This window comes from Corythoichthys intestinalis, chromosome 8 (assembly GCF_030265065.1).
Source record: "Corythoichthys intestinalis isolate RoL2023-P3 chromosome 8, ASM3026506v1, whole genome shotgun sequence".
Lineage (NCBI taxonomy): Eukaryota > Metazoa > Chordata > Actinopteri > Syngnathiformes > Syngnathidae > Corythoichthys > Corythoichthys intestinalis.
Window position 1 is genome coordinate 18,766,064 of NC_080402.1, and position 122,787 is coordinate 18,888,850.

The window sequence follows — 122,787 nt, forward strand, 5'->3', positions numbered from 1 at the left end:
AACATTATGCTATGGGGCTGTTTTTCTGCAAAGGGACCAGAACGACTGATCTGTGCAAAGGAAAGAATGAATGGGGCCATGTATCGAGAGATTTTGAGTGAAAACCTCCTTCCATCAGCAAGGGCATTGAAGATGATACGTGGCTGGGTCTTTCAGCATGACAATGATCCCAAACACGCAGGGCAACAAAGGAGTGGCTTCGTAAGAAACATTTCAAGGTCCTGGAGTGGCCTAGGCAGTCTCCAGATCTCAACCCCATAGAAAATCTGTGGAGGGAGTTGAAAGTCCGTGTTGTCCAACGACAGCTCCAAAACATCACTGCTCTAGAGGAGATATGCATGGAGGAATGGGCCAAAATACCAGCAACAGTGTGTGAAAAGCTTGTGAAGAGTTACAGAAAACGTTTGGCCTCCATTATTGCCAACAAAGGGTACATAACAAAGTATTGAGATGAACTTTTGGTGTTGACCAAATACTTATTTTCCACCATGATTTGAAAATAAATTCTTTAAAAATCAAACAATGTGATTTTCTGGGGGGGGTTTCCACATTCTGTCTCTCATGGTTGAGGTTTACCCATGTTGACAATTACAGGCCTCTCTAATATTTTCAAGTGGGAAAACTTGCACAATTAGTGGTTGACTAAATACTTATTTGCCTCACTGCAGATATAGACGTAAAACAGTCTCAATTCTTGGTTAAAAGCCACAACAACAACAACAAAAAACGTGCAGTTAGCATTTTTTCTGCATTTTTTTCACGTAAATATGTCGAAGTACAGTGCTAGTCTGTCATTCAATGTGGCGGCCGCCATATGTAAACGGAGCTTTTCCGGTGAAAATTCATGTGAATAAATGCTTAAATCCCTGGATTCTTAATAGATCCGGACGTGAAACAGTCTCGATTCTTGTCTCGAAAACGTGAAGTTAGCATTTATTTTACGTAAATATGTCGAAGAGTCTGTTAGACAATATGGCAGCAGCCTTACAACAAAGAGCTTTTTACGTTGAAAATCTTCGTGAAAAAACGAAAAATATACCTTAAATCCTCAAACAAATCACTCCTGAGACAATCCTTCCTGTTTGTATGCGGTACAGCTTTCGCACTTTTTCAACATAAACCCGGCGTTGGATCGCTGCATGTGTTGCTGCGACCCACAGCGAGTAACTGAAGCGGATTGTGGGATGAACCCCTACTTGAATGCGTGGCACAGTGAAGGTCAATTATGACCCGTCAATATCATTATAAAGTCAATGACACTGTATATATGAGAAAATGTCCAGCGTAAGCAAAGAAGTTTAAAAAAAAAAAATCACAACGAGGACCCTTAAATTAATCAAATTGGATTAGTGATAATTTTTCAGGTGATTTGTTCCATAAAATGAATCGTGGCTCAATCGGTAATTGTTACAATTTGTATTGTTACAGCCCTAAGAAGACCGATCAGTTTTTCAAGAGTTTGTTATGTACTGTGTGTATGCATTTAAGATAGTATTGAGATTTGAGAGCAGCACACTTACCTTGCACAAACGAGGATGCTGACTGAGTTGAATAATTTCAAGAAGTACTTTATTCTATACGGTAGCCTGTTTGACTAGTTTGGGTCTTTGGAATGGCATCTATTTTGTTTGCCAAATACCACATGTATGATCTCATGTGTAAGGCAGTGTTCATCATGACAGACCTATTTTAACAAGTTTATTTAAATGATTGGTGGCAGGTTTCTGCTACCTAAATGACTAGTTGTAAAGAATACATACAGTGCTGGCCAAAAGTATTGGCATCCCTACAATTCTTTCAGATAATGCTCAGTTTCTCCCAGAAAATTATTGCAATTACAAATGCATTGGTGGTAATATCTTCATTTATTTTCCTAGCAATGAAAAAACACAAAAGAGAATGAAATTTTAAAAAAAATATCATTTTAGACAAAACCAAAAATGGGCCAGACAAAAGTATTGGTACCCTCAGCCGAATACTTGGTAGCACTACCTTCAGACAAAATAACTATGAACAACCACTTCCAGTATCCATCAATGAGATTCTTGCAATGCTCTGGTGGAATTTTAGACCATTCTTCATTGGCCAACTGCTCCAGGTCTCTGAGATTTGAAGGGTGCCTTTTCCAAACTGCCATTTTCAAATCTCTCCACAGGTGTTCTATGGGAATTAGGTCTGTACTCATTGCTGGCCAATTTAGAAGTCTCCAGTGCTTTTTCTCAAACCATTTTATAGTGTCTTTCGGGTCATTGTCCTGCTGGAAGACCCATGACCTCTGAGAGAGACCCAGCTTTCTCACACTGGGGCCTACACTATGCGGCAAAAATTTGTCGGTAGTCTTCAGATTTCATAATGCCATGCACACGGCCAAGCAGTCCAGTGCCAGAGGCAGCAAAGCAACCCCAAGGAAACTTCCGCCATGTTTAACTGTGGGGACCGTGTTCTTTTTCTTTGAAGGCAGACCCGTGCCACCCATAAGGCGAGCTAAGCAACCGCCTAGGGGCGCACCTGCAGCGTCCAGGGCCTCAAGAAAAATATTCAAATCATATTTGATAATAGCAGTATTTTAAAAATTATATAAAACAAAAGAACAACAAAACCGTTAATAATAAGTCTTTAAATAATAATGAAATCATTTTTCTTGTGTGCCTTCTGCCCGTTTTACTTTTGCCTGTGATGTGATAATTTGACTACAGTCCCTAGCCTCACTCACCACCCAGCAGACCAGACAGCTACCTGAAGGTGCTATTTTTAGCCTCCGCAATTGAGCGACGTTACGGTGACAAGTCAACTTCATGAAAAGAAGCCCTCCAAGTCAGAAGAAAAAGAAAGAAGAGCGCAAAGACGTGAAGAAAAACAGGTTTGTTGTGATGATTTTTTTTTTTCAACAGCATAAGCACGTAGACTTAGCGCAACTGCAAGCTAGCGGTTATTTACATAGAGTTTATATGACTTAGTGCTAAAGCTAAATTATACTGTATCATTAGCTAGGCTGTTGTTTTAGAAATATTTTCAGTATTCAGCCAGCTGTGGATTAGTTTCAGTTAAATTTACTCCTCCAATATTAGAGAAAGTGTATGGGAGACTAAGATTGTCTTGCTTATTTATATGTGATGTGAACCACTTTTACCTTGTGTTAAATTGTGCTTTTCAAATAAATTTGCCTCATATTGCAAGCTATATACAATGTTGTAAGATTAGTCACCAATTTGTAAGATTGCCAACGGCCTCAGGTTGACAGGTATGGTGATTGTTTCTTTCCCAAATATTTGTAAATTCGCACAGATTACATTTTGGACACATACACTATGTGACAAAAATGTATGTAATTTTAAAATCTGAAAAATACATACTAATTTCTTAATTTCTTGAAGTAATATCTGGGTCAGGCTAATTTGCCTTACACACACACACACACACTCCTACACACAAATATATATCCAAATATTTTACATAATTACATACATACTGTATACACATACAGTGTAAGGGTGTGTGTGGGCGTGTATGCTATCTATAATCATCTTCTTGGCTTTCTCCACTTTCGAATCTCCTCACCTTTACAATAGAGGTCTCTCCCCTCTCACCCTCTTTGCTCCTCTGCGCCGACTCCTACAGGTCAATAAAGGTGGTGGAGTGATTGTTGTATTATTAGTGTATTATTATGACCATCCACTGATGATAATCATTCAGTACAGGCCAAAAGTTTGGACAGACGTTCTCATTCATGCGTTTTCTTTATTTTCATTACTATTTACATTGTGAATTCTCACTGAAGGTAATAAAACTATGACTGAACATGTGTGGAATTATGTAGTTAGCAAAAAAAAAAAAAAAGGGGGGGGGGTGCTAAAAACATGTATCATATTCTAGTACAGTGTATCACAAAAGTGAGTACACGCCTCGCATTTCTGCAGATTTTTAAGTATATCTTTTCACGGGACAACACTGACAAAATGAAACCTTGACAGAAGAAAAGAAGATGAAGAAAGCCCGCTCCTCTCATCAGACCATAGGACATGGTTCCAGTTATCAATGTGTTTTGTTGACGTTTTCAGCAAACTGTTTGCGGGCTTTCTTGTGTACCATCTTCAGAGGAGGTGTTCTGCCAACCCATTGGAGGCAAATTAAGGTTAAGTGCCTTGCCCAATGGCACTTAAACAGTGAGCAGTCATAGCCAGGAATCAAACCACTGACCCTTCAGTTCAAGGACAACTCCAGCTACCAACTGAGCCACGGCCGCGAACCAAAACTGTAATACATTAAAGTACTATCTCTGTATACAGTACTCCTCGAAAAAAATTTGAACAAGTAGATGTTGTTTCATTTTGACAATTTAACAAAAAAGATTAATCCATCAACATTGTCCATGTCATTTTGCATGTGATGTATGGCTCATCTCAAGCAGTTCTTCGGAACTTTTCTGATTCCGAAGATTTTTCAACTTATTATAACTATAGGCGGAGTTTGACTTTTGGGGCAAGGGGGGCACAACATGTTGAGCTCGAAACGCAGTGTCAGCAATAAAATTAACTTACAAGAAAATTTATAATAAGTTGAAAATGAGCCTTTTTGTTTCCCATGATTCTTGAGGGGAATTCTAAATCAGGCGGCTTGAGACAGCTATATTTTTCGCCAAGATCGTCACCCATTGAATGTGGTACGCCCGCCAATGTCGTGCCAATGTAGTTACCCCCGTCAAAAATTGTATCCCCTGGGCGGAGCCAGTGCGCTGCACTGATTTGCTTGATTTCCATGTTTTGGTGATGTAGTTATCTACAAGGTTTTAAAACATGACCCATCCATCAAACAAAACAAAAAAAAAACCGAGATGCCAGGCGCTGGACGACCGAGTAGAACGACCGGAACCACCAGTGCAGCGGACAATGTCGTTGAGTCTGTGCTGCTCACCGAGCAGACCCCGCAGAGACTCAAAAAAATCTATCTTTATGAGACAGGCGGCGATGAGGGAAAAATTTACCCGGCTGTCGCAGGCCACAACAGCGTCATCTCAGTTAGTTATGTGTAAATAAATTGTTACTTTGCTATCAAAAGCTCTATTTGTCTTGTTTATGTTATTTTGAAAAGGAAAACATTATTTAGATGTTTGGGATGTAACTAAAGCAAAAAATAGCTGTGTTAAAGTCAAAGTTATGTTTGAAATGTATGCTTTCACAAAAAGGTCAATTTCTCTGTTTTTTCATCAGAAATTGGAAAATTGCTCAAACTAAGCTATTTTCTAATGCTGATTTCATAAGAATGGAAAAAGATATGAACTTACTTTTTTTCCTGCTGAAAGAGATTCTAATCTTTCTTTTGGTGGGTTCCATGTTCATATAGCAATAGAACAGAATTTTCTGTGGGCCTTGCAAAATCAGTCAAAATCCAGTAAAACGGCCAGGAGTGAAGGGCATTGCTCCAGTGAAAATGGCTGGGAATGAATGAGTTAGTTATGAGTTATGTCGACTTAAATAATTAATTGAAGCCAGAAAAGAATGACAGTTATATATTTTTGTTGGAAATCAACGTTTTTAAAACTGGAAAACCTCCATACAGGACTCGAATTACAGTAATAACACTTGTAGGTAAAACAGTAAAACATTGCCTTTTTTACGTTCAGTACGTACAGCGGGGCAAATAAGTATTTAGTCAACTACTAATTGTGCAAGTTCTCCCACTTGAAAAGATTAGAGAGGCCTGTAATTGTCAACATGGGTAAACCTCAACCATGAGAGACAATGTGGAAAAAAAACAGAAAATCACATTGTTTGATTTTTAAAGAATTTATTTGCAAATCCATCCATCATCTACCGCTTGCTCCGAGGTCAGGTCGCGGGGGCAGCAACTTTAGCAGGCAAGCCCAGACTTCCCTCTCCCCAGCCACTTCAACCAGCTACTCCGGTGGGATTCCAAGGCGTTCCCAGGCCAACCGAGAGACATAGTCTCTCCAGCATGTCCTGGGTCGTCCTCGGGGCCTCCCGCCGGTGGGACATGCCCGGAACACCTCTCCGGGGAGGCGTCCAGGAAGCATCCTGTTTTGCATCCGAAGCATCCTATTTGCAAATCATGGTGGAAAATAAGTATTTTGTCATACCAAAAGTTCATCTCAATACTTTGTTATGTACCCTTTGTTGGCAATAACGGAGGCCAAACGTTTTCTGTAACTCTTCACAGGCTTTTCACGCACTGTTGCTGGTATTTTGGCTCATTCCTCCATGCAGATCTCCTCTAGAGCAGTGATATTTTGGGGCTGTCGTTGGGCAACACGGACTTTCAATTCCCTCCACAGATTTTCTATGGGGTTGAGATCGGGAGACTGGCTAGGCCACTCCAGGACTTTGAAATGCTTCTTACGATGCCACTCCTTTGTTGCCCTGGCTGTGTGTTTGGGATCATTGTCATGCTGAAAGACCCAGCCACGTCTCATCTTCAATGCCCTTGCTGATGGAAGGAGATTTTCACTCAAAATCTCTCGATACATGGCCCCATTCATTCTTTTCTTTACACAGATCAGTCATCCTGGTCCCTTTGCAGAAAAACAGCCCCAAAGCATGATGCTTCCACCCCCATGCTTCACAGTTGGTATGGTGCAGTTGAGTATTCTTTCTCTTCAAAACACGAGAACCTGTGTTTCTACCAAAAAGTTCTATTTTGGTTTCATCTGACCATAACACATTCTCCCAGTCCTCTTCTGGATCATCCAAATGCTCTCTAGCGAACCGCAGATGGGCCTGGACGTGTCCTGGCTTCAGCAGGGGGACACGTCTGGCAGTGCAGGATTTGAGTCCCTGGCGAAGCATTGTGTTACTGATAGTAGCCTTTGTTACTGTGGTCCCAGCTCTCTGTAGGTCATTCACTAGGTCCCCCCGTGTGGTTCTGGGATTTTTGCTCACTGTTCTTGTTATCATTTTGACGCCACAGGGTGAGATCTTGCATGGAGCCCCAGATCGAGGGAGATTATCAGTGGTCTTGTATGTCTTCCATTTTCTAATAATTGCTACCGCAGTTGATTTCTTTACACCAAGCGTTTTTCCTATTGCAGATTCAGTCTTCCCAGCCTGGTGCAGGTCTACAATTTTGTCTCTGGTGTCCTTCAACAGCTCTTTGGTCTTGGCCATAGTGGAGTTTGGAGTGTGACTGACTGAGGTTGTCGACAGGTGTCTTTTATACCGATAATGAGCTAAAACAGGTGCCATTGATACAGGTCACAAGTGGAGCCTCGTTAGACCTCGTTAGAAGAAGTTAGACCTCTTTGACAGCCAGAAATCTTGCTTGTTTGTAGGTGACACAATACTTTTTTTCCACTCTAATTTGGAAATAAATTCTTTAAAAATCAAACAATGTGATTTTCTGTTTTTTTTTTTTCACCATTCTGTCTCTCATGGTTGAGGTTTACCCATGTTGACAATTACAGGCCTCTCTAATCTTTTCAAGTAGGAGAACTTGCACAATTGGTACTTTTACTAATTTGCCCCACTGTATGTAAACTATCCAGCATGTGTGTGTACAGCCATTGTGCATGTCTTATATGGAGAAAAGGTGCAAGCATGACAAATAGCACCCCCTGCTGTGAAGGACTTCCAGCACCCCTGCTGCCACCCCAGAAAAATGTAATGATAAATTTTAATGATAAAGAAATATTTTTAATCTTAGATTTTATACAGCTGTCCATAGTTGTTTTAATGAATTGTTGTAGATGAACAGAACGATCACGTAAATGCAGGTATGTATGTAATATGGTAAATGGTGTTATACTTATATAGCGCTTTTCCATGTGTCCCTCAAGGGACTTTTACTGAGATGCAAACATGAAAAACATTATCAAAGCTCATCTTTATGAGACGTCGTGTTGTCAGATTTCTCTGAGGAATCGCCCGCGTCCTGCAAATAGTCAGAAAAGTAAATTATTGTTATTATTAAGATGAAGGTAAATTTTGGGGCTAGTGTGCAAATACTAACAGCTTCATCATTATCATCTTCATCAACATCATCATTTTCCACAGGTAAAACTCCTCCACTGTCCAAAAACTTGGATAGCGTCTCCAAATCCCGGTTTCCAGTGTAATCTACCACCTGCAGAAAAATGAACAACATGTGTTTAGGAAGAAGTAAATGAATAATTAAATATTGCCTGCTTAGCTTGCAAAATAAATGTGTGAGTGTCCATTGTATGTCACTTGTATGCACAGTATGGTGAATTGAGTCAAATTTGCATGTTGGTACCTCCTTTCCACCAGCTGGGAAATATTTAAGCGTGGGGAATCCACTGATGCTAATGTTCTCCAGCTCGTTGGCGGTGGAATCCATCTTGGCGATGATGATGTCATCATGTTTGGCGTACTTCTCGCCCAGCTGGTCCCAGATAGGAGCCAGCTCTTTGCAATGGCCACACCACGGGGCATCTGCAAATGCAATGCACAAAAATAAATAACAATTGCAGCTAAAAATCTTTGAAATTGATGCTCATTTTGTGAACTACTGCAATTAAAGGGTATTATAATACTAAGGGGCTGTGGGATATCAATTGAACCGTTATGTGGCAAGATAACAAATATTAATAAAGTTTGAAAAATTAATCACATTCATGGGCAATAGATCGAAAATTACGAACATTTCCAAAAGTATTCCGGAAACAGCCGAATGGGGCGGAGACGTCACAACAAGGAAACAAAAGGTCGAGGCAGGTGCCATCGTTCTTTATCAACGAGAGAGTTGCGTTCGTGTTTTATCCAAAAATCGCTAAAATGGTTCAAACCTGTCATGCTATGTGGTGTACAAATAGACATTTGTCGCAATGTAGTACCCATGAGTTCCCGAACGTGATAAAAAGAGCTGGACTACGCAGACAATGACTAGAGTTCGTCCGTGCTAAGAGGGCTAATTTTGCAGACCCAGCCTCCGACACGGTTTTGTGTGGTGCGCATTTTACACCTGAAAGCTATTCAAACTATGGATAAATGAAATCAGGTTTTGCTAAGAAATTGCTGCTGAAAGCAGATGCGGTGCCCACCATACACGCGCAGCCACCTAAATGTCCCGAGATATCAAGAAAGAGGACGATGACTGGCTCTGATGAGACCACCCCACCACCCCAGGCAAAGCAAAGGAGGGAAATGGCCAGAGTGAGTACTCTTTTATAATAAAAAACATATCACGCATTGGATATAGGACTGGAGACATGTAAAAATTATCACTCGTAAAATATATAGAATAAATCCTCTAATCGCATTCATATTTGTGTCGGTTGGCAGAGCGAAAACCTATGATAGCACAATAAATGATAATTATGATACACAATATTTTGCGGTCACGGTGTATCAGCTTCACAAAAAGAAATGCAAAACAAACCATTCGGTGTTTCCCACACGATGTTGCCGGTGTTTCATCAGTGTGATTGCTCCCCTCAATGATCCTTTCATTAGGCTGCATTGGCTTTCGTTTGGGCTCAAATTGATAACCCAAAACACCAAAGAAAGGTTCATAACTCCTCCTCGTCACCATTAGAAGAACATTCGTAACGTCGGATTCGTCGCTGCAACTAGAAACAAAATTGTCCGCCATCATCGCCGCCATTCAGTACTAAGCACTGAGCCAGTTGTTTCCTTGTTGTGGCGTCATGCACACAATATGCTCGATTTCCGGGATCTCGGGTGCCGGTCGTTTTAGCTTGACAATCGATCCAAATTTCTATCATTTTCTTGGTGTTGCGATGTGTGTAATTACACGAAGTGGCATGATATGAATCCAAAAGGCATGCGTTTATGGATAAATGATGGAATATTAGAATTTCCCCAGGTGTTGTCATACCCTTTAAATAAGATGAATTATAAACTCTTTACCTATAACTACTGCATTACCAGAAAGAGTTACGAAGAAAAGTTGAAAAGTAATCAAATACAAAAATCAGTGCAAAAGTACAGCAAAATGCATCTTAGGAATTGTTGTTGTACAGTGATCCCTCATTTTTTACAGTTAATGGGGACCAGAACCCGCCACGATGAGTGGAAAACCGCGAAATAGCACTCCCCCACCAAAAAAAAAAAATGTGTGTTCAATGTATTTATTCAGATTTAGCATTGGAAAGAGGTACAGTTGTGGTCAAAAGTTTACATACACTTGTGAAGAACATAATGTCATGGCTCTCTTGAGTTTCCAGTTATTTCTACAACTCTGATTTTTCTCCGATAGAGTGATTGGAACAGATACTTCTTTGTCACAAAAAACATTCATGAAGTTTGGTTCTTTTATGACTGTATTATGGGTTAACAGAAAAAGTGATCAAATCTGCTGGGTCAAAAATATACATACATGGATCTGAAAAAGCAAATCATTGACTTGAACAAGTCAGGAAAGTCACTTGGAGCCATTTCAAAGCAGCCGCAGGTCCCAAGAGCAACAGTGCAAACAATTGTTTGTAAGTATAAAGTGCATGGCACTGTTTTGTCACTGCCACGATCAGGAAGAAAACGCAAGCTATCACCTGCTGCTGAGAGAAAATTGGTCAGGAGGGTGAAGATTCAACCGAGAATCACCAAAAAGCAGATCTGCCAAGAATTAGAAGCTGCTGGAACACAGGTGTCAGTGTCCACAGTCAAGCGTGTTTTGCATCTCCATGGACTGAGAGGATGCCGTGCAAGAAGGAAGCCCTTGCTCCAAAAGCGGCACCTTAAGGCTCGACTGAAGTTTGCTGCTGATCACATGGACAAAGATAAAACCTTCTGGAGGAAAGTTCTGTGGTCAGACGAAACAAAAATCGAGCTGTTCGGCCACAGTGCCCAGCAATATGTTTGGAGGAGAAAAGGTGAGGCCTTTAACCCCAAGTGCACCATGCCTACCGTCAAGCACGGTGGTGGTAGTATTATGCTGTGGGGCTGTTTTGCTGCCAATGAAACTGGTGCTTTACAGAGAGTAAATGGGATAATGAAGAAGGAGGATCATCTTCAAATTCTTCAAGATAACCTAACGTCATCAGCCCGAAGATTGGGTCTTGAGCGCAGTTGGGTGTTCCAACAGGACAATGACCCCAAACACACATCAAAAGTGGTAATGGAATGGCTGAATCAGGCTAGAATTAAGGTTTTCGAATGGCCTTCCCAAAGTCCTGACTTAAACCCCATTGAGAACTTGTGGACAATGCTGAAGAAACAAGTCCATGTCATAAAGCCATCAAATTTAACTGAACTGCACCAATTCTGTCAAGAGGAGTGGTTAAAGATTCAACCAGAAGCTTGTGGATGGCTACCAAAAGCGCCTAATTGAAGTGAAAATGGCCAAGGGACATGTTACCAAATATTAGCGCTGCTGTATGTATATTTTTGATCCAGCAGATTTGACCACTTTTTTCTGTTCACCCATAATAAAGTCATAAAAGAACCAAACTTCATGAATGTTTTTGTGAAAAATAAGTATCTGTTCCAATCACTCTATCAGAGAAAAATCAGAGTTGTAGAAATAACTGGAAACTCAAGAGAGCCATGACGTTATGTTCTTCACAAGTGTATGTAAACTTTTGACCACAACTGTACATGTAAGACATGTTTTTCATTTTTTTCCCAAAGCATACTAGAAAAAAAACGTACGTACGTACGTATGTTATATATGTTTTTTAAGCACTTCAAATGTAATAATTATTGTAAGTTTTAAACACTTTACTGTCCCACCGAATTATTTTTAAACAAGGATAAAGTGGAAAAATGCTTGTCTTTGTTAAATGCTTCATTGAGTGAGTCCACTCAAATCCACTCAAACTGCTCACTAATACACAATGAGTTGCCAGAGCAGCTGTTTACTAAGTTAAATGATGACTGATGCATGCGGCGCTTTGATGTTTCGGCTTACAAGCGTCTCCGGCAAGATCAAACCTTAACGTCTGTCAATCATTGTTAACTTTAATAAGCAACTCCAGCACACTGACTGACCAAGAAAAGCGGCATTGTATACCCATATAAGCCCAGCGTCAGTTAATGTAAACAGTAACGTGTGCTGCGGGCGGCGACGTCTTTCGACAGCTTTTTTTACGGTGAAAAGGCCACCAGCTGAGCCAGAAGAGGAGCCTACAACCAAGTCCATTCTGCATAATATGTGGCTAAAAGCTAGCAAACGAGGCAACAAAAGCAAATGCACATGCATGCATCAAAGCCAAGAAACCTTTCATGATTGGAGAAGAACTTATTATGCCTGGCGTAAAAAAAGTTGGGGACACCTGGAGTAGAGCACCTGAAGACCAAGGTCAGCATTGAGTATAAAGTATAACTAGTAGAAATTGTATCCCTTAAGAGTCTTATGATTTGGAAACCTATCCTATTTTTTAGCGATTTCAATTAATTTGAGGCTATTTCTTTTTTCGCCAATCACATACAAAATATACAATAATTCTTGGTTGGTTCCCATCGTGGTGGTGACGTGGTGGTGCAAAGAAAATTTGGTGTGTCATTTCTATCGGTTATATTTTTACCAATTTTGAAACCATTTCTTAACAAATCAAAAGATATAACCTCCTTCTTCCATTGCTCAAGGCGCACCCTCTTTGAAGACCGCGTGATTCATAGCCTCTGCAAGAAAATGCGTATTGTATAGTCTTATTTTGACATAATTATTAACTTACAAAATTCAACAAAAACATTCTTGGTTGGATCCAGAGCAACAGACTCAAAATTCTTCCCAACCAGGACCTTCACGGGTTCCTTATTCCAGTCCTCAGGCACGTCTTGACTGCGATAATAAGGCTGCATTACAAAACAAAAAGGTTAAAATTCTGTTTACAATATAATTACTCATTTAGAGTACCGTCTTAGAGTGCATTTGCGAGTTACCTTGGCAGTACCATCCAAAACTTCCTGACATAATGACGGTAGGCCGCTCAAGAGATCTGACGAGTCTACTTTGAATTTCTTCCCAGTACCCATGTTCATGATGCGAGCCGTGGGCGCTTCAGCTGCCGAGACGCCAAAAAAGTCAAGCACAAACGACAGTTCGGCAGAAACGTCGATTGTAATGAACAGCATCTGAAGGAAAATATAAAAGTTGGGCTTAGGTATGGTGTTATAAGTGACAATAAGTGTCATTGTTAGAGTTGTCTGATAATGACTTTTTAACCGATATCCCGATATTGTCCAAAAATCCGATACCAATATCAAACCAATATAGATATACGCAGACGTGCAATTAACATGTTTTTGCTAATTGTATTGTGTTTCCCCAGCGGATGCTTTAATCATGACAAATGTAACAACTTCAAGGTTTTACAAATAAAATAATCATTCTGTGAAAAATAAGAGAACAACTTCAGTTGAAGTTATCAAAAATGTCCCATATAAATAATATAAATTGAAATGAGCAAAAATATCCATAATTAAATAAAAGGAATCATTTACAATTTACGCTTACAATAGTTACCTCAAAGATAGATCACAGTTACCCCCCGCCCCCCTCGCCCCATACACAGGCATAAGCGTCTGCCCATTCCAGGCTCCTTTTGTGAAACATGAGTCTGGTGCAGTTTAGAGATGTCCCGATCCGATATTTGGATCGGATCGGACGCCGATATGGGCAAAAAAATGCGCATCGGTATCGGATCGGAACATGGGAAAAATTCCGATCCAGACGTCCGATCCAGTTGTTTTTTTTTTGAAGTCCGGTCCGGGTTTTCCAGCGCACCGATTTACATAATCCATTCCAGTCTTTGCTTCGGTTTCCCTAAAATCCAGTCCGCATTTTACGGCACACCTTCAACACACTACATTTACATTACCGTCTCCCAATTTACCGAGAGACTTTATCGGTAAAAATGTCAGCTGTGTGGGATCATTTCACCTTAAAGGACGACAAAGACGAAGAGGCAGAGAGCAACATATGCCACAATAAAGTCAAGCGTAGTGGTAAAGCTGTAAGAAGCTTTAATGCAACCAACCTAATCAAGCATTTAGCGAAATACCACCACAAACAATATGAGGAGTATGTTAAGAAAACCGAAGACAAAAAGAAAGGTCCTACGCAACTAACACTGGCAGAAACTTTTGCTATGCGTGACAAACTGGCACTCGACAGTCCCAAAGCCCAGGGAATAACAAGAGTCATTGCCGAATAATTCATTCTGGATGACGAGCCATTATCTCACGTGAGTAAAGACGCACCATCCAACACGCGATTCAGCCGCTGAAGATTCGAGAACGTTTCACAAACATCCAAATTCCGATTATTGAAATATGTCAAGTAAAGCGGAACTAATACACAGCGCGGTTTAGGGACGCAATGAGAAACTGACCGCATTGTGTCCCGAAAGTAAACATAACTTGTCTTAGACCCGGGTAATGCTAATGCTCAACTCACGGCTTTAGCTGAACTCATGCCGCTGGATAAAAAACACAAGAATACCTGACTTCTGCTGACTGCCACAACAAACTACGTCAACGTCGTTTTACTGGCGATAATAGATATCATATGTATATAGAACCAGATGCTACACGACAGACTCGAATGCGTTAGCAACATTGAAGTATTAAGTATTGAAAACCAGATGCGTTAGTAAACAGCCGCCATCTTAAAGCAGAAGACTTCCCTAGTAGGCTTTTGTGAACCTTCCAAGCGAACCTAATTAACTTTTTATCTAAAATACACCTAAATCGGCAAAATCTTGACTTGAATCTATCTTCAAATCAGTTTTAAAACTTTCACATGTTGAAAGTAGACAGAAGGGAAATTATGGCATAACGGGAGCAATTTTAACAACTTTAACAGTTGATTCGCAAAATTAAATGAATTGAATGTAGTTTAAAGCTGCTGATACAGAATGGGGACTTGAGTATTTTATTTACTGTTTTAAAATGTTAACTTGATACTGAAAGTTGTTTATTTAAACCTGAGAGGCTTTTTATACACATTTTGTAACTAATGCACGAAACATTAAAAGCATTTAATAGCTTGGGGGATTTGTGGGATTTTCCACTGAGGTTGTTGGTGTGTTTTGCATTTTTAAGAAAGTTTACAATATTATTTGCACATTTCATCGCATTTTACTGACTGACTATGCCATTTCTGTTTGTTATTTATAATGTTTTGCGTTTGTCACTGAATAAACAGGTCAGTTTTTTGTTACCGACGGTTGTGTGTTATTCAAACTCACCTAATTCAGCTGGCTAGTTGTTATCAAGGGTACTAAAACCTTTTTCAACATGAGTCTGACAACTAAGTAAGGAGGCTAAATAACTTTAAACTTTAACACATGCTCAGATAGGTCGGTATCGGTATCGGCCAGTATCGGTATCGGATCGGAAGTGCAAAAACCTGGATCGGGACATCCCTAGTGCAGTTTGGTAAGTTTTGTTTTCTTATCTTCGCCATGCCATGTTGCTCTAGCCTTTAGAGAGCTGTGCTAAGTGATCATTACATACTAAACTAACTTGTAGCGTTAGCATAGCGTTCCCGTCAGCATAGCGTTCGCGTTAGCATTAGCATTTAGCTCGGTGACTCAATGTCTCCTTAAACTCATGGAAAACATTTTACATACAGTTCGTACATACAGTTTGTGGCATCCAGGTGAGTTTAATTAATTGCTAATAATGTGCTGTTTTCCTGCTAAGAGTGTATTATCATCATGAAAATGGTTGTGTCCTTGTAGACTGAACAGTTATGCGCTCGTCTGTCATGTTCATTCGAAATTGTTGGAAACCTTTTATTTATTTATTTATTCATGGACTAAAACTTTTGAAGTTTATTCACAAAAACATTTTTAGGATTGTCGACTAAAACTAGACGAAATTTGTCTGAGTTTTCGTTGACTAAAACTAGACGAAGACGAATACATTTTGATATGACTAAAGTATGACTTGGACTAATAAGTCTAAAACGAAATTTAAAATGGCTGCCAAAAACAACACTGCTTCGAAGCCAAAATTTCAAAGAGCCGCATGTGTCAATCATCGTATAACTTGTTAAACAGTTGCTGCTCATTGTCTGTAAGTGAGCAGCTTGACCGGATTTGAGTGGACTCAACACATTTAATAAAGACAAGCATTTTTCTACTTTATTCTTGTTTAAAAATAATTTGGTGGGACAGTAAAATGCTTAAAACTTCATTATTACATTTGAAGTGCTTAAAAAACATTATTAAAATATTGATATATATACACAAGTTGTTTTTTTTTATTATACTTTGGGAAAAAAGTGGAAACGAAAACATGTCTTTTATGTATCTCTTTCCAATGCTAAATCTGAATAAAGACATCGAACACGATTTTTTTTTGGGGGGGGGGGGCTACTTCACGGTTTTCACACTCATCGTGGGGGTTTCTGGTCCCCATTAACCGCGAAAAACGAAGGATCACTGTACAATGACAATTCCTAAGTTGAATTAAGCTGGGCTTTTTTTTGGCACAGATTTTTGTATTTTATTACTTTTCTCGTTTTTCTTAGTGACTATTTCTTTCTGGTAATTCAGTAGTTCTATGTAAGGAGTTTATAATTCATCTTAAGAGGCATCTGACAGTGTAAGAGAATAACAGCTGTGCCAGGCTGTTTTCAGCTCATGTTCAAAGCGGAAATGGAATTTGCCTGTTTGAAAAAAAATCTGATAGGCACATACGGGCCAAAAAATCTGAATGGTAGCCTAACTTTTCATTGACCTTGTTGTACATGTATGTGTTTGTAAACGTTGTCAACTGAATGTTAAATTTGGATTCATCGTTGAACCTCACGTACAGGTTTTTGTAAAACGTCAGTAGCAATTAAGAATCTTTAAAGAACTCAACACTTTTTTTTAGCATCGTAAATATCAACTCTATACCTTCCCCTTGTAGCTCTTCGCGATAATCCTGACTTTGTCCACCAGTGCGTTGTGGCCCTCCACTGTAGAGTTGATGAAGAGCAGGCAGTGTAGTCGAATGCTGGAACTGAAGATCTTATCTCCTGTCTACACGCAGACCATAAGATCAAGACAATTTTCCCTGTTCATGTGCGGGTGTGTTTACCTCCTTAGTGAAGGGGATGATGAGCTCCAAGCTGTTTTCTTGAATGAAGTTGGTCAGATTGCTTTTGTCCAGTTTACCATCAGACAGGGCAAAGTCATCCCTGCCATTGTCGAACTACAAAAAGCAAAATCGTCATTGAAGACATGCCTATCAGATTTCATTTACCTAAATTATTTTTAGTGGCAAAAAAAAAAAATTTTTTTACATTGTAGCAGGTGCTTGAAATCCATACCTTTTTGAAGAGCACCACTGTGTCAGATTTTAATTCATACTTCTGGAAAACCTCTGGAGATGCTGTAATTCCGAACTCTGTATCGGTCATATCCATGACTAACTCAGAGAACTCCTTAGCCACGTCACTTTCCAGACTCTATGCGAATAGATAAAGTATGAAAATCGAGCTATGTGGTATGTTCCAATGGTCATGAGGACAAACCTTAAAAAATCCAACCACAGAAATGTTGTGGGCATCAACAAACTGGGCGGCAGAGTCAACGGTGTCTAGGACTTGCGCACCAGGACCAGTTCGACGTTTCAGCCACTGGATGATTCCTGCGACCGTCCTCTTGCCTGGAGAAAGTTGTCATCAGAGGCTGTCTGTCTCTCCCAGGGGATGTGAAAGATTACATTGAATGGAGAAAATTTTCAGCAGAGGCTGTCTGTCTCTCCCAAGGGAAGTGAGAGATTACATTGAGCAGTGATGGCCAAATGAAGCTTCTTCAAGCAATGAAGCTTTGCAACCAACTGATTCAAAGCTTCCTGGTGGTTCATTTGCTCTATTGCACTACCAAGTGGTTATGAAGAGGATAACAGTGTTGAGAATTCTATGGCTATTTGTTTAAGAAAATTATATGAACGTGCTTGTGTTACTGGATGAACAAAATGCAACAAGTGCAATAAGGATAATTTGCTATTCATTTATATTTAGAAACAATAGGTTGTACAGTGTTTTGGCCAAATATAAAATATGTTTTTTAATTATTTTAATTATTATTGTCTTCTTTGGGGGGGTGGGGGGGCTTTCAGCTACACGTCGCCTGGGGCACCTAGTAAGCCTGCCTGTTCATACCAAAATAACAGGCATTTTTTTGGGTCTTTGAGACTTCTTGCCCACCATCCACCACTATATTATCCTCACTAAAATATGAAAACCTATAATGTTTGGGTGGTTTTGGTTATGGCGGGCACAGTTTTTTCATCTGTGTGATTTTGACAAAGATCACATCACATTTGATGGTGATTTTATGCAGAAACGTGACAAATTACAAAAGGTTCAGATACTTTTTCATACCACTGTATCTCTGATAGTAACTTAAATTTTGGAGGCATGACTATAGGATCCAGCGGCTGAATTGGTGTGAGATCTCATGGGAAAAGTTCAAATTAATAAAGGAAACAAGTAACGAAGAAACTACATTCAGACAGATATTAAATTAGAGATGTGACCGCCTCCCAAAAATCGCCAGCTAATTTTAAAGTCAAATCACCAATGGAAAAACAAATAAAATATGTTTGTTATTTAACTCCCAAGACTTTGAGCCAAACATTATTCTGTTGATTCAAGATCTTAGCTTCAGGCTTCAACAGTTCTTTTAACTTTTTTTTTTTCCCAAATACCAGTGAAGTCGACAGGTTGCTTTCGGTCGCCGTGAACAAAAAGCTTGAGGACGGGGAAGCTGGAAATGCCAAACTCCTCGCCGAGCTCTTTCTCTTCGATAGCGTCTACTTTGGCCAAGCCAATGGAGGACACGTCCTCCTTCAGCTTTCCGGCAGCCTCAGCATAGATGGGCTCCAAACGCTGGCAGTGGCCACACCATGGGGCATCTAGTTATACAAAAACACAAAAGTTGCTGATAGGACCTCCAACTTCGCTCCCAGCAGACGTGGGAAAATGGAAGCTTAAAAACATGTGGACCATGGCCCACTCTATACCAGGTGAATTTTTACCTATACCTAACTTAACAATAGCTTATTGATTATTTAAAAATATTATCAATTACAAATAGAAGTAATACTAATACATTCAAGAGAAATTAGACTTTAGCCAAGTCATACAATACAGCATTTAAAGCAATAGTAATCCTTACAGTTCTGGTTAGATAAGCATGCATTAAAATACTGTAATACTCTGGAACCAAGAACTGTGATGCTATTTTACAATCTTGTGAAACGTATGGTAAATCATTTTGTTTTTGATGTTTAAAAACATTTTTTTGAAAATACTAATTATTGTAAAGTGTATTTTAAAATATTTTAAGATGCAAAGATGATGTAAACTTGTGAAATTCAAATAGTATTTAAACATATTTTTAACGGAGTACTTTGTGATTAAGAATACTTAAAATAATTTTAAAGCAAGTACTGTAAGTAATAAAATTTGAAAATATATATTTTTTTTAAATCTAAAATTGCAATTATTTTAAATATGTAAACTATTTTAAACTGAAAATTCATGAAATTTTTTAACATTTACAGGGCACTCATTTAACTCATTGGGAACGGCGACCCTCCCAGTCAAAATGGATTGGACGTCTAGTGCTGTCAATGGCACTGAAATATGAGCATTCAGTCCTCCAAATATAAAAGGAATTGGACGTCTATCGCCATCAATAGCATACAATGAGTGAAATACTTTTTTTTTTTTTTTAAATACAAATCAACTTTAGAGTGTTATTTGGGAACGTAACAAGTGTGTATTTCTATTTTTATTCATATAAATTTAATTTTGTTTGTATTAACGTTGTATTAATACATAAATGTATTTACAATTATATATTGTTCTATCAAGGGTTAAAGTTTTTAAGTCTAACTTTTGAATTGCTGTCCACAGCACTGTGCCTGAAAGGGTTAATGCAAACACAATGTGTATTGTAATATGTGAAAATACCGGTAAATAAATATAGTTACATTAAAATTCATGTACATATATTCTTTTTAAGTTGGCTACTCACAGAATTCCACCAATAAAAACTTGGTTTGGTTAAGCGCCCAGGCAAAGTTGTTGACGTGAAGCACCATCACATTGTTCTCTTCCTCGATCTCGTTGGTTTTCTCCTTCTTGGGCGGCTCTTCCACTTCCTCCTGGGCACCTTTGGGAGTTTCTTCCGTAGCGTTTTCCGTCTGAGCCTTGTCGTAGCAGCAGGAGGCCAGCAGCAGAAGGCCCGCTACAAGTAACGTCGGTGTCCTCATCTTGACCGGCCGTGTGAAAGACACGTGTCACCTTCAGACCCTTTTTGAAAAGATCAGAGAGTGTGTGTCAGAATTCTACTGGCCTCGCCGCTGAGCCAATCAGACGCAACATCTGCATGAGTCTTTTTTGTTCCCTCTGATGAAATTTGCCTCAGAGGAGCAAAACTGTCTGCTTCTCTGCTCAAGTCCCTATTTTTATTCAGTATTCCTGCTTTTATTTGGCTTCCGGCTGCTTATCAAGGTCCTCAAAAAGACCTTGATTGCCAAATATTTAAAAGTATCAAATGCGGACTGACGCCAACAAGCTCAATTCATTGAAAAAAAAAGATTCAGCATTACCTGAATCTTCCAAATCTTGGCAAATTTCAAGTGATGTTTGAAACTGGTGTGGCATTATTACTTATTCTTTAATAATTTTGGTGTCATGTTCGAGAAGCCTAAAATAAAAACATATACTAAGGCTGTAACAAAGAATCGATTAATAAATTGTTGCTCACTAATTTGACAATCTATTTTTGACAGCAGCAATGAACCGTCCCGTTTGGGTTCTTGTTTGTGTGTAATGGGAGGCTGCACGTGCCAGTGATTAGAGTAAGAGAGAGAGAGTTCACTGCTGCAACTGCTGCTGTTGGGTTGCTGAATCAATAATATTATGAGATGTCGATAGTCTTTTGTGTTGTTGGATCCATGGTGCCTTCATCACATGTAAGCAAATAAAGCCAATTGTATTGTTTTTATTCTTTGTTGATGAGACGTTACTGGTTAGCACAGCGCGCTGAGCTAGTTAACAATTATGCTAATTATTGCCAAAAGTGTCTGTTAGTATTGTGTTTTGGAGAAGCATATTAGCACTTGAGCTACTGTTAGATCGTAAAGTTTTCTAATTTCTTTTTATAAAGAAACCACACACGTAAACCCATTCATATAGCAGCTTAGGGTCTCCTTTCAACACAAACTCCCATTCGAACTGTAATTTCTCATAAAAGAGAGTGTGTTTTGAAATTGGATTTGAATTGTACATATGAACAACTTTTCACCACACAAGCGCTATGTACATATGCACACATGCACACATATGCTGATGTAATATTGTCCATCAGTTTAAGAGTTTAAAATTTAATTAGTCCTCCTTATTAAATTTTGTTTCGTTTGTTTAAAGAAAATAAATGAGTCGTTGACACAATTTATATCAGCATTTTGCCCACAAGAAAAAAAGTCAATCAGGAGCACTTTATTTATTTGAATGAACAGAACTTTTGTCTGATTTGTGTACTGAGAAATTGTTTTTAAGTTTTATATACTCAGAACCTTTATTAAAAACTTTAACACGTTGTCTTCATTGTTACTTACAAAATGCCGAAAACAACTTCAAGTTAAATTGTGAGGCTAATTGAAAAAAAGGGCATTCATCCAATAAATCGATTAATCGTTTGATTAATTGCCCGATTAATAGATGATAAAAATAATCCTTAGTTATAACCCCAACATAAACACATACAAAAAACTGGTGAGTTGCTGGCCATGCACAACACAATGTTTATCAATCAAATGTTGAGGCGCAGGTGACGAAGAAGAGGTGGTCTGTCCGACTGTTGATGCCGCACAGAGACTTCTAGCCTCGGGTGGAAGCCAGCAAGCTGTGGCGGCCAGCTCAAACTGGCGTCGAGCACTGTGTCCAGCATTTTGTCCGAGGTCTACAAAGCATTGTGAACAGCCCTCCAGCCCGATTTTTTTTTTTTTTTTTTTTTGCCGTGTCTTACAACCAGCCAGTGGGAAGCCATAGCAGATTTCTGGTGGCTATGGAACTTCCCAAACTCCGTTGGAAGCCTTGATGGTAAACACTAGAGGCTTGCGAAATTTCCGATTCTTAAGATTATTCGTGATTCGGCCTTGGAAGATTCAAGAACGATTCACAAACATCCAAATTCCGATTATTGAATTATACCAGGTAAAGCGAAAGTAAAACACAGTCAGCGCTGTCTTTGGGACGCAATGAGGAACGGACCGAGAGTAAATATGATGTTCAACTCATGCCGCTAGATGGAAAAAAAAAAAAGAACAAAAAAAAAAACAATCATACCTGACTCGGGGCGACAGCGGCTACAAACAACGCCCAGTTGCTAGTTGCTACAAACATACGGCGACAGTAGATATCATATATATGTAGAACTAGATGCAAAATGACAGACGACGGCGGTGTTAGAACATGTATTATTGAACAGAGATGCGAAATGACAGACTTGCCGGCGTTCGTAAATAGCCGCCATCCTAAAGCAGTAGACTTTTCGAGAAGGTGAGCCTAATTAACTTTTTAGCTAAAATACTCCTAAATCAGCAAAATCTTGTCTTGAATCTATCTTTAAATGATGAAACAGTTTTAAAACTGACATGTCAAAAGTAGACAGAAGGAAAATTATGGAATAACAGGAGCAATTTTAACAACTGTAACGGTTGATTCACAACATTAAATTAATTGAATGTAGTTTAAAGCTGCTAATACAGAATGGGGGCTGGAGTATTTTATTTACTGTTATTTTTGTATATTTGTTTACTGTTATTTGCTAACTTGATACTAAAATAGTAGTTTGGTTTAGCCTGAGAGGATTTTTGAACAATTTTGGAACTAATGTACAAAACATTAAAAAAAAAAAAAAAAAAGGGGGGGGGGGTGCATCAATAATAGTTTTATAATCGAATCGGAGCCTCTGAATCGTAGTCGTAATCGAATCGTTAGGTGCCCAAAGATTCCCAGCTCTAGTAAACACGTTATCATAAAAGCACCAAGGTACACTCAATCAGTGATGATGTATCACTATCAAGTGTGAACTGTTGTTGAAAATTAAAAATCAAAACAACTTTTGACACCAAACCTGTGCTTTATTCCACATATTCTTGAAGAGTGAAATGTAAATAAGTCACAGACTTAGAGCAAACATATGTACACAATAAATGAAGTGCACCAACCAAAAATCCGAAAAAACGGGCAGTTTTTGGCTGACTGTGTCACCGCTTCGGGTGGCCATTCGCTTCCAAACACACACGTACTTGTCTCGGTGGTTCTTCTAGTGTTTTTATGCAATCGCTGACCTTGCCATTTGGTAATCTATATAATGTCTTGACGAGACATTGTAGAAGCTGTCGTACTTGCTCTTCGATGATACTCCCGTCGGCTTCGTCCATTTTTGCGTGTAACAAAACAAGGTTTGAAAACGGCGATTTTGCGCTGAACCGGAAACAACAATCTGAGCAGACCAATCACAGTCCATGTGCACCACGTCATCACGCGTTGACGTCGCACATGTCAAGATTTTTTTGAGGTGCTACAGCGGAGGGTCGTAAATCGGGTCTGCCTTGACGGCACAGGTATGCCGCAGAAGCATACGGTAACTCTGCCTTAACCCTACTCCTAAATTCCTAAACTCTAATCCAGGGGTCTCCAAACCGGTCCTCAAGGGCCGCAGTGGGTCCTGGTTTTTGTTCCAACCAATCGAGTACCGACAGTTTAACCAATGAAGTTTCTGCTAAAACAAGCAGCACCTAACTGCAATCAACTGATTACACTTGTAAAACACCAGATTGGTGCTTAGGTTGTCTTGTTTTGTTGGAATGAAATCCTGCTCCCACTGCGGCCCTATGTGGAAGAGTTTGAAGACCACTGCTCTAATCCCAACCCAAAAGACATTTGAAAAAATTTCCATAATGCATCAAAAGTGACATTATACATACACATACATGACACTCAATGACATCTGTCATAAGCCCTCATTCATATTCATGCCATGTTTCATGTTGACATTATGACAGTCTTATAACACCAAATTTAAAAAATCTATAACCGTTTTTGTTTATTCCTTAAAAAGTTCTCTAACAATGGTCTGGAAGACTCCTAGCTAGGAATTTAGGAAGTTAGGCGCTGTCTTAAATGTTGTGAGATTTTCATTAATTTTAGCCAAATTATTCAGAAAGTATTGTAAACTCCTGTGACACTTTTCTTAAAGGAAACAACACCTTATTAAAGCAATGCCAATTAAAAAATAATGTCAGTGCAGCACATTGGTGTCGTCCATTGTGGGATCCCAGTTGGCCAGCAGGTCGCTAAAGTCAGGTTGGGAGTTTTCAAGCGTGTGCAGGCTATAGTTTGTGTGGCTGTCCCGTAGGCGGGCGTCCCCATCAGGGGGGTCCGGCTCAGTCCAGAAACTAAGCGGCAGGTGCCTGGCGTTCATAGGCCGGGCTTGGCTTTTCCCCCTGGATTCAAAAAGCTCTGCTAGTGGGCCCAGCTCTGAGGAGGGACGCCCCTCGGCTGCCGCCCCCGGGGTCACCTCAGCCAGCCTCAGGAAGTCGTCATAACGCAGACGCCCACTAGCGGAATCGACAGGTTCCTGGTCGTAAACATTCCGGACCTCCCTTCGACCAAAATATCGCCGGACATCACGACTGATGATGTCGGCAAACCTCAACAGACGCTCTGTCGCATCCTGAGGGTCTGACGTCCGGGGGTCCGAAGCTTCCTCCTCCTCTTCTTCATCTATGGAACCCTTCTCCTCCTCATCATCATCCTCCACTTCTTCCTCAGGGGGGAAATAGACTGGGGACGGCACCCGGAGCAGGAAATTTCGCAAGACACCCGTCGCCATCGTAGTGAGTGACGGGTGGGCCACCAAAATGGGGATGCTATATATACACCTCACTGTGTGTGTGCGTGTGCTACGCGTGTGTCTGTGCGTAAATATTTGTATTGGTCAAACAATCTTTTATTTACTTTAGCGCCAGGCAACCGAGGAGGGGTCCGCAACTTAATGGACCCTCGGCGAGAGGCAACATGAAAATTTGCCGCACGCACACATAGGTTTATGAGGGTAATTAAAGGGTAAAAAGAGCGTAAAATCCAATTTCACGCCGTTTTGACTTCTAAAGGGGGGCAGGCATTAGCCCACTGAAAGCTCATCAACATGCGTGGAATAATACAGTGAAAAATACGTGTTCATTGTCACATTTCAGGTGAACCAGAATGTGAAATCACCTCACTAAATACAGCGATTAATTTCAGTTAAGATGAAAAAAGGATGACACTAATGTATTAAGGCAGGGCTGTCCAAACTTTTTGCAAAGGGGGCCAGATTTGATTTGGTGTGGTAAAAATGTGGGGGCCGACCTTGGCTGACTTCCTTTACGTAGAACAATATATTTAAGCAAATTTTAGCAAGCCGTTCTGTGTGTCACATTTGCTTGAATATTTTTTTAAATTAATAATTTCAACAATCTCGGAATTAGCCTTTGTGGCGTTTTCTTTCGACTCTCGGGCTCTGCTGCTGCTGTAAAATTAAACTACCTTCAAGTTGTTTCAATTTCTCACTACGTATCTTCCCTGTAATCTTGTCGTACATGTCAGCGTGTCTTGTTTGGTTGTATTGCCTCACATTGAACTCTTTAAAAACAGCGACGGTCTCTTTGCAAATGAGGCAGACACAGCGGTTGCGTATTTTAGTGAAGAAATAGTCCAATTTCCACCTATCCTTGAAGCGTCGGCTGTCGCGGTCAACTTTAATTTTTTTGTTGATTGTCACCATTTTAGAAAATTGGGAGTAAAGGGTCACAAGAGGTAATGTTGCTTAGAGTGCTGCTGCTTTTAGTGGGTAAATGAGGAGCAACATTTAGTGTGTAAGCTACTTCATATCCTAGGAGCAGTACTGCCGACCAATTTATTAAGGCTGTGTGCGGGCCAGACGTTATTGATTTCATGACAGAGGCTGGGGGCCGGATGAAATTTGACCACGGGCCACATTTGGCCCCCGGGCCGGACTTTGGACATGTCTGTATTAAGGTATATATCTTATACATTGTAAAATTCAATTTTAACAATTTTAAAATGTATAATATTTATATATATTAGTGATAATTTTTCATGATGAAAACAGATTATTTTTTTATTTGATTTGAATACCTCAATTTCAAAGAACTATCTTATTCTGTAAGGAACTTCGATCGTGCAGAGCATCAGTGCGTAATCACGACATCACATGACATCATAACAACACTTTATTTTGGACATATGCAATAAAGGGAATAGTATCTATTCTTGTATTTACTGTTTGTATTACTCTTAACACACCCAATATAAACTAGCATTTATATCGTAGTTGAAGAAAAACAAGCAGATTATAATCGATATTATAAACAGCTGGACTTGAATTGATTAGAATTTGCAGCGCCAAGACAACGGGCAGATAAGGGCAGAACAGATACAGGATGCCTTCTGACCACGGAAGCCCAACGTGCGCGTCATGCAGCTGACTGAGCAAGATTGACTTTGACAAAGCAGGTGATAGGCAAGACATCTACAAGCCCACATCTGCACTACCAAATCCCCCCACCAGCTCTTCTGGAGGCCAACAATGGGCATTCCAGAACAATGACAGGACATCTTGTCTTTTCACAAGGAACATGTGATAAAGAGGAACCTGCGACTGAGAAGTTGACGCCCAGCACTCACATGGCGCTGAGGTAGCAAAATCCTCAACTCTCGTTGCCCTGACAACAGTAAAGCCCGAAACCCTCCTGCTCAATCCACAACAGAGAATAATCCTAAACAACACCCAAACACACCGTCTTTCCAGGCCACAGCCCACCTTACCAGAGCCTTAAGAAAACGGAATGTTTAACTAATCATTGTCTTTTTCTCAGGAATCTTTTGTTGACTTGTGATATGGTGACCCTGGATCCAGTTTGCCTCCTCACCTGGGTCTCTCTGTGCTGTATGATTGCTGCAGACTTGGAATAAATTGTCAATTTGTGTTTCGAAGCCTTTTGCAGCTTTTAAAATGGAGTCAGTACAAGGGGTTAAGACTAAGGTGAACGCGCGGAGTTTGGCCTTTTGGCCAGGTTGTGGGAATTGCGCTAGCACAGTTCTGGCGGTTCGGCTAGCGTGATTCCGGCATTCTGGCTAAAAGGTCAGATTCCTTCAGCCAGAAAAAAAATACAAATAAAAAACAAGCAAACAAAAAAGCTATTTAAAGATCGGATCGGGGACAACAACCCTAGTAAAAACAGTATTATTATTTATATTCTCTGACTGAATTTTTATTTCCAACAAAATAACCTTTCATACATATACAATAATTTTTTTGGAGGGTATACTTACTCAAGTTCAAATCTCTTCTTAAATATCATATTGTGTCAATATATCATACAAAATCACAATATTTGTTTTTGTGTGTATATATTTTTCAACAAAAAATAGGGTTTAATATGAATGTGGAAAATAAAAATAAAAACAGAAATGACAAAAACTAAAAAAAAAAACTTGTGTTTCTATTAATCCATGACTGATTGTGCTTAAGGCTGTTTTTTAGGTAAAAATATTGTTTCTGTATCACATTACCAGTATGTAGATATCTTTTTTTGTTCAAATGTATTTTTAAATTAATTTTATTCATAATACAGTGAGGAATTAAAGATTAATTGATCAGCACTGAATAAAGCAGTTAAAAAAATAATAACAATAGTACATCGCTGAACAACTATTGTTACATTTATATATTTAGTCCAAATTTCTTTTTAAAGTAAAATACTCTGATTGATTAAATGTTGAATCATTGCTACATCTTGCATTTAAATTAAGACATTAACAGGAAAATAAAAACAAACGCTTTACATCATTAGAGTGTAAATCCACAGAAGTCAATTATATTGTGTTTACGTGAGCACACGTTCTATTAATATGTTATCAGAACCCCCGCCTGGCCACCCATGGCCATCAGTATCCCGGCTTCCGTGTTGACTTTAGGCCTCAAGATCAATAGCGGCAATATGTTAGCACTCCACAGTCTGATGGCGAATTACACGCGCTTTTAGCCACACAAGCGCTATGTACATATGCACGCTCGCACACATATGCTGACGTAATATTTTCCATCAGTTTAAGAGCATGTTAAAATTTCAGTTTCATGAGCAAAAACCTTAAACAAATCCGTACCATTTTCCTGTAAAATGGTATAATATATGACAAGTCTATGCATTTATATCCTGTATTTGTCTTGTTTCATGCGGTTTGGCAATACTGTGAAACACAAAATGTGCACTTCGTGCAGGTCATACAATTAAGATCTGTTTTTTTTCAGACAGAAAGATAACAGGTATTAAGCTGTAACTAGAAACTGCAATTTCTTGCAAAGCCCCATCTAATAATTCCCTGTTTATGAGCTCAACAGTACCTTGGTGAGATAGCAGCTAGATGGCTACGTACAGTGCCTTGCAAAAGTATTCAGCCCCCTTGAACCTTGCAACCTTTCGCCACATTTCAGGCTTCAAACATAAAGATATACAATTTTAATTTTTTTGTCAAGAATCAACAACAAGTGGGACACAATCGTGAAGTGGAACAAAATTTATTGGATAATTTAAACTTTTTTAACAAATAAAAAACTGAAAAGTGGGGCGTGCAATATTATTCGGCCCCCTTGCGTTAATACTTTGTAGCGCCACCTTTTGCTCCAATTACAGCTGCAAGTCGCTTGGGGTATGTTTCTATCAGTTTTGCACATCGAGAGACTGACATTCTTGCCCATTCTTCCTTGCAAAACAGCTCGAGCTCAGTGAGGTTGGATGGAGAGTGTCTGTGAACAGCAGTCTTCAGCTCTTTCCACAGATTCTCGATTGGATTCAGGTCTGGAGTTTGACTTGGCCATTCTAACACCTGGATACGTTTATTTTTGAACCATTCCATTGTAGATTTGGCTTTATGTTTTGGATCATTGTCCTGTTGGAAGATAAATCTCCGTCCCAGTCTCAGGTCTTGTGCAGATACCAACAGGTTTTCTTCCAGAATGTTCCTGTATTTGGCTGCATCCATCTTCCCGTCAATTTTAACCATCTTCCCTGTCCCTGCTGAAGAAAAGCAGGCCCAAACCATGATGCTGCCACCACCATGTTTGACAGTGGGGAAGGTGTGTTCAGGGTGATGAGCTGTGTTGCTTTTACGCCAAACATATCGTTTTGCATTGTGGCCAAAAAGTTCAATTTTGGTTTCATCTGACCAGAGCACCTTCTTCCACATGTTTGGTGTGTCTCCCAGGTGGCTTGTGGCAAACTTTAAACGAGACTTTTTATGGATATCTTTGAGAAATGGCTTTCTTCTTGCCACTCTTCCATAAAGGCCAGATTTGTGCAGTGTACGACTGATTGTTGTCCTATGGACAGACTCGCCCACCTCAGCTGTAGATCTCTGCAGTTCATCCAGAGTCATCATGGGCCTCTTGGCTGCATCTCTGATCAGTTTTCTCCTTGTTTGAGAAGAAAGTTTGGAAGGACGGCCGGGTCTTGGTAGATTTGCAGTGGTCTGATGCTCCTTCCATTTCAATATGATGGCTTGCACAGTGCTCCTTGAGATGTTTAAAGCTTGGGAAATCTTTTTGTATCCAAATCCGGCTTTAAACTTCTCCACAACAGTATCTCGGACCTGCCTGGTGTGTTCCTTGGTTTTCATAATGCTCTCTGCACTTTAAACAGAACCCTGAGACTATCACAGAGCAGGTGCATTTATACGGAGACTTGATTACACACAGGTGGATTCTATTTATCATCATCGGTCATTTAGGACAACATTGGATCATTCAGAGATCCTCACTGAACTTCTGGAGTGAGTTTGCTGCACTGAAAGTAAAGGGGCCGAATAATATTGCACGCCCCACTTTTCAGTTTTTTATTTGTTAAAAACGTTTAAATTATCCAATAAATGTTGTTCCACTTCACGATTGTGTCCCACTTTTGTTGATTCTTGACAAAAAAATTAAATTTCATATCTTTATGTTTGAAGCCTGAAATGTGGCGAAAGGTTGCAAGATTCAAGGGGGCCGAAGACTTTTGCAAGGCACTGTAGAAGAGGAAGGGGACCAACGTCAATCTGTGTGCTCTTGTACGACCCCTTAAGTTAGTCTTTGCAGCCAGGACTAGGACTTCAGTACCACTTCTGTGTCACCAGAACACAAAAATCCCGGTTCAGATTTGAACAACAAATGCAAGTTAATTTTTGGCACTATATGTTGAGTTTATGGGACGTGTGTCCTCCGAATAGGGAAAATTGGGTGTCATTCCCACAGTACGAGAAAACCCAAAAACGTGCACACCAACAGTGGACGGCAGAAGGTGACTTGACGTCTATGAGGAAAAATAAGACTTCAGCAGAGAACCATATAAAACTGAAAAGTAGAAAATCTTAAATAGCATTATTATGTGAATTAAAATCCTATTTTGAAACAATTCGACTATATACAACAATTTGGCAAAGCGCAGATGACGAGAAATGAGTCTTTTAATCTGCCATTGAGCTCCTCCTGTTATTATAGCACTCTGGCGCCTCCATCTGAGTGATGACGTCAGCGGAGTAGAGATTTCAATGGATTTAGAATTCAACCCAACGGAGGAGGAAGATTCAGAACGAGGAAAATGCGACAGAGAGCAGCAAAATGTCATCATTGTTTTAATCTCTCTACTCCAATATTTTACAGGATATTATTTGTATCCAAGTATTTTTTTTCCCCAATTGCTAAATTAATTGTCACACACGGCGGCGGGGTTGACTGTCTACACCGATCGGCCAGCCCCTGTGTGGATGAGTTTCCTTACTGGACTAGTCTAGTTCTAGTCAAGATAAAATATTTCCTTGCTAAAGCAGATAATAAATATGGGAACAAAGACTATTTAAAATTAAATTAACCCTTTCACGTACAAATGGGACTTTTTTTCCCCTTGCATGACATTCATTTAACTTATTAGATGTCATTGACGGCGTGAGATGCCAAATCCATTTTGACTGGGAGGGGCAAATGATCGATTGTATTAATTCACAAATCTATTTATAATTGCATAATACAAAAATAATTAGGCGCATAATTTTAAAAAAGTCTTTTTTTTTTTTTTTTTACTAAAAAGTCGCTGCCTTTTGAAGCAGTTGGTCTGTGGTTGTTTTTATTGGTCTGCAGCAAATTTGTAAAACAAATAAGATTTCGTGGCAATTGTTAATATGGCTTTTTGATCCACCTTTGTAAGGCTCTATGCCTGTTCTGTATTTTCTACACATTGAACAAACTATTTCACAATAAAGTAGTGCTAAAACAAGAAGACTGAATATTTATTGTTAAATAAATCTTGAAAATAAACAAGAGTTTTTTTGCCCACTTTTGTGACTATCATAATATGATGAAATACCGAGTTCATACTTTAGGCATAAAATAAGTTTAAAATCCATTTGAACACCATACATACCTTTAATAAAAACTAACTACTGAATAGACAAGTTTCCAAAGCGAAACATGGGCGGCGCCATCTTTGACATTTTCTGCTTCCGACTTCCGGTTTAGACAGAACATAATGAAGTGGGGCTGAAGTAAGCAGTGTTTAGACAAAGTTAAAACTCCAAAATTGGATTGAGCACGACAAAGATGAAACTCCAGGACTTTCTGTGTTGTGCATTCTTTCTGATCACTTAGTTGATCTTTCGTGGACAAAATTCTAACAATCTTTGCAGCCCGTGTTAACATGAGGTGTAGATTGATACGCTGGTCACTTGAGTGAGTCAGAATTACAAATAATACAGTATTACAATTGCTGAATGCAGAAGGGCTGACATGGATTTTGTTGTTACAAGGAAATAATACAAGGTATTTTTCATCTGGTTAGATTATAGTTATGGTATTATGAGCTCATCACACATGAACATATAAACAAAAATAGCATGTCATTCATTTTCATTGCAGATATTGATTGCAATAAAACTTTTTGACATCATGATCCAATTTCTTGTTATATTTAAAACGATTGGTGCATGTGCAAAACAGATCATTAAATCACAATTTATAAAATTATTGGACAAATACTAACGAAGGTGGAGCATAACTCGAGCCATCCATCATCAAAGTAGAATGCACATATTGTACCAACTTTTCAGGATGCTGAATTGTCCCGACCAATTTTTAAGAAACCTTATTTGCATTATATAACGGCTTCAGTTATATAGGTCATTTAGATTGTCTTCCCATATGTTGTAAGAACTGACCATTATTAAGTGAACTACAGTACTTTCATTATGTTTAGACATAGATTGACCCCTTTTCACTTGCTGAATGTGCCAGTCCATTTTTCCACTCAAACATACGTTTGATTGGCTGATGACTTGACCCCTCCGAACACACACACACACACACACACACACAAGCATTCACAGCCCGATAGGTATACAACATGTCGCCTCCTCCGCAGACGAGGGGTATTAGAAGTTTTTTTCCTCCAGCAGCAGCCACTGTAAGTAATGTAAAAAGACATCAATGTTGTGGAGATGGGGAACACACCACTAATTTTGCTATTGAAAGTCCGAACTCCATCAGAATTTCTCGAACTCAAGTAAGCTGCGTTGAGAAATATCCTCTTGCATGTTTTCTACTGGTAACATTAATTAATCTGTAAGAAATGTAGTGAACTAAGGATTACCCCCTTATAGATAATTGATGATTATGTACTTCGTGTATGTTGATATAATGTGTATTCAAATATTGCAATTTAAATTTGCTAATAAAATCAATTTATTCTGGAAGTTTTTAAAATGTTTTAGTTTTTGAAAACCAAGGTTTGAATCGAACGGTGTATCACCTGAACCAATACACATGAAAGTTAGTACAAGTCAATAGATTTATTTTGCATTGATCATTTAGCCTATCAATTAATTAGGTCCATATTGGTGAGAAATGTAGCCCTGACCCCCGTTCACCCAGTCTGTTTTAATAAATGTCCTGTCTCCAGCAAAAAGTGTACATGCAGGTTATACTGTTATATCGTCACTACCAATGTTGAGACCAAACATACGCCCTTGCCATCAACGTACCGTAAGTATTGTGATGCACATCAAGTCGTCTTCCCTTGGCTAACAGCGTTCTCCACCTGTAAACAAACGAACAAAGGCTTGTAACACTTGCATTTAGAGTAAGAAGCCCATGTATGACTTGTAGTAGATGAGTGTTTTCCATTTCTTGATCGTTGTAAAGGTTTAGATTTAGCAAAGGTAATGTCTAAGCTTTGACGAAAACCACAGAATTGTATACAAATTGAACATAATTGTGCCATCCGACATGCACTCATAAGCAACAGGCTAGCAGTAGATAGCATGTGGTGCAGCCACAGCAGTACAGTAGTTGTAGTAAAAAAATATTATCATAATTACAATCATTGTAATAACAATATAAAAGACAAGTCGTTTCATGCGCAAGGTTTTAGCTTTAGTATTTTTGAACACCGGACACATGAAAATGCAGGGATAGGAAGAACATACCTTCCATAACACCAGCGGCAACAAAGTTACATAAACACCTGGTCTTTGTGGTGGCACGGGCTTGGTTCCACATCTGCCTTCATGAACATGTTGTCCTCCCCTGTTGTGATGATGGCAGATGGATGCGGCATTTCCAAATTGTCTTTTTTTTTTTTAGGGATTTTGATGAGTAATGCCACTCCAGTTCCACTGTTGTTTTGGTTATAGTATAAAATGGAGGTTTCGAGCAGAAATGCGAAAGTACCTCGGAAACGTGTGTACTGGGATAGATTGTCTTATTTTGGTCATCTGAACAGCAAAAGGGGCGCTAGAACCTATCCCAGCTAACAACTGGCAGAAGGCAGAGTACACGCTGAACTGGATGCCAACCAGTCGCAGGGTACTACAAGTTTTAAATGCAATAAAACTAGGACATTGTTCAAGTACAAAAGCTTGTTTTTAATTTTCTATGATCAAAACTGCAAAACATCTAGAAAAATATACAACAAATGTCCACAACGTTTGAAAATGGGAACATAAAAGAAAAAGGGATATTCACATTTTCCCCATTATTGATAAAAGAACATTGTTTTTTTCTTTAACTTGGTGGTATATATCCATGTTCTATATGTTTTTGCAATTATTGTGATGCTTTTTTCTTTTATACTTTCTTTTAATTCAAACGTCGCCACAGTAGCCAGAGTCGTTGGACAACTGCGAGTTGGAGCTGCGGTTGGAAGAGGAGTTCCAGATGTCCAGGTTCATGTGCGGGCCGAAGGGGTGGAAGCTGGAGAACGGGACGGCGCCCCCGACGCCCCCGCCAACAACGCCACACGCGGGCGCCTCTGCAGACTCTCGTGCAAAGGGAGAGTGTGGCGGCGTGATGGGGGAAGCCGGCGACATGGGCGCCGAGCGTTCGTGTTGCAGGTGGCTGTGGTGGTGATAGGGGGCGCTTTGTGGCGTCCAGATGGAGCCAAACAAGCTGGACACTGGAGACAAGCTGCGGGTGCCTGAGAAGAAAGGCTGGGGAACAACATAGTGTTACTTAAATGGACTCAGAACAGGAAAAAAATCATCTGTGTGTTAGCTAGGTCACTCATAGGTCAAGTATCACCACAAGCTTGTCACCTTGGTGCCTACGCAGGCGGCAGAATCCCAAGTGCAAGGGGACTCTTGGGTATGTTGCTCATTCCAGCTGGCCTGACTGCCAGCGGGGACGCCGTGGCCCTCCTGTCGGGGAAAACCGGCCGGGAACGCCACGTTTCCTGCCATATACGCGAGACAAATGAGGATGCCGCTAATTTACGGGTGCTCATGAGGTGGAATATGGAGGCTTGTACCTATGTAGTTGCCTTCCTCTGCGTAGGCGTAGGGATTACTGCAGTGGCTGTTGGCACTTCTCCATGAAAACCTACAGGAATTAACATTTTATTATAGATACACAAACACTAAATACACAAAGCTTCAAAACATTTTTTTGCTTCGAGGATTCGTTTAATGAGAATGGCATTGTAATGGTTTGTTTTGAATGTTTGCATTTAGCTTTATTAATTTGGGTGGATACACTGCCATCTAGTGGCAACATTAAATATGACATAACTTATTTAACATAGCAAGAGTTAATGTATTTTTTTTCTGCGTTTGGAATTTAGGTCACCGGTATATTTAGCAGCTTTTTGTGGGAATATGTGTTTCAACGATTTGTTGGGAGCATTGTTAAAAAATAAAAAAGTTAGCATTTTATAGCATTTAAGCTAACTGACTTTTGCTATGCAAGTTAGCCAATTAGTTTGTTGTACAGTACTTAGATCCTCATTTATTTATTTTTGTGCCGTTTGAGGCTAAGCGCAGGTAAATGATAGTATAATTCTGCAGTTTGACGAAACACTCTGGAATTGTATTTTGTATTGAAATTTAATGCCGTTTTGAAAGTGCAATCTTAGCATGAATGTGCAATCTTAGCAAGCCTTTGTTTTACAGCTCCTAAAATTTGTTCTGAAATGCATTAAATGTTCCAAATCAGAGTGTGAAATTATTTGAACTAAGTAGTTGATAGATTAATCGATTACTAAAATGATCGATAGCTGCAGCCCTATATACATACATGTGTGCATCTAATACATTATTTAATTTTCTAAGCATTACTATTCCCAAATTTCGGTGCGATTTTCATCAAATATTTTAATCATTTTTATGAGATTTTTTTGGTGATACATATCGTTACTGTTATTCGTGTCAAAACATTTCATATTTCTGGTAGAAACAAACATTTCCGCATTTTTTAATGTAATTTCCTTAAATACGTATTTCTTCGTTCAGGGGTGCCCAAGTCCGGTCCTCGAGAGCCCCTATCCAGCTTGTTTTCCATTTCTCCCTCCTTGAACACACCTGAACGATCAGCTCATCAGCAAGCTCTGCAGGAGCCTGATAATGATCCTGATTATTTGAGTCAGGTGTGTTGGAGGAGGGAGAAATGGAAAACAAGCTGGATAGGGGCTCTCGAGGACGGGACTTGAGCACCCGTCTTAGTTTTCTTATACAGGGGAATAGTATTTTCACGATTTAATTTAAGTGTGGAAGAATTTGTAATATTTTGGATGACTTTCTGATGTTTTTTTTTGTTTGTTTGTTTATTTATTTGTCATTTACATTTCATTGGTAATGTATGAAAAGAAGAAAAAAGTTCGACCCTAGCTGACAGTCTTCTTTTGGAGACCAATAAATTATCCCCAGAAACAAAACTACTCGCTGGGTTTTCCTGGAGTTGTTAAGATGATGACATCATACCCGTTATACGGCATTGGCGAGGCCTGCTGAGGAACGAAGGGTAGTGCTTCGGTGGCAGTGGTGTTGTACCGGAACTCATTAGTGAGCGGAACTGAAGGAGCTGACCATGTCTCCTTAGGTATGAAGTGACCCGTCAGATCTGCTTGCATACCCAAAAAATAAAAATTACCATAAGAAGAATTTTTTCATACAAGACTGTTCTGGATATCTTTTGTTCCCCTCAGTTTACCCGTGTTCCGCTCCACCCCCGCGGCGACAGCGGCAAAGCTCGGGGCGAAGCTGGACACCGCCGGATCGAAACTTTGGCACTGGTCTTTGCGGTATGCACTACTGGGTAGAACACATGACATGTAGTTAGACGTCAAAAGGGAAAACATGTCAGCAGGGATTTCTTGTGTGAAAGGGAGTGAGTCATCAAATTACCTAAGCGGTTTGCAGTTGGCATGAGCAGGCTGGTAAGAGTCCCGCTCTGCTGTGTAGATGCTATACTGCATGGGCTCCCCTAGAAACAAATCAAGACATAAATACCCTCATAAGTGAAGCTGAAAGTCAGTGTTTTTAAGTATAAAGAGGAATATTTAGAGTTTGCACTTTTTCTGGATGAGGTTGCGCAAACGTGTCTGGCTTCTTTGTCGCCCTCGATGCTACTAGCACTACTCCAGCTGCCCCAGCTCCCCCTGCTGGCCCTCACGCTACCCGATGAGCTGCCCGAGTCCGACCCGGACTCACACGCGCGCCGCTCGGTGGTGCACTTTCGACGAGTGCGAGTAGGACACATGCCTGCTAAAAAAAAAACAAGTAACACAAGACAGGAAAGGTTAGAAATGAAATGCCAATGAATAAAACCACGATGGTGGAAATCTCTGCACACCGTTCTGTCTGACAGAGTTGTCAGCACGATGTCCAGGTTTGGACAATTCTGCCGCAGGTGCGAGACAGCAGCGGTTCCTGTTGCGGGATGCCGCCAGGTTGCGGTCTGACGCACTCCAGTCAAGCTCTCGCTCACCCTCTGGAAGTAGCTGCACTTTCTGCTCAGTAGAGCTGGAAGTGGGTTCAGAGTTGGAATGAAGACAAGACAAGGAAAGGTGGGTGTGCCATCAGGAGGTCATGTCCTACCTTGAAACATTTTCCGTCTTTCTGCGACTCCTCTTTCCCTTATTACTATTGGTACTAATATTAATGCTACTACTACTATTTCCTGTGTCTGCAATTGAAGCCTTCTTGCTCGGTCCTTTGCAGTCTTCTCTTAACTGTAGAAAGAAAACATCAGTATTGTTGATATGATATTTAGAAACTGTAATTTATTTGTGCTATTTTTGCTCTTTTTTTCTGTGTGTTTTCATTTCTGTACTTTTTGTCTAATATTTTTACTGAGTTCTTGAATTTTCATCATTTTGGTATAGACTGGTGCATTGAAGTACAAGTCTAATTAGCTAATGACACAAAGACATAGTAGCAGTTTTTGTCACGCTGCATAAATTGTAAGGCCATTATGCTGTTGTCTGCCTCGGCCAGATGGCAGCAGTACTACAAAATGATTTTTTTATTTTTATGTACATTCCATCTCTCACAGTTGAAGTGAGCCCATGAAAAACTTACAGAAGTCTTCTTTTTTAAAGGCATCCGTTGTACAATTGGTGGCTGACAAGTAATTATTTGCCCAGCATATATATATTTTTTCCCCGCTTCTTGTGAAGTATATTGCTTTACTACTACTCCAATGTGAAACTCTTATTTTAATCATGAAATCTATTTACCGTAATTTTCGCACTATAAGGCGCACCTGACTAAGTTGCCACCCACCAAATTTGACAAGAAAACGGCATTTGTTCATCGAGAAGCTGCACTGGACTATAAGCAGCAGATGTCTTCACTGTATTATGGGATATTTACACCAAAGGATATTAACCGGTAACACTTTATTTGACAGCGGCATCATAAAACTGTCATAATACCAAATCAACCACCATGACAAAATGCCAAATGGTTCAATTTGCAGCAAATTAGTTCAAAGCTTAATTGCTTTAAGACGCTCATTTGGCCATCACTGCCTTCTTTGGGGAGACAATCAACCTCTCCCGCCACCTGCTGTCAACACTGTTGTCATCCAACATGCCTCCTAGCATGCATTGCAGCAGCACAGATGTAAATAATCAAAATTTATGTTCTGTGCTAATTATTTCTTCAGTTACTGTTCTAGTTGTTTCATTAATTGCTAGTTATGGAAATTTTAAGACTGTCAAAAGACCTTCATAAATATGACATGACTCTGCCATGAGCCTTAATGAATGCTTATGACAGACATTATTTTGTGTCATCCGGCAAATTATCTCACTTTTGAATGGATGTATAAGATCCGAGCTGGACATAAATGGAGTTGTTGACAAAATTTGCCGGATGACACTTAATGAAATCTGCATTCATTAATGCCCATGATAATGTCATGTCATAATTATGACGGTCTTATGGCAGTCTTATAACGCCACTGTCAAATAAAGTGTTACCCATTAACCAAAATAAATTAACTAATAATCTGCGCTGGACTATAAGCCGCAGGATTCAAAATGAGGAAAATGAAATAATTAGCGGCTTACAGTCCGAAAATTACGGTACATCTAAAGTACGAGCGCTTATAGGAATGTACCGACCTGTAGTTCGGCACTCGGCCGCTGCTCACAGTGCACCACTGCAGGTTCATAGCGTCCAGAGTGACCCATCTCCACGGGTTTGCACAGTAGCAGGCCCGGTCTTGGTCCAGGACCAAGCGTGACGTTTTGAGGGAAGCCAGCAGGAATTTCCACAGGAAACATAACCGCTGCTGGCACGCTATCTTCAGTATTAAAGTCCACCGTTGCCTTTTTAGCCATCTCGCTGATGAATGTTGGTTCATTATTGTTGCAAACGTCAGGGTCCGGCGTTAAGGGCAGGTCAGGAATCAGTTCCTCATGCTCCTCGTGCTCTTCGTCCATGGCCGCAGATGATACAGCAGCCACGCTGGGCTTGTACTTGCTGTAGTACAGGGACACCTTGTGTTTCTTCTGGGGCTGCGATGGGGCGCCTGAGGAGCTCTTCTTGGACGATTGAAGACGTTGAGCTGGGCTGTTTGACAGCGCCGGGGAGCCTCGACCCTTCCCTTTGTCTGAGGTGTGGCAGTTGTCCACATAGCTCTTACAGCTACCTTTTGGTTTACTGCAAAAAAAATGAAAGGCGTAAGGATTTCAGAAACATTTAGTTGAGAAAATGTTTTTAAAAAATAAATAAATGCCTACTTGACGCCATTGTGTGTTATGTTGTTGACGGGGCCGTTGTCCCGAGACAAGTTGGAGTTGTGGTTGCTTCGGATAGTGGGTGTGGAGAACTCGCTTAGGATATATTGTGCCTGATGAAAGGCCATCAAACAGACACTGAACAAGGAGAAGCTGCACAAAAATAGAAAAGCAAAAGAAAGAAGAAAAAAAGTTTGGTTCATTTTCCCATTATGTTAGTATAATTAATTTTTTTTTTTTTTTTTTTTGTCCAAATTGTGGGATAATATTTTTCAAACTTCCACTTTTAAAAGTATATTTTGGTAATGTTTTCTTAATGTGTTTTGTTTTATTGAAAATATTTATCAATATATTAAAAAACTTGCCAGCTATTTTCTGAATATGAGCACATTTTTACATCATATTAGATATTTTTTGCATGTTTTTGTTTTAGTTTCTCTTTTACTAAAATCTTTTGTTTTTTTTGTTTTTTTTTTTTGGTGTGTGATGTCACTACGGCAATTTTTTACATTTTTATACAAGATTTTTTAGATATACTTTCTGATCTTTGTCACTGTTTTAACTATTATGTTCTTATCAATTTGTATTGATCTGATATTCTTTCATATATTTGCATTTTTTGTCAAATATTTTGATACACTTGGTTCAATCATGTATTATTTCTTTGTACCTTTATATTCCAAAAGCTGCGTAATACTTATCCGTTATTTTTATCATGCCCCCCCCCAATGTTTTTTATTCTAAATTAAATTCGTCCAATACCTCATTTTGCAGTGACTAAGTTTGCCATTACATTTTTTTTGTCTGATTATTTGTATTATCTTTTATTTTTTTTGTCATTATAGGTACAATATTCAGGAGCCCTTTTAACCATACAGGTAGTCCCCGGTTCACGAACGCGTTCCGTTCCTACGCTGGCGACGTAACCCGAATTTCTATGTTAACCGGAATTACCTCTTAAAAATTTCAAAATAACTATCCAAAAGTATTGCATTTTGTTTAATGGTGGAGGATACACTGCCCTCTGGTCGCAGCGTTGGGTCTGGATGGACTGTCGTTCAATAATGCTTCCACACAGGAGCACATGGATAAAGCATAGCTGTGCTCTGGTTTGGCCCACATAAGGCTGTAAGAGATGCTTCAGCTAATATATGTTTGTGTATGCATTTGTTATTAAGTTAGGGCTACAGTTTGTGGAGTTATGTGTGAGCGATTTGATATGAGAATTGTAAATATGTCATATATATATATCATCATTCAAGCTAGCAGACTTTTCTGAGACAAATTAGGCTAATTTAATGTACTAAACTTACATGTTTATCAGACTAGATGGACGTTTGAACACCAGTTGTTTTGTGTCAGGTGTTTTATTGCTGTAATGTGTCGTCTTGAACAGTCATGTACGTGTGTGTTACAGCTTTACAAATTGTCAAAAGTGAAAGAAGTAAAAAGCTTCAAAAAGGACAAATGCTTTGTTTGCTGTCCATCAAGCTGAACAACTTCACGTTTTGTGAGGACAAAACTCGTCATGTTTATAAAGTAAAGTAAAAAATAACCTACTGTGAGGTACAATTAGGTACTGTTTGTGCGGGAAAAGAAAAAAAGACGAGACAAAACGGCGGACCAGACCCCGGCGTCGTAAAGTCAAAATCCCTTCAATTGAGTACGTCGTAACCCTGGGATTACCTGGACTTTCATTTGGTAGTAGTGAGTCCAGAGCTATGGGTACTGACCAGGTGAAGACGAGCGTGACCATCCAGAATGACTCCTCCCAGCTGGGGCCTGGCACGACTTGGGCACAAAGGGGCAACATGTGGTGGGGCAGCGTCACATTGAGGGTAAACGGGAAGGTGGAGCCACGTGACGTCACCAGTACCAGGTCGCGGATCACCCAGGACGAGGTAAAGTCGGGCGTGAACCTGGTGGGAATCAATAAAAAAAAGTTGTGAAGAATAGTTTAGTGTCTAGCCAACATGAAAAGTAGATGGTATTGATTGATTTAACTGTCTTACAGTATATCAGGGAAGGGATTAACCCCAAAGCAATCAACAAGTGGAAAAACATGTAACTACTGCATGACACCTCAGCCAGTGCAACTTACGCTACAGTAAGCTCCGATGAGGAATTGTGGTCCAAGCTGAAGGAGTGACAATGCAGCACCTCGAAGCCGAAGCCTTGACACTTATAACCATTGATGTTCATGGACGTGACTGTGAGTGGCAGCTCACCGGCGTTCTCCACCTTGAAGCTCTTGCGGATGGCAAAGAGTGGCTTGGTATTGCCGCGCATGCCTGGCAGAAATGTGGTTAAATGTTATTATCTATTTGCCGATAAAGACTCATGGCCACAATGTGTTTGAGCCTTCACCATCTCTGCATTCCATTAGCGTGGACTGAGGAACGTTGAAGCGCAGGGACGCGCCCGGACCGGGTAGCTTGCCACCAACCCTGAGCAGCTCTTTGGCCCCATGGCCCCTCACTGTCACCATGTCGAATACAGTCAGGTTGTTCCTGGAGGAGAAAAAAAAAACACAAAACTTAATTTAAGGCCCACAAAATTAAACTATTGAAAAAGGAAAAAATATGTCAGTTTTAAGCTGAAATGGATGCCTTCCTGATATTTCTCTCTCTCCAAACTAATACCAACAACTTCCTGATTCTCACGACTGATACCAATAACCTATTCAATCTTGCAGGATAGGTTTGTGACATGAAATGGAAGAGGTGCATTAATTTTAGGGTCAAAGGTCACAGGGCCAAATTGAATTTGGTTGGTTGAGTCCCCCCCCCCATTTTTGTGTTGTTTTAATTATAAACAAAAAACAACAATAAATACAAAAAGAGAATGTTAGCAATTTTTCTACTTTTTTACTTTTATTAAAAATGTAAATAAAACGAATCCATAAAACTTTAAAAGAAAAAGAAAAACATTTAGTGTTGTTCCTTTTTTAAGTAAAAAAATTAATTTTTTGCTATTTGCAGTGTTGTTTTTGGCAGCCCTTTTAATTTTCCTCTTAGTCTGAGTCTTTTGGACAAAAATAGTCATATTTTAGTCATTTTTAAATGTGTTCATCTTCATCTAGTTTTCATCAATGATTACTCAAAATGTTTTTGTCTGTGAAATTCCAAAGTTTTAGTCCAAAAACAAATAAAGATTTGCAACACTTTCGAACGAACATTGACAGATATGCACATATTCCAGCATCTACAAGGACAACGCCAACTTCGTGATGATAAAAATACACACTCAGCGGAAAACAAAACTATTTTCAATTAATTAAACCCATCAGGACGCCACAAACTGTATGCAAAAAAAATTTTTTTTTTAAGTCAGCGCACTTAAAACGATGACTGCCACGCTAAATGCTAAAGGTAACGCAAACACTAAGCTAACGCTATGAGTTACATTAAGAGTGTGATGATCACTCAGCACAGAACTTTAAAGGCTAAAGCAACATTGGATATTCTTTTGCCAAGATAACAAATATAACCATTTGTTTCAAAACAAGCAAAATGAAGCGCAGCCAAGCTTGAAGCACATCCTAACACCTAACATGCGCAATATGAAAACATCGCGCATTGTAAACATATGACAGAAAATAAAGTCGCATTTTCATCTTGTCAGACGAAAACTGGCATTCGTCTCGTTATGTTTTAGTCTCCCAAGCAGGGGTCGCGTTAACCGAATATTTTCCGTCGTTGACCGGTTTTTTAAAACGGTGACGGAAAAAACTGAAGTCCGTCCATCATTTTGACAGGTTGCAATTCACACCCCAGACCACAGGGTGGCGACTGAGCATATTAATTAGCTATTGTCTCTCTTAATGCATGACGTCGTTGGCTATCCTGTCAGAATATTGTAGCGTCACCGGGGTATGGCGGCGGCACCGTGATTGACACATCAACGCGAGGTTCTTATTGGTGCACCCGGTGTGCCAGCGCGTCATCCAATTGGTGGACTAGATTGCCGCCTGTGTATAGACCCCAATCACATGACATCACAACTCCGCCCCCCCTGACTGGAGCCGCCATATTGTGTGTCAACTCGTCGTGTTTACACATTACCGCTACGTACATGCCTCCTATTACGGCGTGTTTTTCTGCTCGTTAACATTAATAATCAAAATGGAGAAGGCGTGTGTGGCGGTTCGTTGCAGTAACAGAGAAGATAGACGGAGAGACTTGAAGTTCTACCGTATTCTGAGAGACCCGAAGAGGAGAGCGAGATGGACTGCTGTAATTCGACAAGAAATCTGGGCACCAAACGATCACCACAGACTATGTAGTAGTCATTTTATATCTGGTAAGATGCATTTAATGTATATTTAGAAGATTTTGGGCTGACAACCACAATTAAGATCATTGTGTGACGTTGGTGATTGGGGTCTATATAGTTGCCTCTTTCTCTTTGGGGGCGGAGTTGTTGTTTTGTTGGTGTTGTTGGCGGTAAGCAGAGTAAAAAGAGGGAGAAAAATACCACGACTTCCGTGTCTAATTTTTCGCCGCCAAGCAAGCGTTACAATATTAATTAAAATTGAATGAAAACTGAATACTATTGAATATGTCATCATTGTCATTTTAAAAATTTAAGTGACGGGTAAAAATAGATTATGACCGGATTTTTATGACCCTGTCAGTCAAAATGACAGACAACGAAAATGTCTAGCGCAACCTCTGCTCCCAAGACACATTTTTAGCTCATCATCGTCATTAAAAAAAAACTTTCGTTGACGAAATATTTTGGTTATTGTCATCGTTGACGAAAACAACAATTCTATTAAAAGCCTCAAAAGAGGATTTAGACAATTTTATGTCAACTTTGTCTATAAACGATGATCAAATAGTTCACTTCAAGTTGAGGGGCTGATTGTTGAAACTCCATCTTACCTGATGATGAGGATAGTGGCAGTGGGTTTGTGTTCAGATGGCGTAAAAACAACGGCAACTTCGCGGGACTCCCATGGCTGCAGCAGCAGGCGCAAGACTCCCTCACCCCTGAGGCCCATGCTGTCCTCGCTCGCCTAAAAAAAGAACACAGGAAATGGTCAAAGAATGTACAGAACGCAAAAAGCAATAAATATCATCTGTTTTAATCCTGTGACAGCAAAATTTTTTTAAAAAGTATGCTTTTGCTTTTAAGTAAATGCGAAATCAAGTTCAGAAAGATAATTAAAATACAAAATAGATATTTATACACTAATACAAAAGAGTAATAATGATACATATTATTTTATGCATGATGCGAATTAGCAACAACAGGCATTTATACTAGAAAAAAAAAAAAAAAAAACCTGAGGCTGCTTTGAGCTGGAAAGTGACTATTTCACTACAAAAGGCATCAAGGCGTTAAAACTCACTTTGGGGGGTGCCTTCAGAAGGGAGAACTCCGCAGTACTGATGTTGACCGCTAGAGGGCTTATGTTAAACCTAAAAAAGAATTTTTAAAAACAACCACCAAGACTGCATTTATATGAGGCGTGATGAACATGAAAACCAGAGAACCAAGCAAAATGATCTTCTATTATACCATTTGGTGAGAAGATCCAGAGCGCCAAGCGGGGAAGGATACAGGGAGAGAATCTGGATTTCCACAGAAACCACAGATGAGGAAGGGTTCTTCAGTAGCAAAGTTTTCACCTAAATCACACAGACATTTTTCAGTATTTATTTATTCATCAACTTATTCATTTTATTTTTGTGTTACTAGCAATCATTTACCTTGCTCTCGTTAATGGGCGTGGCACCAAAATCCAGCGGTGAGGCTGTCTCCACGGGGAGTCTGGGCCACCTGGGAAAGTATAATTGATGAAATTGACTAAATAAAAAGAATCCTGCTGAAGGTTTTCAAGGTATTACAATATCATGAGAGGATAAGCACTTGATAAACTTAAGAACGCTCACAGGAACACGCACAGAAGTCACAGATTTATCACAGCTTGTTTTATGATTTATGGTTCAGATCAGTGCTTGGTACAAAGGCAGTAAAGTTATTGCATTGTGACTTTTACCCTTTTCTGGCTTACCTGCAAGGAAGCTTGTCTTTATAGTTCTTCCAACGGGAGAAGAGTTCCGCAGCCAGTTTGCTGTCTACCGTCCAACATGAACGAGAGAAGTCCGGAAGTAGCGTGCGCTGCCACTCTGAGCGACCTGAAAGATGGAACATTTTTAGGAGGAAAAGCAGAACATATTTACTTACTTTACTGAAATGACACAAACATTTTCTTGGGGTTTGTTCTCCTTAACGCTACGTTAAAAAAAAAAAAAAAGTATGAAAAAGAGCATTAATTAAAAGAGTGATTTTGACATCTTACCTGCTTCGGACAACTTGAGCGGGCAGGGTTGTCCACACGCTTGCTCAGACTCAAACACCAAGTCCCCCTGCTGGGTTTGTATTCAGTTATTATCAGAGGTGGGTCGTAATGTGTTACATGTACTCGGTTACATTTACTTGAGTAACTTTTTGAGAAAAACGTACTATGAGTAGTTTTACTAAGCCATACTTTTTACTTGAGTAGATTTGTGAAGAAAAAACGCTACTCTTACGCCGCTACTTTGGGCTATACAAGAGTCGTTACATTTTCCCTCTTTTTTCCACATATTAGATTTTTTTTTTTGCCAAGAGTAGCGCTACTAATTTCACCAATGAGACGTCGCAACAATAACCACATGACTCCATTACACCAATCAGACGCAAGCTTGCCCTTCAATGATCACGCCAGCTTGTGCAATGACGTGGCGTCTTTAAAGCACCGTAAAAAATGAAGTATTTGATAGAGGTGTGCAAAATTTCCGATTCTTAGATTATTCGCGATTCGGCCGTGGAAGATTCGAGAACGATTCACAAACATCCAAGTTCCGATTATTGAAATATGCCAAGTAAAGCGGAAGTACAACACACTCAGCGCGCCGCGCGGTCTTCGGAATGAGGAACGGAGCGAGAGTAGCTAAACATCATGCTTCTCATTACCCGGCCCCTCGGGTAATGCCAATGCTCAACTCACGGCTCTAGCTCAACTCATGCCACGAGATAAAAAAAAAACACAACAACATACCTGACTGCTGCCGAAAAGCTGCTACAAAGTACATCCACATAATGTTACGGTAGATATCATTTATATAGGACTAGATGCATTAAGGATTCGGTAGCCTTAGCAGCACATCTACAAAAAGCTAGATGCGGGCGTTAGTAAACGGCCGCCATCTTAAAACAGTACACTTCCCTGCAAGGCTGTTGTAGCGAACCTTCCAAGCAAACCTAATTAACTTTTTATCTAAAATACTCCTAAATCGGTAAAAAATTGACTTGAATCCATCTTTAAAATAGTTTAAAAACGTTCACACGTCGAAAGTTGACAAAAGGGAAATTATGGAATAACGGGAGCAATTTTAACAACTTTAACGGTTGATTCACAACATTAAATTAATTGAATATAGTTTAAAGCTGCTGATACAGAATGGGGACTGGAGTTTTTTATTTACTGTTATTTTTGTATATTTGTTTACCGCTATATGTTAACTTGATACTGAAATAGTAGTTTGGTTTAGACAGAGTATTTTTGAACAATTTTGGAACTAATGTACAAAACATTAGGAAAAAAAAAATTTTTTTTTTTAAAGGGGGGGGGTGCATCAATAATCGTTTTATAATCGAATCGGAGCCTCTGAATCGTAATCGAATCGTTAGGTGCCCAAAGATTCCCAGCTCTAGTATTTGACACAGAGCGCTGCACTTAACTTGATTTAAACCTCTCTCCCAGTTTGTGTTATTTAGCACCGATTGACCAGGGAAAATCGGAGATATGATCATTTTAATTTCATATTAGGAACTATGAAGGACCTACTCACTGTTCAAAGTAGGAAGTGTTTTGTCCATTAGAGGGCACTCATGCTCTTTGGACGAATAATGCTTCATTTCTGTGTTTTTTTCCCTCTTGCCGGAATTCATGGATTTTTTTTTTCCTTTGGCTTAACGTGGTTATGTAATGTGTTATTGTACAGTATCATCATAACAACAGTTCATATAGATAAGTTTGTGCTGAGGAAAAATACCGTATAAAAAAAAAATCCAACAAAAATAAGCAGTTACTCACAATGTTACTCATTACTTGAGTAGGTTTTTTTTTCGCTTTTTTACTCAAATTATATATCGACATAAACCACCCCTTTTAATCAGGTATGAAAATTCCGAATGGTGTGTGTACGTGAAGCATTTTTATTCAGTTCAGGCTTTCAATTGGAATACTGTAAACGTAGCCAGTGTGAGTTACAGCCTTGTGCAGTTTGTGTGTCGTTTATCAAATAAAGCAACTGACACCACAGTTGTTTCCATCTTCAACAACTTGTGGTGTCACTAAAAGCGTTCTTACTTTTGAGGACTTTTTCCTTCTGGCTGGCTTGCATTACGACATTTCATTTAGCAGTAGTGAAATATATTTTGAGTGCTTTCCACATCACATCCGACCATGTTCCTACTGTAGACCAACTCCCAGTGGTATCATGCAGAGCTTAGGTATCAATAAAAAGTTCTACCAAATGCACTAGAAATTACTCTATTAAAATCACCCGATGATGACAGCTTTTACCAACCTTCGAAGGGTCCACATGAAAGTAGAGAGGGACACGCACAGCGGCACCTAGTGTGGTGTACAGGCCAAGTGTGAAGGAGTGACTGGCCTGCAGCGCCCTGTCGAAGAGCTGCAGGGACAATACAGGCCAACAGCCCTGTGGTACCGTCAGCGGCCTGTGGAAGTTCATCATCTAGACGGCAGAGGATGCCAGAAAAAGCAGTCAGCAAGCATGTAAAGTCAAAATACTGTTCTCTCTTGATAATATGGGTCAGGAACATATCCATCCAATAGTTTTTATAGGATTATTCTTGTAAAAAGTATACCTTCATCGCCCCCTGCAGTTTATGTGACAGGCTGGCACTTGTCACAGTGAGTGGCAGTGGGAATGGGTTGGTCATCCACAATTCCACCTGCTCTGTAGATTTTTGTTTCACTTGGAATAGGCTGGACAGGTCCTCTGTGCTCCACCTAGAGGCAGATAAAAAGAATAAATAATAATTGTAGTCCTGTTGATTTCCATTAGGCACCAAAGCAGATATCATATAGAGCAGGGGTCCCCAACCTATTCCACTAAGGCACACTGTGGGTGCAGGATTTCATTCTTACCAAACAAGATGACAACACTTTTTCCCCAATCTGGTGTTTTACAAGTGCAATCAGTTGATTGCAGTCAGGTGTGGCTTGTTTTAGCAGAAGCCTCATTGGTTCAACTGTCTCTGCTGGATCGGCTGGAACAAAAACCAGGACCCACAGTGTGCCTTGAGGACTGGGTTGAAAACCCCTGATATAGAGCCTACCCACCGACGTCATAAAACCACGTGCTCGCTGTATGGTTCCGCCCACTTGTCCGTCATTTTGTCTCTGTATTAGCATTGGTTTCAATTGATCGAGGAATTTAAAATGCATTTCATGGAAGACCCGGTGCTTTCTGATGCCGTAAACTCACTGGATGTGTTGCATAAAAGGCGTTATGTGGAAAAGCTTCGTTCTATACAGTCGCCAGATCCATATTTGATGCCTAAATCGATGATTTTTGACCGGCTGCCTTCGCCGTCTCTGCCTGACCCTGATATTTACAACTATCTTGTCCACACAAAATCAGCCTATTCTCACGAAAGTTTGAAAAACTTTAAGAGCTTGGAGGCTTATAAATGCTACGTTGCTGGTTGGGTGAAACAGGTCCTCGTCCACGAAAATTCGGCAGGAATCTTGTGCTCGGAAGGTGAGTTACGAAATTTTCAATTCAAAATCTTTTGTTCTTGCTAACATCCACTGTCAAGTCTAATGTATTTCATGTCATTTGTCAATGGAGCTAGGGCTTTTAATGTTTATATGGTTTAGCGATAGCACTCACTACATACATACGTGTATGTTGTCGGCGATTAGCCTAGCAATGATCTTAATTGTGGTTGTCAGCCCAAAATCCTCTAAATATATATTAAATGCCTCTTACCAGATATAAAATGACTACTACATAATCTGTGGTAATCGTTTGGAGCCCAGTTTTCTCGTCGAATTGCAGCAGCCCATCTCGCTCTCTCCTCTCCGTGTCTCTCGGAATCCGGTAGAACTTCAAGTCTCTCCGTCTATCTTCTCTGTTATTGCAACCGACCGCCACACACGCCTTCACCATTTTGATTATTAATGTTAACGAGTAGAAAAACACATCGTAAATAGGAGGAATGTACGTAGCCGTAACAGGTCAACACGATGTGTTGCCGGACAAGTGGGCGGCACCAGTCAGGAGAGCGGAGTTGTGACGTCACGTGGGTAGGGTCTATAGGGAGTGGGCATTTACAATAATTATTAGTTTATGAAAGTGAACTGGCTTTTTATGACAGAATTATTTGTTGTTTATGGTAGCAAATAACTACTACAAAATAGTACAACTGTTGTACTTTTAAGATCTTTGAACAGAAGATTTAAGATTTAATGGACATCCAAGAATAAATTAAGACTTAAAAAGACATTCATGATCTATGTACACCCTGGAATATACTGCTATAATTTTTCAAATGTGCCATTATTACCTGTGTGTGATATGTAATCCAGCCAGGTTGTGAGTCATCTGGTTGCCTCGAATCTTTAAACTGATATGACTAACGCATTTCCCACTGTGGCCTGGCATAGAACCTGGACTCACATAAAAAAAAAAAAAAGTAGGGTAAATAGTGAACAGCACACTGCAGTTGCTTTGAAAGGAGATTTTTACCTCTGCAAGTGAGGGAGGCCACTTCAGAAAAGTTTTTCGCTTCTGATGGCAGAAGAAGTCGATTGATTTCCAGATTGGCATCCACTTTGGACAGCAACTGTATGTCCTAGGTGGATTAAACACGCCATTATGCACACATTTCTATGTTTAATGATTGCAAAAAAACAAACAACTCACTTTTATATATAGCCTTTTGCTTCCAGAATTTTGCATATAAACGCCTATTTTTGGTTCCCCTGCAGGTGAAATGAAAAGAAAAATGACATGTTTAAGCAAATTCTGTCAAAATTAAACCAAATCTTTCAGTTCAGTGTTAACACGCATACAATTTGCTCTTAGTAAAGAAGTGAGAAAACAAACATTGGTGGAAGAAAAACATACACAAAAGGCAAAGCTAATGGAAAAATACAGCATACTGAATAATATAAACAGGGGTGCACATAAGTGGTCCGCATGCGTGCATGCGTACTGGACGTAGACAAACGCGCTGGCCCTCAACGGCTTCCATACACTTTTGCGTACTGATGGCTGACCACTGTATTTGCGGCGGACACAAAAAAAATAACTTCTCAAAATGTCGAAGAGGCAGGCCACACTGAGTAATTACTTCCGTGTTCCCCCACCCCCGTCAAAAGACAGACAGACGACAGAGACGTCACCGGAGCTACCGAAAAAAAGGACTTTTGCTGAAAAGTGGCAACAGGAGGTACCATGGCTAGAAGCAAATGATGCTCGCACGGAAATGCGTGAGAATCCCAATGTCGCCGATAAGAGCAGCGCATTTTATGTAGGGTCAAAGAATTTCAGCCATCCAAACTTTGAAAAGCACAAAAAAAACAGAGCATGTGGCAATTAAGCAAACTATCGATGTCAAACAGGACCCCTCTCGCCCTATGGACAAGTGGCGAAATAGGGCGGAATAAAGGTAATGAACAGCGACATGCACTGACAAACGTGTTTTTGCTCGCATTTTACAAAGCTAAACATGCACGTTCAATGAGGTCTTATGAGGAGGACATACCACTTTTAAAAAGGCTTGGAGTTAATGTGTGAGCCACATAATGCCCTTTATTTTGAATTGGTGCTTTTTATTTCTTTATATTTCACTTCAAAGTAATGGCAATTTTGTTGTGCCAGTTGATGTTAATCAAGCATTAATTGTCAATATAATTAATTAAAGTTAATTGGCTCTAAGTAAAGCTTGTCATAAATTTATCGCATCAGGCGGGTCGGCTCTCAAGCTCAATGAGGACCAAGTCACATCTCCAGGTCCTCGTCTGAGAACCTGGGCAAAAAAATTATGTGCACCCCGAATATAAACAATGTCTTGCAGAAACAAGTAGAAATGCCACTGAAAAGACTCTTCTTGGATTGGTGCCTTCACAAATACTGAGGCCAGTACTCCATCCTCCCAAAGTATCCACACATCAAATCAAAAAATTTGAAAAATCAATATTCAAATAAAACATGTATACAGTGCTACCTCGACATATGAAGTTAATTCGTTCCAGGACCTTATTTGTAAGTCGAAATGGTTCTACGTCCAGCAGGATTTTCCCATAAGAATACATTATAATTCCGATAATTTGTTCCACAGCCCTAAAACCTACACTAAATCATTAATAAATACTGCTGGTACTATTACAAATGGCAATTACACATAGAAAAACAAATGATCAATAAAAATCATAATAATAATATAAGTATTATAATTCCTGTAATAATGTAACAAATCAGGTTCTAATGTGGTAATGATGCGTTTTGCGTGCTGTACCTGAACGCACCGCGTGGCTGACGTGACAGAGTGAGAAATGTGCGGTAGAGATTTTAGTTTCTCTTTTAATGTTTTGTTTTTGGAGTCAACTGCGTCGGAGAGTAGGTATGTTGTGTTGCACATGTTCTGAAATAAATGATTAAAAATGTGATGAAGATGGTGATTTCACCAGAATAATAATTGTCACCTTAACTTATAAAGACGAACGGAGGTCAGTGGAGCACCGTCGAGATCGTAGACATTCTACGGCCATGTTGTCTAGCCAGCTCACGCATGCGCACACCACGCTCTTATTTCTATATCACTTCCATCTTCATTTCAATGGTAAGCGTCACCTTTTTCCTTTTTTCATCACCTGCACTAACCTTCTTGGAACCACTGTTGATTTCTCTCAAAAGAAAATCCGCCGTGCGTCCGTCTTGCAAAACAAAGAAACTGCGGCGCTGTCATAAATCATCGTATTTCGAGCATGTCGTCGGATGTAGAAACAAATGGCGAGTCAAATCTTACGTCGGATGACGAAAAAAATCGTGTTTAAGCGATTATATGTCAAGGTACCACTGTGTATATATATATATACTGGACTGTCTCAGAAAATTAGAATACACAATATTCTAATTTTTGAGACAGTCCTGTGTATATATACAGGACTGTCTCAGGAAATTAGAATACACAATATTCTAATTTCCTGACTGTCTCAGGAAATTAGAATATTGTGTATTCTAATTTCCTGAGACAGTCCTGTATATATACACAGGACTGTCTCAAAAAATTAGAATATTGTGTATTCTAATTTTCTGAGACAGTCCAGTATATATATATACATATATATATATATATATATATATATATATATATATATATATATATATATATATATATACATATATATATATATATATACATATATATATATATATATATATATACATATATATATATATATATACATATATATATATATATATACATATATATATATATACATATACATACATATACATATACATATATATATACATATATATATATATACATATACATACATATACATATACATATATATATACATATACATACATATACATATACATACATATACATATACATATATATATACATATACATACATATACATATACATACATATACATATACATATATATATACATATACATACATATACATATATATATATATATATATATATATATATATATATATATATATATATATATATATATAAGATCAATACATTTTATCAAAACCAAAGCATTTTAACAAGTAGAATGTAATTTTTACTCTTAGGCACACCAAGGCAACACCCACCTACTGCAGCCTGTCCAGCAGTGGGGACCATGAGCAGCAGTTGGATGTGCTCAATAACATAAGGCTTGAGCTTGTCCAGGTCAGCAGGCTGGTCACCACGTGCCGACAGGTCCATCTGCAGACTGAGATGTTCCTCGCTTTGGAGGCAGGAACTCTAACAATGAGGAAAAAACACACTTCAGGATAAAAAATTGTTACAAGCTTATAAAAAGATCCCCCAGCCCCCCTGAGTTACACCAGGCAGACTTATTGCGCCAATGTACTCTCGGGTTAAGAAGATAAGTTTTGTGAGGCATTGTAAAGCAATTTGGGCACCATGCGGTGAAGATAAAGTGCCATACAGGTGCCCTAAATTCCCGTATTGATCAAATTGGATTTTTCATTTGTCGGACTATTTTTTTCAGAACTGTATACAGAATAACCATTACATTCCACTCAAATGGCATTAGTTAGTCAACATGTACAGCAAAATTGGGATTTAGGGTATGAGTCTGACCTCTAATGGACATAGAACAGAAAATACCTGTGAACTGATGAGAAAACTCTTGGGTAGGCTGCACTCCAGCAAAAGACCTAGTATGGTGATGTTGGACACATCTTCCTGCATAAGCGACAAAAGGACACACGTTAATAGAGTGCAAATTGTGGACTGCCATTTCACTCAGCTGCACACAGAGGGAGACAACTATCAGGGTTGGAGGCTTCCAAAAATTAGAATGAAAAAAATAAGCTGTGGTTACTTTAGCTACTGTAGTCAACTTCTACGAAGAAAATTTTATGCAGGTGCACTGTAATTCAAAATGATTATAATAAATTCAAAACAAAAGTATAACCTCGGGCAGACTGAAGTTTCAGGTTAATGCAGTATAGAATTAGCAAACCTTAGAACAGTTTCTAACCTCGAACTGTCTTTGTCCTGAATGAACAACATAAAAACATTGCTGTGCTCTGTCCACCCAAAAAAACCTCACTGTTTCACTTACCAGTAATTATATTTTTGTTTGCTTGTTATATTCATTATTCATTTACCTTTATGGTTCCTGTGTTTGCACTGTATTTGAGACTTGCAGTTTCAATATTGTTGTGCTTCCTGCCTAATGACAATAAATGATTTCTGATTCAGAAACAAATAGGGGATTAAAAAAAAAAAAAAAGTTCGCACAAAACCTTCTGATGTGTTGTTAACTCAAAATTGCTCGTCCTACATGTAGATCTTCTCAATTGATGCATATCATTTATGAATACAAATATGATTGTGAAGTCTAATGGATTAAGACAAAAGTGTTTTTAAAATTTAAAAAAAAAAAAAAAAAAAAGGTTGTCGACTTTGGCAATCAGGTACAGTAAGGTTACGTAACATCTTTCTTTTAAAGAAGAAGAAATGCGAACTGACTGAGCATTAGGGGCAACTCTGCCAGCCCACTTCCTCTTGCATAGGCTACATCTTAACTTTCAAACTGCTTTGGCTACGTCCAGACCACAGCTCGAAGAGACCCAAGTCAGATCTTAGCTCGAATAAAGATTCCTAAACCCAGCATGTATAGTATATCTATAGTATTAGTCATCTGGGTGTACAGGTGAGTTTATCGCAGCATATGGTCTAGAATGCATGTATCGTATTTTTTGGAACATAAAACGCACCACGTTATGAAGCGCATCATCAATGAATGAGTTTATTTTCATCCATATGGCGCACTTGATAATACAGTGCATTAATGCATATATGTACCGTACAGGGGTCGCGTTAACCGAATATTTTCCGTCGTTCACCGGTTTTTTAAAACGGTGACGGGAAAAACTGAAGTCCATCCGTCATTTTGACAGGTTGCAATTCACACCCCAGACCACAGGGTGGCGAGTGAGCATATTAATTAGCTATTGTCTCTCTTGATGCATGACGTCGTTGCCCTTACTCGGAAAAATGTCAAGGCAACTGAGTGTTTGCCTGGCACGGCCAGACTGTTCTCCCTGTATTTTTCAAACACTGAGAGAAAAGTCCGGGACACAGCCTTTCCAGTAGGTACAAAATCAATCGACAAATCAGATTTGTTTATTTGCGTGACGTGTTCTTCACGAGCAACGTCACTCTTGCGCGCCGAAAGTCGTCTCTACAACAACACGGATGGCGAACGGGGGAGCCGAGAATATGTTCCAACCCACGGTAAATTCAGTTTTAAATGAGCTAAAACACATCGACACAAGTCATTGACAACAGTCTGTCTCGCGCTAGCCATGTTGAATAAACTCCGTTCTCCTCGTATGTTTACTTCCGCGTGCAAGTCCCTCGTCCTGCCCTCGTCGCTTTGCTAACGGCACGTCTGCCCGTCGCTGATTGGTGCACTCCGCTGTCTGTTTGCCTCTTCTTAAGCTTGTTCGGACAGAATATTAATTAAAAATGAATGAAAACTAAATACTATTGAATATGTCATTATTATCATTTTAAAAATGTGAAGGGTAAAAATAGATTATGACCGGGTTTTTATGACACTGTCAGCCAAAATGACAGACAACGAAAAAGTCTAGCGCAACCTCTGGTACCGTATGTCATTTGTTGTTTTTTTAACATTGTAATCGTTGCTTTATTTATTCATTTACAGAAATACTTAGTAGTTTTTCCATTTTTGGTCAATTTTAGCAACGCTGGTGAACAAAAGCTGTACTGATTTGCTTAAAGGAAGACTGCGTTTCCCATGACGATCAGCACACACCCGCAAAGTGTCATAAAATCATCGATCCATCAAAAATCAATCTCTCGGTCGCCTGCAGATGGATTAAACAACATTTCTTTTTCCAGCTGCTGTGTGAAGGATGAAAAGTAATAAGGTAGTGTTGTGGCTAAAGAATAGCATAAGACGGTTAGCAACCATGTGGCTAAAACAAGTTGTGGCTAAAGAATAGCATATGACGGTTAGCAACCATGTGGCTAAAACCCCCTCTCCACCTAAACTTGTCAGCGATAACGAGTTCGGTTAAGGGGGGTTTCACCTTAGAGAGTGAAAGCCGGCCCAGTGTTATTTTGTATATCCTGGTAGCCGTCCTTTTTTTTCCTCTTCACACAAAACTTTTGTCTCTTTTGTTGTTCTGCCATCTTTACAGAACTTGCGCGAAAGCGTTCGCATCGACTTCCGTCTTTATAATGAATGGGGAAAGGGACGTATGCTGTAAAGCAGTCAGCACATTTGTAGTTTTTTTTTGTTCCTGCCACCCTCCTCAAACTTAGTGTTGGTGAAAGCGATACAGATCCCCTCCAGATAGAAAAGTGGTGTCATCCAACTAATTGTTACTCAAAATGTATCACAAATGTTGTGAAAATATTTTATAAAGATTGAAGAGTTACCTATTGTTGCTTTAAGGGTTTCATCAATAGTTAATGTGTGTCTTTAACACTTTTAGTATAGCAGTAAAATACGGTTACGCTCCAACAAAATGGGTTCAAATTCATTAAACACAACTAGAACTCGTACATAAGGCTCACTGGATTAGAAGGCGCACTGCCAATTTATGGGAAAAAGGGTTTTAAGTGTGCCTTATAGCCTGAAAAATATGACTATTATGTACAGAAAATGAACAGTGTGGTCTGAATGGCCGGATAAAAAAATTGAATACGACCAAAATTAATTTGTGATTACAACTTGCGGTCTAAACATAACTTTTTACTCAAAGACGAGAACCCATTTTCACCACAATAAACAAAAAAACCACAACCATTCATGCATGCACAACTTTGGGTTTCATTTGTGTCGCTAATTATAGCTACACTGGAGTGTATGGTATCTGTTTAAACTAATGTACTCTGGAGTGGACTGTGTTGTGTCATTCAAGTGTCTGACTCAAAATTCTTTTACATCTTTGTGTCTCAATAGAAAACTTCATAATTCAGGTTTAGGAAACATGTTGCTTCCAACGCAGATTATTTCATACCTGAGTTTGGGTCAACTTGATGCTCTGGATGTGAGGGAACACCAGCAGACTGTCCCTTCGTTGAACAGACTTTAAGGAGCCCTTTTGTACACCCACACCAAAGACCTGGAAGAAAAGATTATACTCACTAAGCATCCACGGCAGGGGTCCTTAAACTTGGTGTACGGCAAAATCAACTGACCTGATATGAAAGCAGCCCGTGGGCCGACGTGTTTATAAATAATGTATTTTCTACATTGCCCTCCTCTGATGGAAGGAAAATTAGTTTAAAAGATGTTTTCCCTCTTGGTGGGATCACCTGGAACAAATAACAAAATATAACATTTAATTTCAAGAGGCCAAAGAATGGAGTGAACATGATATTCCATACCACACTCACGCACTCATGAACACACCCACCCACACACACACTTACTCTCCTGTGGAAGGAAGGTATGTGAAAGTGCCTGCTGGACGTAAACATAGACAGCAGCGTCACAGGAACCTCCGGGCTGGGGTTGTGTACATGTATGGTTTCGGCTCTTGGTAGCCCCAGCGGCCTGTGCGAAAGATGCCGAGTGACAGCTTACCACAGATGCACTCGTTCAGAGTCTGTGTGTCTGATTTAATAAGATTGTTCATATTGGCCATTAAATGGTATGTTCACTCAATCAGGGGAGGAGATCACTAAATTTGAAAAAGGCTATACGCTTTAAGATAGATCTGATTGTTTTCGCTCTGGAAAATTTGCAAGATAACCGCAAGTGCAAAACTGTTAAAAGTTCAGGCTTGTCCATTAGACACATCTTGGAAGTGGGTCAAAATAGATGCAAAATAAGTCATCGCATTATGTCTCAGGCTTCATTTTATACATAGTATTACACTAGGGGTGTGACAATATATCGAAAAGGTGATATATTGCGATGCTTTGTAGCCCAAAAAGTTATCGATATGCTCCCACCAAGAATCAACATATCGTTTTAAAAAGGTGTCATTGTTTATTAAAAAAAAAGAAAAAAAAGAACCAACAGGTTGCTACCAAATCCATTAGAAAAGTGTCTACGTTAGCTCACTGGCTCCCATTGACCGTCAATGGCACTGAAATAAGAGTTCCACGCCTTCAAGTAGGGGGCCGCCCCACAGTCCGCTTCAGTTATTCGCAGTCTGTCGCAGTTATTCAACACACGCACCGATCCAATGCCTGATTTAGGTTGAAAAAGTACGAAAGCTGTACCACATACAAACAGGAAGGATTGTCTCAATAGTGATTTGTCCGAGGATTCAAGGTAATTATTTTATTTTTTCGTACCATGCATGCATTTTGAAACGTGAAAAAAATCAATGAGAGTAATTAACCCCTACGGCATTGGCGTCATAATTCGCAATATTCATGTATAATAAATGCTAACTGCCCGGTTCATTGCTCTTTTAACAAAGAATCGAGACTGGTTTTATGTCCACATCTATAAAGAATTCGGGAATTTAAGCATTTATTCAAGACAATTTTCAAACTAAAAAGCTCTTTGTGGTGGTAAGACGGTCATATATTATGAAGTCTATGTTAGGGCATTTACAGGTTACTTTTCATTTGGGGACATTCTTCCTGTTCAGTAACCCAAAATCAACAGGAAGTGACCCACAAATGCCCCAAAAGGAAAAGGAAGTGACCAAAAATCAACAGGAAATGACTTGAAATGCCCCAATATTAACTTATCGCCGCCTGGCATTGGCTGCCACTGACGGCCATAGACGTCCAATCCGTTTGAAGTGGAAGGGCTGGCAGCGAATGAACTTATTCGCTGCCATCCCTCCCACTTCAAACGGATTGGACGTCTACTAGTGATAATAAACTCATTCCATATCATATCGTAGAATATCGTAGCATGATTTCCCGACCCATGGATCGATAATTTTTGTATCGACATATCGTGAGCTCATCGTGAGGTAACCAGAGGTTCCCACCCCTACGTTACACGTGTTAAAAATTAATATCCCTGCATAAAATGCTCCCACAACACACAAAAAATATGCTGCATTTTAGCAAAAGCAATCCTGGTTGCACCCGTTTTTAAAGTTCAAACCTGTAGTAAATAACCCCCCCCCCTTTTTTTTTTTTATATAAAAGCAATATAATCTGGTTTCTTTTTTTTTTTTTAAATGGCTAGAGTTGTTATTCAAGACTAATAATTAAAACACTCAAACTATTTTAAATCGTTAGAAATATGCAAAGTATGCCTCCTGCACATTTGTAATGTTTTGGGTATTAAAACATGTTCCGTAATATTTGACATTTCAGAAAGAAGTGTGTTACTTACTGATTTCCGAAAGTTAACACCGCTGGCTGGAAATGCAACGGCCTCCCATTCTCCACATTAAATAAAGAGGAGCTGTTGGCGAGAAGTAACAAACTATCAAATACGTAGTCGTAGCACATTTAAAACCAAACATTTGTAATGAAATAAAAACTTTTTAAAAGGAAAACTTTTAAAATGATGGGAAGCAGACCTTTTGTACAGTCATTCTAAAACCGAACATTTGATGAATTAAGAACCGTAACGCAACAGAATGTTTAAATAGGGCCAAAACCATTAAGCTGCAAAACATTAAGTGGATAACGGCAGATCTAATGCCTAGCTGTGCAAATAATGTAGGCCATATATATATATATATATATATATATATGGCAGGTATGACTATGACATATCATATCCACGTGCTGACTATAAGTCAGCAAGGAGCCTGTACTGCATGTTACTGTTGGGAAGAAAAAAACGCCAAAGGAGACTTCCCTGTGCCTCATTAAAATCGTGGCAACATTGGACAGTTTTGTGGGCAGCCCAAAAATAAATGACACGTAATCCTGGGAAACGTCAGCGCGGTTGAACTGCTGCGGGGATACAATTTGTGAGGGAGTGTGCATGCGGTGTATGATATCCAGTGCTAATGAGATGTGGGTAGCAGCAGCTGATTTGCGCTCATGTTTATTGTAAAATTGGGTCAAACTTTGTTGATGGACGCAGCTGTTGAAAAGCACCACCCAACACACACACACACACACACACACACACACACACACACACACAAACATTTAGGATGGAACTGGGAAAAATAGGAAGTGGAACAAGTGGACTAAAAATAACAGGTTGAACACCACTGTGGAAATTCAACTGCAACGATTAATCGCTTAACTCGAGTATTTCGATTAGGAAAAGATTCAAATTAAATTTTGCTGCTTCGAGTATTCGTTCAACTAAAAAGGTGTTGTAATGATTTGTTTTGAAAGTTTTTTCATTTAGTTTTATTGATTTGGGCCGATACACTGCCCTCGAGTGGCAACAGTGAATAAGACATAACTTATTTCACATGGCTGAATCCAGCTGCTCCATTTTAAGACCAACATAAGCTAAGTTCTTGTCCGAGCTAATGTTTTCTAATATATTTGTAATTTAGTTTACTGGTATATTTAGCCGTTTTTTGTGGGAATATATGTTTGAACCATTTGTTAAGAGCATTGTAAAACAAACAAAATAATATATATATATATATATATATATATACAGTGCTGCTCAAAAGTTTGTGAACCCCCTCAACATTTTGGAATTTTCTATTATTTCAACCTGATTTCCTAATCAATCAATTCAGTAGTTTTTTTTTTTTGTTTTTTTAACAGTTGTGTTGTTGAGACTAAATTAAAAAGAGTTTTCATCAACCTATGTAGGTGCAAAATTGAACTGTTTGGTCACAACCAAAACCGCCATGTCTGGCGAAAAGTCAACACTGCATACCACCAAAAGAACCTTCTCCCAACAGTGAAGCATGGAGGTGGGAATGTCAAGATCTGGGCTTGCTTTTCATCCTCAGGACCTGGACAACTCCACATAGTCCAGGGAATCGTGAATTCTGAGGAATATTGTCAAATCCTAGAACATAACCTGACGCCATCTGTTTTGAAGTTAAAGCTTGGCAGAAGGTGGATCATGCAACATGATAATGATCCAAAGCATTCCAGCAATACAACCAAGGAATGGCTGAAAAAGAAGAAGATTCGTGTTCTGGACTGGCCCAGTCAAAGTCCTGACCTAAATCCCATTGAAATGCTGTGGCGGGACCTGAAGCGAGCAGTTCATGCCAGACGCCCATCAAACCTCTCTCAACTGACTGCGTTCTGCAAGGAAGAATGGGCAAAAATCCCCCAAAGTAGATGTGAGAGGCTGATTAGTCACTACAGAAACCGTTTAGTTGAGGTAATCTCTGCAAAAGGAGGCGCAATATCCTATTAACTGAAGGGGTTCACATACTTTTGCACACATGATATCTGAGTTTTTCTTAAATCAACCACTTTTGTTAAATAAAGAATGACAATATAACTATTTCTTTTGTTTCAGTCCATTATTTGGAATGTCAGTATTGTGGATTTAGGTATAACTTAACATTTAATAAGGTTATTTTAGTTTTTTTTTACAAAAAATCTGACCATCGCTGTGGGGTTCACAAACTTTCGAGCAGCACTGTATATATATATACAGTGGGGAGAACAAGTATTTGATACACTGCCGATTTTGCTGGTTTTCCCACTTGCAAGTAGAGGTCTGTAATTTGTATCATAAATTCTCTTCAACTGTGAGGGACGGAATCTAATACAAAAATCCAGAACATCACATTTTATAATTTTTGAATAATAAATTTGTATTTAACTGCATGAAATAAGTATTTGATACATTACCAACTAGTGAATATTTCGGCTCTTAGTTCTTCTTTAAGAACCCCTCCTGTTCTCCACTCATTACCGGAAGTAACTGCACCTGTTTGAACTTGTTACCTGTATAAAAGACACCTGTTCACATGCTCAAACAAACAACCTCCAACCTCTCCACGATGGCCAAGACCAAAGAGCTGTGTAAGGACATCAGGGATAAAATAATAGACCTGCACAAGGCTGGGATGGGCTACAGGAAAATAAGCAAGCAGCTTGGTGAGAAGGTAACAACTGTTGGGGCGATTATTAAAAAATGGAAGAGGTTCAAATTGACGGTCAATCTGCCTCGTTCTGGGGCTCCATGCAAGATCTCACCTCGTGGGGCATCACTGATCATGAGGAAGGTGAGGGATCAGCCCAGAACTACACGGCAGGACCTGGTCAATGACCTGAAGAGAGCTGGAACCACAGTCTCAAAGAAAACCATTGGAAACACATTACGCCGTAGTGGATTAAAATCCTGCAGCGCACGCAAGGTCCCGCTGCTGAAGCCAGTGCATGTCCAGACACGTCTGAAGTTTGCCACTGACCATCTGGATGATTCAGAGGAGTAATGGGAGAAGGTCATGTGGTCGGATGAGACCAAAATTGAACTTTTTGGTCTAAACTCGGCTCGTCATGTTCGGAGGAAAAAGAAGGATGAGTACAACCCCAAGAACACCATCCCAACCGTGAAACATGGAGGAGGAAACATCATTTTTTTGGGGCTGCTTCTCTGTCAAGAGTACAGGACGACTGCACCGTATTGAGGGGAGGATGGATGGGGCTATGTATCGCCAGATCTTGGCTGACAACCTCCTTCCTTCAGTGAGAGCCCTGAAGATGGGTCGTGGCTGGGTCTTCCAGCATGACAACAACCCAAAGCACACAGCCAAGGCAACTAAAGAGTGGCTCCGTAAGAAGCATCTTAAGGTCCTGGAGTGGCCTAGCCAGTCACCAGATCTGAACCTGATAGAAAATCTATGGAGGGAGATGAAAGTCCGTGTTGCCCGGCAGCAGCCCCGAAACCTGAAGGCTCTGGAGAAGATCTGCATGGAGGAGTGGGCCAAAATCCCTGCTGCAGTGTATGCAAACCTTGTCAAGGACTACAGGAAACGTTTGGTATCTGTAATAGCAAACTAAGGTTTCTGTACCAAATATTAAGTTCGATTTTTGTGATGTATCAAATACTTATTTCATGCAATTAAATGCAAATTTATTATTTAAAAATCATACAACGTGATTTTCTGTTTTTTTTTGTATTAGATTCCGTCCCTCACAGTTGAAGAGAACTTATGATACAAATTACAGACTTCTACATGCTTTGCAAGTGGGAAAACCAGCAAAATCAGCAGTGTATCAAATACTTGTTCTTCCCACTGTATATAGCATTTTATAGCATTTAAGCTAGCGGACTTTCTTCTATGCAAGTTAGCCATTTGTTCTTTTGTTATACTTACATTCTCATTTATTTATTTTCTTATACCATGTGAGGCTCAGCTCAGGTATTTTAAATTTTTATGTTCCTTATCCCATTACTCGATTATTCGAACTAACTAGTTCATCGATTAATCGACTACTAAAATAATCGATAGCTGCAGCCCTAGTGATTTGTAATAAAGATAATGGTTCTTGCTTCATAGTTTCCATGGATTATTTTAGTAAACTGCTGTTCCAGCGCCTGAGGTTACTGCCACTTGACCACTTCACCACTAGAAGGCACACATATTAAAGACTTGTATTTCGCACACTGGGTTAAAAGCTTTCTATTAGGGGTGTGACAATATATCCAAAAGGTGATGTATCACAATACTTTGTAACCCAAAATGTTATCATATGCTCCCACCAAGAATTGATATATCATATTAAAAAGGTGTCACTGTAAAAAATAAAATTTAAAAAAAAGGAACCAACAGGTTGCTACCAGAATCTTCCAGTAGAATAATGTCTACGTTAGCTCACTGGCTGCCATTGACGGCGCTAAACATCCAAGTCATTTTGACAGGACTGGACGTCTATTGTTGTCTATGGCACTGAAATCAGAGCATTAACAGCCAATCGTTCCGGTTTTGTGGGCATTTACAGGCCGCTTCCTGTTCACTTTATGGCATCTACAGGTTAATTCCTAAACTTCAATGAAATGCCCCAAAATTTATTGTCTGGCATTGACTGCCACTGACGGCCATAGATGTCCAATCCATTAAAGTGTGAGGGAAGGCGAATGTTCATTTGCTGCCACCCTCCCAGCTCAAACAGATTGGACGTCTACCAGTGATAAACTCCAATTCATAGAAGAATGAAAGTAGCTCGTTTCTGTTAATTAGTCATTTTGTATATTATCCTAGAATGATTTCCTGACCAACGTCTTGTTGATTGTTTTATCGCCACATTGTAAGATCATCGTTATCATGAGCTTTGCATCGCAAATCGTATCGTTAGATATCCAGAGCTTCCCACCTCAAAAAAAAAAATTAACTGAAAAATGAAGACAGCAATGACACAAAAGCTGAGCCATGCTAACTGCTAAAGGGCTACCAAGAAGCTCTTTGAAATTGAAGAGCGCCAACAGGAGCGACGCATGACACTCATGCGCTCTGCTGTTTATAGCGCAGGCAAAACAATCACAGGAAAGAAAGCATAATATCATAAAAGTGCTTTACGGCCAACAGGTGGCCAATATATGCCTCCACTGGGACTTGGCACAGCAAAAGAGATTTATTATTTCAACATGAACACAGTGCAGTGCATGTGTCAAACTAAAGGCCAGTGGGCCGAATACAGTCCTCCACATAATTTCATCTGGCCCGCAAAAGCTTCCACAATTTTTAAAAACAAGCAACCAAATGGTAATTACACACTACAGTTGGATGAGTTGCTCATGTATAAACACAAAACATTAGGTCATAGACAAATGGAGTTTACTCATGTTCACATTTGTAAACAGTGCAGCTACGCTTCTGACGTGCCATGTTTTAACTCGCACAGTGCACAAGCAACTTCCAGAGTCCTTTAAACAACCTCTCCCTTGGCTCTTCAAAAGCCACAATAAAGATTTTATAGAAGTACAGAATTTTTATAGAATGTTTGGTCACCCTGTTCAAAACTGTTACTTTAACACAACCTCCATAATTGTATGCCACAAACTGACACTGGGTGTGTTTCTGTTGGGGGGGGGGGGGGGGGGTGCCTTTAGTCGGGTAACTTCATTAGTATCCGGATTTCTGGAAATTGAGGAAAACAGCTGGATTTTGCTGATCTCACACATGGTAACTCCTAAAACATAGCATACATAAGTGCAGCTGTAGAGTTCTTTCATTGGCACTTCCTTAAAACAGACCGAGCAGTCCAAACATGGTCACAAATGCACACAGGAGTGAGGACGACTGGGGGAGTGCCTTCAGTCATCAAATTATTTATCACCCATTTTAAATGGCAAGCCCAAAAACTGCTGTATGGGTGGATAATGAAAGTAAAAAGAGCTCCTTTTATACTGATAGTAATCTGGCACAAACAGTAAGAGCCACTACTACTACATTGCGGAGGCGTGAAGCTATGTCAACATAGGAATAGGTTAATGCTAAAAAGGAAAAAGACTTTCTTCTGGTGTAGAAAAAAAAAATTAGACATCTTTCACAGCAATGCTCTAACAGTGAAGGTGTCAAACTTGAGAGATTCAATAGCTAAGGGTTTTTCCAGTAATATAAGGATTTAAAAAAGGTTTTAGAGTTTCACATTCAGGTTCAATCCAGGATTAAGTTTTCAAGTTGAGAGTTGTGGTTTCAGGTAAAGAATTTAAGAAAGGGTTTACCATAATTTTCCGACTATGAAGGAAAAAAGTAGCAGCTTATTTTGAATTATCCGGCTTATAGTCCAGTGCGGCTTATTAGTTGATTAATTTAGGTTAAAAGGTAACACTTTACTTGACAGCGGCGTGATAAGACCATCATAATTGTGCCTTGACACTATCACGGGCATTACTGAATTCTTATGACAGATGTCATTAGATGTCATCCAGCAAATTATGTCACTATCTCCATTTATATCCAGCTCGGACCTTTTATATCCATTCAAAAGTGAGATAATTTGCCGGATAACACTAAATGGCATTTGTCATAAGCATTCATTAATGCTCATGGCAGTGTCATGCCATAATTATGATAGTCTTATAACGCCACTGTTAAATAAAGTGTTACTAAATACCATAACGGGCAATTAATGAAACAACTGGAACAGCAACTGAAGAAATAATTACAAAAGAACATAAATTTTGATTGTTATTTACATCTGTAGTGCTACAATGCAAGCTAGGAGGCATGCTGGAATAACAACAGTGTTGACAGCAGGCGGCAGCCGAGGTTGACTGTCTACCACAAAGGAGCAGTGAGGGCCAAATGAAGCTTCTTGAGGCAATGAAGCTTTGCAGCCAATTGGTTCAAAACTTGATGGTAGTTCATTTGGTCTTATGGCAGTCGTATGATGCCGCTGTCAATTAAAGGTCTACCGGTTAATATCTTTTGGTTTAATTATCCCATAATACAGTGAGGACAGCTGCGGCCTATAGTCCAGTGCGGCTTATCTATGAACAAATGTTGACTGTTCAGAAGAGGCTTCCTCCTGGGGTGACAGCCATGCACACCAATTTGATGTAGAGTGCGGCATATGGTCTGAGCACTAACAGGCTGACCGCCCCCACCTCTTCAATCTCTGCAGCAATGCTGAAAGCACTCCTGTAACGAGTCATATGACATTTCGGAGGGAAAATGACAAGCAGTGCTCAATTTGGACATTTAGGGATGTACGTAGTTTCTAAGGGGTGTACTCACTTTTGTTGCCAGGTGTTTGGATATCAATGGCTATATTTTGAGTTATTTTGAGAGGAAAATAAATTAACTTGTTATATAAGCTGCTCACAGACTACTTTTCATTGTGTCAAAGTGTCATTTTGTCAGTGTTGTCCCATGAAAAGATATACTTGAATATCTGCAGAAATGCAAGGGGTGTACTCACTTTCGTCATACACTGTACATAAAGCCTGGGTTGACTACATTATAAGGCTTTTCATTTTATGCGGCCCCAGACATGTTTTTTTTTTTGTTAAATATTGCTCTTTCAACATGTTGGGTTGCCGACCCCTAGGGCAACAGAGCCCAACCAGTCGATCACGAGCTACAGGTAGACCCTGGAATAATGCTAAGTCAACCACGAGAAGTGTAGGGGAAAGAAACAAAAAAAAACGGACAAAGAATGGGAGTTTGGAGCGCAATATTAAAACTGTACACGGGAGGAACGAGAAGGACTTCCTGCAAAAACGACAATGCGGCGAAAAAGTAGGGGTGCACGATATCCATTTTTTGAAACAGCTACAAATATCAATAACTTCCTGCTCCTCAAGGCCGATACCGATAACATATATACACATATATATACATATATATATACATACATCTATATATACATATATATATACATACATCTATATATACATGTATATATATACATAAATATATACATATATATAATTTTTCAATGTATATTCAGCTGAGTTTTTGAACACCTGTAGGTCAAAAATACCAGTGGTTGATTCAGCATAGATTTGCCTTTGACCGAACCAGAATTTTCATGATGACATGAACATTATTATAATGAACAAAACAAAGACAGTACTTTGCATACTGGAAAATCAGGAGTGGAAACAAACGCACACATCACAATCCGACACCGTGCCAAAAATATTTTTAATAGGGCCGATAATATATGATGTTATCGGATTTATTGGGATGTCATAATTCCTATTATCGGACCGATAATTATCGGACCAATAATTATTGTGTACCTCTACAAAAAAAGTTAGGGATTTCAAACCACATCTTGAAGCACAGCAGTCAATATTTTCCAAACCCAAGGTAAGGCTGGCGCTCTTTCTTCCTATCGCATAATTGAATAACGTCCTTCCAAAGCACGAGAAGCAATTCAGAGACGGCAATATTGTGAAGGAACCCTTTCTCTTGTCTTATATCTTGTTTATTTTTCAGTCTGGTTTATATCGAGGTCAGATATGGCTACTGCTCCTCATGTACATTGGTGCATGTGCACATGTGTAAGAGGTTCATTGAGCGTGATCTAATGTCTTGTGGTTTTTATGACAAGAAATGTGCTGAGTTTAGTTATTGCAAGCTGGAAAAGATGTGTGGGGGTTTACGATGTTGATACCTAAATTGGTAGAAGCTATCCGAAAAGTAGATCTTGCATTAAAACGTTTGTGCCCCCCTCGCTTAGGGTTTTAAGTTAAAAATCCCACTTTGAGTTCGGGTTTTGATTTAGCATTCCAAGAGTTGAGGTTTAAATTACATTCTTCCCAGTGTTTTCCTGCAGTAGACCCTCTGTATATTGGGTTGCATGTTCCAAACAGACCAGGAGGAGCTCGTTAATACATTTACCATATTAGCCCAAATATAAGACGGCCCTGATTATAAGACGACCCCCTCTTTTTCAAGACTCAAGTTTGAAAAAAAAGACTTTTTGAACACCAAATGAATTTTTATACAGAAAATAATTACAGTACATCCAAAACAAATGACTATAATAATATATCTGAGAGAAAAAGCATGTTATTTTGCCTCATTCAAATCTTAATATCTGAACATTTAAATATGTAAACTAAAGTGCAATCACATTCGTAAATGAATGGCTTCTGGTTTTTGAAATGTAAATAAACCAATCTATTGTGATAAAAACAACAAAATTGCAATAACTGCATTAACCATCAAAGTGAAGTTTAACTGTAACTGTAGTCTTGAAACAAATCTGAATAAGGAAAAACATTGCAATAAAATAATGCAAACTGGTTAAACTTGAGAGTAGCTGAGATCTATCATGACAGAACATCGCTTCAATGATATCTGGCGCCATCTAGCGTCGTGAATGGGGAGAGTAGCTGAGATCTGTCATGACAGAACATCGCGTCAATGATATCTGGCGCCATCTAGCGTAGTGAATGGGTATAATTTCTAGACCGCGAATACAAGACGACCCCCTCTTTTTCAGTCTTATTTCAATGCAAAAAAACACTGTCTTATATTCAGGCCAATACGGTATTTCCAGTGGACCTGACTATTGTCTATGTCTATTAATTCCTGAATGGTTTAGGTCCTGAATGCCTTCAAGACACGCTAACTGAATATAAACCCAGTCGGGCTCTGAGATGTAAAGATTGTGGATGGTGATTCATGAAGCTCACAGTCGAAAGTAAACATTTAGCAGCATTTAACTATTATGCTGCACACTAATGGAATATACTGCCAACAGAATTGAGTTCAGCACACACTGAGAAGTCCTGGTTAAAGACTCTTTCTTTTGGCATGAAGACTTTAAAAACATTTTTTAAATGATTTGTATGCACCATACATTCTTTTAGTAATTTTAAATGACTGTCTTTTATTCTCACACTTTGTTCTTAAATGCTGTATTGTTTTCAAATGTACTTTTAATCGGTGACATTGTACATGAAATATGCACTACGCAAAGCAGCCTTACCTTATGTTACCGTGTTTGCACTGCCTTGTCCCTGTGCAATGACTCACTGGCATAAATGTGCGCCTGCAAGGGCCATATGCAGCCTGCGTTCTTGGGTAGGGAGGGGCACTATACGGGTAGTACGACACTTCTACAGTATATTCCATCCATTATTGTGTAAGATCACCTTTGATTCAACACGGGGTAACATCAGAGAGACCGTTTACGTGCTGCCGTTTTGGTTAGCAGCACGCCGTGACTATTTACTGTTGACGCTTGGGTCGAGAGTTGCAAGGGTCGTGTCTACCTCAACTGTATAAAAATAACACGTTATGTTTGGCGCTATTTGATCCCCGCAGTTGCTTCGCCTCCGTTGGATCTAAGTCACATTAAGTCAATGTTTGCAGGGACCTAGGGGTCTCCCTGGGAGAGATGGGCATTAAGACAAGAGCTTTTGTAAAGAGTGGGGAAAATATTGTGGTCAAGGGCCTCTTTTGGTTTTGAAAAACTGAAAAGATCCTTCGTAAATGGAGTATTTGAACAGTTGTTTTTTAACAAATTCACACAACCTGAATCTTTCAAGCATTGGCATTTGGGGGAAATTATGACAGAGTTCATTAGAGGTGGGAATCTTGGGGCACCTAACAATTTGATTACGATTTAAAGACTACGATTTGATTATAAATCGATTATTGATGCCCCCCCAGCTATTAGCTGCTTTTAATGTTTCGTACATTAGTTACGGAAATTGTACAAAAATCCTCTCAGGCTTAAATAAACTACTTTTTCAGTGTCAAGTTAACAGTTCAAAACAGTAAATAAAATACTCAAGTCCCCATTCTGTATCAGCAGCTTTAAACTACATTCAATTAATTTAATGTTGTGAATCAACCATTAAAGTTGTTAAATTGCTCTCCTTATTCCATAATTTTCCTTCGGTCTATTTTCGACATGTGAAAGTTTTAAAACGGTATCATCATAAAAGCAAATATACCAAATATGGTAACAAACAAATTTATCGAATTATTCAATTAAATTTTAAAAAGGTCGAAGGTCTATTTTCCATTTAAAATAATTGCCTTAATTATTTAAGGAAATAAATAGTGTAAAATAAACAAATGATGGAGAACTCCATTAAAAAACATGTCATTAACGAACGGCACGAGCCATACTTAGTTTAGGCAACAAGTGACGGAAGCGCGAAGTGAAAGCAATCTTCAAGAGGCTGAGTGGTGACTGCCAAGCCGAGTGGCTGATAACACAGACGGGATAGAGGCCACGCAGTTCGACAAGTGAAGAGGTCAATGAGCTGCTTGTCATTTCCCTGAGGCCAAAAACAAACGACACCTCAGACTGTTCAGCAGGTTTGGATGAAAACAAGAATCAATTCATTACTGAACAAGAACGGGATTAACCTTTGCAGCGTGCTTGTTTGATGTTCTGCCAGTTTGATTTATTCATACACTATATCGCCTAAAGTGTTTGCTCACCTGCCTTGACTCGCATATAAAACTAGAAACTGCAATTTCGGGAGAAATTACACCTTGGTCTTTCCTCTGATCTGATTCCAGATCTTAGCCCCACTCAGGTCTATCAATAGAATGGACCATAATGCCAGTCAATGGCACTAAACAAAGTATAAAATTAAGTGAAATCCCACTGTTACTCCAAAGGGCTTAACATGATCAAGAAAAGGGGATGATTTTCAAACCAGAATTTTGGTTAAAAATTAAAGGTCATTTCAAATTGAGTTCGTGTGGCAAAGTAGGGTTTAACTATGGGGGAGGGTTTTGAAACCAGGTGAGAATTTCAAACAAAGGGTAAAGGTCTCAAGACAGGTTCAGAGTTTCAAATTCGTTTCTGAAGACTGTCAAAATTTCTTGTTTTCCTCGGACTTAAAGTTTCAATAACATCATTTTGAACCATGACCCTAGAACCAAGGTAACATACAGTACATCCATGTCGTAAAGTACACCTCAATTTAGAGTGCATGAGAAAATTCAGAAGATACCTCAAGGGATTAATTGTGATGCTAAATACCACACTAAACTGTTGATATTTCCATTGAAGAAAAAAATATTTTGCAAGGGGAGCAGCTGGGAACGACAGACCTCCCCTCCATTTTCTTTTAAGGAGTTCTAAAATTAGTCAGGAATTCTTTCTGTGTTGCTCTCTTGCCCACGGCCCCCAAACTCCCACCATAAGCACCCACCGATATAAACAACACTGCGTAAATACTAACGGAATTACACTGAAAGCGCACGTCATTGTTGAAAAATGTTTGCAATACCCTAAAAAGGCTGCTAACCCATCATACCATGGGTAAAATGAGACTCAAAAATCTTGATTTATGTTTCATTCGACAAAATGATAGCTTTTTTGCTAATTTAAAACCGCATAACCTCTCAGTCAAGAGCAAGGTTATTTTGAAACTGTTCACTCTGCCCATTCAAAATATTCTTTACTATGAATGAGTGAAAACAGTCTGACCTTGGGTCAAATCTGAATTAAAAACTTGTTTAATTGTGTGTTTGGCAACATGTCCGTCTTTTTACCGATTCAAAATGTTTATCTTGCAAGGTTTTACCATGGATGAATAGACATTTGCCGATTGCCGGTTTCAAGGTATACCGTGGTATGAAAACGTCAAGGTTTCAATACTGCAAAAATTTTCCATCATACCGTCCCTAAGGTATTATCTATTTTTTATGTCCCAAAAATGCAGGGAGAAATTCATCACTTGCAGCAGCAAGGCTCAACCCTCCCCAACCAGTTGTTGCTCAGTGTCAGTGAGTCAGCTGTGCTACACAATGGCTGGAGGAGGTGAAACTCCTGAACTTTTTCCCCCACTGAAGAAAACAAAATTGCTGGTAAGGGAATACTTCGGCGACAGAAAAGTTACAGACGGCCGCGGCTTAGAGAAGGAGGGCCAACCGACATGTAAAACATGTTTGCGGAGAGTGGCTGCCGAGGAGGCAATACCTCCAATATTATTTCGCATTTAAACAAAATTAAAGGTTAGTAAACACTGTAATGAACATTTCCCACCAGCTGCGAGACTTCAGCATGTTTAGTGTGTCTAGCGGTGGTAAAACATGTTTTTTTCCCTCTGGAAACAACAACAAAAGGTAAGCAAACTCACCTTTCGTCAATGGGAAGACCGTCTTTTCTTGGCCCCTTTTCTACCTGCGAACAAGAAAAAATGTTAGCATTAAAGTATACCCACCTAGTATGATCTAGTTTCAAATTCAGCACTTGTCCAGTGTCAAAGGTTGTCTCAAAACCTTTCTAGCGGTTTGCCACGTCCTGCACAAGGTGTCCCGAATCTGTGCAGGGTACTATGAATTTTCAAGACAATTGAAGCATTCTGGAGGGAAACCATGTCTACAGTAAGAAAAGATGGGTATCAAACAGAATAAAAGACAATCGGCCTCAGTTATTTTTAGTTTATTTTTTGTTTAGGTTTTAGAGAAAAGTACTTTTTAACTACATCTATAAAGACTATTTTTGTATTTCAGAAAATGCGCATATTCTGGAGCAAAAATGGAGCACCAAGCGATAAGGCACAAAACTCAGTGAATTTTTGGGTGTAATAACAAAAAGAATTTTAATGAGGATTATTTGAAAACTGGGCACCATACAAATCAAAATAGAGTGTGAAGCTACTGTCAAATACTTAAATGTATTACCGTAATTTTCGGACCAGAAGTCCCGACTTTTTTCCCCTCATTTTGAATCCTGCGGCCTATCGTCCAGTGCGGCTTATTTGTTGATTTATTTGTGTTAATAAGTAACAATTTCTTTGACAGCGGTGTCATAAGACTGCATAAGACAATCATAATTATGTCATGACACTATCATGTCCATTAATGACATCATGAATTATGTCATTAACTCCATTTACGTCCAGCTTGGATCTTTACATCCCATTCAAAAGTGAGATAATTTGCCGGATGACACAAAATGACATCTGTCATAAGCATTCATTAATGCTCATAGCAGTGTCATGTAATTATGATGGTCTTATGACAATCTTATGGCACCACTGTCAAATAAATAGTTACCAAATACCACAACTGGCTATTAATGAAACAACTGTAACTGTAACTGAAGAAATAATTAGAACAGAACATGAATTTTGATTTTTTTTTTTTTTTACGTCTGTAGCAGATGCATGTTGGACGACACAGTGTTAACAGCAGGTCGCAGCAGAGGTTAACTGTCTTCCACAAGTGAGCAGTGATGGCCAAATGAAGCTACTTGAAGCAATGAACCTTTGCAGCCAATTGGTTCTCTTGATTCATGGTGGTTAACGGCTTATCTACGAACAAATGCCATTTTCGTGTCAAATTTGGTAGGTCGCGGCTTATAGTCAGGTGTGCCTTATAGTCCGAAACTTATGGTAAATTGCATTTTTGTTTGTAATAATCTAACTCTTCCTCTTACCCTAATTGATTAAAAGAGAATAGCATTTGATGGAGCTCAGAAACGATGCCAAATTGACATCATGTGTTGTTACCTCCACTCAGAGTCATGCAGAAAGAGGGTTGCGGCAGTCCCGTCAGGATCCATTATACGATTTTACTTCCGGGTAATGGAGCCTCGAATAGTTCCAACAGCGCTTCGACGAGGGCTACTACTCCTACTTTTAAAGCTGACTCTGCTAACTGGTAAGGTATTGTCAGGGATAAATTGATTAAGTCACTACCTCTTTTAAATTGTCAACTATTTTAGAGGCCCCCTATTTTCAAGTATTGGTAGACGACCGGCTTTCATGTGCTTGTTAGCTCGATTTTGCAAGCTTTGAAAATATCGTCCTCATCGTAGAGTACCAAGTTAATGCATGACAACCTGTATTCTTTACATCAAAATGTTTGACAAATGTTTGACATGATTATATTTTAGAGATGTGTATAGATTGAAAAGTGATGTCAACAAATAACAGACAAAATTATAATAGAAAACTAATTTAATGTATTTTTTTTAGGTCAGACGTTAAATTATAATGATGAACATCATGCTGCTGCTTGTGCTGGGGACAGGTGCAGGTGAATGCGATCACTGAGCCTGTTTTCAAACAACAAATAGGGGGGGGGGGGGGGGCCTTTCAATTTTAGGTTTTGATGGCTGACCATTGTCATCCATTTTTTCAGCTGCTCTTGGTCCTTGGGGAAACCATACATACGCCTTTTCGGCCCGATTGCTGCATCCAAATGCTGCACAATCAACCATCACAGCCAACTGATCTATAAAATTTTAAGTGTTAAACAATGAACCATGATGCCGATTTCACCAATGGTTCAATTAAAAATTTGATTTTCGTCATCAAAGGGTAATGAGTTTTTATTTTTATACATTCTCTTAAATATATTACCACAGGTAAGTGAATCAAGGAAATCTAGACATTCTGTGGACAAAGAGTTGTAAAAAAAGAAAAACCTAAATCATCTTGGATTACGATGTAAAAGTCGATTTCCTGTGCTAACGCTAACACAAACATGAAACTTTCCCTCCACTACTTGGGAAAGTTCCATTCAGTGTAACAGTTTACATAGTTTTCAGTTAATGCCTTACCACTTCAAATGTAAAACTAGCATTTACAAATATGTTATAATGCAATGACATAATCAAACAAGTACTTAATTTTTAAGAACGTAATTTTATCCATAATCCCCATAAATGTCGCAATCACCGCCGTCAGTTCCATAGAAAACCATTACAGTGCTGCTTGTGCTTGGAACTATTGACGCCAACATGAACCACGTGACCACCCGCAGCAAGATCCGAGAGTGTCGCAACTCTCTTTCTACATGTATCTGCCTCCACCGGTAGATGAAATCTACAGATTGCGGAGGTTACACATTCAGCTCTGCATGTCTGTCTTCAAGATAATTCAAGAACAAATAAAGGGATTATTATCAAACTTAGAGGCTATATTTTTAATATAAAATGGAAAAGGTTAATAAATTTTGAGGTAATGAGGCCAGAGGTCAAAGAGGTCAGAAACTGAACTTTCTAATAAATAGGGTGATCTGTTATCGAGGTAGCTCAAATTTGCAAGGTAGGTGATGTGATGTTTCTTCCCTCCATACTTAAACGTAGTAGTGCCCACTGCCCAGTCTCCCAAATATGGTGATGCTTTGAATTTGGCTGCTTAGGACGGAGATCTGCTCTCTCAGAGTGCTCCACTAGTACAGTAGTTGCAATTTCTAAGTGGTTCTTAGATCTAACATTCCAATCAATCTCCATTTTATTGGTATTTATGAGCAATTTACACAACTTACAGCAACTAGGGCTACAATAAACAAAATAACCACCAATTAATAGGTCTTTTTATTCATCGCTATAGCTGATCCAAAAAAGAAATTTGTTTTAATTTTCATGCCTTTAAAAAAAAAAACAGGTCATTATTTGAGCAAAAGTGAGCAAACTTTTAACAAATTTACTGGTTTGGTCCATAACGTTTGCATCGCATAGCATAAAAGAGTGTGTACAATCTGGTACCTTTATCGCCATTGACTGGATATATGCAGGTCTATTTACAAATGGGCTAGAGGTGGTGATGTTGAGGTCAGACCAGCCCCCTTCCCTCATGCCACACCCTCTCAGGTAACATGACAGTCAGCTGGCGACCTTGTCAGCAGTTATGGGTTAACATGCGCTTATGTAATTGCACAATAACACATATGTTTCATTGCTTGGTGAGGACATAACATTGGGGACAGAAGATAATGAGATTTATGGGAGGGAAGTTGATAATTACTCATTTGTGACTGCGATTATTTAACAGTGGGTGTGGTTAAGTCCACTTTTCTTATGCCTTTAAAAGGAACATTTCTTTATAATAAAGGGTATATTATTCTTATCTATCATATTATTATTAAGGATATTATTAAATTCCATAAATCCGAAAATCTTTTGTCTGCATTTAATTAAGAGTTGTTTTTTAAAAAATATATATATTTAACCCCTTAAAGGGATCCATGGATAGAAAGACTTGTACTTCTTAAAAGATAAACGTTATTAGGAGTTAAAATAATTTCATATTGAAACCCCTCTTGATATTTTTGCTTTTATACAATTTGTGAAATTACTTAGTAGGTCGCCATTGTTGTTAACGTCGCAGGTCGGTGACGTCACATGGTTACGCTGCCGGGCTTCCAGAGTATGACTAGCGACATTAACGTCATCTGTTCAACTCTTTCAATTGTAATCCAAGAGGAACATTAAGAGCTGAGCAGCACTGTCGATATTTCACAGACCGAGCAGCAAAAGCAAAATTAACAGGAAAGACGCGATGAGATGAGACGAGAGTAGGGAAAAAAACTGGAGTTCTGCCAAAATGTGCTACACTGGAGAAACGAAACAAGAGGCGAATTTGACATCCAAAGTACTACCGTGCGCTTTCAGCTTGTTTTGTTTAGATGCATACAGACAGAACATACTAAAAACGCCTTAAGAAAATACTTCAACATAGTAATAAGGGTGATTTAAATATGCTGCGTGATTAATGTGCTCAACAGATCAACAATTTGCTTTAAAGCTACAAAAACACAATGCTTAAAAGTATGAGAGAGAAACACATGCAAAAAAGTAATTTTAAGGCAATGAGAAGGTAATAGAAGAATAAAAACACAAATAGTAAGTACTTGCCGCTCTTAACCGATGAGCGGATGTGTTGGACGTCTCGCCGCTTAGAAGGAATTGCAGTAACCCGGTAGGATTCGTCGAGTGACAGTGACAATTAGAGGTGGGAATCTTTGGGCACCTAACGATTCAATTAGGATTCAGAGGCTACAATTCGATTATATATCGATTATTGATGCCCCCGCAGCTATTAGCTGCTTTTAATGTTTCGTACATTACGGTAGTTACAAAAATTGTACAAAAATCCTCACAGGCTTAAATAAACGACTATTTCAATATCAAGTCAACAGTTCAAAACAGTAAATAAAATACTCAAGTCCCCATTCTGTATCAGGAGCTTTAAACTACATTCAATTAATTTAATGTTGTGACTCAACCGTTGAAGTTGTTAAAATTGCTCTCGTTGTTCCATAATTTCCCTCCTGTCTACTTTTGACATGTGAAAGTTTCAAAACTTTCATTATCATTCAAGTCAAGATTTTGCCGATTTAGGAGTATTTTAGATAAAAAGTTAATTAGGTTCGCTTGGAAGATTCGCTACAACAGCCTTCCAGGAAAGTCCACTGCTTTAAGATGGCGGCTGTTTACAAACGCCGGCAAGTGTTCTGCCTCATTTCTCATGGCATATTTTATATTTTAAAGTCGATTTTAAGTAAGAGAACTTTATATATATATATATAAAATTGTCAATCAATCAAAACTGGACTGTGCATACGTTACTATTATGGAGAAACGCGAATGTAAAATTGCAATTTCTTGGGGGGGGGCGGGGGGGGCGACTAAACTTATATCCATGTGTAGTTGCCTCTCCATAATGGAGTGCATGGACATGGGGGAAAGCCGCATGGTGGAGGGGGTCCTTACACTTCGTTTGCATGATATAAATCCCCAAAAATGCACAGTTTATAAATGCATAACATGCATGCAAATGTGAAAAGAATAATAATCCCCAATAGAGTTTAAGAGACAAAAGTGGAAGGGGGCAAACGTGCACATGTGCAGCGTGCAGCCAAACAATGGATGTCACACACGTGCCCTCAAATGTAGCATATTTTTGTTTAAATTGTTTATATTTTAATAAGATCTACTTACAATGTAATGATAATAATCAACATGTGCGTAAATAAACAGTCATATTTACCTGCAGTGGACCGAGCGTGTCTGCATCTTCTGGCTGCCAGACCTCGACCACGCTGGTGATTTGACTCAGAGCTTTTGAATGAACAAGAAAAACACATTCAATAAGGTATCAAGAGATATGTTGATTTAAAACACTTTCCTAACTATATCAGCGACAATTATAGTGGTTTTTCGTTAAGACTGAGCAAATACATACACGAGAAGGGTGACATGACTTGGCATCGCGTTGACAAAGGCTCGCTAGTTAGCAATGTTAGTGTTAGCACGGCGGCTAACCCAACTTGCTCACACAAACAAACCTTTGTGTTTCGTGTTACAAACAGCTCCAATTAAAGAGTGTTAAATAGCACTTTAATTGGTCTGTGAGTGTAACTAAAGCGGCCAAGGGGCTTTAAAACCCCAATTCGACAGTGCTGTCAAATGAATGTTGGCTAACTTGACGTTACGGGGAAAATTTGTTTTCTCTTTCCTTTTTGACCAACCTTGTCTCTGGGCTCCTCCGTGCTGCACGTATGGTAAAATTAAGTGCAATATTCCCAGTAGTACGTTGAGCCACGTCTTTCGGTGACAGTAGCTGCCCTGTTGGAAGTCCTGCGGCCCCGCCATGCCTTGTTTCACCACACCACCGCCGCCGCCGCCGCACTCGCTCGCTCGGTAGGTAGGTGCTTCCTTGCTTCTCTCCAGCACAGCAGCAGCAGCAACAGCAGCAGCAGCAGCCGCCTCCCCCCGCCAACACTCGCTCCCCTTCCCCACCTCCCTCTTCGTTCCGTTCCCTCACGCGCATGCGCAAGCACCGCTACGTTACCTACAGGTTGTTTACGTGTTCTGTCAAAGTGAATGTAAAAATGGAGCAATAATGCAAATTATGATCATTTGCAACATGTATGGTCCTGCTTGCCGAGCAAAGTAGTGCTTTGGAAAGCATAATAGTCCAAGGTAAACTTATTCTATTCAGTAACCTTGAGCTCATAGGCGGAGTTTGACTTTTGGGGCATGTTGATGACCCCGAAACACAGTGTCAGCAATAAAATCAACTTACAAGAGTATTTATAATAATAAATTGACAATGAGCGTTTTTTGTTTCCCATTATTCTTGAGGGGAATTCTAAATCAGGCTGCCTAGGCAATACTTTTCGCCAAGATTGTCATCCATTTAATATGGTACGCCCGCCGGTGTCGTGCCAATGTAGTTACCCCAGTCAAAAATTGTATCCCCTGGGCGGAGCCATATGGAGGTAGATTTGTGTCTTTATTATTCAATAAAAAAAAGTCAAAATCCATATTTTCAACCAAAAAAAAAGTCGCTTTAATCCAAAAAAAAAAAAAAAAAAATCATGCGAAAGCTAATTTTATTAGTTTTTTTTTTTTTTTTTGATCGAAGTCTAGTAGTTTTTGATTGAAGCAACTTTTTTGATTTAAATAATGTTGATTTGTGTTTGGGCCACATTTTGGCTAGGATATTTTTGTCATTATTCAATCAAAAAATAAGTTGCTTCAAAAAAAAAGACATTTTCAAAAGAAAAATCACTTCAGTCAAAAAAAAAAAAGAAAAATTTCAATGATGGTACAAGTTTTTGAATGTGAAAAAATATTTGAGATTGAAAAAATTGCGTTTGAACACTTAATTTTTCATCGAAAAAGTTTTCTTTGATTGAAGCAATCCTTTTATTGTTTGGGCCATATCATGGGTAGGACATTTGTGTCTAAATCATTTAATCCCCCAAAAAGTTGTTTCAATGAAAAAATATATATTTTCAATCAAAGAAAAAAAAATCATTTGAAAAATATATAGATATATATATATATTTTTTTTTTTTTGCTTAATGCTGAAATTTATATGCAAAGCAAATGACCGTCTAAGTTGCTAGTCACATGAGCCGTTCGAAAAATAATTTTGACGCATTATGAAAAATATATTTTTTGTTCATTTCATTCATTTTTGTTGCAGTTTTATTGCTTTACAACTTTTATATATAGGAAAGTCAATTAAATGCAGTGACACTTTTCGGCCACCAGAGGGGGCCTGGCCCCCCTTAAAATCCGCTAATGCTTGAGCTAAACCAAACCAGAGGTGGGTAGAGTAGCCCAAAAATGTACTCAAGTAAGAGTAGCGTTACTTCAAAATAATATTACTCGAGTAAATGTAGTCATCCAATAAATGTACTCAAGTACAAGTAAAAAAGTATTTGGTGAAAAAAAAAATACTTAAATGAGTAACAATGTGAGTAACTGCTTACATTTTTGTTTCTTAAACAATGGTATTTTTTTCTCAGCACAAAGTTATCTATATGTACTGTTGTTACAATGATACTGTACAATAACCTATTACATAACCACATTAAGCTAAAGGGGGGGGGGGGGATTTGAATTTCGGTGAGAGAAAAAAAAAGGCAGAAATGAAGCATTATTCGTCCAAAGAGCATGAGTGCCCTCTAGTGAAGAAAATAGTTTCTAGTTTGAATAGTGAATACTGTAGTTCCTTCATGGTTACTAATGAAAGTAAAAGGATCATATCGTGGTCAACTGGTGTCAATATATGGCGGAAAACACTCAGGTGACTTGAAATTCCGCTTTGAGACCCCCAATTTAGCCAACTTTCAAAATTGTACGATATGCATGTATGATACATCATTGGAAAGCTTAAAATCTCAATTTTCTGGGGGAAGAAACTTTTTGAACAGGAGGGCATTTAAAAAAATAAATAAAAATAATTTAAACAGCAAAACCCTATCTGGAGGTGAGAGCACGCGAGAACAGAATTACAGACGCCATGACTTTAACGAGATATTATCGCGTACTTAACCTTGTTTCAATCTGTAAATGGCCACAGCTGGATTTTTGGGGGGATTTTATGGGTGAAACATGGTAATATAACAAGGGTCGCGATGCAGAAATCGTAGACATCAAGGAGTGGTCGAGAGTTTCTTTTTCATATGCAGTATTTACCCTTTTAAACGTTGTATTTCAATTTTTCTTTGTTTGGGTCGATTATTTATCATCTAACATTTTGGAGAAAATGCGACAGTAACAAAAAAATACAATTAAGCGATAGTTATGAGGTAGATATCCGTGACGTTTTTACAGACACCATTTTTTTCCCTTGTGACGTAATTTGTTTAAAAGTTTAAAATATGTGAGTGAATACTTTTTTAAAGTCATTTTTTTAAACGATATATTAGACATCACTTAATGATTCTAAGCTAAAAATGACATTTTGAATAATAAATATAATTAATTACCTTCGTTTTATGGCTGGGTTGAAACGAAAGCGGTTGCGCAACGTCTGTAAATGGGGGTTTCCAGGGTAAAACGGACAAATTAAAAAAAGTTTGGGGGCTTAATGCGCCATGAATCTGCAATGGCAGCATGTAGACATATTGTTCTATCAAACACCACAGTTGTTTTTGCTTAAAATAAAGCAGTTTCTTTTAAAGATGAGTGCAAGAGCAGAACCTGCTTTTTCAGTCTTGTCTGTGTATCCTTCATATATACAGTATATACATATAAATATACATCTATATATATATACACATATGTATATACATACATACAGTGTGCTAAAAAAGTGAGTACACCCCTCGCATTTCTGCAGATATTTAAGTATATTTTTTCATGGGCCAACACTGACCAAATTGACCCTCTGACACAATGAAAAGGAGTCTGTGTGCAGCTTATATAATAGATTTATTTTCCCCTCAAAACAACTCAAAATATAGCCATTAATATCTAAACCCCTGGCAACAAAAGTGAGTACACCCCTTAGAAACTGCATACATCTCTAAATGTCCAAATTGAGTACTGCTCGTTATTTTCTCTCCAAAATGTCATGTGGCTCGTTACAGGAGTGCTATCAGCATTGCGGCAGAGTTTGAAGAGGTGGGGGTGGGAGGGGGTCAGCCGGTTAGTGCGCAGACCATACGCCGCACTCTGCATCAAATTGGTGTGCATAGCTTCACCCCAAGAGGAAGCCTCTTCTGAAGACGGTACACAAGAAAGCCCGCCTGTCTGGTCAGACCAAAGGACATGGTTCCAGTAATCCATGTGCTTTGTTGACATGTCTTCAGCAAACTGTTTGTGGGGCTTTCTTGTGTACCGTCTTCAGAACAGGCTTCCTCCTGGGGTATGCACACCAATTTGATGTAGAGTGTGGCGTATGGTCTGAGCACTAACAGGCTGACCCCCCACCTCTTCAAAGTCTGCAGCAATGCTGACAGCACTCCTGTAACGAGTCACATGACATTTTGGAGGGAAAATGACAAGCAGTACTCAATTTGGACATTTAGGGATGTAGGTAGTCTCTAAGGAGTGTACTCACTTTTGTTGCCTGGGGTTTAGCAAAAGTCTCCAGTGTTTTCTCTCAAACCGTTTCCTACGGCTTTTTGAAGTGTGTTTGTGGTCATTGTCCTGCTGGAAGACCCATGACCACTGAGGGAGACCCAGCTTTCTCACACTGGACCCAACATTATGCTGTAAAATTTGTTGGTAGTCTTCAGACTTCATAATGCCATGCACACAGTCAAGCAGTCTAGTGCCAGAGGGAGCAAAGCAACCCCAAAACATCAGGGAACCTCCAACATGTTTGACTGTGGGGACAGTGTTCTTTTGTTTGAAGGCCTCATTTTTTTTCTCATGTAAACTCTATTTTGATGCCTTTTCCCAAAAGCTTTACTTGGATGTGCTATCGGCCCATTTTTGGAGTTTTGTGTAAAATGAGAATGATTTTTTTCTTTCCATTCTCATTTGTTTTTTCATTGCAAGCAAAATAAATGAAAATATTACGACCAAAGCATTTATAATTGCAATCATTTTCTGGGAGAAATTGAGCATTATCTGACAGAATTGCAGGGATGCCAATACCTTTGGCCAGCAGTGTATATACTGTATTGACTTTTAGTGTGACGCATTGTTTTTGTTTTTCCAGTTATATTGTATTTTCCAACCTTTCATCATGGACTATATTTTGCTTTGTTGTAAAGCACTTTGAGGACCTCTCAGGTTTTTGTAAATTACTATACAAATAAATTAGATCGCTTGTTTGAATGACACAGTAGCAGCAGAGTTTTCAGACGACGGAGTTAAACACCCTTGCTGACGGTCCAGTCGCCAGTGCACTTTTTTTGAAGATATTAGGAGTGTGGCTAAGATTGAATATATACAAATTTTAAACAAGTTGTTTTCCCATAAATCTAAGTGTGACCCATTTTATGAAGTTCACAATATCAAAACTTAAGAATTTGAGTTATGTCTACTTAAAATCTTTAGTTAGTATGACTAATGGGAAGTTGTTTAAGTGTCCTAAAAAGGCAGCAATTGGAAGGTAATTATTTTGCAGTAAAAAACAAAGAACTGTTTCACTACTAAATTACATAACACAATGTCAGCCCTCAAGTGGACTTACTACCAGCACATTGTACAGTACATGAAACAGACTGATAATTGGGAACAAAGACAGGTCGGGCAGGTACGCACATGAACATATAAGGGCCATTTTAGGCCGCCAATGGGTGTGTCCAAACAAACTTGCACTCAGGCATTTATTGACATTTTTCTCTCTTTACAGGGTCAGCACATTTTAGCTAACGTGAATACTGTGCAGCTGCAAAGTCACCTCGCGCATTGTGTAGCTTAAAAAAAAGTAACACATTTTAGCAACACGTCATTGAAAAAGTTGAAGTTTTTGAGCTTGTCAAGTAAATGCACCGCAGCTCTGCATCTCATTTCAAGCACAGTCAACGCTGACGTGTTGTAACAGCATTGTTCCCGTTTTACTACCTCACACTGCTCGTACTGGCCTGAAAAGTGCAAACATTTACGTTGTAAAACAGGAATTAAAGGAATTCGACTATATGAATAGAAAAAGTTAAAATATCAAAATCGAAAAAAAAATATAACAAACGTCCTTGGGCATCCAATTTTTAAGGCCAACAGGTGGAAAGTGTTTTTATCACCAAACTCTTTAAAGAACATCCTTGTTTCTTCTCTGGTTGCATCAAAAAAGTCAAAAATTGACCAAAAACATCAACGAGGCAACACAAAACTCGTGCCATTCAAATGATAGAGCTGATTCAGTCAATCAGTCCATGTAGTCGAAGTCCTCGGGGATCCCGAAGGCTCTGTCGATTTGGCTGTTGTCGAAAGCAAACTTTTTCTTGGTCCATGACTTCATGGCGAAAACGTTGTCTGGAAACAAACAAACGTCACAGTGAATGTGCGTGTTGTTACTGGCATAGCTAGTCAAGGTTATTTTTAATTTTTCATTTTTAATGTTCCTGGAAGTGCAGAATGGTAAAATAGTCCAGGGAAGGAATGTAGCACAAACTGGTTGGGCTTTGGTATACAGTAAGTGTGACCTCCGTATGTGAATTCCGATTTGTTTTATGTTTCAACTTCTAAAGCAGGGGTATGTCGAACTCATTTTTGTATTTGGCAATATATTGCATACTTTTTATTAAGGGTGTAACGGTACATGTATTTGTATTGAACCGTTTCGGAGCGTGGCGCTCGGTTCGGAACGGAGGCGTACCGAACGAGTTTCTGTTGTATTGTAACCCTTACTTTTCGAGGCTGTGAGTCGATCGGGTTACAGTTTCTTTGTGTAGATTATATTTACTCCGTCTTCTCTACTATAATGAGGACCAACACGGTAGGAAAGTATAACCCAAAAAACGTCAACGGTGCGACGACGTGGCCGCCACGAGAACGCAGTGAAACGCGGGCGTTAAAGTCAATCAGCCAATGCGCACCAGTCGCAGTGCGGCCGCGTGTTAGACGCGTCGCAAAAATGGCTCAACACGACGCACGCGAAAAGAACGGCAGAGTTTATTAATTGATGAGAGACGCGACCCTCCTGCGTCAATACTACTACCTGGAGCTAGGATCCGGCAGACTGGAAGTCACTCGTGTAAAAATACGGTGGATCCGGTCGATTTTCAAATCAAACTAATATGCAATCGTAACCCACTTTGAGTCCATCAGATCTCTTGAGTGGTAGACTTGTTGACTTGTCTTTGTTGATTTACTGCTGTCTTCTCTGCTATAATAATAAACAACACGGCCCCGCGTTCAATACAAAACCCTCCTACCACAAAAAAAGAAGTAGGAACTCATATTCACATAGGAACTAAAGTTATACATACAGTGCCTTGCAAAAGTATTCGGCCCCCTTGAACCTTGCAACCTTTCGCCACATTTCAGGCTTCAAACATAAAGATATAAAATTTTAATTTTTTTGTCAAGAATCAACAACAAGTGGGACACAATTGTGAAGTGGAACAAAATTTATTGGATAATTTAAACTTTTTTAACAAATAAAAAACTGAAAAGTGGGGCGTGCAATATTATTCGGCCCCCTTGCGTTAATACTTTGTAGCGCCACCTTTTGCTCCAATTACAGCTGCAAGTCGCTTGGGGTATGTTTTCTATCAGTTTTGCACATTTGTGAACAGCAGTCTTCAGCTCTTTCCACAGATTCTCGATTGGATTCAGGTCTGGACTTTGACTTGGCCATTCTAACACCTGGATACGTTTATTTTTGAACCATTCCATTGTAGATTTGGCTTTATGTTTTGGATCATTGTCCTGTTGGAAGATAAATCTCCGTCCCAGTTCTTGTGCAGATACCAACAGGTTTTCTTCCAGAATGTTCCTGTATTTGGCTGCATCCATCTTCCCGTCAATTTTAACCATCTTCCCTGTCCCTGCTGAAGAAAAGCAGGCCCAAACCATGATGCTGCCACCGCCGTGTTTGACAGTGAGGATGGTGTGTTCAGGGTGATGAGCTGTGTTGCTTTTACGCCAAACATATCGTTTTGCATTGTGGCCAAAAGTTCAATTTTGGTTTCATCTGACCAGAGCACCTTCTTCCACATGTTTGGTGTGTCTCCCAGGTGGCTTGTGGCATATCTTTGAGAAATGGCTTTCTTCTTGCCACTCTTCCATAAAGGCCAGATTTGTGCAGTGTACGACTGATTGTTGTCCTATGGACAGACTCTCCCACCTCAGCTGTAGATCTCTGCAGTTCATCCAGAGTGATCAGGGGCCTCTTGGCTGCATCTCTGATCAGTTTTCTCCTTGTTTGAGAAGAAAGTTTGGAAGGACGGCCGGGTCTTGGTAGATTTGCAGTGGTCTGATGCTCCTTCCATTTCAATATGATGGCTTGCACAGTGCTCCTTGAGATGTTTAAAGCTTGGGAAATCTTTTTGTATCCAAATCCGGCTTTAAACTTCTCCACAACAGTATCTCAGACCTGCCTGGTGTGTTCCTTGGTTTTCATAATGCTCTCTGCACTTTAAACAGAACCCTGAGACTGTCACAGACCAGGTGCATTTATACGGAGACTTGATTACACACAGGTGGATTCTATTTATCATCATCGGTCATTTAGGACAACATTGGATCATTCAGAGACCCTCACTGAACTTCTGGAGCACAAAGAGGGAGGCTAATAGAGAAACAGGATGCTGTGATTATTACTTATAATTTCATGAAATTGCACTGTTTTGCCTTAGAGAGGTTTAAAAAAGTTTATTCACTTCATTCAGAGTTTATTATTATGAATCTGTTTTTACTTTCTTACATTTGGGCTAGTATTATACATGTTTTAAAATCAATAATCGATTTATAATCGAATCGGAGCCTCTGAATCGTAATCGAATCGTTATGTGCCCAAAGATTCCCACCTCTTGTAGATAGAAATACTGTAGTTGGGCCTAGACATAATTGTTTCCTTAATAGTGGAATCCTGTTCACGTTGCATGATAAACAGTCATTGTGCCAGAAACCAAATAAAAGTATTCCAGTTTTGCTTAACAGTATATTTTAAAATTATATATTAGGGCTGCAGCTATCGAATATTTTAGTAATCGAGTAATCGACTGAAAATTCTATCGATTAATCGAGTAATCGGATAAAACAAATATATTTTTAGGTGAAGGGCAATTATAAATATACATGAGAAAACAAGACATTTCATCTAATCTTGAACCATTTTCAGTCAATCAATGTCTTTATTTTCGATGTATATTGTTGAAAACAGCCAACAATTGCATCTCAGATGTAGCTAGAATAAAAAAAAAAAAAGACTAATTCACTGCTTTCACTCAAAAAACTTTTATATCTTATTTAAAAAAAAATATATATATATATATATATATATATATATATATATATATGTGTGTGTGTGTGTATATTACCTAAAAATGCCGTTACGCTTGATAACACACATCACTTAAAAGTTAGGATTTTTTCCCACGTGTTTCAATTGAATTTCTCTTTGTGTCAAGCCATTTTTAAGTTCTAGTTAAGTTTTAAGTTAGTCTAAACTGTAAGTCCTGATAGGATTTTGAGTTTTTGCAGTGTTCAAAATAAATGTATGATACAGGCTGTACTGGAGCACATTAGGGACCAGTGCTACTTGGTGTTTTATCCAGCAATGACTACTGAGCTAAAATTGATAGTTAGCATGATAAAGTTTTTATTTTACACCTTCATCACTCCACAATGCTATGTTATGTTAAAGCCTGTATGTAAGACACGTTAGCCACGCATCGACAGTGGTCATAATTAATTGAAACCTAGCCCTCCGCAGGGCTAACTTTACGTGAGCTAGTAGTGACAGTAACGTTAATCTTATTAGCGCTTAGCGCTCTTTACTAGCGCTTAGCGCTCTACTGCTTTAAGATGGCGGCTGTTTAATAACGCTGCCCAGACGCGGCCGAGTCTGTCATTGCCCATCTAGTTCAACATACATGTGATCTTTATGAGACGCATGAGACGCTAGCTGTTATCAACGTAGCATCGTGCGGGCTAGTATTTGGCAACGTCGGTGTCGTTTGTGGCGGCTGTCAGCTGCAGTAAGTTTTTTTTTCTTTCCCTTCTTCCTCTCCGCACGTGACAGCGCGTTGTCCCGCATTAAAAGTAGTCCGAGCAAAACGTGATTCTTAGAGCTGTCAAAATAAACGATTACTCGAGGTGAATAAAATTACTCGGATCAGTTTTTAAACTCGAGTTACTCGAGTTGCTCGAGTACTCGTTTCAGCTCTATTATATATACATTCCCTGACAAAAGTCTTGTCGCTTATCCATTTTGTAGAAACAATTGCTAATAACCTGACTTTTAATTTTTCAATTGGTTTCAGAAACTGCTCATGTGAAAGCTAAGACCCTCCCAAATGATGTTGAATGTACAAAAATATATTTGTTTCACTGAAAAAAGATTTATCATAAAATGACTACGTAAAGGTCCAATTTTGGCAAGACAAAATTTTGTCGCCTACAGAAAGTAGTGTGTGAAAATTGAACAAAAAATGTACTTCAAATACAAAAATATGTTACATAACGTAGGCGAATCAAGTAGTGGTGCTGTGAGATCCAAATTTAATATTTTGTATGACTTCCATGGGCTTCGGCAAGGATTCATCCAATTTATTGATCATCAGGAACATCAAAGAAAGCAGTCTTGCATGCCTCCCAGAGTTCATCAACATTCTTGCGTTTCATCTTCCATGCTTCCTCCTTCATCCAACCCCAGACATGCTCAATGACGTTCATGTCTGGTGACTGGGCTGGCCAGTCTTGGAGGATCTTAATTTTCATTGCCTTGAGGAACTTTGAAGTAGAGATTGAAGTATGCGATGGAGCACCATCCCGCTGCAGAATTTGTCCCTTTTTAGGGTTAGGAATGTAAGAGGCAGCTAAGATTTGTTGATATTTCAGACTTTATCTCTCAGGGTGCAGACAATTAAAAAAAATGTGTGGCATTTGCCAAGGCCCACAGCCTGTCAAAAGGATGGACGCTGGAAAAATGGCAAAAGGTGGATTTTTCAGATGAATCTTGCATTGAATTACACCACAGTCGCCTCAAATATTGCAGGAGACCTACTGGAGCCCGCATGGATCTGAGATTCACTCAGAAAACAGTGATGTTTGGTGGTTAAATCATTGCCACTGGTTACATCCAGTATTGGGGTGTGCGAGAGATCTGCAGGGTGGAAGGCAGCATAAATAGTCTGAAATATCAACAAATCTTAGCTGCCTCTTAGATTCATAACCATAAAAAGGGACAAATTCTGCAGCAGGATGGTGCTCCATCGCATACTTCAATCTCTACCTCAAAGTTCCTCAAGGCAAAGAAGATGAAGATCCTCCAGGACTGGCCAGCCAAGTCACCAGACATGAACATCACTGAGCATGTCTGGGGTAGGATGAAAGAGGAAGCATGGAAGACGAAACCCAAGAATGTTGATGAACTCTGGGAGGCATGCAAGACTGCTTTCTTTGATGTTCCTGATGACTTCATCAATAAATTGTATGCATCCTTGCAGAAGCCCATGGAAGTCATACAAAATATTAAATTTGGATCTCACAGCACCACTACTTAATTCGCTGATTTTATGTAACATACTTTTGTATTTGAAGTACATTTTTTGTTCAACTTTCACACTACTTTCTGTAGGGGACAAAACATTTTTGTCTTGCCAAAATTTGACCTTTATGTCTTCATTAAATGATAAGTGAAACAAATATATTTTTGTACATTCAACATCATTTGGGAGGGTCTTAGCTTTCATATGAGCCGTTTCTGAAACCAATTGAATAATTGAAAGTCCAGTGACTAGCAATTGTTTCTAAAAAATGGATTAGCGACAAGACTTTTGTCAGGGACTGTATATATGTATGTATGCATCATTCAATTCAATGAACCACTGTCCACATTTTCATCATTTTTTTCCACTTCCTGTTTTGCTTTTGTTCACTTCCACATTGTGTTCTGTCAAGCTCGGTCAACCAGTAGCATTTTGACCAAATTAGTCAACGGTCACTGCGGTCACAATTCGGAGTTAACAATAGGATGCAAAAAGAGAACCTCCCTGCCACAATTGTTTCAAAATGAGCATTTGTGATCCCTTACAATTAATTGCAAGCAGGGCATGCATGATAACTAACAAAAATACTATAAGCCTGTGATGAGACCCTCGACGGGCAGACAGAATGGGCACAAAAAAAACCTCACCTGTCCACCTGGAAACAGCTATTTTGGCAACAACATTTGATTTTTCTGCAAAAAATTAGAGAAAAATAGAGAGCAATATGATTAGAAAATGACTCATGATGATGAAGCAACAAGACCGACATGAAACATCGTAATCAACAAATAAGCAAAGCGAATAAACAGAAAACCAAGCTTTTCTCATCCTTCTGCTATGAATTGGAATGAGTTTAATACTAGAAGACGTCCAAGCCATTTGAAGTGGGAGGGTGGCAGCGAATCATCCCTCCCACTTCAAACTGCTTGAACGTCTATGGCCGTCAGTGGCAGACAATGCCAGGCAATGAGTTAATTTTGGAGCATCTCATGTCATTTCCTGTTGATTGAGGTCACTTCCTTTTCCTTTTGGGCCATTTCCAGGTCACTTCCAGTGAATTTTAGGTTACTGAGCAGGAAGTTATACGAGAATAAGGCAGCGCTACAGTGGCTTAAAGACTAGAAGCACATTCGACATATTTACCTAAAATAAATGCTAACAGCCCGGTTCTTTGCTCCTTTAAATAGAATCGAGACTGTTTTACGTCCATATCTATAAGGAATTGAGGGATTTACAAGATTTTTAAACGTAAAATGCTCTTTGTGTTTCCACTAGGTCAGCTTTGACGGATATAGGCCCCCTATTGATCGGCCCTCCGGCCCATGTCCCATCAATATCATTATGAAGTCTATGTGTTGACTTTTGTTTTGTGATGCACACTTTTATTTGGGCGTAGAGCAGGTTGCACTTCCGCACACGAGAGCATTTACACACCGCCCAGCCCACACAGCACATATGAGGTAGAGCGCATTCGAGAGGTGACAGCCTGCGCGCACATTTGTTGCTTGTGAAGCATACAGAGGAGACGACTGTATACAACTCCTTTTATTAGTGCTTATTGTGTGTTTTCAACTGTGCTCGAATACCTGGGGTGAGTTTATGTGATTGTTTTTGATGATGTGCAGACGCTAACTGATACATGCTAATCGTTTGTTATTGCTGAATCAGCAGCTACTTGGAAACGCAAATTTCATTTGCTGTTATTCAGGATGAGACTGATTTAATTTCATTTTATTTTAGTGTTGATGTCACAAGCAGCTGAATAAAGTCAGCAAACCAAACGGACGTCTGACATCGACATTTCGGAGCTTAGCTCGCTGTCCAGCTAGGACTTGGCTCAGTCATCTTGGCGAGGACAGTACAACGGCGTATAGACCCTACTCACCTACGTCACAAAATGACGTGTCGCTGTATCCGGCCGCCATATTGTCTGTATTTTTTAGACTTATTCTCATTGTTTTCAATTAGTCGTGCAAGTTATAGAGCAATTCATGGAAGCCCCGGTGTTATCTGACGCTGTAAACTCATTGGATGCGTTGCATAAAAGGCGGTATGTGGAAAAGCTTCAGTTTATCCATTCGCCAGATCCATATTTGATGCCTAAATAGATGTTTTTCGACCCGCTGTCTTCGCCGTCTTTGCCTGACATCTGCTAGCTACCCTGATATTTACAACTATCTTGTCCACACAAAATCAGCCTATTCTCACGAAAGTTTGAAAAACTTTAAGAGCTTGGAGGCTTATAAATACTCCGTTGCTGGTTGGGTGAAACAGGTCCTCGTCCACGAAAATTCGGCAGGAATCTATCGTGTGCTCGGGAAGGTGAGTTACGAAATTTTCAATTCAAAATCTTTTGTTCTTGCTAACATCCACTATCAAGTCTAATGTATTTCATGTCATTTGTCAATGGAGCTAGGGCTTTTAATGTTTATATGGTTTAGCGATAGCACTCTCACTACATACATATATAATACGTAATAAATACGAAGTGCAATAGCATTACTCCAGATTGTCCCTAGTTGAATTTATTTTTTGGCTTTTGACCTCAATAGTGAAATTGTAAATTAATTGTATGACAACTGTCTGATTATCCCCTTATAATTATATATTTTCAGGTAGTTCATTCACAACGTCTGAGTGTATGTTGTCGGCGATTAGCCTAGCAATGATCTTAATTGTGGTTGTCAGCCCAAAACCCTCTAAATATATATTAAATGCATCTTACCAGATATAAAATGACTACTACATAATCTGTGGTAGTCGTTTGGAGCCCAGTTTTCTCGTCGAATTGCAGCAGTCAATCTCAGTCTCCTCTCCGGGTCTCTCGGAATACGGTAAAACTTCAAGTCTCTCCGTCTATCTTCTCTGTTTTTGCAACCGACCGCCACACACGACTTCACCATTTTGATTATTAATGTTAACGAGCAGAAAAACACGCCATAATAGGAGGAATTTACGAAGCGCTAATGCATTAACATGACGAATATACGGACAACATGGCGCGGGGGCATGGCTGTGACGTCACGTGAGTAGGGTCTATAATACATGTTTTTGGATAGTTTCTTTTTTTTAGATGTATTTAAAGGGTTAATTCTGACTAACGTGGAAATCCGGGTTACTTCGCCAGCACAGGAACGAAACTTGTTCGTAGACCGGGGACTACCAAAATCGATTCTTGGTGGTAGATAGACATGTGCCGATTACCTGTTTTAAGGTACACTGTGGTATGAAAACGTCAAGGTTTCAAAACCTCAAAAATTTTCTGTCATACCGTCCCTAAGGTATTAGCTCTTTTTTATGTCCCAAAATTGCATGGAGAAATCCCTCGCTAGCAGCTGTAAGGCTCGACCCTCCCCCACCGATTGTTGCTCAGTGTCAGTAGGTCAGCTGTGCTAAGCTATGGCTGGAGATGGTGAAACTCCTGAACTTTTTCCCCCATCGAAGAAAACGAAATCGCCGGTATGGGAATACTTCGGCTACAGAAAAGTTACAGACGGCCACGGCTTTGAAGAGGAGGGCCAATCGACATGTAAAACATTATGGTTGTTCCGATCATGTTTTTTTGCTCCCGATCCGATCCCGATCGTTTTAGTTTGAGTATTTGCCGATCCCGATATTTTACCGATCCTATTGCTTTTTTTTTTGCTTCCGATTCAATTCCAATCATTCCCGATAACTTTTCCCAATCATATACGTTTTGGCAATGCATTAAGAAAAAAATGAATAAAACTCGGACGAATATATACATTCAACATACAGTACAGAAGTACTGTATTTGTTTATTATGACAATAAATCCTCAAGATGGAATTTACATTATTAACATTCTTTCTGTGAGAGGAATCCACCGATAGAAAGACTTGTAATTCTCGAAGGATAAATGTGACTTTGTATATTGTGACTAAATATTGCCATCTAGTGTATTTGTTGAGCTTTCAGTAAATGATACTGTAGCCATTTAACTGTTCTGGCCAAATGCATGATGGGAAGTGCAACCATGACTGTGCGTACTGGTACCAATTGATATATCTTCTCTGCGTTAGGAAATAACATAGGGTGTTAAGAAAAAGATCAATTACTGCCTTTCTTCCCCACATTGCTTCCCACGATATTTCTAATTGTAGGGAGAGGGATTGTAAGGTTTTAGCCAATTAAAAAAAGGCTCCAAAGGCTGCCAAAATTCACTCCTCATTTTACGCTGCCTTTTAGCTCTATATATAGGTAAAACGCCATTACAGATTGAACGCAACAATTCGTGAGTGGGTCGTGCAGCGCATGCGTTAATTGCGTTAAATATTTTAACGTGATAAATTTTAAAAAATAATAATTACCGTCGTTAACGGGATAAATTTGATAACCCTACCTTAAGCCTAAACTAAAGACACTGGATGAGTGTAACATGTCTGTAACGTTAAATACAATTAGAAAACGATTTAATCGAAAAATATATATATATGAAAAAAAGGCATGTCCGATATTTTTTTGCCGATTCCGATACTTTGAAAATGACGTGATCGGACCCGATCGATCGGGACATCTCTATAAAACATGTTTGCGAATGGTGGCTGCAGAGGAGGCAATACCTCTAACATGATTTCGCATTCATACAAAATTAAAGGTTAGTAAACACTAGAGGTGGGAATCTTTGGGTACCTAACGATTCGATTACGATTACGATTCAGAGGCTCCGATTCGATTATAAATCGATTATTGATGTCACCCAAACCCCCCCTTTTAATGTTTTGTACATTAGTTCCAAAATAATTTTAAAATCCTATTCGGCTAAACCAAACTAATATTTAAGTATCAAGTTAGCAGTTAAAAACATTAAATAAAATACTAAAGTCCCCATTCTGCATCAGTAACTTTAAACTACATTCAATTAATTTAATGATGTGAATCAACCGTTAAAGTTCATAAAATTGCTCCCATTATTCCATAATTTCCCTTCTGTCTACTTACAATATGTCGAAGTTTTAAAACTGTTACATTACTTAAAGACAGATTCAAGTCAAGATTTTGCTGATTTAGGAGTATTTCAGATAAAAAGTTAATTAGGTTCGCTAAAACAGAGCCTTAAGTCTACTGCTTTAAGATGGCAGCTGTTTACAACGCGGCAACTACTAAACGGCAAGCCTGTCGTTTCGCATCTAGTTCTTTTTATATGTTCTAACACCGCAGTCGTCTGTCATTTAGCATCTAGTTCTGCATATATGTGATATCTACTATAGCCGTATGTGGCCGTATGTTTGTAGCAACTAGCAACTGGGCGTTGTTTGAACCAGCTGTTGGCCGCAGTCAGGTATTTTTGTTTTTTTTAATCTAGCGGCATGAGTTGAACATGATATTTGCTCTCGGTCCGTTCCTCATTGCATCCTGAAGACCGCGCTGACTGTGTTTTAGTTCTGCTTTATCTGGTATAATTCAATTCAACAGCTACGAGAGTTAACTCTAGCGTGTTTAGTGTGTCTAGCGGTAGTAAAACGTGGTGTGTGTATAATGTAAACATGATACGAGTCATACACAGGTGCTTTTTATGGAAAATAATTCATTTATTTTTGTTCTGATGGTAATAATATTAAGCCGTGGTTGTGGGTTTAGGCCCCCGTAAAGGACTGCATTTATTTTATTTTATAAATAATTAGAGCTGGGAATCTTTGGGCACCTAACGATTCGATTACGATTACGATTCAGATGGTCCGATTCGATTCTAAAACAATTATTGATGCACCCCCCCCCCCTTTTTTTTTTTTTTTTTTAAATATTTTGTACATTTGTTCCAAAATTGTTCAAAAATACTCTCAGGCTAAACCAAACTACTATTTCAGTATCAAGTTAACATATAGCAGTAAACAAATATACAAAAATAACAGTAAATAAAAAACTCCAGTCCCCATTCTGTATCAGCAGCTTTAAACTACATTCAATTAATTTAATGTTGTGAATCAACCGTTAAAGTTGTTAAAATTGCTCCCGTTAATCCATAATTCCCTTTTGTCAACTTTCGACATGTGAAAGTTTTAAAACTATTTTAAAGATAGATTCAAGTCAATATTTTACCGATTTAGGAGTATTTTAGATAAAAAGTTAATTAGGTTTGCTTGGAAGGTTCGCTACAACAGCCTTGCAGAGAAGTGTATTGCTTTAAGATGGCGGCCGTTTACTACGTTTGCATCTAGCTTTTTGTAGATGTGCTGCAAACGCTACCGCTACCGTAGTGCATCTAGTCTTATATAAATGATATCTACCGTAACATTATGTGGATGACGTACTTTTGTAGCAGCTTCAGGTATGTTGTTGTGTTTTTTTATCTCGTGGCATGAGTTGAGCTAGAGCCGTGAGTTGAGCATTGGCATTACCCGAGGGGCCGGGTAATGAGAAGCATGATGTTTAGCTACTCTCGCTCCGTTGCTCATTGACCGCGCGGCGCGCTGAGTGTGTTGTACTTCCGCTTTACTTGGCATATTTCAATAATCGGAATTTGGATGTTTGTGAATCGTTCTCGAATCTTCCACAGCCGAATCGCGAATAATCTAAGAATCGGAAATTTTGCACACCTCTATAAATAATTTTTTTTTTTTTTCAAAATACAAAATATTCTAACATTATACTTATGTTCCAATTTGCCAATATGTTTTGAAAAATAAAAATCCTGTTCAATGGAAAAAAGTTTTCTTTGTAAAACCCAGATATCTCAAAGTAACACATTTTAGAGCTGTAATTGCAATACCGTGACACCGTCAAACCGTGATATTTTGGCTTAAGGTCATCATACCGTCAGAATAATATGCTTAGTGTTAGCATATCGATAACCTTTCGGGCTAAAAAATATCGTGCTATATCACCTTTTCGATATATTGTCATACCCATAATCCTGACTAAAACAAAGATATTTTACGCAAGTCCTATAAAGTGATGCCTTGAATTAAGAGTGTGTCAGTTTAGGAGTTTTACAAATGAATTCATTTTTTTCTTTATGTTGGCAGCCCAAATTTGAGATACTAAACAAGCAAACTTTGAATGCGCTGTCACATGAGTGAATTGAGCAGAAGTAAAAAAGGAAAAAAAATCGTAATGTAATGCTATCACATGTGTGCAACTTTCCATGTTTGTCTGCTTATGACAACACAAAATGTTATGTCATGCTTAAAATTATACTAAATGATTGGTTGTGTGAAGCATTGTCAATAATATCTGCTCATATGCTAAAAATTCAAGGTTCAATGATAGAGAGCGTCTTGGTGACTGAGTTTCGCTATCACTGATGTTGATGTACTGAACTTCCTCAATCGCTGAATTGCAACATCGGTAAATCTATTTTAGCTCACTTTCTCTGATAGTTTGAGGAAATGGGACATTCTTACAGTCAGTCAGTCTGTCAAGAGTGCAAGGTGTACACTTTGATGCCAGGCCCGTCACCAGACGTTGGTCTTAACGAGGCATATACTAAAATGTATTGGTTTGGGACACGATAATTATTACCTTATTCCTATATTTTGAATAAGCCTACAAGTACACTCCATTTACACGGCACATAATCATCACATCTGAGGCAGGCTTGCTATTCCTGATCAGATGCAAAAATATTATATTATTACATTGCTATAAAAATAAAAATAGTAAAACATCAACAGCGGGACTTGAACCCACTCAGTTATTGTACTATATGGTCCCACATACAGAACCATTATCAAAGTCTATTACAAGTTTAACAATTCAAAACTTCTGGCTGAAATGTGTATTAAATTGCACTTATGTTTTTGGGAGGTGATGATTAAGCCTGTCGCGATATGCAATAAGTCAAATCATCGCACGGTAAATAAAAATGAAGGTGGCAATTTTCCCAGCTGCAATTTATCGCCGCGTGTTTACATTTGTGCTTGCGTGTGTTTGCGTGTGCTGCTTGCACTTGGCACGTGTGCGTGTTGATTACATATGAGACTCCTGTTCCTTTCACAAATGTTTTTTGGCCATCAACGCGCAGTAGAATTAAAGTTCAGACATACAAAATAAGGAAACGCATCTATATTAAACATTGTAAAACGTAAGCATTGCTACATAGAGGCTCATATAAAAAAAACAATTTACTAATCAATTTAGCCTGCAATAAAACATTGGCAGTCTTCTCCAAAACGGAAAATTGCAGTTGAAAGGTGACATTTCAAACATGAAAACTCACTGGTTTGAAGCATTTGCAAACGATGCGGGGGGGAAAAAAGGCTAAGCTCAGGTATTTTCTTTTTAAATGAATGTGCAATTGTCCATTGTTTGATGAAACACTCGGGAATATTATTTTGTATTTGCATTTAATGCTCTTTTAAAAGTGCAACCTTATTTGATTTCACCCTTAGTAGATCCCTCCCTCATCTGCAGTTCTAGAAAATGGGTGTGCTTGTTTTGTTTAGTCCTCAGGTTGTGTCAATAGTACTCACTCATCTCTTCAACAACTTGTGGGTCACATTCCTTGTACTTGTCCAACTCAGTCTGGAGCTGAGCTCGCTCTTCTGTCAGAGCCTGAAACTCCTTCAACATGGCACTCCTCTCTTCCTACACACGTGACCAATCAGTATTTCAACTTATTAATATTGTTTACAATCTAAAAAAATTGTTTTCTTACTGTATCATCACGTCCTTCTTTGGCTTTTTCAATGGCATCCTGCAGTGAAGTTTGACGCTTCTTTGCCTCAGACACCTTTGAGTAGACATGCATTACAACCAAGGGCGTAGGTTTGCATAGAGACGGTAGGGACATCACATTACACTATCAACTTTTCAGGATGCTCAAATTGTCCCCACCAACTTTCAAGCAACCTTATTTGCATTATATAATGACTTCAGTAATATAGGTAATTTAGATTGTCTCCCCATATGTTGTAAGGATAGAATTGACCCTACCATTATTAAGTGAATTATTTTCATTATGTTCAGACTTACATTTACGCCTTTTCACTGCTGAGTGTGCCATTCCATTTTTTCCCCTCAAATGCATGTTTGATTGGCTGATGACTTGACCCCGCTCCCTCCCCAAACACACACACACAGCCCCAGCCCCATGCCTATGCCGCCTACTCCACCCCCTTCGAAGAGGAGGGATATTAGAAGTTTTTTTTTTCGGCCAGCAGCAGCTGCAGCCACTGTTAGTAAAAAAAACGTAAATGTTGTGGAGGTGGGGAACGCACCACTAATTTTGCTACTGAATGTGCAACTTGTATCAGTGTTAGCATAACATTAAACTGTGTAAATTTGCTAATCTGCAAAACTTGAGTAAGAAGCTGCTTAGAGAGAAGTGTCTTCCTGTGTTTTCTACTGTTAACGTTTAATCTGTGAGAAATGTAGTGAACCAAGGTTTATCCCTGTAAGATATGCTTGATTGTATGACCATTATACTCTGCGGGTTATACAAGTTTGCTCTCCTACAGCTATTATACACGCTCTCCCAAGCTATTATGAAGAATACAGTTTTAGCCCATAATCATGTGCTTACATTTTTATTACCAGCAATTCCTCACATTCTGCTGATAAATAGATACACACACATATGTTGATTCATCACACAACGTCTCAGTACTTTTCCACCAAGCTACTTCGAGTGCAAATGTGTGTTCAAAACAAAGTTATCTTGCTCGCTCAAGAGTGTGACTGTTAATTTAATCAGTGAGCGTGACTGTTAATTTAATCAATGATTAGAATAAGGAACTTGCCAGATCGAAACTGGCACGTTGGACAACAGTGTTGTAACTACGTATATTCTGCCCAGCAACAAGCCCTCAATAAAAGTCAGCAGCGCGGGGAGCTCTGAGAGAGACTTCGATGGGACGCTCTTAGTCACGTTGCCCGATCTCAGACCTCTCCCCAAACTGCAGCTTGGTAAAAGTCTACTCTCTGACTCTTGCCTCCTTGTGTCCTGCCTTTGTCACCTCGCTTTGGGTCAACAGCTAAATTGAAGGTGTTTTAGACCCAACATTCCCTTTCTCCCCAATTTTCATTTTTATTTTATCTATGTGGTTTTAAAGCAACCCAAAGGCGCGTTAATTTTTTTTTATCGAGTTTGTCTTGCCTGAAGGAAGGTTGAATTTTTATTTATTTTTGTTATTCCCTGACTAAGAGGTTTTTTTTCAGTTATATTCCAATTTATATATTCATATTATATATATGTTATATTGATTTCTCAACAATGTTGAGTCTTCTTAAGACAAATGTTTATTTTTTTTTGCATTCCTGGATAGTTAAGAGATTATTAACAAGTTTGTATTTATTGTGTATTTTTTATATAATTGGAGTTATGTTCAAATATTGAAATATAAAATTTGCAAATTATATCCAGACATTTATTTAGGAAGTTATCAAACTGTTTCTGTAGTAGCTTTTGAAAACAAAGGGTTGAATGGAACGGTGTATCACCTGAACCAATACATATGAAAGTTAGTTTAAATCAATACAGCTGTATTTTGCATTGATCATTTAGCCTATCAGTTATCTTATTTCAGTTCATATTCATGAGAAATGTAGCCTTGACCCCCGTTCACCCAATCTGTTTGGCCTTATTAATGTTCCCTGCCCAGCAAAAAGTGTACATGCAGGTTCTGCTGTTATATCGTCCCTACTAATGTTGAGACCAAACCTGTGCCCTTGATTACAACTTTAAAAATCTGGTAATTCTGTTCACTGTTCCACTACCTACATCAACCCAAAGTAGAAAGTGTGCTTACCTGTTTGCTCAGCTCATCCAGTTTGAGCTTGCGGGCGTGCAGAGCTTTGCTGGGAAAAGCCCAGTAATAGTTGGATGTCCCCAAACGCTCACAGTCCACCATATTGTCATCCACCAGGCTCTGCAGCACGTCCTTTACAGACATTGGTGCTGAAAGACAGACACAACATCACCCGATATGGCGCCTTCTACCAAGTTCCAGACTCAGTTTTTAGGCTTTTGGTGATTGAGTATTAGCTTGATTACAACTGAACTGCTAAAACGAGGTACACTCAGCACTTCCTTTGGGAATTCCTTTACACTGCCAGGAGAGGGGTCTAAAGTTCTCACTCACGTTGTTCTTGTTGTCATTCTTCTTCTTTGGTGAGGACATTAAAAAAAATTGCTGCTCTTCCACCATTCATGGATGGATCAGAATGACATTTGGTAGCATTGTTGTTTTTGTCATCAATGATTATAACGAATATACTGTATATCGTCAACAAACGATTTTTTTTCATGACAATGACGTGACGACGACAAGCTAAAAATGTGCCCTGGGAATCGAAAACATTCCGATATGAATGCCAGTTTTTGTCTGACGAGACGAAAATGCGCCAGTTTCTGTCATTTGTTCACAATTTGTGACATTTTCTTATTGTATGTGTTGTCAGCCTGCATCGTAGTAGTGTTTGGTAGTGTCATGAATTTGACGTGCTGCCCCCCCCCCCCCCCCCAACACACACACACACTCACCAGTGTCCTCTTCAGGCTACAGGCTCGCTTGTTTCAAAATTCAAGGTAATGTTTGCTTTCTTATCTTTGCCAGAGAGAATTTCAGGGTTCCCCTACGTGTAATAGATTCAGGCGCACCGCCACACCAAAATAAAAGCAGACACTGCTTGCAAATGAGACATTTAATTTTTTAAAGGCCGTTTCAAACTAGCGACAGCCTAGTGTGAACCTATTCATTGTGTATTTTAATGTCCGTAACTACGCGTGGCCCACTTAAGAGACGATCGGACTGGGGAGCTGTGCCGTAAGGGGAAGCAAGTAAGAAGAATGGGAGAACCGGCGAGATAGCCAGAAATAACGGTCGTATGTCGCAGCAGCCCTCTGTTATTTTGTTACTGTTTTTCTTTATTATTGTTGCCACAATAAAGTGGGTCAGCCAATACCAGCCAAGTGTACCAGTCAGCTAATAAAAAAAATTCTCATTTGTCATGATCAGTGTTGTTAATAACGGCGTTAGAATATAACGACGTTACTAACGGAGTTATTTTTTTCAGTAATGAGTAATCTAATTAATTACTTTTCTCATCTTAGCAACGCCGTTACCCTAACTGAGGCGGGATAGGCGTGCGTTACTATGCGTTACTAAGTTGGTTGAATAAAAAAAGTCTGAGAGAGACGGACTCACGGAGACGAGAGAGCAGAGCAGGAGTGGGGAAGACGCTGTTGCAAACGCGTTGCTAGGTGGCTCCAAATTAATAATATCTGACTGTAGCCATAGCCTACAAACTACGCCCACATGATACGGTAGATATCACATATTATAGAACTAGATGCAAATGACAGACACGGCTGCATTGGCAACATGTTTTAAGGACTACATGCGTTAGTAAACAGCCGCCATCTTAAAGCAGTAGACCTCTCAGGAAGGATCTGATGTAGAGATCCTTCCTAGCGAACCAAACTTTTTTTTTTTTTTTAATCTAAAATGCTTCTAAATTGGCAAAATCTTGACTTAAATCTTTAAATGATGAAACAGTTTTAAAACTTACACATGTTGAAAGTAGAAGGGAACTAATGCAATAACGGGAGCAATTTTAACAACTTTAACGGTTGATTCACAACTTTAAATGACATCCACACATAGCAAAGGTTACTATCTAGTTATCTCAATACCCTTGTGTCTAGTTAAGTGGAGGGTTAAGAATTGGGCTAGGGCCAATTGTCCCCGAAACCCTTTAAACTTCACATTGTGTGACCTGTTTTTTTTTTTTTTTTTTTTTTTTTTGAGAAAAAAAAAAACATGAAAATTATCACTAGTTACTTTGCCAAGTAAATAATTACTCTTACATTCGGGTAACTGAGTTACTAACGCAATTACTTTTTGGGAGAATTAATTTGTAACTGTAATTAATTACTTTTCATTCATTCATTAAGCCCGGGATTTTTTAAAGTAAAATTAACAACACTTGTCATGATATGACGCAATTTCACCGTGGCACAACATGGTGAGGCTGTCTGACTCGATGCCGGCTACCAACACTGCACCAAAAAATCCTAGGGGAAAGCCTGCCTGAATATGCAATGTAAACGTGCAAAAGGTTAGATAACCTTGATCTTACACTTGTATGATAACAGTTAGAAAGATCAAAATGTCACTTAAAACATTGTGAGTTTGATCCCAAAATACAGTAGATGATTTGTATTTACTATTGGAAAATCAGATCTTACATTATGGTCGGGATGGCTTTTTTTTTCTCTTTTAAGTGTGTGCTCTCTAACGTCAACAAAGCAAAACATCTGCGGCCTGTCAGGCGCTTGAAGAGAATGCAACCGAGCCAGAATGACATCTGAAATGTGACACTCCTGAAAGGGAAAAAAAACTCATTGGCAGCGTTCTGTTCAGAATTACCCTTGCAGTCGAACATTAAGAAAAACATGGTGGGATCGGCAGGAAACATTTCCCTCCCCTCCTCTACCTCCGTCATTAAGTAACAACATCATGCCCGAGTAAGGGTCTCAAAAAACATGTGCTTTTAATCACAGCCTAGCCCGGTCATCTACAGCGTTACTGTTGTTGTAAAGGTGCTTTTACACAGCAAAGCTGTCTTTTCTGCATTGTAAAGCCACTGTCTAACTCATAAAATCGAAGGGAAGCCCAAAGAGATTTGTATTTGATTACTGTAAATGACTTTTTTAAACTTTTAAAATAATCTTTCTCTCTTTGTGTCAACTCCAAAATGGTTTAAAAAAAAAAAAAATGCTTAAAATGACTACTTCTATTGAAATTGCCCGCTTCCAGTTCAATTTCAGACATGGATCCTTGATACATTTTCCCATCCTGTTAAAATAGTCGGCTGATTTTTGTGTCAATTGCCTAAACTGGGATTTTCCCTAGCGTTTCAGTTTATACAAGACACTTATTTAAGCCGTAAACTAGTTGGCCCTGGATACAATCGTACTGTCTGCTTGTGGAATTATATCCAGCATTCCAGCACCTGGTCAAATCCAGCTTTCTTTCACTCCCAAAAATGAACAGCAACGTTTTTAGCTAGCACTCGAGTTGGGCCTGAATATAAGTAATCCCTTTTGTGCTGGACTTTTGATTACTACAAGTTTAAAGTGCATATGACACCAGAAAACATGTTTATTTCTGATTACACGTTTATGCTCCTGAATGAAATGGACCGCTTAGATGTGTGTGGAAGCGATCAATATATTTATTTAATTATTTGAATCCCGCGCCATAAAAATTAGTGACTTCCGGCCAGAGTGTCGGGTTGAGGAAGAAAGTGGATGTGACATCAGAGAATGAGATCATCTTCACGATACAGTGCTGGACAAAAGTATTGGCACCCCTGCAATTCTGTCTGATAATACTCGATTTCTTCCACAAAATGATTGCAATTAAAAATGCTTTGGTAGAAATATCTTCATTTATTTTGCTTGCAATGAAAAAAACACAAAAGAGAATGGAAACAAATTAAATCATTATCATTTTACACAAAACTCCAAAAATGGGCCGAACAAAATATTGGCACCCTTTGAAAAATCATGTGATGCTTCACTAATTTGTGTAATTAACAGCACCTGTCACTTACCTGTGGCACATAACAGGTGGTGGCAATAACTAAATCACACTTGCAGCCAGTTAAAATGGATTAAAGTTGACTCAACCTCTGTCCTGTGTCCTTGTGTGTACCACATTTAGCATTGAGAAAAGAAAGACCAAAGAACTGTCTGAGGACTTGAAAAGCAAAATTATGAGGAAGCATGGGCAATCTCAAGGCTACAAGTCCATCTCCAAAGACCTGAATGTTCCTGTGTCTACCCTGCGCAGTGTCATCAATACATGTAAAGCCCATGGCACTCTGGCTAACCTCCAAAGATGCGGTTGGAAAAGAAAACTTGACGAGAGATTTCAACGAAAGATTGTGCGAATGATGAATAAAGAACCTCAACTAACATCCAAACAAGTTCAAACTGGGCACAGGGTACAACAGTGTCAACCCGTACTATCAGTCAGCGTCTGAATGAAAAGGTAGGATATGGTAGGGTACCCAGGAAGACCCCACTTCTGACCCAGAGACATAAAAAAGCCAGCCTGGAGTTTGGCAAAACGTACCTGAGAAAGCCAAAAAACGTTTTGGAATAATGTTTTCTGGTCAGATGAGACAAAAGTAGAGCTTTTTGGGAAAAGGCATCAACATAGAGTTTACAGGAAAAAGACTAGACCTTCAAAGAAAAGAACATGGTCCCCCTAGTCAAACATGGCAGAGCTTCCCTGATGTTTTGGGGTTTCTTTGCTACCTCTGGCACTGGACTGCTTGACCGTGTTCATGGCATTATGAAGTCTGAAGACTACCAAAAAATTTTGCAGCATAATGTAGGGCCCAGTGTGAGAAAGCTGGGTCTCCCTCACAGGTCATGGGCCTTCCAGCAGGACAATGACCCAAAACACACTTCAAAAAGCACTAGAAAATGGTTTGAGAGAAAGCACTGGATACTTCTAAAGTGGACAGCAATGAATCCAGACCTGAATCCCATAGAACACTGTGGAGAGATCTGACAATAGCAGTTCGGAGAATGCACCATTCAAATCTCAGAGACCTGGAGCAGTTGGCCAAAGAAGAATGCTCTGCTGGAATTTTAGACCATTGTAAGAAACTCATTGATGGATACCGGAAGCGGTTGTTCGCAGTTATTTTGTCTAAAGGTTTTGTTTAAAGTATTAGGCTAAGGGTGCCGATACTTTTGTTTGGCCCATTTTTGGAGTTTTGTGTAAAATTATGATTTTTTTTTCCCATTCTCTTTTGTGTTTTTTCATTGCAAGCAAAATAAATGGAGATATTACTACCAAGGCAGTTGTAATTGCAATCATTTTCTGGGAGAAATTGAGCATTATTTGACAGAATTGCAGGGGTGCCTATACTTTTGGCCAGCAGTGTATATAACCCCTTTTGTACTGCTTATTGCGCGTTTTCAATTGTGGTCGAATACTTGGGGCGGGTTTATGTGACCGTTTTTGATGATGTGCGGACGCTAACTGATACATGCTAATCGTTTGTTATTGCTGTATCAGCAACTACTTGTAAACGCAAATTTGAATTGGTGTTATTCAAGATGAGACTGATTTATTTCATTTTATTTTAGTTTAATTCTGCAGGGGTTTATGTCATGAGCAGCTGAATAAAGTCAGCAAACCACACGGACGTCTGACATCGACATTTCGGAGCTTAGCTCGCTGTCTAGCTAGGACTTGGCTCCAACGTCGATGACTGTACAATGACGTAGGGCTGGGCGATATGGCCTTAAGTACGTATCACGATAAATTGAGCAGATTTACCTCGATAACGATAAATGACGATAAATTTGCCCAAGCAAACTGTTATATAATTTGAAAATTTGAATCAATGCATGGAATACAAATTAACCGTTTCTCGTTAAATTTATTTATCAGCTTTCAATTTAACAATTGCACATGCAGTCTAAACATTAAGTATTAAAAAAAAATCTTGTAAACAATAAGAATTCTTGTGTGAACATTTATAACAGCTTGTATGACTTGAAAAATATCATCACTTGAATTTCATTAAATTCATTCCGCATTGTTATACACTAGATAGTGGCATACGTTTAGATATTTAGAATAGATACAAATACGACACATCCACCCGCCCCCCAGAAATTATACTTAGTTAAAAAATAAAATCTTTCACAAACCTTTCCTTTCTTTTATTCGGCTCAATTATTTACATCTTATGATTTTGGAAATCCTTACAGTATGCAATAAATAATATTCCTGTTCCCAAGCACTGTGCTTATTGTACTGTAATTTTTACAAAAAATAAACAATACATAGTTAGTCCCCGTCATCTAGGACGAGCCACTTACAAGACTAGCACTGTCGTGTATTACAAATACTGCTTTGAACACATCTTCACAGACAAAAGCAATGACACAGGCCTAAAGAGGTCAACTTTAATTGAGTAAATCACACTTAATGACGACACGATCTCCTGGTTGAAATAGACGACATCCACTTAATTCTATTGAAGATATGTAATGCTGAGGCAATTTGTCAACTTTACTTTTAAAAAGAAACGTGCACTGTTTATCCAGTAGATGGGGCTCTTGCAGTGTGTCAAACAGTGATTCAATTTAGGGCAATTGTCTTAAAAGTGGTTCATTGTTTCAGAAAGCCTTGGTTTTTCCATCCCTATCTGGAACCCGTCAAGAGTTTACTTAATGTCGGGTGAAAGTTCGGCGAAGCTAACTTAAGCACGACTCCATCCCGTTTACTTGTAGCGTTAGCCGCTAGCATAGCAGCTAGCGTTAGCCTACCGGGCTTCTGTTTGATTGGCTTCCTGAAAACCATGTGACTCCAAATGTAAGCACACTGTCTGCTTTCTTAAAGGGGAATGAACATAGCCGAACAACGCAGAGTCAAAGCGGGATGAAAAGACTATATTTTCTTCTTTTATTAAATTACCGAATTTACCGACGTGGTCAAAATTACGTCGGTCATCGTGAAGAATTTCGGTAACGGTAAATTTTCGGTTTACCGCCCTACTCTACAATGACGTATAATACATGTTTTTGGATATTTTTAGAAGGTGTTTTAGAGGTATTTAAAGGGTTAGTTCCGACTTACATGAAAATATGGGCTACATCGTCAGCGCAGGAACAGAAATTGTTTGTAGAACAGGGACTACCTATGTCGATTCTTTGCGGCAGCATATCGATAACCTTTTGGGCTACAAAGTATTGCGACATATCACTTTTTTAATATATTATAACAACCCTAATCCTGACTAAAACAAAGATAGTTTAGTCAACTTTAATCAATTTTAACTGGCGGCAATTGTGAATTAGCTATTGCCACCGCCTGTTATGTGCCACAGGTAATTACACAACAACACACACAATTACAGAAGCATCACATGATTTTTCAAAGGGTGCCAATACTTTTTTCCGGTCCCTTTTTAGAGTTTTGTGTAAAATGATCATGATTTAATTTTTTTTTCAATTCTCTTTTGTGTTTTTTCATTGCAAGCAAAATAAATGAAGATATTACTACCAAAGCATTTGTAAATACCAGGGGGGCACATAATTTTTTTGCCCAGGTTCTCGGAGGAGGACCTGGAGATACGACTTGGGCCGACCCGCCTGATGCGATAAAATTATGACAAGCTTTACTTGGAGCCAATTACCTTAATTTTATTAACAATTAACATTTGATTAACATCAACTGGCACAACAAAATTGCCATTACTCTGAAGTGAAATGTAAAGAAATAAACAGGGGTATGCATATTTTTTTTGCCTCCCACATTAACTCCAAGCCTTTGTAAAAGTGGGATGTCCATCTCTTAAAAGCTCATTGAACGTGCATGTTTAGCTTTGTGAAATGCGAGCAAAAACACGTTTGTCAGTGCATGGCGCTGTTCTTTATTAATTTTATTCCGCCACTTGTCCATAGGGCGAGTAGGGTCCTGTCTGACATTGATAGTTTGCTTAATTGCCATCTTGCTGTCTGTTTTTTTCGTAATTTTCAAAGTTTGGATGGCTGAAATTCTTTGACCCTACATAAAATGCGCTGCTCTTATCAGCGACATTGAGATTCTCACGGCAAGTTTAGCACCACATTTCCATGAGAGCATCATTTGCTTCTAGCCATGGTACCTCCTGCAGCCACTTTTCAGCAAAAGTCCTTTTTTTCGGTAGCTCCGGTGACGTCTCTGTCGTCTGCAGTGTTGTTAATTTTACTCTAAAAAAGTAATTAATTACAGTTACAAATTACTTCTCCCAAAAAGTAATTGCGTTAGTAACTCAGTTACCTGAATGTAAGAGTAATTAGTTACTTGGAAAAGTAACTAGTGGTAATTTTCTTTTTCTCAAAACAGGTCACGCAATGTGAAGTTTAAAGGGTTTGGGGGACAATTGGCCCTAGCCCAATTCTTTACCCTCCACCTAACTAGACACAAGGGTATTGCGATAACTAGATAGTAACCTTTGCTATGTGTGGAAGTCATTTAAAGTTGTGAATCAACCGTTAAAGTTGTTAAAATTGCTCCCGTTATTGCATTAGTTCCCTTCTGTCTACTTTCAGCAATCAACATGTGTAAGTTTTAAAACTGTTTCATCATTTAAAGATAGATTTAAGTCAAGATTTTGCCGATTTAGGAGCATTTTAAAATAAAATAAAAAAGTTACTTAGGTTCGCTAGGAAGGATCTCTACATCAGAGCCTTCCTGAGAGGTCTACTGCTTTAAGATGGCGGCTGTTTACTAACGCATGTAGTCCTTAAAACATGTTGCCAATGCAGCTGGTCTGTCAAATTGCATCTAGTTCTATAATATGATATCTACCGTGTCATGTGGGCGTAGTTTGTCGGCTATGGCTATCGTCAGGTATTATTGGAGCCACCTAGCATCGCGGTTGTTACGGCGTCTTCCCCACTCCTGCTCTGCTCTCTCGTCTCCGTGAGTCCGTTTCTCTCAGACTTTTTTTATTCAACCAACTTAGTAACGCATAGTAACGCAAGCCTTTCCCGCCTCAGTAACGGTAACGGCGTTGCCAAGATAAGAAAAGTAATGAATTAGATTACTCATTACTGAAAAAAATAACGCCGTTAGTAACGCCGTTATATTCTAACGCCGTTATTAACAACACTGGTCGTCTGTCTGTCTTTTGATGGGGGTGGGGGAACACGGAAATAATTATTCAGTGGGACCTGCCTCTTTGACATTTTGAGAATAGATTTTCTCGTGTCCACCGCAAATACAGTGGTCAGCCATCGGTACGCAAAAGCGTATTGAAGCCGTTGAGAGCCAGCGCATTTGTCTACGTCCAGTACGCATGCGCGCACGCGGACCACTTATGTGCACCCCTGGTAATTACAATCATTTTCTGGGAGAAATTGAGCATATTATGACAGAATTGCAGGGGCGCCAATACTTTTGGCCAGCAATGTACTTCCTCTTGAACAACAAGATCATTGGAAAAATCCACACTTGAACCGGAATCGCTGAAAAACGCCCTCTCCTCCATTGGGCTCAATGCTAAATCCCCTGAAATCACTCATTCTCTGACGTCATCACCAAGATGGCGGCGCCAGAGCGCTATAATGACAGGAAGAGCTCAACGGCAGATTTAAAGACACATTTCTTGTCATCTGCGCTTTGCCAAATTGTTGTATATAGTTGAAATTGCCTCAAAATACGATTTTCATTAAAATAATGATTAAGAGGTTTTTTTCATGTCATATGCACTTCAAGTTTAATGCAGGTGCAAACTATCAGTATTAGGTTTAGACATTTCTGCTATGGTAACCTATGTATTGCATTTAGGAACAAACAAGTTATGCTTAGATGTACTGTAATTGTGTCATCTACCAGTAAAATCCTGCTTTGTTTGTGTTTTAGCTACGACCTCGCATCATAATTGTGCCTTCCAGGAGGAATCCTATTCACTTAGTTTTTTTTCACCATTTACGATACCAAAACATTTGTTACAGTGTATCACAAAAGTGAGTACACCCCTGAAGACGGTACATTAAAGCCAGCAAACATTTTGCTGAATACATGTCAAAAAAGCACATGGATTACTGGAATCACGTCCTATGGTCTCATGACACGGGCGGGCTTTCTCGTGTACCGTCTTCAGAAGAGGCTTCCTCCTGGGGTGACAGCCATGCACACCAATTTGATGTAGAGTGTAGAGCTGGGAATCTTTGGGCAACAAACGATTCGATTACGATTACGATTCAGAGGCTCAGATTAGATTATAAAACGATTATTGATGCACCCCCCTCCTTTTTTTTTTTTTTTTTTTTTTAAATGTTTTGTACAATAGTTCCAAAATTGTTCAAAAATACTCTCAGGCTAAACCAAACTACTATTTCAGTATCAAGTTAACATACAGAAGTAAACAAATATACAAAAATAACAGTAAATAAAAAAACTCCAGTCCCCATTCTGTATCAGCGCTTTAAATTACATTCTATTAATTTAATGTTGTGAATCACTGTTAAAGTTGTTAAAATTGCTCCCGTTATTCCATAATTTCCCTTTTGTCTACTTTCGACATGTGAAAGTTTTAAAACTATTTTAAAGATAGATTCAAGTCAATATTTTACCGATCTAGGAGTATTTTAGATAAAAAGTTAATTAGGTTCGCTTGGAAGGTTTGCCACAACAGCCTTGCAGGGAAGTGTACTGCTTTAAGATGGCGGCCGTTTACTAACGCCCGCATCTAGCTTTTTGTAGATGTGCTGCTAACGCTACCGAATCTAAATTCGCATCTAGTCCTATATAAATGATATCTACCGTAACATTATGTGGATGTACTTTGTAGCAGCTTTTCGGCAGCAGTCAGGTATGTTGTTGTGTTTTTTTTTTTTATCTCGTGGCATGAGTTGAGCTAGAACCGTGAGTTGAGCATTGGCATTACCCGAGAGGCCGGGTAATGAGAAGCATGATGTTTAGCTACTCTCGCTTCGTTCCTCATTGCGACCCGAAGACTGCGCGGCGCGCTGAGTGTGTTGTACTTCCGCTTTACTTGGCATATTTCAATAATCGGAATTTGGATGTTTGTGAATCGTTCTCGAATCTTCCACGGCCGAATCGCGAATAATCTAAGAATCGGAAATTTTGCACACCTCTAGTAGAGTGCAGCGTATGGTCTGAGCACTAACAGGCTGACCCCCCCCCCCCCACCTCTTCAATCTCTGCAGCAACGCTGACAGCACTCCTGTAACGAGTCACATGACATTTTGGAGGGAAAATGACAAGCAGTACTCAATTTGGACATTTAGGCAGGTACGTAGTTTCTAAGGGGTGTACTCACTTTTGTTGCCAGGGGTTTAGATATTAATGGCTATATTTTGAGTTATTTTGAGGGGAAAAAATATGAACTCTATTATATAAGCTGCACACAGACTACTTTTCATCGTGTTAAAGTGTCATTTTGTCAGTGATGTCCCATGAAAACATATACTTAAGAAATAAGAGGGGTGTACTCACTTTTGTGATACACTAATGTACCAGGTATAATTTTTCCCACAACACAGAAAGATCCCAGTTTTACCTACAGAAACACAAATGAAGATATACTGTAGACTACTACCTTAATGTCTCACACCAACCCCTGGTTAGCTGTATTATGCTTGTCACTTGTGACAAAATATCAATTATTTTTAAAAGGGTGCATTTACAGGTAAGATCATAAAAAGATCATGACTTACTTATTCCCTTTGTTTTAGGGGCAATCTTCTCGATGTCTTTCAGCTGGAAGACATCCTTCTACAAAAGAGATGTGATTTACTGTATTGTGTATGATACAAATCATTGTTATTATGTTCTACACGTTTTTGTACAAATAGCCAGCTGTTACTTACTGTTTCAAAGAAAATCTCCATCATGCGACTTCTCTTTTCCTCCAAACTCAGTCCTTTCTTCTTGGACTACAACGCAAGATGATAAAATAAAATGACAAATAATTTGTTCCATAACTTTGCACGAGGCTGGCAGAGAATTGTCCATGTTAAACACTTCTCTTCTGCAAAGGCTTTTTGGTATGTTTGTCTTTTTGTGAGAAATAGCACTGATCAAAGATTTGTGTTGTTTTGGAAAAAATATACTGTTTGGTAGCATTGCCAACAGTCCCGGATTGAGCGGGACACTAGGGCGTAGGTTTGGTCTCAACAGTGGAAGGGACAATATTACCGTAATGCACATAATGCTAACAGTGATCCAAATAAGGGACGGCTAGCTTGACTTCGTTGTTCCTTGTGGAGGCGTGCCTGACCGCAGTCGTTTTGCAGGTTAGCAAGTTTAATGATTATGCCAACTCTGATGCAGGTCGGACTTAACAGTAGCAAAAAGTGATGTTTCCCCCACTTCCACAACATTGACGTCTTTTTACATGACTTGCAGTGGCTGCTGCTGGCTCCAAAAAAAACTTCTAATATCACTCCTCTCCGAAGGGGGTGGAAGAGGCAGCATGTTGTCGACATGAATCTGATGGGGCCGTGTGAGTACTGTATGAGGCGGGACGGGGGGCTTCAACTCATCAGCCAACCAAACGTTCGTCGAAGGGGAAAGAAAATGGATATTCAGCAGGTAAAAAGGGATAAATGAAAGTCTGAACATAGACTTCATAATTTGAGATTTTATCTTATCTTATCCTGCACTGTAAAGGGAGATGCTCCATAATGTAATTGTACAACTGTATAATGACAATAAAGGGCTATTCTATTCTATAAGAAGTTGTGATTGTATATAGAAATTATTAATAAACTAGTTATATACTATTTATAATTCATTCTGCGTGTTTTCCTCAAGTATCAAGTTTCTGGTGTGAAAATTGACTGATTTATTAGCTGGTGAAAACTTGCAGTAAAAAAAAAAGAAAATTGCTGTTTCGGGCAAACACTTATATGTTAAATATTGCTATTGATCCCGAAAATATAAGTGATTATTTCTGCATTTGGACATTTTTGTGCATCTCGTGTAAAATCTGACAATTTTATAGCCATTTTAAGTTTTGTTATACTTATATAAAAAAATAATTAATCAGGACTTTTTTTAAGGGTAAGACTTTGAATTTTTTGATGCCGCTGCTCATGGAGACTCAAATATGCCTATGGTAGGTGCCGGTTTTGGTTTTAGGTTGGTATCAGCTTTGGTTTTGAAAATATTTGAATGTGATGTTTTAAACAATCGGCCACCTACGGATCCGCTCTGTGCCCCGCACCATGTCAATACTGTATATTATGAAGTCTATGGTCTAAATATAGGGGGACAACCCAGAATTTAGAAAGTTCTGACTGGTACTGGTAGCAATCAGAACTTCCCAAATTCCAGGGTGGCCGACGCAATACGGGACTCTTGGCAACCCTACTGTTTGGTATTGCTGGAGAAAATGTGCCAAAAGTCAAATATGATTGATCTGCTGATAATAATGGCGAAATTTCACATAGATAAAATTAAGTTTATAGGAAAGAAGCCATGTTCTATTGTTGTCAGCAGTGAATTCAAGCTTTATATTTTTACTATTAAAGATTATTTGGGGTGAAAGGTGCAATTGTGACTATAACTGTCTTGCACTGAATGTGGTGTGTTTAGTTTGAGATTTGTAAAAAGGCTTTTTGTTGTTTTTTCTGTCTTTAATCCATCTATAACTATGTGCCCTATATTTAAATGTGTGGTATACTGCTCTGTCCTGCTTATTCAGGGATAAATAAACTACGGAATTAAAATTGTAAATAAATATATGGCGAAGAGATACAAAAACCCAAAGTACTGAAAGTCTAACTAAAAATTAATGCACAATAGCGACGGTGTGTGGACGTTTCAATCATTTAAAAGTAATAAACAAACTAGACTGTCAACAACCATAGTACAGTTGAACAACATTTACTCAGAACGTAAAATGAAATTTAGCTTTGTCGTGACACTAATTTGTTGCGACAGGCGGCACTCATTTACGGCAACGCCCCATTGTATTTTGTTTTTTTTTAATCGATGCGTTCCTGGACCAGCTACATCGCATATGAGTTTAAAAATTCAATAGAAAGATTAGTTGTGAAAATACAGACGCATTTGGGTTAAGCTGAAGTTTTTATATGACCCTTTCCACTCGATACAGTAACAGATCTAAACAGAACTAGCATAACCCTAGTAGCGTTAAACACAAAATGCTAACAATAGCAGCTTACCATTTTGATGAATAGACAACTTAAACATCCACGACAGTCGTTTAGAAATATGTGTCCTTTTTAAAGGGCCAAAGCGGAGTCGAGTCGAGTGTGGTTAGAAGTTTGAGTTTCTGAATTTCCCGCGGAAGTCTGGGGGTTGCCAGATTGAAAAACCAGTCTCCAGCCCAATCTCACCGTTTAACCCACCCTGTTCAATTTAATTAAGTGCCCAAATGACAACCTCCCCAAGATTTTTTTCTTAAACAACTCTTTGTATATTATGTATTATAACCATGAGGAAAAACTGTGGTGGACCTTTGTTGAGGTGGTTGCAGCTCAACGTTGCATTCGTAGGAAGAATTGACGGAGAATAAGTTGTCTTTTAGCCAAAACTCAGTGTATTTAATTTCCATTGACATGCGGATACATCCTCTCTCATTGCTGTCTTCACAGGCAATCCCACAAAACAAAATCATCAAAGCCAAACAAGAAGAAGTAATAAAAGTAGCACTTTAGACAATTAAGTCCCATCCTGCCATCTTGTGGCGAAAAGTTAAAATGTCAATAATAACATGCAATAGGAACATTATTTCAACATCAACTGAGGACACATTTATGAATACAAAACATTTCCTCCACCATTTCTCTCAACTCCCCCACTTGTTCTCATGTTAATGGCCTTTTTAACGATCAAATGAACTTTTAAATTTCAAATTCCAAAAATAACACTGTCAAACTTCTTCAATTTTAACTTTGTTACAGGTTTTGTCCTGATATCAGCTATCATGTCATCCGTTGTCAATCAGGTAGCACTCCGCATCTCCTCTTTTGAGTGCGACTCCACTGCACCGGGTACCATCTGCCAACTCGACGCTGTGGTTCTCTGGTTTGAACGTCTCCTGGAAGCTTTTGAACTTGGTCACGTCAGTGATGATATGAGATGTCGCTCCCGTGTCCACCATCAGACCTCGTTCCCGGATGCTGTGTGTATCCTGCCGCCTGGTGTCGGGCTGTTCATCTCTCACCTTGAACGCGAAGTCAGGATCTCCATCTTCAGCAATTTTTCTCGCTCCGTCCGGTTTTTCCTTGCGTCTGCAAGTGGTGTCTTTATGCGTGTCTGTTTTGCACCGTCTTTTGTCGACATGATTTTGCACGGTGACCTTTCTTACGACATTTGAAGCACACCAACTCTGCTTCGTCTTTGATCCGGTCACGAGCGTTTGCTTTTGTGGTTTGCTTTGAAGCGCTTGCTTTAGTCTTCATCACTCTTTCGCTTGTTTCTGTTGCATTTAACTAATCCGTTTCTTCAAAACTTCGGAGTTTGGTTTTGAATTCTGAAAATGTCATGTTCTCATCGGTATGCGCCACATGAATGGTAAATGGCTTGTAACTTTCTGGCAGCCCCTTCAAGACCACTGCGATAAGTAGACCATCTCCCAATGTTTCACCTGCATTTCCCAATGCTGTGATGGCGGTCTCAGCTCTTATTGTGTAGTCCACTATGCTTTCTTCGGTTCCCTTTTGAAGAGATGTTAGCATGGTGTACAAATTTATAATCCTGGGTTTTCCCTTCCCAGCATAATATTCTCTTAATATTTTCAGAGCTTTTCTTCCATCATTTGGCGCATCTCTCATTATTAACGAAAGGCTTTTATCATCAAGAAGTTGTATCATTTCAGCATACGCGTCCGCATTTTTCATTTCATCATTTTCTCTCTCTGCTTCAGTGTTTGGTCCTACCAGCACTGTGTTCTTTAGCCCGATCAGATGAAAATGTCCCAACATTTTAGTTTCCCAGAGTTCATATTTAGCTTCATCTCCGTCAAATGCCAGTCGAGGTAACCTACTTGTTCCTCGTGGATCCGTGTTGCCTGTTAGCTTTTTCCGCTAATCAGCAGTCCGTGAGCACGCTGTCCTTCGCGACCTTCTACACAGTGGAAACTGACTTTACCTTCGAATGACTCCTGGGCCCATAACCTGTTGAGGTGGTTGCAGCTCAACGTTGCAATTGACGGAATTGACGGAGAATAAGTTGTCTTTTAGCCAAAACGCGGCGTATTTAATTTCCATTGACATGCGGATACATCCTCTCTCATTGCTGTCTTCACAGGCAATCCCACAAAACAAAATCATCAAAGTCAAACAAGAAGAAGTAATAAAAGTAGCACTTTAGACAATTAAGTCCCATCCTGCCATCTTGTGGCGAAAAGATAATATGTCAATAATAACAAGCAATAGGAACATTATTTCAACATCAACTGAGGACACATTTATGAATACAAAACATTTCCTCCACCATTTCTCTCAACAACCTTTAGTAGAAACAATGCTCCTTCACCAATAATAATGGGAGATGTAGTTCTCCGGAAAGGTGAAATTTATTGTGATATTTTCGTTTCAATAAACACAATAATATTTAACAGTGTATTTAATGGATGTTTGACAATACAAATTACTTTCATACTGACAAGTAGAAATTTGATAATAAGTCGATAAGCAGTAAAAGAGGATGGATGGATAGATGGATGGGTCAAAAGCAGAAGCATATCTACAGTCATCCAGACATGCTCAATGATGTTCATGTCCGGTGACTGGGCTGGCCAGACCTGGAGGATCTTGATCTTCTTTGCCTTGAGGAACTTTGAGTTAGAGATTGGGATATGCTATGGAGCACCATCCTGCTGCAGAATTTGTCCCTTTTTATGGTTAGGAATGTAAGACGCAGCTAAAATTAGTTGATATTTCAGACTATGTTGCCTTCCACCCTGCAGATCTCTCGCACACCCCCATACTGGATGTAACCCCAGACCATGATTTTGCCACCACCAAACTTCAGTTTTCTGAGTGAATCTCAGATCCATGCGGGCTCCAGTAGGTTTGCTGCAATATTTGCGGCGACTGTGGTGTAATTCAATAGAAGATTCATCTGAAAAATTCACCTTTTGCCACAATACTGTGAAGTTTGATGGTGGCAAAATCATGGTCTGGGGTTACATCCTGTATCGGGGTGTGCGAGAGATCTGCAGGGTGGAAGGCAACATAAATAGTCTGAAATATCAACAACTCTTAGCTGCCTCATACATTCTTAACCATAAAAAGGGACAAATTCTGCAGCAGGATGATGCTCCATCGCATACTTCAATCTCTACCTCAAAGTTCCTCAAGGCAAAGAAAACCAAGATCCTCCAGGACTGGCCAGCGCAGTCACCAGACATGAACAAGATGAAAGAGGAAGCATGGAAGACGAAACCCAAGAATGTTGATGAACTCTGGGAGGCATGCAAGACTGCTTTCTTTGATGTTCCTGATGATTTCAGTAATAAATTGTATGAATCCTTGCCGAACCGCATCGATGCAGTCCTTCAAGCCCAATTCATACAAAATATTAAATTTGGATCTCACAGCACCACTACTTAATTTGCTTATGTTATGTAACATTTTTTTGTATTTGAAGTACATTTATTGTTCAATTTTCACACTACTTTCTGTAGGCAACAAAACTTTTGTCTTGCCAAAATTTGACCTTTTTGTTTTCATTAAATGATCAATCTTTTTTTCAGTGAAACAAATATATTTTTGTACATTCAACATCATTTGGGAGGGTCTTAGCTTTCATATGAGCCATTTCTGAAACCAATTGAATAAATAAAGTCAGGTTATTAGCAACTGTTTCAACAAAATGGATAAACGACAAGACTTTTGTCAGGGACTGTAGTTGTAGACATACACGTTTGTTTTAACAAATAAAACGGTTTCTTCTAAAACCTCCGAGTTTTGTCTAAAGTAGGCGAAATTTTATCAACCTGCCCAATGCATTTCCTTTGAGAATAGCCCACTTGAGCGGGAACCCGCCCAATCTGGCAACACCGCTGTCAGGTGAAGACGCTGCGTAACATTCAAGTGCATCCCGTAAACAACAAAGCCTATTGGTAATTTACGTGTGGGATGTTGTACTGATAAATTAACCCCTTCAAACCTGCATTTTACATGCTGTGCAAAAAAAATAATAATAATAAAAACATCTGCAGATTTTACTCAAACACCAGAGCAAGGTGCAATTTTTTTGGTATGGGATATTTCATGCTTTTATTGGTTATTATTAGGGCTGTCAAAATTATCGCGTTAACGGGCGTTAATTATTTTTTTAAATTAATCACGTTAAAATATTTGACGCAATTAACGCACTAGGCCCGCTCAGACAGATTTAAATGTCAGCACAGTGAAAGGCCAACTTGTTAATTGTGTTTTATGGAGTTTTTCCGTCCTCTGCTGGCGCTTGGGTGTGACTTGCATATGTTATGTGGCGTAATGTCGCCCTCTGCTGGCGATTCAGTGCAGCTGATTATTTGGGTTTCGGCGCACTTTTCTGACGTAATTATATGTCGACGCGAACTCACACTAATAGACAGTGCTATTCAGACCAGCTAACGTCCGCATCCAGTATTCAGTGGCAGTTCTCATAGCCCCATCACACTGTTTGTGTCTAATACATGCATCGCTTGTGAGTTATATTTCTCCTTTGTTTATATTTATGAGCATTAGATAGTTATTGATGATGTGTATTTGAATTTGTTCCCATATATGGTGAAATGCAGTTACATTGTTAGATGCTTGTGAGCTAATTGGCTAGTGCTACTGCTCAAATGGACACGTGTGTGTACATTTTATGTTATTTTGTGATTTATGCAAGTTATTGACACATTGCCTTGTTATTTTCAGTTTTACAAAAATACAAGAAACGTGCTCCTGTCAAAAAGAGATGATTTCAGTAAAGCCCATGCAACTTTGCCACACAGTCTGATTTCTTTTTGGAACTTATGTTCGCTATCGGTCAATTTGTGTACTCACACACATTGAGGACAGAATAGGGCTACTACTTTATTTTTTGATTGAAAATTTTACAAATTTTATTAAAACGAAAACATTAAGAGGCGTTTTAATATAACATTTCTATAACTTGTACTAATATTCATCTTTTAAGAACTACAAGTCTTTCTGTCCATGGATCACTTTAACAGAATGTTAATAATGTTAATGCCATCTTGTTGATTTATTGTTATAATAAACAAATACAGTCCTTATGTACCGTATGTTGAATGTATATATCCATCTTGTCTTATCTTTCCATTCCAACAATAATTTACAGAAAAATATGGCATATTTTCTAGATGGTTTGAATTGCGATTAATTGCGATTAATTACGATTAATTAATTTTTAAGCTGTAATTAACTCGATTAAAAATTTTAATCGTTTGACAGCCCTAGTTATTATTAATGTGAATGCTCATGTGTTTTTAATGGGAAATGAGCACTTCAGGTTATCCTTTTTGGCGTTTGGTCAGCCGTTTTCAAAGAGCCAAAAAATGGCAAAGAGGGCGTGCTAAACCTCATGATTTGATTTTGATGGGTAAAGTTCCATCCAATCATCTCCCAGAAGTGGCAATAGAAATTGTTTAGAGACACGAACGCGTCATGCAAGGGCGTAGGGTTGCATAGGGACGGTAGGGACAAAATACTACCAACTTTTCAGGATACTCAATTTGTCCCCACCAACTTTTAAGCAACCTTACTTGCGTTATATAATGACTTCAGTTATATGTCATTCAGATTGCCATTGTAATGGTGGAGGCAGCGTACTGACAGCCGAGAGCGGGTGGGCGTAACCGGCGAACATGTATGCAATCTTTCACCCCAGGTGTTCCCGATCACGTTTAATCAGTACCATGCAATGCGGATTGGTGGGGAGGAACGCGAAGTGGACATAAATATGCCTCAGCCAGAAGACACAGGCAGAAAAAGAAAGAGAAGGGAGGACTGGCACGCACGCAAAATTGAGGAAAAAGTTTGACATCACGCTGCGCAAAACGAGAGCAACGAACCCAGGTCAGCCAATTACAACGCCGATTAACCCACTGTTGTCTGCACCTGCCAGGGGTGGAGGTGCACATCCCGGCGTTAAAACGCCACCGCCCACGCCACCATCGGCCACAACATCGATCGATCCCACGAGAGATCTCCTGCGCCCCCCTTGCCTTTAAAGTCAATCCCAGACTGGCCGCGAAGAAAGAGGCGCCAGCAAGCACGAACGGCACATTTTTTTTTTTTTTTTTTTTGCAGGGGGGTGAGCGAATAGTCTTCATTTTATACACTGTTTTAAGCAGTGTTGTTAATCTTACTGAAAAAAAGTAATTAATTATAGTTACAAATTACTTCTCCCAAAAAGTAATTGCGTTACTAACTCAATTACCTGAATGTAAGAGTAATCAGTTACTTGGCAAAGTAATTGGTGATAATTACTTTTTTTTTTTTTTCCTCAAAAAAAAAAAAAAAAAACATTGGCCACACTATGTGAAGTTTTTTGTGGAGGTTTTTGGTACAATTGGCCCGAGCCCAATTCTTTACCCTAATTTACCCTTTACCCTGAATCAACTGTTAAAAGTTGTTAAAATTGCTCCCATTATTGCATTAGTTCCCTTCTCTCTACTTTCGACATATGAAAGTTTTAAAACTGTTTCATCATTTAAAGAAAGATTCAAGTCAAGATTTTGCCGATTTAGAAGTATTTTAGATAAAAAGTTACTTAGGTTCGCGAGGTTCTTCTCTACAACAGAGCCGTCCTAAAAAGCCTACTGCTTTAAGATGGCGGCTGTCATTTTGCATCTAGTTATATTTATATACAGTACATGGGATATCTACCATGTCTACCATAACATGCGGGCGTAGTTTGTCCGGCTATCGGCTACAACATGTATTATTGGAGCTACCTAGCATCGCGTTTGCTCGGCGTCACAACTTTCTTGCCTCCTCCCCGCTCCTGCTCTGCTCTGTCGTCTCGGTGAGTCCGTCTCCCTCAGACTTTTCGACCAATATAGTAACGCATAGTAACGCATGCCTTTCCGTCCTCAGTAACGGTAACGGCGTTGCCAAGATGAGAAAAGTAATTAATTAGATTACCCACTACTGAAAAAAATAACGCCGTTAGTAACGCCGTTATATTGTAACGCCGTTATTAACAACACTGGTTTTAAGTGACCGCTCTTAACTGTTTTTTTTTTTTCTAAAAAGTTTTTGGGGTGGCTCCTGCATAAGTGGTCCCAGTGTGAAGTTGTGGGCTGAATCCCCGGGAGCCTCTACAGCCTGCTTGCGTGAACTTGTTTGAAGTGTTTTGGATTGCAGTGCTGTGCCCAAAAGCCGTGCCGGCCGACCGACCGGGGGTGGGGGCTGGTCCAAACCCCACACAGCCCTGTCCAAGCCACGATCAACGCACCCCTTTTTATTTTTATTTTATTTTTTTAAATAAATGACTGTGTGGATAAAGCAAAGAACCTCTCTTGTCTCCTCTCACTGCATTCCAGGGGCGCATCTAACCTGCCCATTGTTACACCATCCCATATGTTTTGTTGTAATTGATCCCACTATTAAGTGAATTATTATATTCGGACTTGCATGTACCTCTTTTCACTTGCTGAATGTGCCGGTCCATTTTTTTCCCCTCCGAAATGCTCATTTGATTAGCTGATGACTTGACCCCCCAAACAAACACGCGCGCATTAGATATCAAGGATGTTTTTTTTTTTTTTTAGCCGGTAGCAGCCACTGTAAGAAATGTAAAAAGATATCAATGTTGTGGAAGTGGGGAACACACCACTAAATTGGTCAGGAACGGCCCTGGTTACCGTTACATTAACTGTGAGAAATGTAGTGAACCGAGGTCCACCCCCTTCTCCCCAATTTTACTTTGTTATTTATGTGGTCTTAAAGCAGCCCACAGGAAATTTCATTTTTTTCCCTCGTGAGGAAAAGCGGCATGGAAAATGAATGAATGTCGTGTTTGGCTCTGCTTATGGGCAAAAGCAGTAGTGTTTTACCTGAAGGACAGCGTTCCATCTTTTTGTTATTCCCTGACAAAAGTTTTTTCAGTTATATTTCTTAGACAATGTTGAGTGGTCTTAAGACTTTTTTCAATTCCTGGATCATCAAGAGATTAACAAGCTTGTATTTATTTTGTATGATAATGCAATTTAAATTTGCTCTTAAAATCCAGACATTTTTCTGGAGTTTTCAAAATGTTTTAGTAGTTTTGAAAATAAAGGTTTGAATTGAGCAGTGTAGGCTGAACCGATATACATAATAGTATAAATCAATAGTTTTATTATGAATGTTCCGTCCCCAGCAAAAAGTGTACATGCAGGTTATACTGTTATATCGTCCCTACCAATGTTGAGACCAAACCTACGCCCTTGGCGTCATGTCTTTCTGCAGCATGCTGAGGTCCGAACGGTCTAAAAGATTCTTTTTCGACAACATAAGACTGAGCTGCAAAACTGCTTATTCTCAAGACAAAAAAACATGTCTTAATAGTAAAACAAAGTTGCAATAAAAGAAATTACACAATTTCTTATATTTTCAAAAAATTATAAATTTTGTATTTCATCAAAAGAATCTGAAGTATTACAAGAAAAAAATATTCGGTGGCAGGAGCATAAATAAA

The 122,787-nt window shown here is 39.1% G+C and overlaps 3 protein-coding genes across 11 annotated transcripts; all 3 read right to left on the bottom strand.

Moving 5' to 3' along the window:
• Positions 1 to 7,675: 7,675 nt before the first annotated feature.
• pdia2 (protein disulfide isomerase family A, member 2) lies at positions 7,676 to 20,153 on the bottom strand. The gene is made up of 11 exons (XM_057843410.1): positions 19,916 to 20,153; positions 18,582 to 18,788; positions 17,401 to 17,534; positions 17,197 to 17,334; positions 16,965 to 17,078; positions 16,781 to 16,906; positions 12,813 to 13,004; positions 12,605 to 12,725; positions 8,224 to 8,402; positions 7,960 to 8,073; positions 7,676 to 7,881 (listed from the first exon to the last, which is right to left on the bottom strand). The coding sequence occupies exons 1-11, from the start codon at positions 20,151 to 20,153 to the stop codon at positions 7,822 to 7,824; spliced, it is 1,623 nt and encodes a 540-aa protein (XP_057699393.1). The 3' UTR covers positions 7,676 to 7,821.
• A 4,040-nt stretch (positions 20,154 to 24,193) lies between these two features.
• Positions 24,194 to 24,787, bottom strand: LOC130920724 (protein PERCC1). Its single transcript, XM_057844122.1, has one exon. It carries the CDS (start codon positions 24,785 to 24,787, stop codon positions 24,194 to 24,196), a length of 594 nt encoding a protein of 197 aa, XP_057700105.1.
• Positions 24,788 to 33,867: 9,080 nt separating this feature from the next.
• On the bottom strand, positions 33,868 to 114,568 carry LOC130920496 (meiotic nuclear division protein 1 homolog). Of its 9 annotated transcripts, XM_057843782.1 has the most exons (40): positions 114,318 to 114,560; positions 111,996 to 112,061; positions 111,843 to 111,900; positions 100,387 to 100,535; positions 98,295 to 98,369; positions 98,110 to 98,224; positions 90,326 to 90,370; positions 78,317 to 78,387; positions 72,671 to 72,714; positions 59,597 to 59,668; positions 57,718 to 57,841; positions 57,484 to 57,600; positions 57,303 to 57,407; positions 53,905 to 53,982; positions 53,382 to 53,535; positions 50,456 to 50,514; positions 50,279 to 50,384; positions 50,097 to 50,199; positions 48,390 to 48,534; positions 48,086 to 48,256; positions 45,811 to 45,880; positions 45,523 to 45,646; positions 45,218 to 45,287; positions 45,027 to 45,136; positions 44,857 to 44,926; positions 44,387 to 44,520; positions 41,868 to 42,010; positions 41,602 to 41,791; positions 41,234 to 41,419; positions 39,504 to 39,653; positions 38,883 to 39,423; positions 37,351 to 37,484; positions 37,106 to 37,275; positions 36,826 to 37,014; positions 36,658 to 36,736; positions 36,464 to 36,564; positions 36,235 to 36,373; positions 34,788 to 34,858; positions 34,576 to 34,712; positions 33,868 to 34,470 (listed from the first exon to the last, which is right to left on the bottom strand). In XM_057843782.1, the coding sequence occupies exons 1-40, from the start codon at positions 114,318 to 114,320 to the stop codon at positions 34,126 to 34,128; spliced, it is 5,013 nt and encodes a 1,670-aa protein (XP_057699765.1). In that variant the 5' UTR covers positions 114,321 to 114,560; the 3' UTR covers positions 33,868 to 34,125. The 9 variants fall into 9 exon arrangements, with proteins under 9 accessions (XP_057699765.1, XP_057699758.1, XP_057699761.1 ...); XM_057843775.1 differs by lacking the exons at positions 90,326 to 90,370; positions 98,110 to 98,224; positions 98,295 to 98,369; ... (2 more) ...; positions 111,996 to 112,061; positions 114,318 to 114,560 and adding an exon at positions 78,798 to 79,016 and having other exon boundaries at positions 36,235 to 36,376; positions 36,826 to 37,017; positions 45,811 to 45,877; XM_057843778.1 differs by lacking the exons at positions 90,326 to 90,370; positions 98,110 to 98,224; positions 98,295 to 98,369; ... (2 more) ...; positions 111,996 to 112,061; positions 114,318 to 114,560 and adding an exon at positions 78,798 to 79,016 and having other exon boundaries at positions 36,235 to 36,376; positions 36,464 to 36,561; positions 36,826 to 37,017.
• Between the last annotated feature and the right edge of the window lie 8,219 nt (positions 114,569 to 122,787).

Excerpts from the sequence above, each read along its gene's own strand:
- LOC130920724 (XM_057844122.1), bottom strand. The coding sequence starts at position 24,787 with ATGGCGACGGGTGTCTTGCGAAATTTCCTGCTCCGGGTGCCGTCCCCA.
- pdia2 (XM_057843410.1), bottom strand. The coding sequence starts at position 20,153 with ATGAGGACACCGACGTTACTTGTAGCGGGCCTTCTGCTGCTGGCCTCC. Across the intron at positions 17,535-18,581 it reads GCAACCTGTCGACTTCACTG|GCAAGAGGACGGTCGCAGGA; the intron begins GTATTTGGGAAA and ends AACTTTCTCCAG. Across the intron at positions 8,074-8,223 it reads TCCCAGCTGGTGGAAAGGAG|GTGGTAGATTACACTGGAAA; the intron begins GTACCAACATGC and ends ATTTTTCTGCAG.
- LOC130920496 (XM_057843782.1), bottom strand. Across the intron at positions 57,408-57,483 it reads ACGGGCTGCTTTCATATCAG|GTCTTTGGTGTGGGTGTACA; the intron begins GTCAGTTGATTT and ends CTTTTCTTCCAG. Across the intron at positions 34,859-36,234 it reads TCGCCAATGCCGTATAACGG|GTTTTCATGGAGAAGTGCCA; the intron begins GTATGATGTCAT and ends TAATTCCTGTAG.